This window comes from Semicossyphus pulcher, unplaced genomic scaffold (assembly GCF_022749685.1).
Source record: "Semicossyphus pulcher isolate SPU_LCO1_2020_fin unplaced genomic scaffold, fSemPul1.0.p SCAF_16, whole genome shotgun sequence".
Taxonomy (NCBI): Eukaryota; Metazoa; Chordata; class Actinopteri; order Labriformes; family Labridae; genus Semicossyphus; species Semicossyphus pulcher.
In genome coordinates, this window is record NW_027211670.1 from 517,935 (window position 1) to 662,113 (window position 144,179).

The window sequence follows — 144,179 nt, forward strand, 5'->3', positions numbered from 1 at the left end:
CGACCTCTTCTGTGCAAAGCTAACCCTCAAATTCCACATGATCCGTCTCCGCCGCGACCTCCGGAGTCGATCGCGCCCATTCAAGTCAATGCTCGTGATCCCACAGCACGCGCTGCGGTCTGTCTCAGTCTCCAAACAGGATGCCGCACATTAATACAGCTTACAGCATCCGGTCATTTCAAAATAAAACACCATGTACAGACCGGTACAGACGTTTCGTTTTTACAACAACAACACACTGAAATCTTGAAAAACATTTCCTCGACTAAACGATGCTACGCGCCTGTTAATCTCTGCGTTTGTTACCTGTTGTTGAAAAGCAAGCTTTGGCTGCTTGGTTGGGGTCGGCGTACACTCAGCTCAAGCATCACTCTGGTTCTGGGGGTCATTCGATACCAGCTTTGTGTTTGCATGTTGCTTTTGCAGATGCTTGGTTATATTCCATGTTGTGTTCACAGCAGTATTAATTTTGCAGGTATTTTTGATTTAGTCTTCAGACGAAAACGTTTATTAGTTTTAGTCACCGCATCCAAAGATTACTCTTCATCATCGCTTCTCATTGAAACAGTCTGACTGAAGCCGATGATCGCTCCTCTTTGTGCAGCAAATGACCCTTTATCTGTGAGCGAGCACGTAGCATGAAGCAGAAAGTCTGAGTTAACACAGAAAGTTCACAACGATACCTGTTACCCAGTTACAGGAACGAGTTGTTTGTATTTTGACAGGCAGAGTAGACACACAGTGGGGGAAATGTGCATTTTATATGTCTGACAGCCACCACTAACACTTTAGTCCCATCTCGTCTCGTTAACGAAAACTAAACACACGTGTCGTCAGAGTTTTAATTATCAACGATCTATTTTTAGCTCGTTGCACTTTATTTTTAATTTATACTAATTATTGTCCTTTCAACAAATTCAAAGTAATGTCCATATCTCCATCCCTCAAAAGTTGTAGGTCGCTCTGCCATTTTGCCTTATCTTTGTTTGGACTCTAGCCAACTCATGCTTAGAGGTTAAGCAATTGTTGCGCGCACAGCATGCATGAAAGGCAGAGGACCTTCTGTAGCGCAAGTAACGAGTAACGAACAAACAGTTTGTTTAGTAACGGTGATAGGAGTACTGAATTTATGCTTAACATGACTTGTTACAGACAAAAGTAATGTGATTACAGTAACCCAACACTGATTATAAGTAGGCTACCTGTCATTGATAACAAGCTGACATTCAGTGACAACACAGTAGCGGTATGTGAAGAAGCACATCAACGACTGCGCCTCCTCTGTAAGCTTAACTGGTTCATATATTAAACAAGTACAGGTATATATAATCGATGTTTTCATAATGTGTGATGCATCGAGCTGCATGGTGAATCGCTGAGCCGATAAGACGCACAGTAAGTGTCATCAGAGCGGAAGAACTTGAACACCTCATATAATGATTTTCTATTGATCAGAAGTGATCCATCAGTGACTCAAAACTATGCTGACAAAAAATGCAAAACAAAATATGTAAGCATCTTTAGCCGGCTTCTACAAGTGTTCATCATGGACAGGAAGTGGACGCCTAATTTTAAGGACTAAAAGTACACTTACCTGATGTAACAATTTTACATGAACAATGCATCAAGGCATTATGTGTAATATGACACACGTGTAGAGTAAAATCTACAGATAACTGCAATCCAAATGGAGTTTTTCTCAGTTGATCATTTATTTGTTACTTTCTTCAGCCTGCAAATGTACTCTTTTGTTCAGTGGTTAGTGCGTTACTATAGAAGAGTGATTCTCAAATATCAGGTAGTATTTGCATCGGCATCCTGCCACCTCCCCCTGTTCTCCATATAGGAAATACATTTGCCTAAAGGTGAATCCTTGAGAATGTTATGTTGGTTGTCTCCTGAAGGGAATGTCCTCATGCGCCTCAGTGCTGCTTTTAAAAACAGACAAAAAGACACCGTAGTCAGCTCAACACAGTGTTCAAACAGTTGTCATATTAATAGATTCAGACATACGTGCACGTCCCACAAGTGCTTCTTCCGGCCTTAATGTCATGGCACTGGAAATTGGTGGTAGAAGCTAATGATTGTAGGACAACATCAGCAATAACAACCAAAAGTATTAATGTCAATATGGACGCATACAGTATCCTCCATTGTAAGCTACAGTTTGTTTTAATTATGACAATAAATGATGAGGATGAAATGCCATCAGTTTAACTGTTTTTCAAAGGTGCTTTAAGTAACTTTCAGAAAATCCTCATTCCGAGCGACGCGGTCGGCCGTTTAGGGAACTGCAGTCAACCTACTCGTTTGGACACTCGCACGCATGAACGAGCATCCGGGGTTTTTGCCGAAGACACACGAAGGCTGTTTTGTTTCTATGACAACAATAAGTTGTGGGTCTGTTTTGATCCCCAAAAGCAATCGAAGGTCTCCATGATCCGCATGCCCTGACTCTAGTTTTCCCCCTGACGTCGATCACTTCCTGTTTGGTCAGACGGGTCCAACTAGATAAAACGTATTCTTGTTTTTTATTCTTGTGTGTAGTTTGTGTTGGTGTTGTTGTGGGTGCTGGTCCGTCTCCATTTCACAGCTTGCGTTCTCTCGTGTTGCACACTGTTGACTGAAGTGGCGTAGAATGAGCTCTCAGCAGAGGAACTCGCGAGCACCCCGATACGTCACATCCTCTTGTTTCCCGGAAAAACCATCCCGAGTGCTTTACATAAAATCAGTCCCCAGGTTGTTAGGGCCGAACATCCAGGAGCATCTGATTTGTCGACCTTAGTGCTCTAACTGGAGCATGCAGATGCAGGAGTTCTGCTAGATAAGGTGGTGCCAGCCCATTCAGAACCCTAAAAACAAGCAATTAAATCTTAAAATCAATTCTAGAACGGACAGGAAGCCAATGGAGGGAGGCCGGTACTGGTGTTATGTGATCACGCTTTCTTTTTCCAGTTAAAAGATGAGCGGCTACATTTTGCTCTAACTGCAGACTTTGGAGGGACGACTGGTATGAGAACTACCAACCCTGTTTCCTGTGTATAAAAACCTGCAGTCATAGGCTGTTTCATAAAGTCAAAGTGAAGGCTGCCTGGAAGAACATTTGACTAAAGCTTTGAAGGCTGCTGGGCACGAAATTCATGTCAACACCATGACATGAAAAATATAGCTCCAGAAAAAACACAAGAAACCACTGCAGAAATCTGTTGGTGCTCAGGTTCTTCTATTTACAGGTTTGTGTTTGTGTCAAATAAACTTCCAAATCAAATATTCTCATTTCGGTCTTTTATTTGCAGAAAATCCCGACTACTTAGGAGAACCAAAAGATGTTTTTCAGAGCTGAAATAATGCAAGGAAAACAAGTTCATGTTCAACAACAGAATACTCATGTTTTAACTCAGGAAGAGTTCACAGATCAGTGTTTGGTGGAATAACCTGGTTTTTAATCTCATCTCTCATGCATCTCTGCATGCTCTCCACCAGTCTGTCACAGTGCTGCTGGGTGATGTTAGGCCGCTCTTGGAGCAGCTCAGCTTTGTTCGATGGCTTGTGACGTCCATCTTCCTCTTGATCACATTCAGGAGGTTTTAATGGGGTTCAGATCTGTATTGGGCGGGCCATGAAATGAAGAGAGAGACGCTGATTTAAAGAACAGTTGGAGTGCTCTCTTAATTTTTTCCAGAACTGTATATATAGAGAGGTGTTTTAGATGGTGCTGAAACAGATAATAATTCACCAATGTCTATGAGACTGAAAAACCTTCAAAGTTATAATCATCATCCACATGATCCACATGTTCCATGCTGTAGTGGATGATGCAGGGCTAACAACCACCAGATGCATGCATGTGTGGCAGTGACAGTGCGTGGAAGCGCATTGGAACAATATCTGTCTAATGATATTACCGTTATCAGATCAATTGAATATTTAGTTGCCAGACAACGCCACTCTGGGAGTTTCACCCAGAGAATTATTCAGTTTACCCACACTTAGGACACACAGATTCAGATACTCAGGAGGCCAGAGACATGGTTCCAATACTTACAATACCAATACTTTATTTTTAAATCAGTTTTTTTTTTTAAGTACTTAAAACACACCATTCACACAAAGAGGGGGAAAAGGAAAATGAAGAAAGACCTAATCATGTGCTGAGGCTTACCAGATGGACGAGGGACTAGTGAAGGGGGGAGGGATCCACCAAAACAAACCAAACAAATCACCCAGGCACACATGACACACACACACGATGGTGAAGTAACTAAATCCCAGGGGAGCACAGCACACAAAGGGGGGTGGATACCGCCACCCGGATCACCAGTACCACCACCGGCCCTCAGCAACTGAAAAGGAATAACACATTTAGTGAAATTGAAACAATAAAACAAACAATATAACAAAACTATACTAACTAATCGGTAGGTTGCAAATTAAACAAACTATACAAATTAACTACCCAAATGAAACAAAACAAACAACTTAAGTTCACACAAAAAGGAAACTACCTACACACCCAAAGGCAAACCCACAAACTACCCAAATTCAAATAAAGGAACTAAGGAACAAGTAATCTAACTAAATCAAAATAATCAAACAACAGGAGTACACTTATACAAATTAATGTAAACGAAAAGGGAAATAAATCCCCACCACACGATCACACCATTAAAATGTCCATTAAATGATATAAAGCGGTGTGGCTGGCGTCCGTCTCCCTCTGAAGGAGGAGGTGAAGCAGCCAACTCTAGCAGGTGGCCAGACGAGCAGCATGCAGGGCAAGAGACGGACAACCAAACAACTTCCGGACAGTCATTAGGATCCTCAAACACAAAGCAGCAGTGTTTCCTCGTCAGCTGATGGTGACGTATAGCGGTGAAATATTTACAGCCGCTCAGTTCAGCTTCACCTGTCAGAAATTAACATTTACCATCTAGCTGACAATGATGCGGTTGCGACCTACAGTGATGGATCTACATACCTCTCAGCAGACCCACACACACACACGAGAGGAGAGAGAGACCCAGGCAGCGACCGGCATCTCACCTGCGACCACACTAGCATTAGCCAGCTATTAGCATGCACAATAACGCAGAGAGAGATGAGAACACTCACCACAGCAACCCGGAGAGAGACACACACGCGCCAGGGGCACACCAGTCGCTCTGTCGCAGCCGGAAGTGACAGACAGGAGCGCAAAAGAAAGAGGCAGGGGGGAAGTCGCTGCTTAAATGCTTCCCCCTAGTTCAATGATTGGCCAACAGTGGCGCTCCATTAATTGCAGCCGCACACTGCATAAAGAAATAAATATATTTCTATGCTGCTACACATGCAATGCACAACTAATCCTTTATTAGTAGTAGTATTTGTAGTGTTTTGGGGGATTTTTGGCCTTTCATGAGGCCGAGATTGCAGATAACCAGACGTCCACGGTTGGCTCCGGTTGTAACTCTTGATTTTCCTGGCTGACGGTCGCTTTCCTTTTCAGACTGTTTGCTTCATCTGAGCGTCGAGTTTGTTTCTTTTTCTTTGGATTTTCACTTCTTTTTAAAGTTGTATCTGTAGTCATCCATCTTTTCTTTGTTTGTTCAGCCATAGTAGATTAAAGTGAAAAAGAAAGCGAGAACACATTTGTATTTTTAGCTAGAACATGTGTTAACGGCATATAAAGAAAGAAAGGACTGTAAGTGGTTTTCAGTTACCCACCATCGAGCTGTCTCCACTTCACTCAGAGCACAGTCTGTCTGTCCCTCCGTCTTTCTTTCATTCATTCATGCTTCTCCTCCTTTGTGCTGTCATATCTGATCCCATGCTATCACGGCCTGACAGGATATTAGTTGAGGATTTGACCAATTAAGAGGGTAAAGATGGGGTCAAGTCTCTTTGCTGAGATGTTCTGTCCTGATGCGGGCTGAAACGTCAGGTCTCAGTGCTCTAAGCTTTGTTTTAGGATGATCAAAGTGAAATTGGTTTCATTGACGTGTATTTGGCTTAAATCAACAGTAATCTTCAGGTGGTTTGATTAGACTTGATCCCAGAGGAGATCCCTCCCTCCATGCTGATCAGCCTCCACTTGCGTCCATTGTCCCTCTGTTGTGACGAAGCGTGTGTGTCCTGTCCTGTGTAAATGGTAAATAGACTGTACTTATATAGCGCTTTTCTAGTCTTTGCGACCACTCAAAGCTGCTTTTACACTACATATCACATTCACCCATTCACACACACATTCACACACTGATGGCAGAGGCTGCTACGTAAAGTGCCAAACTGTCAATCAGATAACACATTCATACCCGTTGGCTATGCCACCGGAAGCAATTTGGGGTTCAGTGTCTTGCCCAAGGACACTTCGACATGTAGCCTGAGGGAGCTGGGGATCGAACCTCCGACCTTCCGATTGAAAGAAGACCGACTCTACCACTGAGCCACAGCCCTAATCTAAAACATACAATGTGGTGAACACTTATTAAGATAAAGAAGACGTCTAGAGAACCTGACCTTGCTGTGCTTGTGCGTACACTTGTGTACCACTATGACTGGCATCATAATGTATTATGTGTTGTTGTTGTAACAAGAACATATGTTGTTGTTGCTCTCTTTGCCTGTCTCTATCCTGCATCTCCTTCTATCCCATTTTCGGCCCATCCAGTCGAGGCAGATGTTCAACATGAGTCTGGTTCTGCTCGAGGTTTCGAAGTTTTTCTGCCGCTGTGCCGAATGTTGCTAAGTGCTACTCATGGTGATTCACGTTGGGTCTCTCTCTAAACAACAAAGAGTCGGTCTAGACCTGCTCTTTTTGTAAAGTGTCTCGAGATAGCTTTGGTTATGATTTGGTGCTATGCAAATTAAATTTGATTTGATTTTTCTGCTGGAGATTCTGGTTAAATGCATTTAGCATTTAAACTATAGGTTTCAAATTACAGATCAAATTTAAATAGTGCTGCCACCTTTATCTGTTTAAACATGGGGAAATGTTAATACAGGAACTGTAGCAACCAGTTTCAATAGAAAATGTACTGTCTAGAAGCACAACCGTTTGCAGTACTTCTCCTCTAGACCCAGCAGAGGGCGCTCTAAAAATTCCCTGTCAGTAAAGTAATATTATGTTGTTTGATATGAAACTGGAGGACACCAGCGAGCGAGCCGTCCTGAGCAGACAAGTTACAGGTTGTTACAGCAAAGTAACAAACAAATATTAGGCTATTTGTCGTCTAAGTACAGAGCAGCTGTCTAGCTCTAAAATGACAACAAACCTGCAGACTCACCTGTTGGCTTGCCACCTAAGTGAGGCAGCAGAAAGTGTACAACCTTGGCTGACTCAGCTGAATCAACTAATTCTAGAGCAGACCAGCGGCTTCTGATGCTCTGCTGCATGTGCTGCGGACAGTGCAGATAGCCTTGTAAACTCTAGGGTCAGAGTGCCCTCTGCTGGACAAACTATGTGACTACACATTTTATAAATTGTTTTCTGCAATATATTTTCTGTAAAAATACAGAGCAGAAGTCTAGACAAAGGTAAGTGTTATGGAATAGATAGTTAAACCATTTTTATCTGACCCCTTCCGTAGTATTTTCTGCATTGATCAATAGTCCTACAGAGTGTAGAGGAGTGAGTCACTCCTTTCTCTTTAGATAAAAGTGTCCTCATTCTTAGAACAAGAGTTATCTGCAGGCCGGCTTGGAGAGTACACACCGTCTCTCTCTCTCTCTCTTTAAACACTGTCTTGTCGGCGCTCCTTCACACTAATCTGCGACAGTTGTGTTTGAGCAGAGAGGCGGTTATTCCTCCTGAACACACACACACAGACTGACGGAGGCATTTGTTAGACTGACAACAGCATTAGGCCGCTGGTGTCCTTGTAGGCTTCATACCGACACTGGTTACATGTGTGTGTTAGCTTAGAGGCGTGACTCAAACAGACAGGAAGAGCTGATGCACACACATATACACACACAGAACCAGGCTGCTGTGAGCTTCATAGAGCCTCCCTGCAGGGCCTGTCACTAGAGGAGTGACAGGCGACCCGCCCGGATGCTCATGCGACTTGGGCTGTGGAAAGGTAATGATGTAAATCCCAGCAGGTCACAGCGTGGACACACACACACGTTGTCCATTAACACCCCTGGACCTGCCTGGACTTCACTGCTGTAATAATACTGCCATTTTTAAGGGCTTTGTTGGGGTAGCACTTTTTATTGTGCGCTTGTCTTTTAATGTATGTGTAATTATTTTTCTCCAAAAGCACTGCAACACTCCTAACACCACTGCTGTCTTCATACATAATGAATACTACAGACCAAGGTGTGCAGCAACTGCATAAATAGTTGATATGCATATTCAGGTTGTACAGACCACAGTTTGCTTACAGCCATGTTAATAAATGGGTTGTGTGGGCTGCAGTGAGAGAGATGGTTTATTTATATAATTTCAAATGAGTGCAGTGAAGCTGTGGGCTGATCAGGAGCGTGGAAATGTAGCATCAATTGTCCCAACCTTTTAGAGCAACAGCAGTGTGTGGCATAAGTTTACTTAATGTTTTACTAAAACTAACAAGGTCCGGAAGAGGAAGCTTTTCCAGGTGAACCAAAGTGAAAGTGTTGATGAATGAATAGCAGATGCAGTCTTCTTGTTGGACCTGCTCCAACTACAGGAGTGTTGGAGCGATTTAAAGATTTAGTGAGATGTCCAGTGTTCAGAGTCGGACTCTGGTTGTTGGTGAATGAATCTGTTAGTGTGTGTGCTGTTTGGGTCATATTGTTGCTCTCTACACACTACAGGAACTAAACTGTTCAGTTTATCAGCATCTGTTGTCATGTGTGGACTCTTTCACATTTTCAACAAGATTTTAAACATCTTTTCCAGATTTTAAACCTTCTGAGTGGCTCACAGACACACTGACACTGGGGCGTCCCCATTATATATATATATTTAAAATCTTTTCTGCCGGACACCAACGCCCAATGAGCGAGAGAAAGAAAGAACAATAAACATTGTAGCCCTGAGGCTAACCTTAGCTAGCACACTACTGTTGACAGTAAACATACGATTGTCGCTGAAGAACAGACGACCCGTTCCGACCAGGTCACACACACTATTTTATAGATTAAAGCTCCTGTGGTCTCAGCACGACCTGGCTTGGTGCTACAACTTAAAACATCTTAACTACTTTTAAAACCCTCTCACTCAACAACAGATCTCTATTGAGATTTGTTTTGTTAAAGTGTTCAAAGATGATCTGCAAGTTAAAAATACAGGTCTGCATCAAGTCCATTGCGCCATTTTCTCAATGCTCGTGCATAACAGTCGTGCTCTCATGACAAGCAAGGTCAGCTTTACAGATCCTGCAGACGATCCTTTTCTTTGCAGCGCTTAGGGTGAAATGCTCCCAGACTTTACAAGGTTTAAGATGTGATGTTGTTGCAAATGTTTTGTTTTCCTGTCACTTCCCGGTCGCTGTTTTGCAGCCGCAACTCTCAGCAGAGATAATAAGATCTACGGTGGCCCTGAGAGCTCAATGCACAGCAACTTAAGAAAACACATGCAAATACACAAAACACAAGCAAATTAAGAAAACATCTTCATCAATTTGACAACACATGCGCAGCATTTAGAAAACGAGCATAAAATAGAAAAATGCAATAAATATTATTTACTAATTGTTGCACCCCTTGTTGGAGCTGTTTCTTGCATCTTCTTGATTAATTTTCTGTGTATTACCAGGTGCATATAGTACATTAGTCTCTTCAGTAGTTAATTAGTCCGTTTTTCAGTTTGTCATTGAGTATTTAGGTCTTACTGTGAAGAGAAGCGTGATGTTTTTGGTCACTGTTCAGTTTAGTTGTCATCGTTTTTGTTGATGAAATGAAATGTGCATCAGAGCTGTGTGACTGACAGTCCATCATTATCTCACTCTGCAAAATCCCTCCTATCACTCAGGACTGGTTAGGAATATATAAAACTTTGAGTGTTTTACAGATAAAACGATGGCCTGAAGGTAGTATAAACCTTCTTCAAAACGCATAAAGGAGAAAAAGAGGACTAAAAATCAACATATCTCAGTAGGAATTCAAAGCTAAGGTCTTTTCTGGATGCATTATTGAAAAGGCGGTCGCTCCTGGCAGGGCTGAGAAAGATCTTGTAGTTCACGAGCTGATTCTTCCAGCAGCAGCAGCAGCAGCAACAGCCTCACGTCACACGTCACACGTCACACTATCTGATGGAAAACTGTAGGTTCAGGTATTTAGAATACATCACCCCCAGAATGCAGCGCAATCACTCATTAGATCGGACACGGTTATGAAAACAGAGAAGATTTTCACACTGCCAACAGAAAATCATGGGAATCAGCTCCCCACCATCTTTTTAATAGCACCATTTGTCCATGAATATTAATTATTCACAGCTATCTATGCATAGCTGAGTGTGAATATTTCTCTTTCAGCAGCATCTCGTGTGCTTTCAAGGAGCTCATTTAAATGATTTCTTTTTTTAAGCGTTCTTCCCCTTGTACTGGTTTGTTATACATTTACATGTTGGTGTTTCTCAGTAGGATCTCTGGAGCTGGCCTCTCCAACTCTCTGCGTGAGCGTTTGAGCATTAAGTGCCTCGTTTTGCAACAAATCTGCATATTTAGGGGGATATACATTTTCTTACCTTCCTGAGCTGCTTCCTGCTGGTTTCAGCTGATGACCCTGAGACCGCATTCACCAACACAACCTTCACAAAACAACTTTTTAAAGAACCACTTAATAATTTGACATTTTAGGATGCAGATGGACTCCATGTGCGCTCAGAAAATACATAAAGGTTTATCCCTCCTATGCAATATCTGACTAACCGAGGCTGTTGTTTACGGCCCACAGCACGCTGTGAGGAATATAATTCAGCTTACTTTTTCCCGTTCAGTCACAAGCTCCATCAAAATTCCATCAAATATCCCGCTGACAGACGTTCTTGTCAATCTGAAGACACAATCCATCACTGCACAGTCTGGGGTGTTATTTTTCTCAAGAGAGATTGCTTCCTTGTTCCTTTCAGAGACTTCTCTGTGATAGCAGCGTCGGCACTCACACAAAACTCAGGAAAAATATCATTTGCATATGAATTGACAGCTGTAAACCTTTATATTATCTCTCAGCTTAAAAAAAATATAAGGGCCACACTGCAGATTGCTTCATCTCTTGTCTTTCTCTCTCTCTCACTCACTCACTCACACACACACACACACACACACACCTGAACTACTTGAAAATAAAGTATTGAATCCAACTACAGAACAAATATTTAGATTCTCTTATTACCTTTGACAAGGAGGTTGTATTTTTGGTGCTGTTTGTGTATTTGCATGTTTGTCTGCAGGATTACAGAAAATATACTGGCCCTGTTTTGGTTGGAAGGGTTTAGCACAACAATAGTCAACAAGTCCTTCAGTCCACACGGCTGTTTGTTCCTACCGAGCAGAAACCCCTGGGGCTGAAAGATGAAGCAAATGTGTAAGTGCCAAAAGCTGCAGTTCCTCGAGTGGCCACTAGAGATGGAAATACATTTTTTTTTTACAGCAGAAATAAACATGTTTACAGCCTGGTACAAAAAACAGTTTTGTTATAAATAGCTAATTTTATTGTTCAAGATAACTGTACGGGAGACAAAATCATTTATTTTTTCCACATCAGCCTCACTGGAAAAATTGTGTTTTGTTTGACCAGTTTAAACGTTTGATCACATTTTGCTCCTGGAATCCGGCCTGAATCCTCTCCTCTGCTGGGATATGGAAAACCCTGATATTTTAGATTAAAGTTATCCTAATCCTACTCAGAAGTCTTGAACACAAACTGGAGGTTTTTTCCGGATAAAAGCCAATATTGAGTTACCCGATCTTATCCGACTACCTTATCCTTTTTTTTTTTTTGAACAACCCATTTGATCCAGTCCGATAGCTTTAACTGATCAGATTACCTTTGAACAACCGGCCCTGGTTCACTGAAAATAGCTGGGATTTCTATCTCAAGTACAGAATGCTTTCTTACACTTGAGAAAAACTCCGCAAGTAAGGTCATAGTCTAAACAGTTTACTGCAGGGCAGTGTGGCAACTGATGCAATTGAATAGACACCTCACACATTTAAGGCCATGTGACAGGAGTTTTTGCCTCCTTCGTTTCACCAAAAAATCCTGTCCACATAAGCACGGTTATAAAAAAAATCCCTGTCCAAACAAATACGCAAAAACACGACAGAAACGCTGCCATGGCGTCACCATGGAGATAACAGCGCACAGCCTGATGTCACAAGTCGATTATCCCATCTACACCTCTCCGTGGAAACGGAGTTTCTAAAAGTCTTCACAGTGGCCAGAGTTTTACAAAAGATCCGTTTTCAGTGACCTAAAACAGCGCAGAGAAAAAGCTACGTTTTGATAAAAACCTGTGCACGTGTGGACATGGCCTAAAACAGTTATGTTTAATAATCCGAGTGTTGCTGGTGTCCTGGCTGCTAGTTTTTCTACAGTGACACAAGGACACTGTTGTAAATGTAACACACACAGTAAATTGTTGAAGTGTTCCTTGAATTAAAACTAATCTCTGTGTCTCTTTGTCTGTGCTGAAACAGATCTGTCCTGTCTGTGTTTAGGTGTGTGTGTGTGTGTGTGTGTGTGTGTGTGTGTGTGTGTGTGTGTGTGTGAGACAGAGAGAGAGAGGCAGAGAAAGGCCCATAAATTGTATTTTCTAATTAAAGCTTTATATTGTTGACTTTCAGGGAGTCGCTACTTTCACGCATGATTACAAACCTAAACGCTTCTGCCTGATTTATGAATCCATTTGTAGAACAGAGATGTAGATTTGGTATTTCCCATTTCCTGTACAGTTTGTAGATAAACACCAGCAGTGATGTTAAAGTTTAATAAGCGTACAGATTCATATTACTGAAGAGTTTCCCCTCTGACAGCGTAGTGAGGACACACATGGTTTCTTCACGCACTCTGAAAATAGTCCTTTTGAGTTAAATCAAGAAGCAGGCTGAATAAAAACACTGCAAAGGGCATGATGACAAGAAAAAGGCAATTTGAACCTTTCGATAGATTCAATTGACCACTGTGGAGATATTCAAGAGGGAAAATAGAGGCAGCAAGCAGAGAATATAAATGTGCTGACCTGACGCTGGCTTTAAGGTATTTATTTGTATTCCAAGCTACAGAGAGAACAGTTCCTTTCTGAATCCCTCACCCACACTGACCTCCATTATTCAAGAGTCCAAATGGCAGAACGGTCACAATCAAATGCCAACTTTCAAAGAAAGAACACATAAGAGAAATATATTGAATACTTTTGAGAAATCCAACAACAGTCTTGCAATCATAATGGCCCACTGAGCAGACTCTTTCTGTCAAGTTACACTGTTTATTTATTTGATAAGTCACGGTTGATTTTTTGTTTGTTTGAAAGCCATTATAATCAAGCAAGCTGACTGACTGGGAACGAGGGAACAACATAAGACTGCCAAACATGCAGCAGGAAAGTGAATAAAGCCGCTCACAGATACAGTATATGTATATATACTCAACTCAATTCAACTCAACTTTATTTATAGAGCACTTTAAAACAACAGAGTTGGCCAAAGTGCTGTACACACACATAAAAACACAACACAGTTAAAACAATAGAAGACAACAATAAAAGCCAGCATCTCAAACTGAGTTAAAAGCCAAAGAGAAAAAATTTGTTTTAAGAGACGATTTAAAAACAGGAAGTGAGTCGACCTGCTAACGTGCAAGGGCAACTCATTCCAGAGTTTTGGGGCAGCAAGTGAAAAGGCCCAGTCCCCTCTCGACTTCCTCTTCGTCTTAGGGACGACTAACAATGACTGATCTGCTGACCTGAGGGAGCGTACGGCTGGAACAGGTCAGACAGATACTGAGGGGCAAGATCATGAAAACATTTTTTAAAAAATTTTAATTTTAAAATCAATCCGAAAACGAACCGGGAGCCAATGAATAGATGCTAAAACCGGGGGTTTTTTGGTACCAGTTAAAAGTCGAGCAGCAGCATTTTGAACCAGCTGTAGTCGAGTGAGTGACTTCTGGCTAAGACCAACATAAAGAGCATTGCAGTAATCTAAACGAGTTGTGATAAAAGCATGGATTAAAATCTCGAAGTGATGCCGGGACAAAAAAGGCTTAACTTTGGACAGTTGTCTCAGTTGAAAAAAGCTGGACTTGACCACTGAATTGATCTGTGTGTCAAGTTTAAGATCACTGTCCAGTCTTACACCCAGGTTTGTTGCTGTTGGTGTCGAATATTGACTTAAAGGGCCTAGATCAGCATGGAATATGGTAGCATCACAATGCCCAAACAACATGACCTCAGTCTTTTTGTCATTTAAGTGGAGAAAATGAATTGACATCCATGTCTTTATTTCTGCAAAACACTCCAATAGATGATTGGCATTCCCATGCTTTTGTGGCACATAAATTTGGCTGTCATCAGCGTAAAAATGGAATGCGATGCCGTGTTTACGGAGAATTGATCCTAGAGGGAGTAAGTACAGTGGGAAGAGAAGAACTTCTCTCTTTTAAATAGGACCTGAACCAATCCAAAGCACCACCCTGAATACCCACCCAGTTCTCCAGGCGCGACAGGAGGATCTGATGGTCCACTGTGTCAAAGGCAGCTGTTAGGTCCAACAGAACCAAGACAACACTGTGACCGGAGACTGTGGCTAAAAAAATGTCATTAAAAACCCTCAACAGTGCAGACTCAGTACTGTGTCAGGTTTTAAACCCAGACTGGAACACCTCAACAATGTTGTGCTCATCTAAGAATGACTTCAGCTGGCAATAAACAATTTCTTAGACAGAAAAAAAAGAGTTTAGAGATTGGCCTAAAATTTGACATTACAGAAGAGTCTAAGCCAGGCTTTTTTATCAACGGTGTCACCACTGCATGCTTAAAACTCACAGGTTAAGTCCCATTAGCTAGGCTGCTGTTTATTATATTAAGCACATATGGTGCCAAGGTGGGGAAAACCTCTTTAAAAAGACGAGGTCAAACTGGTCAAAAACAGCAGAGCATGTGACAAAGATGGAGGGGTCATAAGAAGGACTAATGAGGGCCCTAACACTCAAAACCTTGTCAGTAAAAAAGTTCTCACACACTTCAGTCGAGTTCTCCACGCAGGCTGATTGTGGGGTGTTAATAACAGAGGTCACGATTTTAAACAGAACACAAGGATTGTGACAGTTGAAGGCTGCAGAGAACTGAGCAGCAGTGGAGGAATTAACAACCCGACAGCGCTGCACAGGAGCGCAAGGTTTGACCATGTGACAAGGAAAAGGCATGTCAAATACAACAGGCATATGGTCTGAAAACGCAGCATCACAAACTTCTAAGTTACAAACAGTAAAACCATGTGTTAAAACAAGGTCAAGAGTGTGTCCACGTTCTTGTGTAGGACCAGACACAAGCTGTACAAGATTAAAAGAGTCAATGAGATGTAAAAAGTCTTTGGCCAACAGCTTCGCAGGACAACACACGTGGATATTAAAATTCCCAACGATTAAAACTCGGTCATAATTAGGCATTTTTCCTGCCAATAGATCGGCAAAGTCACCAATAAAGTCTTTGTTATACTTGGGTGGTCTGTAAATAACAGCGCACAACACCCGGGGGGCAGAGCCAAGCTCAAATAGGTTCATCTCAAAGCTGGAGTAAGAAGTTGTCAGTGTGACCTGTTTACAAATATAGCTTTCCCTGTGAACAGTCGCTATGCCTCCTCCGCGACCTGACGTCCTCGGGGAGTTAAAGTATGTGCAATCAGGTGGCAAAAGTTCACAAAACGCACTGGACTCACCAATAGTCATCCATGTTTCCTTTACGCACAGAAAATCCAATCCGTGGGATATATCAGCAGAGCGTTGACATTAAAGGAGAAAAGCGGCAAAAACAACAGAAACACAAGCAAAGTTTGCAGAGACAGACAGCAGGCCAAATACACTGGCGCCATCTTTGAATCCCTCGAGTATAATATAATATAAACATAGAAACAACAAAAACTGATAGGTATAGAGAAGGTGAAAGGTTGTGAATGCTTTGTTTTTGACACTGGCTGGTTATTTGAGTTTTTAACACACATGATTGTCCATAAGAGGTGGCTACTGGATAGCTAGGAAAATAAATAAACCAGTGTTTACTTCATACTACAACTTTTCGAACATGTACTGTTTACTTTGTGTTCCATCCATCCATCCATTGTCTACACCGCGTATCCTGTTCAGGGTCGCAGGGAGCTGAAGTACAATTGCCGACAAGAGCAACAGCGCAGTTTTCATCAGAAGCAACAAGGCGGCAAATTCAGAAACAACGGCCATTCTAGAGAACAAAAACACAACAAATGCAATAACGAAAACGCGCTGCAAATGACATAAACATGCTGCAAAAACCCGAAACAAATGAATTCTCCTGGAAATCGCCGCTGTCAGTCAAAGCTGATGTTCTCTGTAATCGATAGAAGCAATATTTGAAATTGGCGCCACAGCTGTGGAGAAAGTTGTACAAACAGCTCAGGGCTTTGTCCATTCTACATTCCTACAACACCCAGCGCGCATTGCACCTCTCCATCTGAAAGGAACATCCCAGCGAGAGACGCTGGAGTGAAATATGACCGTTTTCCAGTCAAGGACACTGATCACTGCAGGCTCAGAATGGCACAGAATCAGAAACACACAGGTCTGCTGTCTACATTTCAAATCTGACGATTTTTAAAGAAACATGACATCGGAGGCGGGTGTCCTGGATTGAGGAAGTGTAGTTTAGCGAGCTCCCTGGCCAGATGACGCATTTTACGTATTCTGGCGGAGGTTTTCCAGGACCCAATGGAGAAGCGTATAGCGTCTTCCAAAGGCACAGAGTGAAATAGCACCTTAATGGCATTAGCTCCCCATAATAGCATGATAGGACTGAGGTTGGAAATCAGCAAACTGGCCCTTTAACATCAAATTTCACCATGTCTGCAATCCTACCGCTGCGGTAGATGAGCTCAGCCTACGGGAACGTTGATTGTTGTGAGGGTGGTGGCTGCACTGGCAAGCATGACGAAGCTTTAGCTATTATAGCGCCATCGTCTGGGTTAAATACAGTAACACAATAAAATACCTCTCTGCATTTTATACTGGTATATTGGTCGCACAGGGTTTTTGTGGCACAATTTTTAGATGAAAAAGAAAAGCATTCGAAGTGCGTCTTATACACCGAGTTTTATGGTACAAAATAAAGATATCAATCAATTTTTAAAATATGAACCAATATGGACACTTCTTGTACAGAACAGTTAATGCAGAAAACAATGCTTGGAGTGATTTTGAAATGGCGTCATCATGTAGTTTGTCCAGCAGAGGGTGCTCAGACTCCATAGTTCACAATCAGCAGCAGGGCAGCTGAGGAGATGGTGGTCTGCACCAGAACTGTTTGACTGTTTGATGTATAATAATGTTGTATAATTTTCTATGATCAAGTTTTTGGTCTAAAAAAAAGCAGCGTCTGCACGGACACATCAGTGCAAAGTCCATGTGGAAAAGGTCTGTTTTCATCGTAGCTCATAAAAAGAACTGCACCAGCAGCTGAGCAGTGATCTGTGAGTTTCTCGCCTCCAGAATCTGCATCAGTAGTAATAGTAATAATTTCTTATCAGCTGGTTTTAAAGACCTAGCAAAGTAATTATCACTTCTGCGAGTTGTCAAGACTCAGTTCGCTCACATCAGCATATCTAACCAAATTTAACCACTTACATTATTTCTGCCTCCAGAGCAGCTCTTTGTTTTAAAACTCTTCTACTTTTGAATTGCTCCCTTTAAGTCTTAACAGCCGCTGTCTCTCCGTTTACCAGGATTACAGCATGTAGCTAAGTGTCTGCTGAGTGAATGTAACATTGACCCTTGTTATTCAAAGCTGCTCCTCCATTTTCGTTGTGTATATTTGTTTTAGTTTAACCAGGATGCGCTTCACAGGCTCTCACTGCTCCCAGAGTCAACATCGGTGATTGTTGAGGGGTTTAAGCAACCCTCCAAGCAATTTGTTGCCTGAGATGAATTAATCTAATGAATTGGCTTGAGTCAATTAGATCGAAGGCTGCAATTCTTTGTCTTTCTTATTTGGGGTGGCGTGCTAAGTGCAAACCCTGTCAGACGATACCATTAAACTGCTGTCATCAGGGGAGACGCAGGAAATAAATAAAGAGCCCCCTCTTCCTGCCCTGCACAGCTGCTGTGTGATGCTGTGCTGGTGTGTTCGTGTGCGGCTGTTGTTTTGGTGATTGATGGTAATATGTGGTGTGTGTGTGTGTGTGTGTGTGTGTGTGTGTTTGTGGGTGGGTGTGTGTGTGTGTGGTGAGGACTGAGGGATGATGCTGGTTAGTGGTGTTATTGGCCCAGTTACACAGACAGAGAGACGGTCATTAGCAGATAATAATGCACATTTATCGACACACATGCACACATGCACCGGAGCTGAGCCTTTTAGGCATATAAACACCATTTATACTCATAATAAAACTTTATTTATACAGCACTTTTTATACAGGGGGAGTAGCTCAAAGTGCTTTACAATAAAACGAAGAAATATGACAATAAATCAAAACAGGCAAATGAAAACAAGTGCAAATACTGTGCGATAAAAGCAAGCAGTCAAAGGAAGAACAAATCAAACACGAGGAGGAATACGAACAATAAAATACATAAAAGATGGATGTTTAGTTTTTTATTTTGTATTGAAAATGTTTACAGAGTTTGCATCTCTTACAGTCTTGGGAAGAGAGTTAAAAAAGGCAGATCTGCAGGATGTTTTATTTGTGTGATAGATTGTGTAGAAAACCAGCCGCAGAAGATCTCAGAGGCCGTGAAGGATTACAACATGACAAATATCAAACCATTAGGAGCCTTGTAAGCACGTTAAAGTCAATGAGTTTTTTGGTATCTGGTTGGGATAGGAACAGCCAAACCTTAATATTATTTCTTCATTATATAAAAGCTGAATATGACGTATGTGGGGCAGATAGTTATAGCCGTCCTAACGGGTTTACTGTATCTGTCTGCCTCTCATTTACATTCACTTTCATGACCTTTAAGTGTTCTCTCAGACACGGATCACACGTGTAAAGGAGACGGGACCTTCGCAGCACATTTACCAGCCTCGACATGCAGCTCAGCAGGTGAAAGGGCTGATAGAAGCAGATTAGCTGCACCACCTCGCTCATTTATCCACACTTATCCCGGAACAAGAAAGGTTAGTACCCAGGAGGAAGTGAGTCATCCTGGATCCCACGAGACTTAAGGGCTTAATGCAAATATACGTTCACGGTCATTAGACGGATTTGAAGCCCCATGTGACCGTGTGAGGTTTTTTTCCCCTCTTTTATAGTGTGTATGGGAACATATGACATGATATATGGAGGAGGTTAGACAGCAGATCAGAGCGGAGGAAGACCTGTGATTTCTTGTTATTGCAGTGGAATGGAAAAAGCTGCTGCAGCACGATTCTGTATTATTTAAACACAACCAACTTTGTGCTAATTTATGTGACTAACATTATTCTTGTTCAGTGTTGGGGGTAACACACTATAAAGTAATCTGGTAGAGTACTTGGATTACATTTTTGTTGTTTAATTACTACTTTAGTTAGATTTTACCTGGAAATTATTCGCCATATTTCTCTTTTTACTTTATTTGCCACAAAAACAGAAACTCCCTGAAGCTCTGTTTCTGTTTGTCTCCTCCTTCTTGGCAGGTAGCTGCGTACCAGCAGATGGTAAACACAGTCAGTGTCAGTGCGCATGTGTAGCTAGCTAACTCAGCAAGTGAGCTGTCACACTGGTGGGACTAAGAGCCTGTGTTGTATTGTTGTCATGTCATACTTTTAAAAGTAACGGTACCCAACCTTGTTCTTGTTCTTATAATTACATTGATTCTTGTTGGCATATAATGTTACGATTGTATATTTTTCCCACAATACCATAGACTGAATTAGAGAAGGGGACGTAGCCACCATGACTTCCCCCCTTTTGAAGCCTTGAGATTGGCTTTTTGGCTGTCGCCATCTGTGTTTTTGGAGCCAGAAGTGATCATTTTTGGACAGAGGATATGCATTTTTGCTGAGCCCCCCTAGCCCGCACACACGTGAACTGTCAGGATTTGAGGTTATAAACAAAAAGGGACCCAGGTACAGACTTAATGATTTATTGAATAAAACAAAAGGCAAAATTCAAAATGGCAGAGCAAGTTAAAATACAAACAGAAAGACAAAAAGACAAACCCCGAAAAAGCTTACTCAGGGGAGGCACGAAGACAATCTAGCCTAGAAACACGAGGAAAAAATTCACAGGAGGGACAACAAAGAACCACTATATACTATATACACTGTGGTTAAACAGGAGCAGGTGAAACTGATTAACATAGGTGAAAACTATGAGGGCAGGGCACACAATCTAAAAGGCGGAAAATGAAACAAAGGAAGGAAGTTAAACAAGACATAAGGCAAGAACTACAAAATAAAACAGGAGACTGAACACCAAACTCAGGACTGACAGGGCTACAAAATAAAACAGGAAATGATCTAAATGAAATGCATCACTAAACCTACTATATTTGAATGAGGACCAAAAAATATATTTTTTAATAGGTAAAACTGACTTTTGATTATCAAGTTAGTGCTTTTTTAATGATTTTATTTAACTTGTGCAAATCTAATCTTGATTATCTCAGTGCAGACAAAGCCTCGCGCACCCCCAGCAATCTTTGGCACACCCCAGAGGCGGGCCCGGACCCCAGGTTGGGAACCAGTGCCCTAAAGCATTCTCTAAATAAGACCATTACCAAAATGCTACTTTGAAGAACACATGAACATGAGTGAGAGTGAGAATGAGACCATAAACTCATTTGGAAATGTTGGTTTAGATAATAAATCATGTGAGAAGCGGGCTCATTTTCATACGGTCTGGCTTCTTTTTGCAACCAGTGGAGTCGCCCCCTGTTGGTCATTAGAAAGAATGCAGGTTTCAGCAATTCTACATTGTTTTCACTTTTGAAACCAGAGGCTGCGTACACTTCTTTAAATGTCTGTTAAGACTGCACATAGTGAGTGCAAAAAATCCTTAACTCTATACTCTCTCTGACTCTCTCTCTCTGACTCTCTCTCTGACTCTCTCTTTCTCTCTCTCTTTCTCTCTCTCTCTCTCTCTCTCTCTCTCTCTCTCTCTCTCTCTGTCATATTAATGCAGCTCATTAACTCTGTATCTTCTGGTCCCATTAACATTACTAACCACATATCTTCCCGGGAGTTCTTGTGCTCCCTTGTCTTGAAGGTTCCTGGGGATCGTTGCTGCAGACCACCTGCTGCTGTGGACCTGCTCGACTGCAACAACTACTAACATCAGCCTTCCCCATAGTATCATTATTGTTGCTGCTAATGCTAATAGTAGACCTGTTGACTTCAACTGTTACAATTACGATTACCTCAGCCTTTATCATTACTCTGCTTCTCTAACTCATTTATTTATTTATTTATTTTGCTAATCTTCACCCTAGTCTACCACTATTATTGGCATTGTAACCATAAGTATGTGTCTGTTGTTGTTCATGTAACAAGGACATATGTTGTTGTTGTAACAAGAACATATGTTGTTGTTTCTCTCTTTGCCTGTCTCTATCCTGCATCTCCTTCTATCCCATTTTCGGCCCATCCAGTCGAGGCAGATGGCTGTTCAACATGAGTCTGGTTCTGCTCGAGGTTTCTGCCTGTTAAAAGGAAGTTTTTCTGCCAATGTGCCGAATTGCTAAGTGCTACTCATGGTGGATTCATGTTGGGCCTCTCTTTAAATAACTTAACAAAGAGTCGGTCTAGACCTGCTCTTTCTGTAAAGTGTCTCGAGATAACCCTGGTTATGATTTGGCGCTATACAAATAAAATTTGATTGATTGATTGATTGATTGATTTAACAAGCGTGCATCTCTTTGGAGTCTAATGGTCAGTTAAAGAGAATTCGGCAGCCCTTTTCCTACAGTGATTCATTCCTATAAAGACACTGTCACAAGAACCTCTGATTGGATCATTATGAACTCTGCAAATTAAGGGAGAGTTCCAGTATTTTTACATATTTTGCACAGTATTTCTAGATTTTTTCAGCAGGCAGTACATCCTCTAAAAGTTTTTTCAGCCTCAGAATGTTATTCTAAGTGTCTGACAACATAACAGAAACATTAGGACTAACTCTGTCTCTCTCCTGGTGGCAGCTCTGTGTGTCTGGCTGACATCTCTCAGTGAATGTCTGCACACTGCCTGAAGCTCAACATGATGAAGCAGCTATTCCTTGCAGGGAAGACATCTCCCATCCATGACGTCTCAAACACAACGAAAAGCTCTCTGTTGACCCGGGCTTGGAACTAGGGCGTGACACTGTATGACCGCCCGTTCCTCACCCAGGAGGAGAAGCAGGTTCTGGTTAAGGTTTTTTGTCATCTCCCACGCTATGCACACCTTCCTCTGGCTACCAGCGGCTGGTCCAGTACAATGACTGTGCTGCATATGTCTCAGAGTGTTTTCCATATGGTGAATTACCATCAAATCAACTAGTGATGGAGAGTAATGGACCTCCATTGCATGTAGTTTTAAGAAAAGGGGTTAGTGGATGAATGTATTGAGCTAGAGGTCCGAAGAAGTACAAGGATACAAACATACATACTATATATTCATGTACAGTAAGAGCAGAGATCAGTATCAGTCTCAGTGTGAAACGGCCAGCAGCCACGCCCCCCCCGTCACTGCATCTTAGCCTGGGTGTGTTTTTGGGAAGCGGCCGTAGCAGAGAGGGCTGTTGGTGCAGTCGTGCATCTCAACAGTCTGCTGCGGTTGCTGCGAGGCTGCTTTCACTGTGATGAACAGCTGATGACACGGCAGCAGAGAGGCTGCGGAGCGGGGGGACGGAGGAGCTGGGGTGGGAAACAGAAGAGGCTTATAGGGGGACGTATGATGAATAGGCCGGGCAACAGAGATCAGAGGAAGAAGAAGGGTATGAATACATATTCGTGTGTGTGTGTGTGTGTGTGTGTGTTCTGATAAGCCCCAATCCTGAGTCATTCTTGTTCTTACACACACACACACACACACACACACACACACACACACACACGCACACACACACACACACACACACACAAACACTTGTTGCTCACAATGAATTTTTACACACTTATGAATAAAGTTGGATAAGCTAATCTGCAGCTCACTGATGAAAGCAGAATTATGGACTGGGTGTCTGGTGCGACTTTAGCAGAACAAATCCCAAGTGGCGCCCAGTTAGTGACATGTTTTCCATCAACCAGCAGTGGTTGGTCTGCCAGAGAGGGTAGGCGGAGCTAAGCGGCTGCTTTTCTGCTCTCTGCAAGTGTTGCGAGTAAACAGTAATCTACTATGGCTGAACAAACAAAGAAAAGATGGATGACTACAGATACAACTTCAACAAGAAGTGAAAATCCAAAGTAAAAGAAACAAACTCGACGCTCAGATGAAGCAAACAGTCTGAAAAGGAAAGCGACCATCAGCCAGGAAAATCGAGAGTTACAACCGGAGCCAACCGTGGACGTCACACATGCAGCACTGTCTGGATATCTGGGAAGTGTGCCACGAAATAGAACGAAACAGAGATCTTCAGGATTACCACTTTAAGTCATATTCTACATCATGTAAGCGTAAAATTGATCTGAATCCTGGTCTGGACGTAGCGGGCCTTTCTGTGTGGAGTCTTGCATGTTTTCCTTGTGCATGCGTGGGTTCCCTCCGGGTTCTCCGGCTTCCTCCTGCAGTCCAAAGACATGCTCGTTAGGGTCATTGGTGACTCTAAACTTACTCGTAGGTGCGAATGTGAGCATGAAAGGTTGTCTGTCTCTATGTGTCAGCTCTGATCACACCGCCTCTCACCCAGTGACAGCTGGGATAGGCTCCAGCCCTGCCCTGTGACCGTGAACAGGATAAAAGATGGATGTTTAGGCAACAAAACTACTTGGTTAGGTTTGACAATGATAATTTCTTTGGATTAAATTAGGTTCTTACTGAACAGATATTATGAAAAGATATGTACAGCTAGGTAAGTCAGCTTTACATGATAAAAAATGTTGAGTCAGTGTTGACCAAGTAGAATATAGGGCTCTGTACTTCACCAGACTTTGTAGAGGCTTTGTGTTTCTACAATGAAAGAGCATTGACGCTGTGAGAGCACTAAGCTAACAGCTGACTTACAGTATGCACTTATGCAGTTGGTACATTGGCGCTTTGGGAAACTTACACAGACTCCACTTAAAGGTATAATAAGTAGGATTTTGTAAACAACACGTTCAAACTGGGCCCCCCTCCTCCTGGGCTCTAAGTCACCAGAAGCTCAATGCTCACTCTCAACACCCTACCGAGCTGACACCGACAGCATCACGGTTACCTTTGCGCTAGCATGCATACCACCGGTTAGCTTGTCCTACCCGGTTTGAGGCACCTACCTGTCCAACAGAAAGAAGGCCAACTCTGCATTCCTCTTTTGCCATGTTCCCCAGTCTGAATGGGGCCCAGTTGCTAATTTGAACCACTCCCACGCTCACCTGTACGCTGTGATTGGCTCAGGGAACCACAACAGCGCCCCTCAGGTACAAATAAAGTAGCAAAATGCAGTGTGTGTTTTTCCACAGTCCCTAATAACTACAATACATCATCACACAGGCCTCCCCCTGCTGTCTTTCGGTATAAACTGTGGCTCTCTGGAAAAAGTATCTCATCCTGCTAAAATGTGACACAAGAAGCAGAGAGAGCGGCAATAACGTCAGCTTTAAATCTGATAAAAAATCAGAGTGCTGGAAACAAATAAGTAGAATACGGCTGCATTGTGAAGAGATATTGGAAAATGTCAATGCACATGTGGATAGAGAAGAATATTTACTCCTCTGCCCCTCTGCCTCAGGGTGTGTGTGTGTGTGTGTGTGTGTGTGTGTGTTCTCCCTGAAGTGAGTAATAATGACGGTGATTACCATAAAAGAGGCTCAACCTGACTCTGACTGATTTGGCAATACCAACACAGGACGACAGCCGTCGACTTACTCCTTCACCAAAATGATGTTTTTCTATATTATTTTGTTTATATCACATTCAGGCTCTGCCACAGTTTTGCCCGCAGCAAGTTTGGATTTTGATAAGGATGCTGGGAAATTCAATTTTGTGTGTGTATTTGTGTGTGTGTGTGTGTGTGTGTGTGTGTGTGCAGTGTAGAGGAGTTATTGTCAGGCGTGTGAGACTTGTGATCAATATTCAGTGGAGGGAGTTCAGAGGTCGAGCTCCAGAGAAAAACACAACTCTGATATGGACCTTTGGAGCTGAACCGAGAAACTGAGCTGCATTGATTACTGACACCATTTCTCTCTGAGGCTTTTTCTTAATGTCACATTCACCGTACAGAATCGACAATTTTCTACAAATTAAGTAAAATGATGTAAAGCTGAAACACATGTTGGGATTTGGTTATTAGTAATAATATTTATAGAAGGTATGAATCCAAACACCGACCTTCGCAACGAGCCATCATCACAATGCACACAAGTACTCACACACAACTCTCTAAATGATAATGTATTTAACAAAGCAGCACCAATCATGATTGATGATACTAAATCAAAGAACTATCATAAATCTAAACTACAATGCAACAAAAGCAGAGGCGTGTGTGTGTGTGCGCGTGTGTGAGGACAAGACAGCGGCATGTTCACATCATTCGAGGTTTCCAAATTAATCGAACAAAGGAAGTGTGTGTGGGCGGGTAAACTCCACAAGATGCCGTGGATAAAGCTACGCTATGTCTCCACAGGATCTGTACCTTTAAGGTGTGTGGATTACTGTGTGTGCACCAGATGCTGTGTTCGAAATGCCATACTATACAAGCAGTACGTACTGATTTGGCCAAAATGTAGTATGCAGTATGCAAACAAAAACAAAATGTGCAGTACGACAAAAATACCCGGATGTCGTACTGATTCGGAGAAAATCTCCAGTATGCATCGGACCAGTCTACCTCACCTACTGTATCCCACTATGCAAAGCGCTGGAACGTCACAACGGCAGTTGAAATGACGGACAGCAGCAGCATTACAGCAGAAGGGGGCGCTATAGATAAAGAAGCGGTGGTTATTGTTTATTTCCGCCTGGTGTAGCATACTGCAAAATGAATTTGAAAAGCTCCTCCATACTACAGACTACCGCCGAACGCAGTATGCAGTATATAGTATGTAGTACGTAGTATATAGTAGGGCATTTGGAACACAGCCACAGACTGTATAAAAAGATGGCCAACATGACAGCTCCCTAAAAATGAAGCCAAACCCTCTCTGTCGCCCCCTGCTGACTGGCTGCAGTATAGCTCATAAAGCCCGCCTCCTCCATGTTAACAGATGGGACATGAGTCCAACTATAAAATCAAAATACATATCAAATACAGTTTTCTCAAACATGGTTTCTGTCATTAGAGTTAGTTCTTATCATGCTGATTTATGTCAGAGTTCATTTTTCAAGTTTACTTTTAATTTGATGCTATAAAAAGGGGGTGTGGCCTCATGATTGACAGCTCTGTTGACAAATGGGGCTCCTGCAGCGTTCTGTTCCCGAGTAGCAGAGTAGAGGAGGAACAGCGAGAGGAGACGTAACTAACACTAACACTACAGTCATTGAACTTTCCATAAGCGTGAATATCTGCTTCAGACCGACACAAGAAGCTGTTCTGCTGCAGACTGAGCCCACCTGAGGGCTCAGGTTTTTTTTGTTTCTAAACAATCTCTACTGCACGTATGCTTATTGAACTTTCCATAAGTGTGACTACCTGCTTCAGACCGACACAAGAAGCTGTGAGCGACCTTTGTTTTGAAAATAACAGAAGGATGCACACTTTCTCCAGCACTAACTGCTTGTAAGAAAAATAATATGACCATTATGAGGGATGAATATAAGTACACATCTTTACCAGGCAGAAGGCGTATCACAGAAACATGTTACCCTGTAAAACAAATGATCTTTTGGCTCATTTTTGAGTATTGAGAAGCAGAACGCTACATGCAGCATTTTTAACCGGTGATCCCTTCAGGTCAGACTGATGTGAGCGTTCACACCATCAGTGTGTAAATAGAAGTCGATCCTGAGTAATATCCGTATTGATCTGGGTTCATGGCCTGCCTGATGAGTAAATCCAGTGTGTAACTGGTGTTTTGGGGCTGCACTTTCTCTCGTGGATTGAAGAAATTCACTGAACAGGGTCTTGAGGATTTTGTCTTCCTCCATCTTGAACACAGAAGCTAAACAGGCTGCTTCTGATTCCACTGATGCTCTGAGCCGTTTGGTGTGATCACAATCACCTTGAAGTGTTCAGTCCGGGCCAATCCAATCTTTTAACCCCGGTTCAGATGGAGCCCACAGGCTTTATCGGCAATAATAACATGCCTGGCACTTCTTTGGTTCTTTGTTAAGATTTTATCCTCTCTCCTCCTCGCTCTCTCTTCCACTTTATGATCTATAATTGATGGCAAATCCCCAGCGATCTCTCTGGTAGATGCCGAGAGACTTTGAAGTGGGAGAAGTTTGACAAACGGCCCGAGGCCAGTGTTTTATGAGGCTACAGGGAGGCAGCTTCTCACCGAGTTACACCAACATAGAGTGAGGGGAGGGCAGCTTTCATACAGGAAGGGCAGCGGCAGAAATTTCTTGAGGACATAAAAGCTGCAGCTAGATCACACTTTAAGCTTTAATATTTGTTTTATTTCATTTCTAATAAAGATAAATACGGACATTGCAGTATAGCTCATAAAGCCCGCCTCCTCCGTTAACAGATGGGACATGAGTCAAACTATAAAATCATAATACACGCCAAATAAATTTTTCTCAAACATGGTTTCTGTCATTATAGTTAGTTCTTATCATGCTGATTTATGTTAAGTGTTAATTTTTCTCACAAGTTTACTTTTAATTGTTTTTTTGATGCAATAAAAAGGGGGTGTGGCCTCATGATTGACAGCTCTGTTGACAAATGGGGCTCCTGCAGCGTTCTGTTCCCGAGTAGCAGAGTCGAGGAGTAACACTAACACTACAGTCATTGAACTTTCCATAAGCGTGAATATCTGCTTCAGACCGACACAAGAAGCTGTTCTGCTGCAGACTGAGCCCACCTGAGGGCTCCAACACGCCAAGGACACAAGGTAAAGGTGTGTTTTGGGGAGAGGAAGGGGCGGGACGTCAATACTGTGCCTCCACCAGCCGATCTCTACTGCACATACTCTGGAACCAAATGATCAAGATGGCAGCGCCCGCTCCGGGGGGGTCGGTCTTATATTTTTCCTTTTAAATCACTTCTTAAAACTTTTACAGACTTGCTTATTGGTTACTTATGTGATGCGTCACCTTTTTAAATGCATTTTAAAAATGCTTTTAATCCATTCATTTGTTCCTATCCTTGCCGTCATATACTGCCTTTATTTTACTTTTTCCTATTTATTAATCTGTTATTCATTTTATTGATCCCTATCTTTTTATCTCTTTTCCTCTGATGTGATGTCGTCTTTTTATCGTCTTTTTGTAACCTTTTGTGGTCTTTGCTTTTATTTCTTTATTTAACTCTCCATTTGTGTTGCTTATTGCTCTAACAGTCTTTGTTTCTGTTTTGTCACTTTTATTCCTTTTATCTGAATTTATTCTTTTTGACCTTTCGTGTTGGCATTGAGAAGGCAAGAAACCTTTTGTTGAATTTTCTAGACTACTCTCTGTGTGGACTCACTGTTGAATATTCTGTAATCTCCCTGAGTTCCTGCATTTTTTTTTGTCTGTCAAAGAACTTTGTAAACATCTGTTTTTAAAGGTGCTATATAAATAAAATTACTATTATTATTATTATTATAATTTTGTACAACGAGAGGAGGTGCAGACACAGTCATTGGGTATGAACAGTTTATACTGATAAAACTGAGATAACCACACATGCATGCAGATAACACTATTTTTATTGAGCACACTCGTTTCAATAATTTGAAGTTAGTGGATTTGAATGATAAGCTGGAATAAAAATGTTCTTAAAGAAGCCTGATCTGTTCAGACATTCAGCTGACGTCTGATTGAACACAGAGAATCTGCTAATGAAGGTTCACGCAAAGAAACAGCAACATTCTGCATATTTATGGGCTGTTAAATATGTTGTTAAGGATGTTAAGGCTGTTACAAATGAGCCACTGGTTCACGTGAGATCTACGCTTACTGATGAAGAGCGGATACAAACACAACGTTAGTGCAGAACACCTCTGGATCTGAATGTTTACCTAGTTTGTGCCTGACTGGTTGCTCAGACATCATTCCTTGCAGTTTGGAGGAATCCTGTTGATACTTGGAATATTTAGCACTGTGTGATCAAAGGTGAATGTGATGAAGTCATGAGGACATTGACGTAACTACAATTAAAACGTGTTACATTTACAGACTCTCCCCCATGTGATACAGGAGTTTTCCATTTCCATTCATGTCACTCTCTGGGCCTTTCCCAAACCGGACCCTCCCCTCTCACACTGTGAACTCGGTTTGACGTCACACTCGCAGCCGAACAGGGCACCCTTCGTTTAGGTGAAGGGATTAAATGCAGCGCGGAGCTTTGAGACGAACTCACCTCACTCCGGCAGAGACAGGAAATGTGTGTAACCATGGTCACATGTCATACAAGTCATTAAAATCACTCGCTTCCTTGGTGGCTTTTCTTATTTGTAGTTGATGTTAATGACCTGCTGAGTTTCACAGCCGTCCATGTTGATATAAAACACTTCAGGTCAGTTTATTATTTCATCTTAATTAAAGGAGTTCTGTTCGGTTGATAACACAGAATTTTAATTTACGTCTCTCATCTCATGACGATCGTAACACAGCGTTGAACCTGGTCAGTAAGTCAGCATCGGTGCACACTCGCTGGTGGAGGGTTTAACAACTCACTCCCTCTCCACACTCAGAGCTTTTGGACGGCGCTCAATGTGGCGGAGCCTCCACGTGGGCGTGCAAATGGAGTGGAAGTGTGTAGGGAGGGGTTTGGGAAAGGCCCTCTATCTCTCTCAAGCCCTCTCCATCTCTTCCTGCTTCTCTGATCAGCTGATCATGAGCGTTTACTCTTTTAAGTATTAAACCAACCAGATTTTGCCATGACCTTGATCAGTCAAACTTTAAATCTGTTCAGTTTGTCACTGCAGCGTGGAGGTAACCCTCCTCCACCCCAGTCATCTCCAGGTTCAGCTCTTCAGACGTCCACTTTCATCACATCCTGCAGCCATCCTTCCTTCACCACCTCCACTAGTGTATCCTATCCTGCTCTCTGCCTCACTAACCCTCTTGAAACCGAAAACTTAATTGTCTTCCCACAAAATCCTCTTTTATCAGATCACTATTTAGTAACATTCGATGTCCTATTAACCGACTACTCTCCAGTTAACAAAAATGTACTCACAAGATGTTTGTCTGATAGGGCTGTAGCTAAATTTAAGGAAACAATTCCAGCTGCTTTTAATTCTTTACCACATCTGTTTACTACAGAAAGCTCTTATGCTAATGTTAGTCCCTCTCAGCTTGATCAGTTTGTTGATAGTACTGCAGGTTTGCTGAGAAGTACTCTAGACTTGATTGCCCCCTTAAAAAAGAAGATTATCAAATGACAGAGGCTAGCTCCATGGTATGACTCAGAAACTCGTAACTTGAAGCAAATGTCGCGTAAATTTGAAAGAATGTGGCGATCCACCAAAACAGAAGAGTCTCGTTTACTCTGGCAAAATAGTCTTAATAAATACAGGAAGGCCCTACGGCATGCTCGAGGTGTCTACTACTCCTCCCTCATAGAAGAACATAAAAACAATCCCAGGTACCTTTTCAGCACTGTAGCCAGGCTGACAGAGAGTCACAGCTCCACTGAGCCAAGTATTCCTATAGGCCTCAGCAGTGATGATTTTATGAGCTTCTTTAATGACAAAATCCTAAAGATAAGAGACAAAATTTGTAACCTCCTGCTGTTAACTGGTGCAGATGTATCTTTGGAAACTGCTGAAAAACCTGATGTTTACCTTGACTGTTTTTCTCCAATTGACCTTCCTGAGCTAAATTCTCTGATATCTTCGTCTAAACCCTCAACCTGTCTTTTAGACCCGAATTCCAACCAAGCTGCTTAAGGAAGTCTTTCCCTCAATTAGCACTTCTTTACTAGATATGATCAATATGTCTTTATCGACGGGCTATGTACCCCAGTCTTTTAAACTAGCTGTAATTAAGCCACTTCTTAAAAAGCCTACCCTAGATTCAGGCACCTTAGCTAACTATAGACCTATATCTAACCTTCCTTTTATCTCAAAGATCCTTGAGAAAGCAGTCGCTAATCAATTATGTGACTTTCTTCATAACAACAGTTTATTTGAGGACTTTCAGTCAGGATTTAGAGTCCACCATAGCACTGAGACAGCCCTTGTGCGAGTTTCAAATGATCTACTTACTGCTTCAGACAGAGGACTTCTCTCTGTACTCGTCCTGTTAGATCTTAGTGCCGCTTTCGACACGATAGACCATCACATCCTGTTACAGAGATTAGAACATTTAATTGGCATTACAGGATCTGCACTAAGTTGGTTTAAATCTTATTTATCAGATCGATCTCAGTTTGTTAATGTTCATGATGTGTCCTCTATGCAAACCAAAGTTAGTCATGGAGTTCCACAAGGTTCTGTGCTCGGACCGATTCTTTTTACCTTATATATGCTTCCTCTGGGTAATATCATGAGGAAACACTCCATTCATTTTCATTGTTATGCAGATGATACTCAAGAAAAACTAGTCCATGCATTCGTTACTTCCAGGTTGGATTATTGTAACTCGTTACTATCAGGCTGCCCTAATAAGTCACTAAAAACTCTGCAGCTGGTACAAAATGCTGCAGCACGTGTGCTGACAAGAACTAGGAAGAGAGATCACATCTCTCCTGTATTAGCCTCTCTGCACTGGCTTCCTGTAAAATCTAGAATAGAATTTAAAATCCTTCTTCTTACTTACAAAGCTCTTAATGGTCAGGCACCATCATATCTTAAAGAGCTCATAGTGCCATATTACCCCTCTAGAACATTGCGCTCCCAGGATGCAGGCCTGCTTGTGGTACCTAAAGTCTCTAAGAGTAGTGTTGGAGGTAGAGCCTTCAATTACCAGGCCCCCCTCCTCTGGAACAATCTACCAGTCAAAGTCCGGGAGGCAGACACCCTCTCTTCTTTTAAGAGTAGACTTAAAACTTTCCTCTTTGATAAAGCTTATAGTTAGGGCTGGCTCAGGCTTGGACTAGCCCATAGTTATGCTGCTATAGGTTTAGACTGCCGGGGGGATCTGACACACCAAGCTTCTCTCTCTCTCTCTCTCTCTCTGTGTTTCTCTGTGTCTCTCTCTCTCTCTCTCTCTGTCATATTAATGCAGCTCATTAACTCTGTATCTTCTGGTCCCATTAACATTACCAACCATATATCTTCCCGGGAGTTCTTGTGCTCCCTTGTCTTGAAGGTTCCTGAGGATCGTTGCTGCAGACCACCTGCTGCTGTGGACCTGCTCGACTGCAACAACTACTAACATCAGCCTTCCCCATAGTATCATTATTGTTGCTGCTAATGCTAATAGTAGACCTGTTGACTTCAACTGTTACAATTACGATTACCTCAGCCTTTATCATTACTCTGCTTCTCTTGCTAATTTATTTATTTATTTTGCTTATCTTCACCCTAGTCTACCACTATTATTGGCATTGTAACCATAAGTATGTGTCTGTTGTTGTTCATGTAACAAGGACATATGTTGTTGTTGTAACAAGAACATATGTTGTTGTTGCTCTCTTTGCCTGTCTCTATCCTGCATCTCCTTCTATCCCATTTTCGGCCCATCCAGTCGAGGCAGATGGCTGTTCAACATGAGTCTGGTTCTGCTCGAGGTTTCTGCCTGTTAAAAGGAAGTTTTTCCTTGCCAATGTGCCGAATTGCTAAGTGCTACTCATGGTGATTCATGTTGGGCCTCTCTTTAAATAACTTAACAAAGAGTCGGTCTAGACCTGCTCTTTCTGTAAAGTGTCTCGAGATAACCCTGGTTATGATTTGGCGCTATACAAATAAAATTTGATTTGATTTGATTTGATTTGATTTAAATACATGAAGACGTCCCGATAAAGTCAAATAGCCAAAGACTTTGCATGTTCTCATTCTTTACTAAACTGATTGTTTGTGTGTAGAATATTAGCAAACAGTTTTTAAAGACTAGAATTGATCACCCTCACAGGCTTTTCACTGTTGACCCCTCATTGCAGCCTCTCCTCAGCTCTCTCTCTGGTGTGAAAATACAGCGAGCTGCATGAGCTCCATTTTCCTCTGAAAAAACAAAGTTTGCAATGTTCAAATGAATAATTGCCAGCCGCAAATTGCTAAGGATATTGTTTCTTCTACATTCCATCTGCAGAGGCCAGTCATTTTGAAATAATTGCTTGTTTGTGCATTTAGTCTGTTTAGAAGCACGGCCCCCTCGAGGCAATGACCTGCTGCGATCGTGTCTCCAGCAAATTGTGTTCTCCTCCCCAGGTTCAGCAGCAAACAACGACAACTCTCTCTGCAGGCGTGAGTGCAGAAACCCTGCTGAATAGAAGCAGGATATTGTTCTATTAATTACGTATTATAGACCTTGACACGAGGAATGAAAACTCTGCCTGTGGCTCTACTCTAAAATATCCTCCCATTCTTCTTTGCAGGTTCCTCACAGCTCATTTATATTATTACTCATGTTTTTCTTTCACTGTTTCATTTATATGAATCCTGGGCTGCAAAGATAATCAGCCTGTTGACGCTGTGGCTGGATAATAGTGATGATTGTAAATGAATGCTTTGAAACATGAAAGTGTTTTTGATTTGCCGTCACAGGCTCAGTCTCACAGTCAACCTGGTGATTTTTATATTGGCTCAGGACAAAAGGAAGCTGTTCAGCCTGTGGGCTCTTGGACGAGCAAGTCGTCTCTGTTATGGCGAAGCTTAAAAAGGGAATTTGTAATTTATTCAGCAGGAAAGGGCCATTAATAAGAAACATCTCCATAGATAGAGTATTCATTGTTGTACCTCTCTGCAGGGTCCACAGGACCACTTTAATGCCACCCTGTGGAGTTCCACGTGACAGGAAGACATCCTATTTACCTGCAGTGAGTCTCCGAGAACACTTCCTTCCACTCATGTATCAAAGCTTTTGACAATGCAACATGCAACTGCACTTAAGAGGAATCCCCAAATCCTCCGACGCCTTAAAGGCTCCTTGTTGGTCATCTGTGATAAGTTATGATGAGAAACGATACCTGAAACTGGGCCTGATGCAGCAACATTCTCCTAAAGACAAAACAAGTCAACGCCGGATGCACTAAACATTCTTAATCACCCCAATCTGCTCTTACCCAGGGAGCTGAATGATGAATCCCACTTGATCTCAAACTGTGGCATGGTTGATCTTTTCTAATTAGCATTGGTAACGCCCATTTAAAGGCAGGTGCATGTTGTGCCGTGTGCAAATCAGGCACAAGAAGAAGAAGAAATGCCACCGAAAAAAGGTAGTAAGAAGAAGAACTACAGCAGATGCGAAATCGAAGTACTTTTAAATCAACTTAAAGATATAATCTGGAAGATGTTAATGTAAATGCAAATGCATTTGCATGCAAATCAAAGTTAGCACATGTACACATGTTAGGGACACGTGCGTCTGCAATTCCCTTGTATCACCATTAGGTGCCGCCAAATAGAACGAAACTGTGTTACAGGTGCATCAAACATGCAGCAAAGGCAAAAGATCTGTGATGCTGTGAAAGCCGTGTCAGCCGAGTGACGCGCGGTTACTGAAACTAAAAAGAGTTTGATATGGAGATTGAATCTGAAACGGCTCATATTAGATCGGTTCCATCTCTCAAAGTGCGCTCTCTGTGTAAAGCATGGATGGCCAAAGCATCTAACAGCAGCATGTGAGCCATTCAGAAGCAGAAAATACAAGCATCCAAGAATTTTATAGTCTTAGTTGGGATCAATGACCAATAGTATCTCTTTAGGCCAAAATCATTATAATTCATTCATTATGATATAAAATTATAATATTATAATTTAAATCTATTTTTCTCAATATTTTTTAAGTTTAAGTTTCTCAATTTGAAAACGTATTTCTGCACATTGGACAAACAATTTGTGACTGTGAAAAACAATTTTCTTTTTATCTTGGTAAGAGCTCTCTCCACCAATCGTAAAATGTTCTCTTACCCAAGAGAAGAGCAAAAATAAGAAAACATTGGTGAATCCCAAAAACCTTGGGTAAGAACAAAGTCAGAAGAAATCGTGGATAAGATCAAAAATAAGAGAACATTTGTTTGTGTATCTCTTCTTGTCTTTGAGATAAGACCGGAGCTCTGAGCATGAGCACAATGCAGCTTGAAGCTTTACTACAACATCCTGCCTCTAACTAATTCATCACAATGAGAGATTCATTTATTGATCACCAATTTAACACGACATACAAATTGCAAAAATAGAGCCCTTCTCATGGGATTTATCTAATGTATGTTAATGACAGATGTTGGGATGGTGTATGAAAAGCCCGCTGCACGATGTGTCATTAATGTTACAGCAAATTAAAAAAACAATAATGTACCAAAAATAAATTATAGAGGAAACATTTTGTTTTGTAACAGGTTATGTTTGGACCCAAATACAGCACATGAGGAAATCGTGAACTTCTGCAGGTACAGGAGCAAACAGGAAACACAGATCAATCTTCAGGCTTAGCGCCGTAAGAGAGTTTTTTGTCCGGGCTAGGGGCTCGGCTGGGTAAGCCAAACCCGAAGACAGGTGAGTACGATAAGGTGATGGTGCATACACACACTCACACGACAGTTAATAGAAGGGCAGGCAGGCAGGAGACGTGGTCGAGGAAGCAGCGGGTCCAGAACCCAGCAAGCGCTCAGCAAAAGCGGACGAACCAGTAATGAGCAGGCAGAAGGTAAGTCGAGGCCAGGAGAAGCCAGCAGGTAAGTACACACACTGTGACGACATGGTGAGAGTCTCTGAGCCACAATTATCCAAAGTTTATCAAACAGGAAAACTCACATTGTAGAGTTGTGCAGGAAAATGCCCGACAGCCAAAGGGGTAGGAAGACCGAAAAGACACGCTGAGTCAGAACACGTGGTCAAAGACAGAAAGCTGAGGTGATTACGACATGGCAGGCAGGGTCGACAACAGGAAATCAGTCTGAGAATGAGTGATGGAGAGTCTTGCATGAGAGGGCAAAGAACAATCTGGCAATGAGTGAGTGAGCAGGAGAGGCTTACAGAGCAATAAGCTGAGCACGCAGGTGAGCAGGGTTAGCTGATGAGGTGGGCGTGGCCTGCAGAGTGGAGCAGAGGAGGGGTGGGTGGAAAACTACTGGGAGAGGGCAGGTGAGCAGTGGAGCAGAACTGTGACAGCATTAACACAATGAAGAAATGTTGTTAATAAATGTACTTGGTGTGTTGCAATAATGTCCACTTTGCACCCCCACGATCCACCTCCATGATCCACCTCCGTGCACAAGAGATGTTGCTGAATGTGTTGGTGCTGAAGTCATTTAGGAGGACATATGTGTGATGTTTTAATCCCTTCTGCGCGGGTGTATTATACAGACCTCATATGATCACATCCCATGTAAACAATGTAATGTGTAAGCCACAATCAGGGTGATTTAATACAAAATTTAAAAAAGTGTGATAAACAAATAATGTCAATCAGCATCCTTTGTCTGCATGTGGGCCTTGTTGCTGTTGTCCTGATCACAACAGATGATATTCTATCTATGTCTCTTCCTTTATTATGTAACTCCCTGTCTGAATCCTGGTGGACCAAAGCTTCCTTTTTTATAAAGTCTTATCCTCCTGGAGATCCGCTGGGTTAATATGTGTCTATTTTATACCATTTGTTACTCGATGGATGAGGTCAGCTTTAGGTTGCGATGCAAAAGAGACAGTTGACACGCAGTAAGTTGGAGGTTACTGAGCAGAGAGGAGAGGAAGAGGAGGAGATGTCAGTTCTGCATGGCCGGTTCCCCTGGCAGCTCCGTCTCCTCTGGGTGCAGGCACCTCCTCACCCCCGCTCTGCCTCCCGTATCCTCCGCATCCCCACAGTCATGGCGCGGTGCAGCCGTCTCCGCTCTGCACAGCAGTGCCGGACGTCTACTCTGCTGCCGCTGCTGCCACATGGAGGCTCTGTTCATCCTGAACAAACGGAGGTGTACCTCTCTCTGACCGTCTTCACACACTTTGGTGAAGTGGATTACGGTCTCTGAGTCTTTTCAGTCATATTTTCATTGTCCTGAAGACCACTTAATTGTACTCATCATTCAGTCTGTAAAATTTTAGGGTACTTAAATAGCTTTTAAACTGATCACATTCTCATACGCCTGTGCTTTGTGTTTAGTGCTGATTAGCTAATGTTAGCCTTTAAACAACCTTAACTGACATTTGCAACAATCTAAATATTTTCCTATATAAAATCACAACGTCAACATTGTTATGTCAGCGTGTTAGCATGCTGATGTTAGCATTCAGCAGCCTCACAGAGCCCCCAGCCTGGCTGTGACCCTGCAGGTGTATTCACCCAACAGCACGAAGAAAGGTCTGCTCTGCTTTATTTACACCAAAGAGGCATTACAATAAGTGTATACAATTGACAGGCCAGGGGAGTCCAGAGTCCTGTTGATTTTAGTCCTTTTAGAATTTATATAAAATGTTATGTCCTTAAAATATCGAAAGTCTTTGTAGCTTTTTGGTTCTTCACATTTTCAGTTAAGGTGCCATACTGTTAGAGTTCAACCAAAAAACGATGAAAACAGGGTTTGGAGCCAGACCATTTAGATTTGTGGATATGAAATTTACCAAGAATAAGCAGAAGTTGAATTATATAGGAAATGTTGCTTTTCATCCCATAGAACACACAATATGACATCAAAAACATTAATTTGTACATTAGTACCCATTTTTCCATTTACAAAGTTTTGCATTTCATTCCAAAATAAATGTGAATGGTGACAGTGAAACAATAAGTGAAATAGCTTTTCTCTATCTGTATTACAAAAAACATGGGTATAATCCATATTTAGCTTGAATCTTTCAAAGACTTCTTTTGCAGGATAAATTCGATGCAATATCTTGAAAGATAATTCTTTCACTTTGTTATTCATACAGTATTTATTTAGAATAAAACAAGCCTTTTTTCACTGTAGATCACTCATGATAGAGGACCAAAAGAACCTTGCTGCAGGAGGCGTAACACGACCAGCGTGTTTCTGATGCGTCTGTTACTGCACGGCTTATTTTGAACATCAATATCCCCAATAAAAATCTGTTTAGCTCGAATAACGTTTATTTGTGAGAGGTTACAATTCTTTACATATAGAAGAGAACCCGCCCCCCCCTTCCCCTGCCTGTCTGCAGGTCCGGCAGAGAGAGGGGTGTTAGAGGGGGGGGGAAACAAATGGATGCTCCAAAACTCTTTCTTCTCCCCAGGGCTCTGGGGTGTGAATCGTGTCTGATGATCCACCGTCCCTGGATCAAAGCCTGTGGTTCCTTATTTCCCCACAGCTAATCAACTAAGACAAACATTAACCGACTGTAATCCCATGGTTTATCAGGTGACGTCCTTCATCTGGTGTCCGTGGAATGTTGGTCCTGCAGACGAAGAGTTATAAAGTTTCCCCTGTGGACACAATCTTTAACTTATTGGTCCCCAGAACAGAGCTAATGGCTTAGCTCTCTTCCTGCTGGGGTCACAGGACCAGGTCAGGCCTGGATCAGGCCTATCCTGATACCACGCTACAATCTAAATTAATTCTATGAGAATAAAAGAACATATACATGTACGTAAAACAACCTGAAAGCAGCTGATAAGAGGAGGGGATGGAGGGGACTGAAGTAGAAGATTTTATGCCGTTTCTCACATGGCTAAAGGCACAGAAACATTTACCTCTCCTCCTCCTCCTCCGGCGTAACACGACCAGCGTGTTTCTGATGCGTCTGTTACTGCACGGCTTATTTTGAACATCAATATCCCCAATAAAAATCTGTTTAGCTCGAATAACGTTTATTTGTGAGAGGTTACAATTCTTTACATATAGAAGAGAACCCGCCCCCCCCTTCCCCTGCCTGTCTGCAGGTCCGGCAGAGAGAGGGGTGTTAGAGGGGGGGGGAAACAAATGGATGCTCCAAAACTCTTTCTTCTCCCCAGGGCTCTGGGGTGTGAATCGTGTCTGATGATCCACCGTCCCTGGATCAAAGCCTGTGGTTCCTTATTTCCCCACAGCTAATCAACTAAGACAAACATTAACCGACTGTAATCCCATGGTTTATCAGGTGACGTCCTTTATCTGGTGTCTGTGGAATGTTGGTCCTGCAGACGAAGAGTTATAAAGTTTCCCCTGTGGACACAATCTTTAACTTATTGGTCCCCAGAACAGAGCTAATGGCTTAGCTCTCTTCCTGCTGGGGTCACAGGACCAGGTCAGGCCTGGATCAGGCCTATCCTGATACCACGCTACAATCTAAATTAATTCTATGAGAATAAAAGAACATATACATGTACGTAAAACAACCTGAAAGCAGCTGATAAGAGGAGGGGATGGAGGGGACTGAAGTAGAAGATTTTATGCCGTTTCTCACATGGCTAAAGGCACAGAAACATTTACCTCTCCTCCTCCTCCTCCCTCCCCCCTTGTTTCATACGCGGTGAGTGTATGCTTACCTCTACATATTTTATGTCTGCACGTACATGTGTTCTTTCATTGTACATTCTCTCTGTGTCAGAGAGCGTATATGGATGCCCTTTTCTTTGCAGCACCTCTTCCTCTCGTCTCTTGCGAGTCTTCTGTATCTGTTATTCTGTTTTAAAGCCAGGGGTCATTTCATGCATGTTGAAGAGCAGCGTTAGCAAACCTGTTCACTTCAGAACTCCGCTCGTAGGTGTATTTCTGCTTTTTTTTTCTCTACAGTGACTAAGTGGCATGAGTTCATTTTCCACAGAGCTACTTTGTGTCCTCCGGCTGTCAGCGCTGTTGAAAGCAAGGCTGCTGCACGCAGACATCCAAGAAGAGCTGGAGCTGCATTCTAAACAGTCTAAATGCCTCTTTTACCTGCAAACAAAGTCTTATTGTAAATATCCCTGCAGCTGCACTCAGTTCAGTGTACAGTCAACAAGTGCACAAATCAGTGAAACAATAACATTAACCATTGTGTCCTTTTCACTCTCCTTACTTACAATGGTCTAGAACAATACTCAATTCTAATTAGCTGCAGGATGTCAATTTATTCCCAACAAAGGACACCTTCTAAGTTGTTAAGTTGAGAGTGTTCTAAATTAATTTGTGGCTTTGTATCAGCCTGTATCTAAAATGAGATGTCAAAGCCTCAGTTTACAGTTCATGCAACTCGTCAACAAGCTAACATTTAGTTTCAGCAATGAGGGACTTAGACATTTCTTTTAGCCTTTTTGGAGGATAAGAAATCTTTATGACCGGGTAGCATCTGAAGAGAGAGAAACTTAAAAGAGAAGAAAAGCATAGTCATGTTTTTTTTGTTTACAAAACTGAGAGTATTCCTTGAATTCCTCTAACCAAAGGATGTCGCCTTCAACACACAAGGAAGGACGCTGCTGATATTGTGGATCACAAAAATGATTACCTCACATCCCATGCGCTGTTTACAGCTCTCTGCTTCAGACTGCGGTCGAAGTAAACATAGCCGAGAAAACATGGCCGACAGTAAATATGGCTGACAGCTATACTGCAGCCAGTCAGCAGGGGGCGCTTGAAAAGTTTTGGCTTCACTTTTAAGGAGCTGTCATGTCGTTCATCTTTTTATATAGTCCATTTGGCCGACATTAAACATGGCCGACAGGAAACATGGCTAACAGTGACCATGGTGGATCATTTTTTACGTAAAAATCTTGATGTAGATTTAAGGACAATGACTTGGCTGTTTAGCTAGCTGGTCTTGTTGTTAAACATGAGGTCAAATTATATTTACTTTATGTAATTGGTTCACATTGTTACTGACTTGAATTTTGCTAGCTTACTGTTAGCTTTCCGGCTAATAGCCCAGCCGAAGCACTCTACGAGCTGTGCAGTGCTCCTGTCTCAAAGTTGTGAATAAGACCTGCTATGTTTACTGGAGTAGTGAACAAGGACAAGGATTTATGGGATGAGGATGATTTATTTATTAGTCAGGTAATATTCAAACATAGTTACAGCTTGTTAAAAACTTTAGATCTTGACTGCAAAGATTCTGTCCTCTGCTGTGCGTTGGATGGTTCTGGTCTCCACAGTGTATATAAGATCCTGAACACTCTGTCTGGCATTATCCCTTACTTATATGAGGACTTAGCTGCATGCTTTGTTCAATCCTATTCTTTCATTTCTCTCGCCAGTTTCCTGCAAACACACAGTATGTCTCAATAAGCCACCTGTGGCTATATGATATATTATCGATGTACAAAAGAAGAGGAAGAGAAGATCTCACCTGATATATGAAAGTGAATATACAGAGCTGAGGCTGAGGATTCAATGTTGAGGCTTGATAAGCAATAAGTCCTCCAATGTAGTGTTGATATTTTAAATCAAAGCTATTCTAACAAAAAACATTGAAAATGATTGAAGAAATGGAGAAGAATCAAGTCGTCATAAAGATCTATCGTGTCTGTTATTTGGAGCTGTGTAGGTCGGGCACAGCCTCTCACAGACTTGACCATTAACCAAACAATGAGCAGAAAAGTGCTAAAGTCTCTGTAGAGAAATCCTCTGTTTGTTATTTTGAGCAAGATATAAAGCCATATAAAAATCAACATAAAAGCCAGACAACAGTAGCAACTGTGAGCAATAGATTTTGCCTAATCCCGCCTAAGCAATTTCTGTTTGTGCAGGGAATAAGATGAAACTTTAATTTACGTCTTGCATCTCATGACAAACACAACACAGCAATGCACCTCTCGCTGGTGGAGGGTATATAACAACCCACTGTCACTCCACACTCAGAGGTTTTTGACAGCACTCAATGTGCAGACCCTCCACACGAACGCGCAAACAGGGTGAAAGTGCGTAGGGAGTGGTTTGAGAAAGGCCCTTGCTGTCGTGTCCCATGGTATGGAGCAATGGAGGGGACATGGGGAAAATTAAAAAAAAAAAAAAGATTTATTTCTGCGAAAAAATTGTCAAAAAGGTCAATGTACTACTTCCGGTGTCACAGTTTAACTGGTGTTGAATTAACTGGTGGCAGTCACAGTGTGTGTGGGCGTTACTTATGAGTCTGTTGTGCACAAACGAGGAAATAACTCGATTCTTACTTCACTGCTTTATATCAATCAAAGGGTGTCTTTTCAGACATTGTAAGACCAACAGTTTGCTGGGCCATTCATTTTTCAATGCGTATCTCGAAAATTTATCTTTTTTTTTTTTTTCAACCTTAAATATTTTTTTCCCCCATGTCCCTTCCAGGGCTCCGTACCATGGAGAATCCATGTTGATTTGTTTTTTTTACCAAAACAAACATCTTCTCCTGAACATAACTAGTTTGTTTTTTTCACATGTACCACAGACTTGGTTAAGTTTAGTCCCCTCAACTCTTGGTTATATTTAGCTACCAAAAACACTTGGTTATGTTCAGAGGAGATCATGGATTCAATAAAGATATTAAGTCGACATTGGCATCTGGTTTTAAACTGATCAATTAGCTTTTCCAGCCAATCACAGCACAGCAGTAGTATTAACCAGTAGGGGATAATGAACTTTCTCAGTGAGCATGTTTCTGTTGAAAAGAAGTTTAAAGACTACAATGGCCCACACGTAAAGACGTTCAAAAGTGGTTCAGAAGTGATCGTTTTTTCACCGACTATTTGAAGACGTTCTGTTTAGACCAGATTTCACCTGCTTCTGTCACAAGATTCATCACACATTCACACACATATAATCATTTTAGCTGCTATGTGACTCAAAAATTGTCGTTAATATAAGTGAGCAGTGCATCTGAGTCACCAATGAAATGTTTTTGCATACATGGGCGGAGTTGGAATCGATGTCATGAGAGCTGCATTCAAGTCCAGCAACCATCAACATCGTCCTCCGGGGCCTCCTGAGACACATTTTTCCCACAGGTATGAATCACCTCCGTCAGCATCCAGGGGTTGTTCTGCCTTAAAGCCCCTGGAAACCCAAATTCACAAAATCCTTCTCACTATGCAATTTAAAGTCTTATGTACATACTTGTAAGCATGTTAAACGTTTTAGAAATGACTTTCAATCCAAACTGGGGTTATTGCCATTCTTACTTTGTTAACTTCCCTGACGCTGGGGTTAAATTAGGCGTGGTCAGTGAAGATATTTATGTCGTCATAAATTTTCTCGAACCAATCCTGAAATAATCAACAGCAGTTGCCCCGCCCTCACAGGTGCAATAACAATTCTGGGCTGGCGATCAATCCCTCTCTCTGAGTCTGCGCTAACTCCTGTCCACATACCTTGAACATCTCTGCACATACCTGTTGCAGTTACCTACCTAACGATCGCCTTTTTTCCCCATCATGCCTGTGTGTGCTGTCCCCGGGTGCACATCCACCATCTGAGATGACAACGTGTCATTCTTTTATTTTGTAAATGCGGCGGAATTGGAGAAGCAGCAGTGTTTCCGCCACATACATTTAATGAATTGTTGCAGCCGCTGCTTCAGAAGTTGTAATTGAACGACTCTTTGGAGATTTCCGCTGCAAATCAACGATCGTCCATCCTCTCCTCATTGAGGAAGACCACTGAAACAGTGAACTTGTGAAGTCTTGGCAACCACATAAACAACAGCGGAGCCAGTTTACTTCTAACGGCAAAAGAGGGTCCGCTCCGCGTCGCTGACATCGGCATACATACGCAGTTCTATTACGCAGTGAAAACAATACACGTGCCCATATCAGCTGTGCGCTCAGTATCAAACTCTCAGCTCCCTGGCGATCTCCCTCCAGCAAGCTGCACAATATTATACTGAAATGAGGAGATATTGTCTGTCTAACTCCGTACGTCCCTACTGTAAATACATTGATTGTCCGGTTTATAAAGCTTATAAAAGGAGATGTAATTTGGTAACGATCGATCGTTAGATCGCTACGTCATTAATAACGTCCCTTGTGCACACGCGACTCACGTGAGGACTGAATTGCGAAAGAGAAAATATGTAACTTTTGTGACTTAATGAAACAGACTGCTGATGAAGACAGTCAACACAGCAGACAGAGAGACAGACAGAAGCGGGGGCAGGGGGGTTGAGCGGGGCCAGTAGTGGTGCAGGGAGCAGAGGTGCAGGTGTGTTGGGGGACTGAAGCAAAGTGATCAAATTAAAGTAGTTTGTGAATTAAAACTTAATGAGGTGAAGAAGAAAGTACAATTAAAGTGTGGAAGTAAGAAATAACCATCTAGAAAGAGGATAAGTCTTCATGTTATGTGCTTCTCACAGAAATCATTGATATATGAGATTAATTGAAATCAATTGATTACAAAGCCATTTTTTTAATCACCTGACAGCAATAGTTTTGATATGATGTGCACATGCGCACATACCTGGGTGGTACAACACCCTCTACCCTGCTGCTGAAAAAAATCCTAGAGGAAACACTGCTTTCCCATGCGCCATTGTTGTGTCGACAGTTGCCATGAGAACTCGGACAGGCGGACCCCAGCAGGTGTCAATCAACACGGGAGCTGCCACGCCTACACAGTCCTGAGAAATTGTCTGCACAGCCAAACGAGCTGTTTTTCAAGAAGATTTTCTAGGGGTTCTGAACGTTTATTTTCACTCAGATTTTTGTGGATGCTTTATGACACACTCACAACTGATATCATATATGCATTTTTGCTATTTCAAGCTAAGTTTCCAGGGGCTTTAATAGTCAGAGCTGCACAGCCGGTGTCCCTGCACATGCTCAGTCCTCTTTTTTCTTCTTCTGTGGTGAATGTTTCAAATTGCTCTCTTTACATGCCTCTGAACCTTCTTGTTAAAATCACACAGCTCATAAAGCGCTGTGTTTATGATTTCTGTATGAAAAATAAAATGTGTTGAAATGACGTGTTTGTGTAGATGGGATTTCACACACAACTGCTGGAGGATTTTGGAGAATTGTTGCTGCAATCATCACTTTCGTCACCCTTTCAACACAAAAGTGAAAAAAACATTATAAACAAAATGTGTTTCTGACACACTGAAGTTGTAAGTGTATTTTAGCCGTTTGAAAAAAGGTTGAAATTAGGTGTTAGATGTCCAGACTTAATTTCACCCTGTTTTCAACCAAATTTAATTGGTGCTCTCTGAGTTCTATTTGTAAGAAGAACCCTTCGATTCCACAGGATCCGTCTCTGGCGCTTTCCGTGTGTGCCACGACCTCCGGAGTCCATCTCGCCCATTCAAGTCAATGATAGTGATTCCACAGCCCAGAAGTGCGTCTCCGCTCTGGTCCGCTAAAGATAAGTGTCAGGTCTATTTTTGACGGAGGTCGCTTCAAACACGCGTCAAGCTGAACAGAGCAGATCGTTCCATACAGGAAGTCACACACGAAAGCAGCATACAGCATCCAGCCATTTAAAAAAAAACCCACCATGTTCAGACCGGTACAGACCAAGCGGCAACCTCCGGTGTTAAAAAATGAAGCCAATGCGGAAGTGCAAAAAACTGCAGTTCCTCGAGTGGCCATTTGAGGCTGGCTCCAGAAAACAAGACATAACATTACAGCAGGTGGGAAAATGCCCATTTTTTTACAGAAGAAATAAACATGTTTACAGCCTGGTACAAAAAACGGTTTTGTTATAAATAGCTAATTTTATTGTTCAGGATAACTGTACGGGGGGGTGAATTTTTTTATAACACACTCGTTTTAATTATATTAAGCCTTAAATCATAGCGGCCGGATCACTTGATTGACAGGTGGATCCTGCTGGCTGTCTGCTAGACGTCAACACTTTTGGGGATTTTTTCATTCAAAGTTTGGACAAATAATCTCTCTCTGAGGGATTTATGGAACTTTATGGCTGTGCAAGAAGTCTGAGCTCCAGCTTTAAGTGAGTTAAATGTTAGTGTTATTGCATTTAAATATTTTACCACTAAGTAGCAGGTATACTGTGCTCGCTTTAGCTGCTTGTTAGCCTGTGCAGTGTTTATTTATTTAATCGTCGGTCAGTAAATAGGAGTCAGGAGTTGTTGGCGTTTCCCCGGAGAGATTACAGCGGACCTAGTGATGAAGAGACCGGTTCTTTTACGTTTCCCGTTACGTGTCGACTTGCCGCTCTCTCACCTGGCGAGCGAGCAGCGAGTCCGCTTCTTCTTTAGTCTGATAACTAAACACCTGCAGTCAGTCACAGACAGAATCTCCTCCTGGGAAAGTCAAACCAGCTCATTCATGATTTATACAGTCTATGGATAATAACCGTTAGCTACGCTGAGGAGCATATAGCCTAGCTTCATAGCCGTAGCTGGCTGATTCATGCAGCCCGCCCATAGTCCTCAGCCATAGGCTGTAGCTCGGTCGCGCTCCGCCTCTTTGCCCGTCTCTAGATTAGCCGTCTCTGGCATTTCCAATATTCCAATACCATCAGCCATGGTAGAAGCACAAAAATCACAGAATGATCTCCAAATGAGCAGATAATCAACCTCAGAGGTGCTAACTGTTGTTTGTGGGTTTTCGCAATTCTTGCACGATAACGTAGTTCTCCCGTGATCTTGTGATCTCATGAATCCAGCTGCTCGGGCCAGCGCTCCGCTGCGCTGTGGATCAGACACGCTTCCTGTGGGCGAGGACCAGAACCGCGGCGCAGACAGAACATGCCGGACACGGATCCTGTGGGTCCAGGCGTTTGGTGGTTAAACATCAAAACTACTTTATTATCACTACCATATGTTTAAGCACGTAGAATACTGTATATATGGAAACTTAGCATATGTTTTACAATGCAAACTCAAGTGTAATTATTCCTACTGCAAAATAAAAACTGTATACAAGTTCCACAAGAAATAGGAAAAAGCAACCGTCAAGCTGAAGTAAAAGTTGTTTATGTGAAGCCATGTGAGAAATGAGCCGGAGCCAGTGAGCTACAGAGGAATGTATGAAATGTTATGCATTTCAGGATTTCTTACAACAGCCATCCTTGGCATCGTCTTCTCAACCAAATGAAAAGACTGCTTTTGAGTTAATGACAATGTGTCCAGTACAGAGAAAGCACTTAGCACAAGGACTGGAAGCACAGGAAAGTTGGGAGCATAGCTCAGAGGTGAAAAAACCAACAGTTTACATGCTGTATCTTTATTATTTAACAAAAACAACTATTTCAGGTTGGCAGGCTTAACACAGTATGTAGCTGCAGCACATCACCAAACAGGAAGCAGCAAACCAGGTAGATAGTAAACATGGAGGGGTTCATTTGCTAGCTTGTAATGCTAAGATAGCTTATGTTGCGACCTAATCACCGCAGATAGAAAAGGCAGCTGTATATCTAGTTGTAGTCTTTTTTATTCTCCTGTTATTAAAATGTCGTTAGATGTGAGAGGGTGTCAAACTGAAGTCTTTTAAAGTTTTTTTTGTGTAAGGTACGCCTGAGTTGTCAGCTGACCCCACATTAAGAATCCATTGTTCAATCAGAATATCAGACCAACTTAAGAGCCAGCAGCTGCCCACTCATTCCTATTTTAGTCAACCTCTGCCTGAGTGACAGCGTCTGACTGATTGGTGTTCTATTACCATTCTCTGCTCTTCCACACATCAATCATATCATTATGAGCTGAAACAGTGCAGAGTGGGCGGTGAGTGGAGAATGTCAATCATCTCAAGTTACAGAAGGAAAGTGAGACAAGAAGCCGTTCATTTGAGTGAATAATATGTAAGTAACACTTCTAACAAGTTCCTCGTTGCCAAGGACAAAGTGCTAAGAAGTGAGGTTTGTTATTAAAAGTTAGAAAAAGTCTTTTCTTCATTCAGTCAGTTGATGAAGATGCAGATCTACACTCTGTTGTCTGGTTGCTATCAGATGATTAAATAGAAGTAAAGACATGCATCCATTGACCAATACATGGAAATCAAAGACTTCTTGAGGGTGTATTAATATCAATTAACTTAATGAGCATGGACAGAAGGCAGTGAATAAAACATCTTTCCTTCCAGGTGTAGCCCCAGGCTCCACATGTCTCCAGGTCATAATGTAAAGAGGAGCAACAAAGACATTTAATACTTGGAAACAGCATTTAAAGCACATTCAAGTTTAATCATAGGGACTCTAGGACTGTGATCTCATTCAGACTGTGTGGCAACCAGCAAGTGTAGACAGATGCAATAATAGAAGTCAAAAGTGTCGAGGCACACTGCCGGTGTGATTTGTGAAACTAATTCAGATGCAACACTGAGGGACTAAACGCAGGTCTTTTAGAGGTGTTCACATCTGAGAAAATGACCTTACAGCCTTAGACAACACTAAATTGCCTTTAAATGTGCTCACTTAATTAACATACATATTAAGATGCATTTGAACTATGATGCTTCACTTGCTGAAGCATACTGAAATGCTATGTTGTGTTCACTTACTGAAGAGCGTTTATAGGGCAATGCATTCACCTGCAAACATACCAAAGGTGCATTTGTAAATGGTAAATGGTAAATGGACCGTACTTATATAGCGCTTTTCTAGTCTTTGCGACCACTCAAAGCTGCCTTTACACTACATATCACATTCACACACTGATGGCAGAGGCTGCTACGTAAAGTGCCCAACTGTCAATCAGATATCACATTCATACCCGTTGGCTATGCCACCGGCAGCAATTTGGGGTTCAGTGTCTTGCCCAAGGACACTACGGCATGTGGCCTAAGTCACATTCTGCTAGTTTGCTTTATATTTTCATTAAAGACACTAAATGACAAAAGTTAATACATGTCAAAACTAAATAAGAATTTAAGAAAAAGCTACAAAGATTAGGTCCCAAACTTAAGGGAGATAAACTAAGCAATCAAAGTAAAGCATCAACATGACAAAACTTACTATACCTTCCTTCCTTTTTGAAGGACTCCAGAGGTTACACACATGGACACAAATGCTGTGTTTGAAATGCCATACTATACAAGCAGTCGTACTGATTTGGCCAAAATAGAGTATGTACTGTAGTATGCAAACAAAAGCAAAATGTGCAGTACGCCAAAAATGCCCGGATGTAGTACTGATTCTGAAAAAATCTCCAGTATGCATCGGACCAGTCCACCTCGCCTACTGTATCCCACAATGCAAAGCGCTGGAACGTCACAACGGCAGTTGAAATAACAGACAGCAGCAGCATTCCAGCAGAAGGGGGCGCTATAGATAAAGAAGCAGATGTTATTGTTTACTTCCACATGGCGAAGCATACTGCTAAATGAATTTAAAAAGCTCCTCCATACTACAGACTACCGCCGAACGCAGTATGCAATATAAAGTATGTAGTACTGTATATAGTATTTAGTATATAGTATGTAGTATGTAGTATATAGCATGTAGTATAGTATGTAGTATATAGTATATAGTATGTAGTATATAGTATATAGTATGTAGTATGTAGTATATAATATGTAGTATATAGTACAGCATTTCGAACACAGCCATACACACATGGACTAACCCTAAACACAAACAATGGAAACATCAACATCAAACAGATTATATAGACTTTTGTGTGCAGTCAGTGATACCAACCAAGGAAATAAAAATCTATCCAAATAACAAGATGTATATAAGTAAGGAGGTAAAGCGTGCTGTAAATAGGAGAAAGATAGCCTTCAAGAACAGGGACACAACAGAATTAAAGCATGCAGAAAAAGATTTAAGAGGGAAATTAAGAGAGGCAAAGAGGGCACACAAGCTAAAATTAGAAGATGCTTTTAAAAGCAACAACAACAAACAGTTATGGGACACTATGAAGTGGATGGCTGGACTGTCAAAGTGAAATCTAATCTAATCTAATCTAATCTAATCTTGCAAACCTTAAAGATATACAAACAGAAATAACTTGTCAAAATAAATTATCTATAAAGAACTGATAATAACAAAAAGAAATCTTGCAAGTCCCCTGCTTCTTGCATCTCCCCGTTGGACTCTTCCACTTCCTGTGGGCGGGGCTTAAAAGGCCATCTTTCCCAGGCTTTCGGCCTTTTGCCAGAGGAGCTTGGTTGGATGAAAAACAAAAAGTGTTGCTTACAAAATAAACCCTGTCTTGAGTATTTGCCTACAATTTAGTTCAAAAAGTGTGTTTATTCGAACACAAAAGACGTTATGTAGTTACATTTTTTGGGTAAATGTGTAAAATGTGACCAAATATAAATAGGTACTAAAGCAGGTGTGCAGCTGCTGATGCACCTGCCACAAACAAGATATAAGTGAGCTCTTAAAGTGTGGACTTTGTCACCTTTAGACAGAACGTGTAGCTGTTTCCTGTTTAACAGTCTTTGTGCTTTACTAGGCTAACCTGCTGCTGCCGGGAGCTTCAAAGTTATTGTAAAGATGAGATTAATTGATTATCTCATCTGACTAACAGCAGCCAATTCCAGTTAAAAGTATCAGAAACTACTGTGTACTCTTACTTTGTAGCAGACCGGTGTTTCTCTTTGTTCAATCGTACACCTCCCTTTAAAATATCTAACAATATACTGTATGTACAGTATATTTTTTAATTAGCATAAAAAATCTTAATTACCCCCTGCAGTTCTCCAAAGTACCCTTTGGAGTATTCACACAGCATGGGAGAAACACTGTGCAAGTTTGGGTCTACTCTCATGAAGGCTCAATCTGTGCTTAACTTTGGCCTCTTGGGGCTCAAAATCTTGTGATTATAGTCGTGATGGGATCAATTTGTTGATTATATAATGACTGAAATTGGAACATAAAGTTGAAGTGATTATGATGAATTTAGTCTGTGTTGTTACGATTACAATCCAGACTCACAGGACTTTTGTGGTGTGGGTGTGTGTGCATGTGCGTGTGTGTGAGTCATTAGTATATTTCCCTTTGCTCGTTCATTCCAGCCTGCATCAATATGAATGTGGAGCCCGGTGTCCACTCACACAAGCGTTAATCTCTTCCTATACCCTTCTAACCTCTCGCCTCCAGTGTGCGAGTGACGGCTCCCTATTCCCTCAGCAGAGATGGAAATTGCATTAACCCAACCTTTAGCACTCTGTACCACTGCAGGACATTGATTTGACTCAGTACATGCCACACCACCACCTCATGTAGAGTTGTACACAAAACACTCCAAGGTACATGAACTGAAAAAAATGACACCATGGAGGTGCCTTTAACCTGCGATCTCTCTAAAGGCCAGCAGGGGGAGACACAATGGTTGCAAAATAACAATTGTATAGAAGTTTATAAAAAATAAGTTAATGGTCTCAATCAATCGTTTCAAATCTTCTTTTAGATTTCAAACTATTGACCAATGTTTAATTTAAGTGTTTCAGTCCCAGTGACTTGGGAAAGATCTTTTTCATGGCAGACAGTTTGAAATGTTATAACAGGAAAATAAAATCAGTTTGATTCCATTTAAGCGGATCCTGTGCCCTGGTAATATCCGAGCTGGCTCACCGTCAAACAAGGCAAGTTGGCAAAAACAGTAAAAATGCAGATTCATTCTGTCGCCCAGATGACAAATCTTTTTTGGCTTATCTGCGAGGAAAACTATTTAATTGAAATAAATAGTTGCAATATTTAAGTCCTGTATCAATTTCTTATAAAAACCTTAGAAAACCTAGTGTCTAAAGTTTTATAAAATGTATTTTACACTTGGTCTGTTCTGGGTGCTGAAGGCCTGATACTTGTTGGTGTCGAGGGAATTGTTCCAAAGTATCCAACCATGCCGTCCAAATCTCCTGAAAGGTGTTATCAGAATGAATCAGGGATTTTCTGGCTCATATTTCCACTGAGGCTTTAAAAACACAGGTCACACACCTCAACTGATGATTTCAAAGCAATCATCAAGAGATCATTCCCAGTATTTTCTGCATTTAAAGAGACACAGCCTTTGCACCTCTGTTGCACCTTAAATGAAATGCATGCCTCCCTGCATCTGTGTAACTTCCCCAAAGCAACATTTTGCAGCCATTTAATTGGCTCTGCATTATCAGCCGGAACTAGATGAAGGAGAAATGCCAACACAAAGTGTGGCTCATTTCAAACAGAAAATGTGGGTGGACTACAAGTGAGCTGATAATCCCCGTCTATTTATTCAACGCACACAGAGCGAGAAGAGTGGCAGCAGATAGGAAGGAACCTGTGTCAGGACTGATAATAGTAATTCATTACAATTCAGAGGTCTAGAGATTGTAGAAAATGGCAGGAATTACATTATTTCTACAGAACAGTTTATTGGAACGCAATTATAATGCAATGAAAGAGCAGCTGCCACGATGAATATTTGATTTGTGTCGGAGCTTCGACATTCAGAGCACTTTCTCTGTTGGTAATTATTGCTGTGAAAGAGGTTCCTCAGTCAGTCTATGGAGCACAGAGATCTCTGCACAGCAGCTTACACTTCCACTACTGCACTGCAATAGAGTGATGTGGAAACACACTGTAGCACGCAGACAGTGTAATGTAATTTCATCAAGTAGATTACATTATACTGCTGACTTCATCAGTAGCAGGTTTTTAGGTTAAAGTCTGTTAAGAGGTCATCTGGTTCTGAATATTATATTTTTGATGCCATTACCACTTCGATTGTAGTGCTGAATTTTAGTGGTTGTTAGTTGGAACATGCACCACAATGACAAGAACACATTAAGGGAAATAACATTCATATACCTGCAATTTGAAGTTAGGTGTGAGACATAACCTGCCTGGAAATGCTGCTCTGAGCCTTTGTGCTGAAGTTCAGTAAGTACAAAAAGGCTCTGTCTGTCCTGACACCCATTACATCGACAGAGACTCTCTCCGTGGTCCTGAAGTCAAGCACAAAACAGACTCTGCCGATTAAGCTGAAGTCAGTAATTAGACAACGACTCTTTTCAAGGTGCTGAAGTACAACTGGTAGAAGAGACTTGGTCCGAGGCTGAAATCCTTCAGGTCATGGCTCTGTCTGTGGTGCTGAAGACCATAAAGAGGACAGAGACTCCTTCCAAGCTGCTGAATTCCAGCAGTTAGAAAGACTCTGTCCTTGGTCCTGAAGTCCAGTAAAATAAACACTTTGACCGTTGTGCTTAAGTCCAACAAGAGGAAAATTTTTCAGTGGATGGTGTTTCAGTCCAGCAAGTGATGAAGAGGAATATTGTAGATGTCATGTGTATGATTAAGCGATCAATAATGTGTCAAAAGAGTCGACTAAAATAGATTTTAAAACCTATTTACAAGAATGAATCACATCCTCCGTTCACACTGCCGCCTGCAGCGAGGAGACCAAACATGGCAGCGCTCCAGTGAGCCTCAGAGTCTGGAATACAGATTTCTACAAATTTAAGATCAGGTGGGTGGTGGTGCTGGGCGCTTCACCTGCAGCAAATGCTTTCACACCATGGTTTACTGCAGAGTGTGTAAATGTGAGTGTGATTTTTATTGTGTTTCGACAGAGTCAGCTGGTATTAACTGGTGCTGACGACCTGCTGATCCACCGCTCCCAGCTCACAGGGCGTCATTTGGAGGAGCTGTTTGCCACCGCTCGCCCATATTGACTTTGGGCTCGGCGGGTTTTATTTTCCTGCTGAATTCAGCACAGTCTCTTAAGAACCTCCCCTCTCGCCTCACCCGAGCCCCTTTGTTTTCAGTGCAAATGAAATATTGATGAGAAGCCACGGCCCCCTTTTTTTCATTTATTCCATCACTCATTCGCTTGCTGTTTTGCCTTTATTCTCTAGGCCCCTGTATCTTATTCATCATCACTTTCTCTATTCTGGTGTTTCTGGTTCAATCATCAAGCAGATGGTGGAGAAAAAAAAAAGGACAGTGCGTTGTTTGTTCTGTGTGTGTGTCGATTTGTGTGTTCAAAAGTAGGCCAGCCAAAGATTCTGAACACATGGTTTACAGCAACCTTCATATTTTATATCTGCGGATTTTTTGTGGTAACATTCATGTTATCATAATCAATACTGCTCACCAGCCTGACAACAGCTGAAAATCAAACAACAGTTCCCCCCCCCAGAGGAGTGACCTAAGCCTTCTCAGACAGTACCCATAAAACGTGACGAACTCATTGATTTGTTTATGATTTGCTCATAAACTTTTCAGCTGACTTGTTACCTCTCACAAAGAGAAGTGCTTCTTATTTTAATGAAACAGAAGCACTATGATGAATAATTTTTGATGGATTAATACTGGGATTAGGAGACCTCCAGTTAATCCAGGTAGTGCATAACACTAAAAATGGTAATTGAGTAAATGCAAATCCGGATGAACTTTAAGTTTATAATCATATTTATGAGCTGAGGAGGTTTAATAGTTTGCTCTGGGAGATCTACATATCGGTTAAAGTTGCACTGAGCCAAATTTTAATGTAAAAATAGATTTGCTGTGGGGCTGAAACAGAAGAGAATCCAGGCTGCATTGATTAAGTCCTCAAAGATTCTCTTTATGTGCCTCTAGTACATTTATTACCATACATGATATGCGCAGTAAAAACTGCAACATTTTAAAGCTCTGTCAACAGTTCCCGGTAAATTCTAGAAATATTACCCCCTTTCCAGAACTCTTTAGTAATTTCTTTGCCCACAATGGCCCTAATATGACGTCACAATACAGCCAGCAGTCCTTCCGTAAATAATCAGTTTGAAGCTTCAAACATTGCCAAAATTCAGCCCCAACCTGTCTAGCTACAACTAATAATCTCTGAATTTGTTACTGTCCACAAGGGGGTGCCGCAGGGTACTGTATTAGGTCCCCTTATATTCATTATTTATATCAATGATCTAAATGTCTAAATGTGTCAGATGCTAATTTGCATTTTTTATGCTGATGACACAGTTATTTACTGTTGTGGATCAACTCTTGTTCAGGCAATTGAATCCCTGCAGAAAGCCTTTGTTGCTGTCCAGCACACATTACTTCACCTGAAGCTTGTTCTTAATGCAGACAAGACTAAGCTAATGTTGTTTTCCAATTCTAGGAAGTGGCCACAAATGATTCCCTCAGTGTCCAAACTGGAGGGAAACTAAATAGAGGTGGTTCACACAACATGCACTTGTTTTTCATAACTTGCTTGTAAATTTAGTCTTTTTAATTTTCTTTTTGTTTGTGTTTTAACTTTGTAATTTTGTAACTGTGTTTTGTATTTGCTGCTGCCTATCTTAGCCAGGACTCCCTAGAAAAAGAGGTTCTTAATCTCAATGGGATTTCTCCTGGTTAAATAAAAAAATAAAATCTGCTAGCTACATTTAAGCAGGTAGAATTGATGTTAGCCATTTAAAAATTGGAAACTGCTGTTGGCTACCCTTTTCACCTCTCTAGCTTCCCAAACTTTGTCTATCTTTTTATAGTGTCTTCCTTCTGTTTTATTATTTTACCTGATCAGGGATGACGGGCTGAACAGGTGCAACTAGGTCAGGCCAGGTTTTTAAAGATTATTTTTTTGGCTTTTTTGTGCCTCTGTATATGGTCACCGATTTAACCGCTAAACCAGTAAGTAATTCTCATAAATGTGCGTTCCCGGTTTTCTTCAAAAGAGTAGGGGTGATCACAGATTTACTGAAGCTAAAATGGAGAAGACGTGTGCAGCATACTTCACACCCATTGAGATCAAGCAAGAGCAAGTAATGGAAGTTTATGAAGACGTGAAACACAGAATATGTGTAACAAAAAAAAAAAAAAAAAAAGGAAACAGCGCTGCTATAATAAAACGAGAAAACGCATGACTATTGCGGCCCGACTAAATGCAAGGAGCCTAAAAATGGCCGAAATGAACCAACCACTCTTAATTAAAACCGTCACAGTTATAAAATGCAGGAATTACTTGTCATTTGTCTTTAAAAATGAGCAGTGAAAGTTAATGTTACTCAGGAAATTTACCATCAAGATAAAATACAACCACTCCTCCACAATGCTGGAATATATATTACGAGCATGTAGCTGTATATAATGCGCAATATACCATTTTAGCAATGACGAAGGTGATGATTGTAGTGCGTTTCTCCAAAATCACTTGAAGCAGTGGGAGTAAAATAATCATAAACACAGCTCTTTATGGACTGTGTGATGTTAACAAGAAGGTTCAGATACATCATAAAGGGAACAGTTTTGAGCATTCTTCACAGAAGAAGAAAAACGCTCGCTGGAATTACTAGAAGTTTCCTGCTCACATACATATTGGTATACATATTGGTCTCTGATCGCAGTGACTGCTGACTGAACTGATAACTGGTACCAGGGTTAATCATAGCCTGGCTGTTAACCTGGTCTGGAGCAGGCTAGCTGCACAGAATAAATCTCCATGGTAACTTATGTGCCGCCGCTTTCTGGTCACGACTAAATTCAGCCAGTATAGGTAGAAAATCCCAGCTTAATCCAGCAACTAGGTTTTGTGAAATAGCCCTCAGCTGCTGAATGGAACAAACTAATGACTTCTCATTTATTAAAGCACTTCAAGTCATCAAATCATTCATTCTGATTATATTTTATATTACTGTGATTAGCTGCACTGTTTGCCAAATATTTATTTTGACAAATAATTGAAGTTTGTGCTCAGCTGAAAATGCTGGCAGAGAGCAGCAGTGCAAAGCACAAAGCTATGATAGGATAAAGGGACCCCACTCAGACCAGGGCCCGGTTTCACAAAGATACACTCTGACTGTGGCTTAGACATAACAAACACTCAGACTTCTGATGGACGTCTAAATTCATCAATTTCAATAAGCAGTTTAGTTGACTATCTTAAGCAGGACAATGATGCACTGAATTCATGGTAAAATCACAGATCACGAGCATTGACTTGAATGGGCGCGATCGACTCCGGAGGTCGCGGCGCACACGGAATGAGCCGGAGACGGATCCTGTGGAATTTGAGGGAAAGACGCTCAAAATGTGGTGCTACTGGTCAGCAGGTGTCATTGTTACCATGGTAACATGAGTTGAGTAAGATTGGAGGTAAGGTTTTTTTGGCTTAAAATGAGTCCATCTTTAATTTTGTGAAACGTCTAACTTGCATTAGACTAATCTTTGAGCAGAATTAAGACCGGCCTAACACTATAGTACAGTCTAAGACAGTCTAAAACATCTTTGTGAAACCGGCCCCCGGACCAACAGAGGGCATTTAAAGTGCAAGAATACAGTGTTAAGGGGATTTACAGCGGCCCAGGCCAGGACTCCTTTTGAACCTGGTAGAAATCCACCTCCTTTGACATAAAAGGGTTCAATAGTAACTCCTAATTATCTGTATTTTTTTAATCGGAGCTCTTCAGGAAATGTAAACGTTAATAAATAATCATTAGTTTCTTCCTGAATTGTGGCTCATAAACTACTTACATTCTTCACTGTGTTGTTACAAATGTTCTAACGTAACTCCAACAAGTGAGTACAAGGATGCCCCTTTAAAGTGCTGTTTTCCTCACTTCAGCAGATTGCCTTACAGAGTGTCTTACACTGGCCTGAATTTAACAGTTACACAGCTAATTTAATCATCACCTCCACCACTGACTGATGTAAAGTTACTGTGCACATAAACTTTCCTATTTGCGATAAGTCTTCCTCCCTTTTGCTCCAACAGTCCATTTGTAAACTTCTCCATTAGGGGACAGGCATTATCAGTGTTTGCTGCTTGTTTGTAATCTAGCAGGTGTCTCAGGTGGTAATGAATTCTTCTCCAGCAGCGCCCCATGTACACCATTACTCTTATCCCCCAGACCATGGCATGCTAATTAACATTTATAAAAAACAATTTGTTTTCACAGAGCGTGATTGAAGAGAGAGTGAGAGGAAGGAGGATGAGAGACGGAGGGAGGGATGCTTTTGATTTGATGGAGCAAGCTGGCAGGAACAGAGGGGCAGGAATTGCAGAGGAGTGTGGGGCCGAATTAAAAAAGGCAACGGCTTGCAGAATATAAACAGAGACAATTAAGAAGAACACACAAACAAGATGAAGGGAGAGGCAAACGATGCAGCGGCCATGAAAACGAGCCGACAGCTGCTGACAATGAAGAGGGGCGGAGTCAGGGTGCTTTAAACACCACACGGAAACAATATAACTATTTTAGCTCATGCTTGCAGCTGTTCTAATCAAGTTTTATTTCTGCTCTTCAATGCAAATTACTTTTAATCTGATAGATATTATACAATATATTAATTGTATATACATTAATTGTAGTGAATTGTTAAGGCTCTGTTGGTATTGTTCCGTGTTTTGATGAACATTTATTTCAGGATGCTTTCACTGGATTCTGCAGTGAACACAATATTTGTGTTGATAACAGTCATGTGGCATTTAATGGTCAGAAAGAATAAACAGCTCTGAAAAAAATAAGAGGCCGCTATAAAAATATGTTTTTCTCTGGTTCTACAATTTATAAATTTGTGTTTGTGTTTCTTCCAACTTTCAAATCAAATATTGTCAAAGCGGTCTTTTATTTGCAGAAAATGACGTTATTGTGCCACCTGGAACCGGACCTGTCTATTATTTGAAAGCTGGGGCCCGAACTGAGTTATGTCGGAACCCGACCCCGGCTGGGCGAAACAGCCCCGATCAGCACCGACTTCACAGCTGATTAATATTAACAAGTTACCGTTAGTCAGCTGTCAAAACAAACCTTTTTGTCCTGCCTGTGTGACACAGCCTTCTCCCCTGAGCCCTTGCAGTTATCTTCTGTTATCCATGTAGTGTTGATAAAAACAGAGATGCTAATCCACTCGTTATTTCACATTAAAAGTCCACTTACTGTCACGCAGACGGATGACAAACGCGAGGCTCATTTAGAAGCCACACACACGTGTTACACGTAACTGCGCTCACTTTCTTCTCGTTTTTGTCCACAGTTTGCATAAACAAAGTTTTACCTCTTCATATTCATTTTCTTTTATCTTTTTTGTTCACATCAGGAAGGTATCCATCATTACCGACTTTGGCTTCAACTTTTCTCCGAACCTGCAGTCACGTGACACGGCACTCGTTGTTGCTCTTTCAATTGAGTATCTCAATTGAGTATCATCTGCATGAGTGTTTCCTCATGATATTACCAAGAGGAAGCATATATAAGGTAAAAAGAATCGGTCCGAGCACAGAACCTTGTGGAACTCCATGACTAACTTTGGTGTGCATAGAGGAGACATCATGAACATTAACAAACTGAGATCGATCTGATAAATAAGATTTAAACCAACTTAATGCAGATCCTGAAATGCCAATTAAATGTTCTAGTCTCTGTAACAGGATGTGATGGTCTATCGTGTCGAAAGCAGCACTAAGATCTAACAGGACGAGTACAGAGAGAAGTCCTCTGTCTGAAGCAGTAAGTAGATCATTTGAAACTCGCACAAGTGCTGTCTCAGTGCTATGGTGGACTCTAAATCCTGACTGAAAGTCCTCAAATAAACTGTTGTTATGAAGAAAGTCACATAATTGATTAGCGACTGCTTTCTCAAGGATCTTTGAGATAAAAGGAAGGTTAGATATAGGTCTATAGTTAGCTAAGGTGCCTGAATCTAGGGTAGGCTTTTTAAGAAGTGGCTTAATTACAGCTAGTTTAAAAGGCTGGGGTACATAGCCAGACGATAAAGACATATTGATCATATCTAGTAAAGAAGTGCTAATTGAGGGAAAGACTTCCTTAAGCAGCTTGGTTGGAATCGGGTCCAAAAGACAGGTTGATGGTTTAGACGAAGATATCAGAGAATTTAGCTCAGGAAGGTCAATTGGAGAAAAACAGTCAAGGTAAAGCATCAGTGACGGCTATTTCATCACCTCATGCTAGCTAGCTATGGTACACGACTAAAATGGAACGATTTCTTATCAAACAAAGTCGCAAACCAGAAACAAAGTGTTATTGGAAATGAGGAAAATGAAGACACACAACAACCGAAGATCGATACGAAGACAGCAGAGAAAGGTACAACCAACAAACTACAAATACGTGAAGAAAGTCACGGAAATGCATACCTGCTTCATCCCAGGATTAAGGTCAGCCTGATTTTAATTAGGATTGTGTTGGCTGCATGACACATACTGTATGTTAAGTGAGATGACAAATAAGTAGGAAGATATGCGTAATAGTTGGAGATGACTTTTGTTATTTTGCAGTCGAGGTGGCTCTCATGGCATGGATGTTTTAGATGTATAGATGCCTCCTGTTAGCCACAGCCCATCACTCAATATCATCTTAAATTAATGAGTATAGTGTTGTTTCGTTGATTACACAAACCTTCCCATATCTAATTTCTAAGGATGCCCAACAAGTTAGTCAGTGAAAAGAGTTGTTTGCTTGGTCCGAATCAAAGACCAAAATGGTATCATTTTAAAACTTTGCCTCGAGTTTGGTTTGGGTTCTGATGCTTGAGGAAACTGCTCTCTGATTGGTCAGAATTTCCACATGGGAAAACTCCCTGAAGTAAACAAAGACAGAGCACACTCCTCAATCACACTTAACACGATAGCAGACTTGAATGTTTTTTTGTTTTATGTTTAACCGACACCGTTCCACAGTTCGATCAGTTCTCCTTAAGTTTTTCTCTGAGCAGTTTGAACACCTCCGGGTTTTTGTGTGTTTCACAAGCATATGTGAAACTGTGTGGTCAGCCCATATTTCTATTTCCTTGTCGCTTCCCCACGTCTGTCCTCTTCTCATCTTGCTGCCTGGCTGCATAGCGTCTCTGCAAGTGTCAGCACCCGTTAACAACCCACAATGCACTGTTTCTTGGTTTGCTTCCTGTATTTGGTCCTACTTTAAGTCAGTTTATGTTCTCACTAGAATTAAACCGGGCCGTGGTTTGTTTGGAAACGGACCGAGACCCGTCTTTTTTAGTGGACCATGGTCCGGTTGTTTGGCCTGCACCAGAGTTGGATTCCCAACCCAAACGAAACGCACCAAGGGAACAAACGCTCCAGGGTTTGGTTCAATCGGACTGAACAAGGCTGGTATGAACCCCCCTTAGTCAACTAAATTTGTATTGGTCTGTCAAATAAAAGCTGCATCTTGTCTGTTGTACGAGCATCTGTTAGACCCGTCTGAAGCCTTTCCAACCAAGACTTCCCCTTTATCAAAGGTTACCTGATAGGCAACATATTCTTATAACATAGTGTAACAGGAATGGGCAGAGGACAGGGTAAAAGTGCAGCAGTTTTATTTACCCTAACAGAAGGTCTTCGCCAAAAACAGATTACCTTAGCCGGGCCACTTACCGACTTCCCAGCTCAGAATGTCACCAAAAAGTTTGTCTTGGATATCACAGTGGAAGAGACAGAGAGCCTCCTACTCCCAGCATGTGCCACCCGAACTGAACTCCTTGATTCCCTTTGTTCTCCCCTGACGTGGGGATCAGCCCCAGGTGTGTGGCTTCCCACACCTGCTCCCAATACTGTCAATCGAAGTGGATGGAGCTACCTTGCCCCTCAACCCTTTACAATAGTCTGATTTTGTTATGTGTTTTGTTACAAGTGCGTTCAACAAAAGAACCACAACTCTTCTTCACTAGTTAGTTAGCTGCTTAGCAGCTACAAGCCGGGCTTAAACCAACTACATCAGCCTGAAGACCAGAGCTCTCTCAGGTACATTTAGGGGGACCAAACAGGGGAGGGTGGTGAAATAAATGAAGCAAATTTTCTGCTGGCTTTCAGACTCATTAATGCTTTTGCTGTTAGCATTGGCAGTAACAGATGGTGCTTTGTGTGTGCTTCTACATTTTATACTTTAGAGGCTTATTATTACATGAATGTATTTCTCTGTAAAGTAGTGTGTTAATGTTAGAACTCACAACATATTTGTCAGCCCTGGAACCCAAACCATTTATGATTAACCCCCCCCCAAAAAATATTTAGATAATTAGATTAAGATCATAAACATGTGACTAAAAGTCTGATAACCTGCTGCTGTAATGCCACAATTTCCCAGTTTGGAATAAATAAAGTACATCTGTCTGTCCGTCCGTCCGTCCAGTCCACCAGGAAACCTTTTGGGGCAGCCTCTAACAGGTTAGACCTGTAACATACGAGTCTGCAACTGAGCAACACTTAGTATTTCGTATCTGTTGTTTAGAGAATAAAAAGGTTTAAAATGCAGATCTGCCTCTGTGTTGATTTGAAGAAACTCAACACTTAAAAACAAGAGATACATTCTATAACAAATACAACCTAATGCTGAGTACATTAAAATGAACAAAAATGTAATTAATGTAAATGAAATGTAAATTAATTCTATTCTGCAGATATGTTTCCTCATCCAGTTGCTAATTGTTGACCTCATGTTTGAGTTTCATATAGTTAAGCCCAACTTTTATTTTCCGCAGCGTAACTGTCCGCTGCAGCTCCAGCTTCCACATAAATCATAGCGATAGCTTGGTGACCTCGCTGAAGTTTGGCTTATCTTCCAGGCTCGAAGCTCTCGCTTTAAATTTTTACAAGCTGAGGAGGTCTCACGGTGCAAACAGAGCCGATGTTTCAGCACAAAGCAGCACTGCTGGCTGCTGTTGTTCTCCACCAGGTTTAAGAAAACAGACACTCAAACTCAGAACAAATAATCAGAGGAGGAAGAGACGTGGCTGAGATCAAACAAACACAGCAGGAGTTTCGTCCTTGAATTAAAGAGAGGAACAGGCGTGATTGTGATGCTCACAGCCGAGTGGAAAATCAGTCATCAGTTGACAAAACGCTTTTGAGAACAGTCGCGCACTCAGGAGTAATTAGTACTTCATAAAGAACACTTGATCCGACTGCTTATTGATTCTCTGAAAGTTGGTAACTCTCGGTAACTGGTGTGTGTGTGTGTGTGTGTGTGTGTGTGTGGGGGAGGCTAATGTGTGTATTCATTCAATCTATGGTTACTCTAGCTGCACACTTTTTTTCCCATTCGAATCACCTCTTTACATCTTTACATCCTCAGTCTAGTGTTTACGTGCAGTTGCATTGACAGTGCTTTCAATAAGAACATCAGTGTGACATGCACATTAGTGACGAACTCATCAGGCATTCGTCTTCCTAAAAGAAACTGCGTTTCAGCTCCAACTGATTCAGTGATGTGTCTCTGGCGGCTCCCTGAAGATGGAAATCGTCTGCTCAATAGTTGCAGTTATTGTGTTGCTGTTAAAGTAACAATCATGTAAATACATGTCTGTTAAAGGAATTCTTACCTTTCAGGCATGTCCCTCAGCACTTAGCTAAAATTTGAACAAGAACAACTCCGCCTCCCTTCAAAGTCCCACCCTCTTCCCCCTGCCTGACCTCTGACGCTCCCCTCCCTCCTCCTCCTCCTCCATGCATCCCTGACGCGTGCGGTGAGAGAAGTAGCGCGAGTGAAACGGGTCAATGGAGTCGGAGTCAGAGTCAGAGGCACAGGTAAGTGAAAACTAACCAACAGTAATTAAATAATATTCAATTCTGCATGTGGTATAAAATAAAATTCCCTCCCTCGTAACGTTTAGTTACCTTTTGTAGTCTGACGAACTACCAACGTTACTATCGTAATTATAGCATTTCATCGCCTGTTTGTTTACAGTCAAATGCGTCGTTTTTCGGCAGAATTAATATTGCTGTCATAACGTCTTACCTTGCTTGAATTGTCCCGGTAACGTTTGTCATTAAATTAGGAGCAGTACAAGCAGTTTTGTTTACAGGTTAACTTTGTTGAGAACCTGTTTTGTCAGCTAACGGTAGCTAACGGTAGCTAACTTTAGCCCTCGTTCAGACGTTTAGCTTCAACATTTTTTTCTTTTAACTTTATGTTATATAGTCACAAAGTAAAAGGCTCTTTCTTTTTTTTAAATTGTGGTGCTTCTTGGAGGAGAGTGTGGTTGGAGATCCCTACTACGTTCCGGATCTTCAGAGGCAGGGGCCGACAGCAGCAGCCTACAGCAGGAACCAGCACAGGAGGTGTAAGAGCCCCGAGAAGGGCAGGTCCTTCCAGGGTCTGCCAGGGTAGAAGCAGCAGGGGCCGTGGGGTGATGCGGAGTGGGGAATCTGCTGAGGAGAGGCCCGGAACCAGCAGACAAGCTGCCCCAAGATCCACAACAAGAGCCAGTCGGAGGGCACGTGGACCTGCTGTACTCAGTCCTGACGATCTCATCCGAGTCCAGCAGTTCATATAGTTTTGTATTTTTTCTTATTCACGTTGTTCAATAAAACCTTGCATTGTATAATTGCATTTGTCTTTTTACTCACATAAAGTAATGTTTATTATGCTTTACTTCCATTATGCCCCTATTTTCATATTCCCACTTCATCTGAATGAACTGCAGTGAATTACTAAAATCAATTTTTTAGAAAAACATTTATTATTGTAGACAGTTTATCACTTTTTTTTACAGCTGTCTTCTATAAGAAATTAGTTATTTGGTCCCAATAAAAAAGCAAATAAATAACATAAGGCACTTGCAAGATTACTGTTTAGTAATGCAAACAAATCTTTTAGATGTAACATTCAGCTCTTCATGAGTTCCAGGGGTACCAAGTCTTGGCTGGTGCTGGAAGTCCTCCATTACGGTGAGAGTGGTGTACCTTGACAAAGAGTAAAAAAAAAATAGAAACGTGACACAGGATATAAATTGCATAAACTCAAACAGGCTAGATTTTATATAGATCTTAGGCTGCTTTGGCACAGAGTGATGTTATCACAATGTACAGTAAGTGGAGCAAGTGTATGTATCAACTTATTACAATTTAAAATTCCCTACTGGTAAATAGTACTTCTTCCCAAGGATGGAAAAAGTCACAAACATAGACAGATCGGTCTTATTTACACAGATGTCAGCTAGCCAGCATTATCTATTAGCCGGAGAAGTCTTCTAGCAATGTGCTGAACTAGCTCTGGTTACTGTACAGCCAACCAAGTCAAACGCAACCCCGGAGTTATAATACTAAAACTGGGTTAATGACAACTTCACAATAAACACTGAGGCTAACGCTGAAGCTAACGTCACCGGTAGTGTAACGTTAAACAAACCAAGCTGTGGAGTCAGTTTGTTTACACTACCGGTGCTAACGCTAACGCTAACGCTAGGCTAAATTTCCCTGCACAAATAACATAATATTAAAGAACAACAGTAACTGGTAACTGATGTTATCACATGTAATGTTGTGTTTTAGGATTAGGCGAACTTAACGTACCTGTCCAGCAGAAACTCCGCGACCATCTCATCTCTTTTTAGCTCCGGATGTAGCTGCATTAGCCTCCTCCATTGCTGGAAAGCAGAGCCGATGTTGACTCCAGTCTTGCCTCTTGCCGCATCAAGCTCTTTCTTTAAGGCAGCTTTTTGTGAAATAGTCTTCTTTGTCCTGATCATTTTCTCTGTGGGGGCAGCTGATGATGGAAGTGGCGGCTCGCCTTGGTCAGTCACTGTCAGGTCTCCATTCCTTGCTCTCTCTCACCGCTCTACTGCGCTACCAGAGAGGCGCGTGACTTGAGAGGCGCGCGACTTGCGAGCCGTGACAGCGGAGCAACTGGGAGGGAAGCGGCGACGGATGACAGACAGGAAGCTCGGCAAATCAATTTATTCGGACCGAATAAAATGATTGGTCAGACTTTTATCAGAAATATATGAGAATTAAATATTGATGAGTTTCAACGCCTAGTTGATTTCTTTTACATTTTATTGTGCTATACGCTTATTAGGAGCATTTTATGATTACAAAAAAAAAGCGTAAAAATGCCAGAAAGGTAAGAATTGCTTTAAGTCACCATCTATCACCGAATGAGGTTACACAAAGGTGATTGAGCCTATGACCCACTGATGAAAGCCTTTGCATTTGCAGTACGTAGTATTATTACAGACTGGCTGTCTGTGGCGGCATTGGCGGAAAAAATCACAAGCAGTGCCCAGTTAGTGACGCGTTTCCATCAGCAAGCAGTGGTTGGTCTGCCAGAGAGGCTGCTTTTTCCGCTCTCTGCAAGTGTTACGAGTAAACAGTAATCTACTGTTGGAAAACAATTTGAAACTTTATAATCAAATGTTTTAGAGTTGAAGTTATATATCCATAAGTTTTATAAATGAAATGTTTTAAAAGTTAAAGGTCTTATAGTCTAATGCCTTAAAGTTAACATTTCTATATTCTAATGCCTTAAAGTTAAAGTTTTACAGTCAAATGTTTTATAGTTAAGGTTTTATAGTCAAATGTTTTAATGTTTTGGTGGCGCCAACAGGTGGTGATACTTGCAACACATTTTGACTAATCAGGCAGAGACCTGAAAATAAAAATAAAAACATGCTGAAGCCCAGCAAGGGAGGGGTTTAGAATATATAAGACCCCAGCGGCTAACCTGTGGGCAGTCTCATCCGGATGGACTCGGGTTTATTTGTTTGTATTTATACGGAAATAAACTCTTTTTGCATCAGATTCTGCCAGTCTCTAGTGTTTGCTCGTCTGAGTTTTTGAAGACTTTGATTATATTTTTATTTGATTATTTTTAAGAGTTTTTCAACAAAGTTTTATAACCTAGTTTTAAGAGTTTTTCAACCATGTTTTATTATCTATTGGAGATTGAAATTAAGTGGCTGACAAGAGGGTTCGGGAACTTTTTTGCCACAACACTACTATGATTGAACAAACAAAGAAAAGATGGATGACTACAGATACAACTTCAAAAAGAAGTGAAAATCCAAAGAAAAAGAAACAAACTCAACGCTCAGATGAAGGCAAACTTCTTAAAAGGAAAGCGACCGTCAGCGAGGACAATCAAGAGTGACAAAGGGAGCCAAATGTTAAATTGGGAAGTGTACTCCCGCAATTACTGTTTATGGCCATTAGATGGTGCAAGACAACAAAACTGAAATTTTCCACAGTGTCAGTTTAATGAAGCAGTGGTTTACGTAACATTATTTCCATAATTTTCTGCTCCTAAGACATTTGTAGAAAAACACAGCCAGGAAACGAGGATAAATCTTTTTATGCTGCAATCTTTCTTTTTATCTGAAAAAATTTTTTATTTGTTACCAAAATCTCAAAGGCCTCAAACACAAACGAAAATGTGCGATCTTTTATCGTTTATCTTTTATCCAACAGTCTGAACCATCATTTATTAGCCCTAAAAACAGTAAGCAGCCACAGCCAGTTGCTCTGTGCTCCCACCAGTTCAGATCTTTGCTGTCACCATGGATAGATTAGCAGCCACTGGTTGCTAAGGGTTTGGAACAGTGCAAATATAGGATTTCCAGTAATGTATAATGGGACAGCAGCAACAGTGCTGAGGAGGAGAGAAGGAAACATAAATCAGAGGTTTCACTGAATTCAATCTGTTTCTCAAATGCTCCGGCGAACACAGCAACTCTGGAGGGGGAGCTAATGCTAACTGAGCTTGTTTCAAGGTGATTCATTTTAAGGTCCTTGTTTTCATTAATAAAGTGCTGCATGATCAGACACCTTTGTACATCTCTGACCTGCTCCATCCCTACGTCACCTGTAGATCCCTCAGGTCTCTTCTGAGGGTCTACTTGTCGTCACTCGTGTCTGACTGAAAACAAAAGGTGATGGTGCCTTTGAGTTTGGAGCTCCAGACTTTGGAACACTCTTCCTTTGCAAATACGCTCTGCAGTTTCTACTGATGCTTTTAAAAAGCAGCTTAAGACACCTTATTAAATCAGTTTTAGATCATCTCATCATTTTGCACATTTGTAGTTTTTCTTTATTCATTTTTTATTCTTTGATTGTTGATTGTGACGTTGCTCTATGAAAGGTGCTGTACCAAATAAACTTTACTACTAATTTTAAGGTTTGGATTCCTTCAGTTTCATTGTTTATTTATTAAAACAGGAGCTAAACTACCCACAGAAGTCTTCTCCTCTCAAAACCTTTTAACTTGCAGACAAAAATAAAGGCATGAAAATAAGACACTGTGGGTTTAGGGTTCTATCTTAACCAAACACTCGACTGTATTTGACAACAAGAGCAGAGAGAGAGTGTGAGTCTGAACAAAGCAATTCTGTAGCTCCTCTTACAACAAATCATTTTCATTTATACCTTTTTTCTGTTCATGTAGATCAGGGGTCTCCGACCTTTTTTCATCTGAGAGCTACTTTGAAAAAATGAAGGCAGCCAAGAGCTACTTGCATCACATCGCTGTAGTTGCTTGTGGCGCCCCATGTTGATTCTTTTGTCCACTGAACGTTGGTACCACAGATGAGGTACACACTTGTCCTTCACATTTGTGAATAAAAACTTGCTTTCCCACTCCCCGCGGAAACAGTATGTTTTCTGCTTTTTCTTGCCGTGGCCACCTTCACTGTCCATCATAAATCTGGCGAAACAGGCTAACAGCGCCGAACAACACCGAAATACAGCATAACTGACCCGACCTGTCGATGGAGGTCACTGCAACATTGCTGTGATTGGTTTCGGTTCAGACGTTGCCAGGAACATCACCATCAACATCATTTATTGACAGCTGATCGGCCTATCCTAATATTTTGTATTGGAGAGGGCGGGACATTTGTGTGATTGATTGGATTGAAGTGGGAAGAGGTGTGTTTATTAGGGTTGGATTTTTTGTACGGATCATGACATCTCAAAATGTAACTATAACTCATTAAACACAATATAGGTACCTTTATGGCTCTTTTTTCTTTTTCTATTTCTCAGTGTTGTGACCAAGTCATCTTTGCTCAAGTCTCTAGCAAGTCTCAAGTCATTTTTTCTTGGGCATGTCAAGTCAAGTCGAGTCCTTGGTAAAGGCAAGTCGAGTCACTTTTTTTCCACCCAAGATCCAGCACTCTTACCTGCAGTATCCGGTCTTTACAAAGAGAAAAGACAAGGTGTTAGCAGCCCGTCTAATAATGATATTATTGGCCAATTTATATAAGCTGTTCAAAAGCTCTGCTCTGAGACCGTATTGAGTAGTAATGAGTACGACTGATGAGGCTTCTCTTTGGGGGCTTTGATGTTGCGTGTTGCCATAGCGAGGAGTTTGACTGACAGCCAGTCATCCAATCAGTCATTTTACCATCCCGAACAGTGAAGGGATTCGTCTGTCTCAATTAGTTTGTTTCTGTTATTGTATAACTTTGTTTTTTTAAATGGTTATTTTGGATCCAACACAATATTTATGTAACACAATAACACAAAAAAACACTCACCAATCAAGGCAACTTTAAACAAGCAACACCCTGCAGGGTATAATCACTTTTTGTCAGTGGAGTCTGTTATTTAGACCACAAAATATGTGAAGGAGCATGGTATAATAATTACAGAATTTCCCTTTAACAGACATCACACGCTTTTTTCCCTACATTTTTGAAACCATGTAATATTTGTCAGCTCTCAGACGCTCCACATTACAACAGCGACGAGTTACGGCTCATGTGATCACCATGAATTGGAGATCTTTGATTGGTAGCCGTGTTGAAATGTTGTAAGAGCGAGCATGTGCCGACACACGCCTGTCAAAGCAACATAATTCCACTGTCTTTTTACATCCTCTGGTTTTATAGCAGGACACACTTATGCCCCCTCTCTCCGCTGCCGGTCCACTGAGTTATGAGTCAGGCATCAGAGAATGCTCCTCTGCTTGGAGATTTACGCAGGCCTACAGGCCATCAGGCTGCATTATTACTGCGTAATCAATGGACTCTGTGGTAATGGTGCTGCTCTAACAGCTCTGAGCGTGGCCTGTAGCTTACGTTTATGAGGTGATGCTTGCGGATGATGGATGGGTATCAGACAGCACTTCCATGATTTCAAACCAGCAGTAAGAGTCTTAAGGTGCTCACTGTAAAGAATCTTAAAGGGACAGTTCACCAGAAAATCAGTGGATTTCTGTGTGTATCATTAAATCACATCAAGGATTGTGCGACCATTAAAAACAAGGTTTATGTCGTTTAAACATAGCATTAAATGAAGTTTCATCTCTTCTCTTTTTTGCTCCCCATTATCTCCTCTCCTCACGCAGCTTCTCTCTCTACCAAGTTGTCAAACGCTGTAGGTACCTTTTCTTGCATGTTATCTAGGTGTTGTCCTATAGCTGATTGTTTTAATGTGCTTTTAAAGTCAGCTGAGGTAGAAATAGGATTCTGAAAGTTGGGGTTCAATTCCCTTGTCTAACAAATGGCCAATGTTGACCTCTTTTAAGAATTTAATCTCACTTTAAGTTCTGTAAAATATGTTATTTAAAAAGGCTTGTGGATGCTCACAACATACATACATCTGTAACTAACGTACGTAATTATTTAAACCCAAACCCTGATCTTTTTCCTGAACCATAACCAAGTAGTTTTGGGTGCCCAGCGTTGTCAAAGCTACTTTGGAAGCCGAATCAGATTTCTTTGAATCGAGCGTGTGAAATATATGAACTACACAGCAGACTGGAGTCTCTGTTAACAGTGACGAACAGACAGAAAGATCCGCGTGATTAACACACATCTGTGTTTTATCTGCTTGGCTCCTAACGCCTGTCGCTAAAAAGGAAAAAAATAATTTGAATCCTAATTTTTGCTGTCGATTACCATGACAACGACTGAAGCTTTGAAGAATTCGGCTCAGCCCAAGCCTAATCATATCCCAGTTGTGTGTGAAACATTAGTTTTAGGTCAGATGAAAGAAAAGATCACATTTGTGCAATATTACATGTTGCATAAACATAAAAATAAATGGTATATATTACATGCAGAGCACTGCGTCCTCCTTGAGGAAACAGAAACAATTTCACAACAGTCTTTGAGCTTAATGTGCTAAATGTGACTGCAATGACGTCCAAAACCCCGCCTATCACAGTGCCCTGTTTTGAGGGAGTCCATGTTATAAATAATCAGTACAACAAAGAATATAATGACTACTTATTTAACATTTACATTTATATTTAAGATAATTCTTTATTGATCCCCAGAGGGGAAGTTCGGGCATTGGAACAGCACAAGACAAAGTAGCAGGAAGGTGAATACAAATAGAAATAAGAATAGATAAAATAAATAAAGTAAGAAGTATATACAACTGGTATACAAAAGTGACAAAAGTGATCTACAGTGACAGTTATTGGGTAAAGTCACATGTATGGTTAATAGCAGCAGCATTTAGCAGTATGAAATGAGTTATAAGGTACATGATATTGTACAATATAAGGTGCAATATAAAGGTGGCAATAAAATACAGTATGGTATATTACAGTATGTAAATGTATATTATGTAGTATGATATGGAATATGAAGTGAGTACTAAGTAAGTAATATAAAGTAAAATTGCAATAATATGGAATAATAATACAAATAATGTACACATATAACCAAAGAAAAAAACAGCCGTTAGGTCTTTGTGAAACATTGTTAACATAGGGAGTAATCTCTCTTTACAGAAATGTAGAATCTGTAGGCAGGGGCGTGGATTGTGTTCAAGTCCAAGCAATATTGACCAATCATCACGTATCAGCAGGCTGCGGCGTATGCAGGAAAAACAGTCCATGAGGAGAGCAAAAGCAGGCGGAACGTAATCTGCTGTAATGCCATCCTGGCTCCCAACAGCGTGATCTGACGATGCTTTAGCTTCTTATTAATCCCTATAAACAGACATCTGCATGTTAACAGCTAACAATCTGTTGTATGTAACTTGAGATGAATTCCTCTGACGCTGTGTCACGAAAGCCGTTCAGATTTCCCGACTTCCTCGAATGCATCAGATCGATCCGACCTCCGTTCACCAAAAGAGCATTTTTAAAGTTTTCTTCTCCTCTTGAGGACAGACCTGACAAAGCTTGAATTTTCACTTCTTACAAATCTGTAACAATGCAGCACGCGGAAAAGGAAGTGTTGTTGGGAAGTCATTTTTACCCAGCAGCCTGTTCACCAGTGTACACAGAGGCTTTATGGTCTCAGACTAAAGCCGATGGGATCCGTATTATTAGACAAAGCTGCATGTTTAGTAAGAAGTGAATATTGACATATTTTTATCTGTTGTCGTTCTGCGTTTACAGTAGGTCATGAATGGTATCCACTGTAACTGCTGTCAATCACTGTTGGCTAAACTTTTCAGAGCCCCCCCCCCATCGGACTATAGGCTTTAGTAGTCAGCAAGTGTTCCTTTAAACTCCCCTTCATCTGTTTCTTCTCAGCACTCTAATTCTGTCAGCAGAGCCTACATCCATGTCCCACTTCCATCTCGTTTCACCTCAAACACAACTCTCGCTGCTCTTCCACGGACAGCCCTCACCCATATCTCTCCTGTGAGGGGATGTGCCCTGATTTCTTATTTTCTTTCTTCCTCCTCCCTCACTTACTTTATCTGGGTGTCACTGTGTCAGAATGTATTTGGAGCTAAATTATTCATTAGAGAACTGGAGGGCAATCAAAGAGACTGGTACCATGGTGCGGCTCGTGAGTGTATGTGCGTACTTGCATGACAGAATGTGTGGATGCATGCATGCTTGGTTGTGCGTGTGTGTGTGTGTGTGTGTGTGTGTGTGTAAGCTGGTACAGGAGGGAGTACAGAAGGCTGGAAGAAGGAGATTACATAGAAACCCGAGGGAGCCGAACACAGAGCCCAGAAGCTCTCCTTACATCCCTGAGAATGCAAATTTAATGTGTGTGTGTGTGTCTGTGTGTGTGTGTGAGGGGGGGTGTTAGATACTGATTTCCCCTGATATAATCAATAACGCTGGTGTTGAAACATGAATTGTCTGCTGTTACCTTCACTCACCTTTCATTTCCATAAATTGTGAGAAAATATGTCCTTCATATTTTCTGTGCGTGCGTTCGTGTGTGTGCTTCATCCCTGCCAAATGACCAGACGTCAAGCTCTAAATACTGTTATCAAAACAAGATAATATTCTACTGACTTGTTACTGGTTTGCAAATTGTATAAACCTGAGGAAATGTTTATCATTTACTCAAAGAAAATGGATAGTTTAAAACTGGTGGGATATATTTTTAAGTGAAAAACACATTTGATACGCCATTAGCTACCAACGATTAGCATTAGCGTTCAACCACTTTATAGCTAACGTTACTGTTTAATAGCTGAGTATGATATCAAAAGGCTTTTATTCATGTGTAGCAGGTATGGTAGCTAGCTAATGTTTATAAACTTTCTATGAGGTAGGACCATAGACTGTATAAAAAGATGACGACATGACAGCTCCCTAAAAGTGAAGCCAAACCCTCTCTATCGCCCCCTGCTGACTGGCTGCAGTATAGGTCATAAAGCCCGCCTCCTCCATGTTAACAGATGGGACATGAGTCAAACTATAAAATCAAAATACACGGCAAATACATTTTTTTCAAACATGGTTTCTGTCATTATAGTTAGTTCTTATCATGCTGATTTATGTCCAAGTGTTCATTTTTCTGACAAGTTTATTTTTAATTAGTTATTTGATGTTGTCAAAATGATGATTGACAGCTCTGTTGACAAATACCTCTCCTGCAGCCGATCTATTCCAGATTAGCAGAGTGGAGGATGATCCGCGAGAGGAATCATAAAACAATCACTACAGTCATTGAAGTTTCCATACCTGTAAACAGACCAGTGAACAGACCAACACAAGAAGCTGTTCTGCTGTTAAACACGCCATCGAGCAGGATCTTTGCTGTTTTTTCAGTGAGTTAAGTGTGTGTTTTGGTTAGCAGTAGTGGTAACGGCGGCGCCACACGTCGTTCTCTACTGCGCAGACTCTGGCTCAGAATGACGTCACCATCGAAAGATGGCAGCGCCTATCACGGGGGCTATTTTGGCATCACTTTTCAGTAGATGGAGACGCATCGTCCATCTATATATACAGTCATTGGGTAGGACCAATGATTGCATAAATAAATGGGTGATGCGTCTCCATCTACTCTCATTGTATACTGCCATCTTAGTCGAGATCGGCAGGTGGAACCTACGTAGCCACTTCTAAAATCAAGACTAGGTCAAAACCTAGCATGTGGCTGACCGCATCAGGTCAATGTGCACTTTTGTGGGCAATGTGTTACACGGACTGTCCTCATGAGGCTGATGACAACGTGTTTGAAAGCAGGTGCGCCCTGCGGACGTAGGTGAGGACAGCAGACAAGCAGTGGACGAGCAGCCCCGCCTACTCCCCCGAACAAAGTATCTAGAGCCGTATAGACGTTGGTGTCTTGTCAGTGGAGGTCCAATATGCTCCATGATCCGCCATTGCAATGTTGCAAAAGTAGTGTCACTCACTCTCTCACTCAGTCAGTCAGTTACTCAGTCAGTCACACCCAGTGGTCGGCCAAAAAAACCAGCAAAGATCCGACAGGTCACCGTATTTAACAGCAGAACAGCTTCTTGTGTCGGTCTGAAGCAGATATTCACGCTTATGGAAAGTTCACTGACTGTAGTGTTAGTGTTACGTCTCCTCTCACCGTTCCTCCTCTACTCTGCTACTCTGGAACAGAACCCTGCATGAGCCCCATTAGTCAACAGAGCTGTCAATCATGAGGCCACACCCCCTTTTTATAGCATCAAATTAAAAATAAACTTGTGAGAAAACACTTAATAAATCAGCATGATAAGAACTAACTATAATGACAGAAAGTATGTGTGAGAAAAATTATTGACGTATTTGACGTGTATTTTGATTTTATAGTTGGACTCATGTCCCATCTGTTAACATGGAGGAGGCGGGCTTTATGACCTATACTGCAGCCAGTCAGCAGGGGGTGGTAGAGAGGGTTTGGCTTCACTTTTAGGGAGCTGTCATGTCGGCCATCTTTTTATACAGTCTATGGGTAGAAAGTGGTTAAATACTATCATTAGCTGTTGTTTAATGAATGCTAGTGCGTCATCAAATATGTTGTTCCAACTTAAGATATATATTTTTTTTTACGTTAACATCATAACACCACTTTTGTGCAGTGTGAGCAAAGGAATTAACATTTGTGTCATATAAAAAATGTGACCAATCCATCTAAATTATAAACTAATAACTCATTGCTTTTGACAATTGATCCGACAAAATGTAATATTGCAATACTCCAGTGTACTGATATTTTGTTAAACCTCTTAAAGACAAATTAAAATCCCCAGTTATAAATTAGAATATCTATTCCCTCATTCTTTATAGATCTGTTCATAAAAAATAAGAGAGAATGTCCTGGGAACAAAGAATTTAACTACCATCATCTGTTTATTGTTGCAGTTATGTCAAATAAAGAACCTGAACTTATGTCTACAGTCTTTGTCTCTGTAGTTCTGTTCAACAAGGACACAGACAAATTATTAATGAAAGTCTGTCTTTGCCTCCTGAGGTGAATCCTCCTCACATGGGGTTTTCACTTCAGTAGCAGAAGATCATGCTTCTCTGTGGGCAGACAGGAAGGGTGTTAACACTCTCTAAGGGAGCCTTTAATTACAGTCTGCACAGAGAGGGAACAGCAGCCGCGCAGCATGTGGCTGAATACTGATAAACCGGTGATGCTGTCAATTCATTTCATTCTAAATGCAGAGACGCATATGTTAATCACTGGAAAGAAACATGACAAACGCAAAAGCCACAGGACACATGTTCTCACCGAAGGGTTTGAAAAGTAAATGTGACTCACATGCTACAACTGTAACATTTAAGTAGGCCAATAATAAGTAAGAAAAAAAATGGATGTTTTTTGAATAGTTAAGAAAGATCAAAGTTTGTATTAAAAGAATTACAAATGTAGAAAACTAGCCTGCGTTATAACTTCGGTCTCCTTGTTGTCATGTTTTTGTGGGAACAATTACATCCGTCCTCTACCGAAGCTGACTTTATTGCTCTTCATACTGTATCACCGGACTTTAACAGCACATCAAAACAACAAGTTAGAGGACAGGGTCCAGAAGTGACACTAGAGGGGAACCTTCAGAGTCATATTTTGAAGCTTTGGGCCGATGAACGAGCTGCTGTATTTGACGAGTTGGGGTTGAGAACAGGATGGGATCTTCAGTGAGATGGAGTCCATTCTGAATAATGTTTAGTCTAGTTTTGTATGTATAATCTTGTGTGTGTTTGGGTAGTGGGGAATGTAGTTTGTACTCTTTTAATGTCTCGTCTTCTAACTATTTTCTTATTGTACTTACCTACTCGCGGCTGTGGCTCAGTGGTAGAGTCGGTCGTCTTTCGATCGGAGGTTCGATCCCCAGCTCCCTCAGGCTACTTGTCGAAGTGTCCTTGGACAAGACACTAAACCCCAAATTGCTCCCGGTGGCGGGTATGACGGGTATGAATGTGATAACTGATTGACAGTTGGGCACTTTACGTAGCAGCCTCTGCCATCAGTGTGTGAATGTGTGAATGTGATATGTAGTGTAAAAGCAGCTTTGAGTGGTCGCAAAGACTAGAAAAGCGCTATATAAGTACAGTCCATTTACCATTTACTCAGGGACTCCGGGCGGATAAGAGCAATTTGCTAAAACCCAGTGCAACACATCTCTCCTTGTTTTATGAAAGCATTTTCCTTGTTCAAATAAAGAAACATATCAGTATCAGTAACTTCATTAGATATGTTGCTCAGGTTACTTAATAAATCCATCAGCAATACATGTTTTGCACATATTTTATTGATCAATGATGGTCCAGCCAGTTGATAATCCAGCCTGGTTAAACTCTTTTGCTGGATGACCTTGTTATGCTGGAGCTTGCTGCGTTTTCAACTCCTTTCGGACTAGTCCATTGTATTTTGGATGATATTACGTATTTATCTTTAGGGCTGTTTTGGCCTTTGCCTTTATTTTACAGGACAGTGAATAGAGTCGTAAATGTGGGAAGAGAGAGTGGCAGGGGCTGCAGCCTTCGAAGGAGGCGGTCCACGGAGGATGCTCCATTCACAGCCTGCACAGACCGTTAAAGCCGAACTGAAATGAGACAGTCTCGTCTACCCTTGCATCACCAAACGCCGCTCCTGCCGCCTAGCAACAGGTAGCTAGCGGGCTAACTAGCCAGCATAACTAACTTCGAGTAAGTTAACCTATTATTTTAGGTTAAATGTGGGAAGAGAGAGTGGGGATGACCCGCTGTTTTGAGGACTGAGCTATTACACGAGGGGCATGCAACTTAACCACTGAGCTAAACCGGCACCTCTATTACATATATGTCAGAGTAGGTTTAATGTTGATGAGCCCCTCAAATATTTTTGGATATTTTTTTTCAAATTGTGCTCCAAATTAAAAACTATAAAATACACTATACTATAAACTTGAATAATGATATATGACTGTGGTAGAAGCTGCACATCATACGTCATCCACCGAGCTTGTAAGAAGCATATGACCGGACATTGCACTTGTGTCGAGGTCAATGTTTAAAAGGCCAGTTCGCCGGTTTTCAACCTCAGTCCCATCATGCTATTATGGCGAGCTAATGCCATTATGGTGCAAAAAAAATGCAATTTGGCTCTGTGCCTTTGGAGGACGCTATCCGCTTCTCCAATGGGCCCTGGGAAACCTCCGCCAGACTTTTCCTTTATAACTGTAGATAAAAGTTTTAGATATATTCAGATAATAAAGATAAAATATTTTCCCCCCGATTTCCTCCTGTTGCTCTGGTGTAACCCAGCTTTCTTCAAGTTTCCTGATGGAGAGTTGGATCACTTTTTGCAGTTAGCTTGCAAGCTCGATTAGTGCCTGGACTGAAGAGTGTTAGCTCTTAGACTGCTGACGCAGGAGCCCCCAGAAGAGCGGGTGCTTTCAAGCCTGTGGTCAGGGTTGACCCTGCAGGGAGATGCTGGCGGGTGAGTTACTGCAGAATGAACATAGGAACAGAAGCTCACTGAGCAGCCTCCCAGTGAACATGGCCTGTGGACTGATGGAGGACAGTTTGACAACAAGGACTACAGTACCGAGTTGAGTTACAGCGTCTTGGCTTGAACACTGACTCCGGTGGAGGGATTACTGTGGGATCGGCCAGGATCCAAAGCCAGCAGGAAATCCAACTTGGTCGTGTAAAATTCCTCCCCCTCAGTTTTTGTTAGAGTGACTGAAGGCTCGAACAGCAACCTGGCTTCTGTGGTTATTGTTCAGACTATAGACTATAAACCACATCCTCATATACGAGCTGTGTCCCACGGAGGATGCTCCATTCATAGCCTGCACAGACCGTTAAAGCCGAACTGAAATGAGACGGTCTGGTCTACCCTTGCGTCACAAAATGCCGCTCCTGGCGCCTAGCAACAGGTAGCTAGCGGGCTAACTAGCTAGCATAGCTAACGTCGAGTAACCTATTATTTTAAAGATAATTTGTTTCAAGGGCCCTTTTGTTTTCTTAAACATGTGTATCTCTAGCTATTCGATTGAGTTGAAACCAAAGACCTTTACATTTAAAAGCGTTCCTCGGCCGTGTAAAAGTCCGCCATCTCGTTTGAATTGGCATGGAATGCATCTTGGGATACGATGGGCTGTGACCAATGCACCCCATGGATCCTTCGTGGCCCGGGAAACAGAGGACGCATTTGTCGACCGCGTCTGAAGGAGCCTTCGAATTGGGACAGCCTTCGACGCGTCTCTTGTGACACATTCAGCCTTTAAATATGGCCTTCAGAGGATGCAGCCCCTCGATTGGGACACAGCTTCTGTTTCAACAGGACAGTCAGCAGAAAGTAATGTTGGAAACACTGCCTGGAAAGCAATATATTGGTGACCTTTGACCTTTCGTCAGGCACTACATCATTACTACATGTAAGACTCTGAGAATCCCTGATTCTACACCCTCTATCATCGTCTCACCAACACTCATAGGTGCTGTCGACCTTATACCACCTTTCTAAACTGCAGCGTCGGCTAACAAAGACACAGTATAGACCTAGATATGGATCTGACACTGAAAGGTAACACGCCTTTAAAAAGCTTTTTTTCAGGGAAGCCTTCTCTCTTCCTGGGGGTGTCAGGTGATTGACAGGAAGTCGGCTGTAACATAATGCACACACACTCGCCCTGACACACAGTGAGTGATCAAACTGGAGCTGTGAGTGTGAGACAAATTGTTTCCATGTATTGGCTGAAGTCACACTCAGTGTTTGTGCTCCTCATCTCTGAAATGACTGCATGTGGCATTTATCTGTAGGTTGTTGAAAGTTTTATGTATTTCACTGGATCGTCTGTCAGTATCAGTGAAGAAAACTGCTTCCTGTCTTGTTTCGGCGCTGAGCTGTTGTTTACAGAGAGGAAAACACGGGCTGGCATCTTAAATCTTAAACAGGAGAAAGGAAAAGAAAGGCACAAAATGCTGCGAAGTATGAACGCAGCCATTCATAGAAATTATAGAGGGATAATTATTACCAGCTCTGAAGTTCTCCTTTGCTAAGCAGAGTTTTAACATCCTTCAGCTCATTGTTTTGGTTTTACAGGCTTTATCTTTACTGAATGATTCAGTGTCACCGCTCTCATCAACCAGGTTTCCAGTAACAAAACAGCTCTGCCGTTGCTTCCTGCCAAACAGCACAGAGCACACAGAAAACAAAACACAACCAGCTGTTGATCATAGAGAAATATTTAACTTATTACCAAGGTATTTATTTCTCAGGAGCTGGTCAATACAAGATTAGAGCAAGAAAAACTAAAAAGGTGATAGGCGCTTAACGCCTGATGTCTTTGTGGTAGTGATTTGGGGGTCCAAGAAACTCGCAGACCAATGCATTTGTTGTAAATCATCACACGTGACGCTACTCAAATCTGTCACTCAGATTAACATCGCGACTGATCCAGTGGGTGTGTGAGAATACAGATACAGACTGAAGAGCCAGCCGACGAGAGAGTTACAGAGACACAGTGGGAGAAAATAAGTGAGTTAGGGAAAAGTAGACATGGCGTGCTCTAAAATGAGAGCAGTAGAGAAAACCGAGCTTTTAAGACTGGACAGACTCGTACATGTTCCGTGACTGTGGCGATTATTAAACGCGGACATTGTCTGACACTGTCACGCCTTTTGTCTCTGTTAACAGAGACTCCAGGCTGCAGTTTAGTTCAAACACTTGATTGATAAACCTGAGAGTTACACAGAGCTACATCAGGCTTCATCATCATGACTAGTTTTCCTCTTATTTCCGCAGTTCTGCTCTTATATGTACCGGCATGTGCCCTCTCTCTCTCCCCCTCGTTCTCGCTCTCTCCAGCAGTCCATCAGTGTACAGTGCATTTAAATGTTATTTATTTCATAGTCATTGCCCATTTTCAAACTCGCTATGACTCACCATGAGAAAAAGATTAAAGCAACTGCATTTCGGCAAAACATAAAATAAAATTTGGCAAACATGAAATAAAATATATAGTGAATCCCCCTTTTATGGTCAAATGTTTGATAATGTATTTCAGGAGGCAGAGAGACAGCAGCTTAAGTGAAGAGGTAAAGCTGTCTCTCTCTTTCATTTGATTTCTGCATGGACAACATTATACTACTACAGTCCATTTACCATTTACCATTTACTACCAGTAGTACCAGATATTATATTATTTGTTTTCATTTACAAATAAAGACACTTCCATCAAAAACTGGGGCATAAAATAAACCAAAATACAGGAAATAAAGGTTTTGACACTCAAAATTTCCTGGGGGAGACCCCCCAACATACATGGTAAATGGACTGTACTTATATAGCGCTTTTCTAGTCTTTGCGACCACTCAAAGCTGCTATTACACTACATGTCACATTCACCCATTCACACACTGATGGCAGAGGCTGCTACGTAAAGTGCCCAACTGTCAATCAGATATCACATTCATACCCGTTGGCTATGCCACCGGGAGCAATTTGGGGTTCAAATTGGGGGTCTTGCCCAAGGACACTTCGACATGTAGCCTGACGGAGCTGGGGATCGAACCTCCAACCTTCCGATTGTAAGACGACCAACTCTACCACTGAGCCACAGCCGCCCACACTGAGCCACAGCCTACAGTACAACTATACACACTATATTTCCTTACCAGTATTGAATATTCATTATTATTATTGTTAAATTATGAGAGCTCTGTGTAAAAGTTATTAGCGTTAAAACTATTTAGCCTAATTGTATTTTCTTTATTTGATTTGACAGACGTTCAAAATGTATAAATGTATGGTACTGAATCATAACACAGGTCAGATATTATGATGTTCCGGACCTTTGCTTGAGAAAAAAAATCTCTAACTGGACCTCTTTCAAGTTTAATTGAGTACACCTGATTTAGAGTTTAAAGTGTTGTCATGCACGATGTATTGTAACAAAGGTATCCCCTCCTCTCATTGTGAATTGGACCGGAGTTCGTTATTGCAGTGAGGTAAAATGTTGTCACGTTGACTCAAAAAAGGAGCGCCATTCTCTGTTGAAGACGGAAGACAGTCGGACTGGTAAAAGTTGTTCCGGTTACTGTGGGGTAGTTTTAGCCCTCGGACCTCCACGCTTCAGCACGGCTCATCGACCTACTCAATGGCTCAATGACTTCATACTTCAGCACTTTTGGTTTTATACACCAGTTCTTTGAGATTATCCTGAGATGTAATTTAGTGGATTCATCCTGGGAACATCATCTGTTTATAATCTGTGCTGCGCTGTTCTGTGGCTTTTGACTGGCCGATGTGCGTCACATTGGATTATAAAATGCTGCCTGTACAAACCATTAATGTTGCTGTATATTCCTGAGGTGAGAGGGGTCCTGAAGTGTGCATTTTCATTTCATGAATGGAGAGTTTCATGGCTTAATTTTTTTTTTTTAATGACGCTGCATGGAGAAGTAGAGTAACCATTGGTTTCTTTTCCTCCCTGTCTGTCTGTCCTTTGAGCTCACAAAGAGTTAATAGTGCTGCGTTATACTTGAGAGATATTGTTTTGAATGTACATGCAAGAGTGACAGGAGGAGTCTGAGCAGCCTCCTGCCAAAGTTCATCTAAAAATGAAAGTTTGTGAAGCTTGCTATCTTTTCTTATACGTCTAACTCCAGAATCAAAGTGAATGTTTGACAGTTAACTTTGGGTGTGCTTGAGATTTCAGTAGGTAACCGTTTGCTTCTGTATTGGCCAGAAAAATGTAATAATAATAAGACAAATGTCTTTTGGCAGTTTGTTATGGAGTTTCACTGTTCCTCAAACTGGCCGAACTGTCTGCGTGTGAAGTAAGGCACCAGAGTCAGGACTGGATGCAGAAGGAAACAGCTAGCCTAGCTCTACACCTAGTTTCTACACCTGTGCAGCTCGCTGACTGACATGGGATCTTTGTTTGTTTTTTGACTTTGTACAAGGAAATGTAAAACAGTGTTTCATTTGTTGTTTAATTGGGAGAAGTGCCGAAGTTTTCTAATTTGGCCATCATTTCAGAGCAGCGTCTCTACCTGTTGCCATGTGAAGATTTACTGCACTGAAGTAACAGCGCTACATAATTACGATACAAAAAAAGGCAATTGTATTCTGTTACAGTTACAGAAAAAAAAGAGGTAATTAGATTACAGATTATTAAAAATGGGGATTGCTAGCAGGATTACAATTTAAATATATTTTAAATTGAAGACGATATAATACCAAAGATGCTCTATAACATCTGGCGTCTCATTTCCAAACCGTCTGTCTGACCGTCTCTGATAATACCATGCACCTGTGCGCACATGTTACGACACTTCACGACAAACAAGTCTCACAACACCGCTCCACAAAGTTGCCATCAACAGTCTCTGGTTGCCATCAACAGTCTCTGATTGCTTGTGGTGAATAAAAAAGCTTCCACTGGGGGGAAATATTGCCATCATTCGCAGTACAGTGCAAGTTCTGCCTTCCGCCTGTGAAAATGCTGTCATTATCCAAGGACTCGTCAAGTGATTTACAACAACATTTACAGGCAAGACCAACCGCTAACGTTAGCTGCACAGTCATAAATGTTAGCTAACCTGTCATCTTCTTCTACTACTGAAAAATAGTTTCTGGTGAGGCCGCGGCCGGAATGGTGTGGGTAAAAACACAAGCTCCACACTGGAATAAGTTGATGTCAGTTTACCTGAAGTTTGAGTGTGAAGTGATCAGCGACTTAACAAAGCATATTTAAATGTGAAACGGGCATTCATGCCTTACAAAAGTGTAGACATTTCTTTGCTCTTGTCTTTATTTGCAGATTTAGTTTTGAAGGAATCCAAAAGTAACTGAAAGTAATCAGAAAAGAATTGTGATGCTTTGATTAGGTTACTGATTGCATTTTTTAACAGGTAATTAGTAACTGTATCAGAGTACATTTTTAAACCCTCCCAACCCTGGTTGCAGGATGAAAATCAATAAATACTTATACTACATATTAATTCATAACCTTTATTTATAGAGCATCATCATTGACATACATTAACTTCCTCCCTCCAGTCTTACTTGGAAGGAAAGAGAATTATTGCATCTGCAGAAAGTGTTTTTTCACTCTTATGTTTACACTCCCAAAATATAAGCAAAGCAATTAACTAATCATGTGAGACTGACGTCTGTTACAAAAACACTTTGAACCTGTTTGCATGATTACAGAAGATCGCCTGTCAGAGAAAATGTAAACATCAATTAACACAGGAGTAAACTATAAACCCCACATGCTGTTGTTTTCCTCATTAGTAAAGTATCGTTACTTCTGCTCCACATTCTTTATTCTGCATACAGATAAGAGACTCAGTAAAACACTGACACTCTATCATACAAATGATCTCATTTGAATATACCAAACAAACAAGCCCCAGTCCCACAATGCCAGCATGCACGTTCATGAACTCATCACTCTGGGGCTGGCAAAGTGAGCGGGACAGAACTAAATAAAGGAGTCACGGAGCACTGTCTTACAAAATGGCTGCCAGCGTGTTTGACAGACACGATGACAGGTCCAGGCGGTCAGCCCGTCTCTCAGCAGACCGGCTGTGAGTGTCCAATACAATAAAATACAACCCTGGTGCAAATACAAAAAGAGAGAGAAAGACAAAAACACACACACACACGCACGCATACACACACACACACAACATATTCCATTTCACAGTCTGCTGGAGTCTGGCAATCTCTCCAATCTGCGAAGGCTCATACCCTGACTCCCAGTGACCCCCCAAACAATTTGAGAGTGATATCTCTGAATGCATTACACCACAGTGAAACAGCTTGGGACAGAGGCGGGAGGCTTTCATTCAGGCTTTGTCAGGGCTGCCTGTAGTCTCCTGCCTGGGATACACTGCAAAACAATATTATAAAAAGATATTCAGTTATTTTGATAAAGAACTCCCAGCTTCATAAGACCCACGTGGACATGCACCCCCCGTCCGAAGCAGTGTTCAAATCCAAGTGCTTTTCCTTGCTGTACTCTTCAAATAGGCACATCTACATCATCTGCCTCTCCTGCATCTCTACAAAAACATTGTCATTATCCACGCTTACATTCAATGATTATGTCACATGTTTGTGTCCATCTGGTAAATGTAAGGCTGGAGATATACTTGCTTTTTAACCTTGCATTCCCGTACACAACCACCTGCGTGTGTTACTGGAGGATACCTCTAGAGGGCACACCCGAAAGAGCTCAGGCTGTATGCAACTACCACTATGTTTGGAATGTAAACAAGAGACATGGTGACACTCGAGGACGCAGAAGCAGCGACAGATTTTCTGTGTGTTTGGTGGACAGAATGTGCACTGTCTGCACCGTCCCCACTTCCTCCGTGCACGGAATTAACCGTCCCGGACTTGTTTCCATTTAGTTTTGCAGGTTTCCACGTTGACTGTTTTGACAGGCATGTTTGTCTCTGTGCAGTGGCAACGACACATCGTACAGATGTGGATAATTGTCGACTTGGTCTACCAGCTTGTCTTCAGAACGTTCTGCCATTGTTGTCCCTGCTGCTGTGTTGACCCTGTCATATCCCGTCTACACTGCCCCTACTGCTCACAAGCATACTGCATCTTGTGACCCGATAGTGTTCATTTTTGAGGACGTGCACAGCCGATGCTCCAAACAGATGCAGGAAACATGGGGCAGCCATCATGTGCAGGCGAACGTGTAGGTAAAAGCTTGTATACCTATACCTATTTCTACTAGCAAGTGTCTTAACTGTGTCCTCTGTTTGAGCCCTTAGCAGGTTGTGTAGACTGGGTTTATCTGATTTCCTCTGCAGCTGACTGCTGCTGGAAACCAGGTAGAAAGAAGAGTTGGTGGGGTGGAAACCCCAAAAATGAGCTAAAAGAAGCCTCTAGAGAGCTGAGGCGATGAGCAGAGTTTGTCTTGCTGGTTTGTCTTTATGAATATCACTTTCACATTTCATTGCTGTCAAAAATATTGCTGACTGCAGCTTGAAGTTGCATTATGATATTATTATATTTGACATATGTAGCTCAAGGCAGGTAACCAAAACAGATACTTACCGGTGACAAGACACAAAATTACAATACTCAAGGTGAAAGTGCCTCGAGCTATCGTCTGAGCATCGTTTGTATACTTCCCTTGACTCATAGGATACACATTGATGAATCAGATGTCATTATCTTGATCAAAAGAGTCAGGATCGTTACTTTGCCCTGTTACTAACTAGAAATATTTTGTGTCTTTCTCAACGAAGAGATCTCACTGCTTCTGAATGAGATCTCTCACCAGTAAAAAGAGAACTAAAACATTAAGATTGCACTGTGAGTTCGCTCAGTTTGTCTCCCTCCTGCTGATGAGCTGTGGGCTGTTTTCAGCTGATCAAAAAGGAGCTGTGCGGGTGATTTCTATAGTGATGCAAAAGATTTGACTTAGATGCCCCCATCAAACACATATACACAAACAGACACACACACTTCAAAAATTAAGCTAATGTAATAATGTGAGGTTTGAGCATTGTTTTGCATAATTGAGACATCATTCTGCTCTTGTCATTTGCCTTAAAGTACCGTCTCCTGTGCATTAATTACCTATAAGTGCAGAGTGCTGCTCTTCCTGATGTCCTTTTGTAAACACATTAACAAGAACACGATTTTTTTTGCACAATCTCTTCCTCCATCTTTAACAATTAACAGTTGTTTTCCTGTTTTACCACATTATGCAAATGGATTTGTTAATAGAACAGCAGGCACACTTCTCTCAGCCCAGCTGCACCCGCACCTATCATAGTGTTATATCACAGAGGCCCTGGCAGCGCTTCCCTCTCCGCAGGTGCTCTGTTTGTTTGGATTATAGCTGCTTGATTGAGCTGAGAATGCCAATAGTTAGATTACACATTAGCAGCGGATAAATTAAGAGTGTTCCCTCACATGTGTTCACACTGCATATATCCAGAGATACATAGTCAGTTTGTGCTGAATAGTAGCTTGGCAGGTTTTTGGCAGGAGTACCAAAAGTCCTGCTCATTCTGCACCGCCTGTGTTCTGGCTGTGGTAAATGACGGGAAATTAGAGAGCTTACAAAGCTTGGATTGACATGAAACTCAGAGAATAGAAACCTCTGCGTTAGAATAAATATCACTTTCTTTGATACAACAGAAGTACATGCTTGTGGTTATCTACAAGACCCGGCTTTTATTGATTACCTACATTTACCTCTGTAGCTTAGCTTAGCATGAAGATGGAAACAGGTTTGGAAGAGCTACGCAGTTCACAAAGCAGTGTGAAATAGACAGTTTGCAGATTGGATCACTTCTTAATGAGCAAAAACAAGGTGTAGGAGTTTTGTTGTAGCACTGCATTATGTTAGATTTATCAAGGCGAGTTCTTTATCTAAAGTGACTTACAAAGAGTCGATTCAACCACGCAGATACAACTCAAAATAGTAGGAATCATGCACGTACACTGTCTGATCCTGATGGGCTTCACAGGCCACAATTAGCCAAGCAGAAACATACTACACTGTTTACGGGTTTGGCTGCTGTCTCCTACTGAGTTGCTGCTCCGTCGCTGCTCTGCTTCTCTTGTGTTCCGCTCGTCTCTCCTTCTCTGCTTCCCGTTTTGTGTCCCTCCTGTCAGCTCTAATTGGTCACCGGCCACCCTGTTCTTCACTCTCATTGGTCTTAACAAATTTCTGTTAAAAGCAGAGAACTCTATGTGATAGGTTGGAATGTACATAAAAGCAATGTGAACAACTGTAATGAATAGTTGTGCTTTTGAGGACATTATGTATGTGACAGACTAAAAGCTAATGATATGTTGGTTAAAATCTGAGAATTCATAATAGTGGTCATGGTATACTAAGTTTAAAAAGAGATTTAAAAACAGACGAGTTAAAAAAAAGGTTATTGAATTTATAAGTATGTTAAAATTACAATACAGTGTTCAAAGTAGTTAAATTGTGTGTCTAAAAAGAGTTAAATATTTAATGGTTGATTTCATGTATGTTATCTAAGTCATTACTGTTCGTATTATGCCATAACTGAAGGATCGGTACTCTTCCATTATGCCTCAATCAGTTAGTCTGAGATCGATTGCTTTTGTCTCCTCCCACTCTGAGCGGGAATCGTGGTGTTTTTCCTCATTCCAGTAAAGTCCTGGTTAAGGAAACACACGTTAAATCACGGCTGTGATTATTTCTCCCCATTTTCAGGTTTGTTGGGTTTTGACAGAAGTAATATGATTGTGATACAGTGCTAACATGTTTAGAGTATGAGAAATGTGTTTGTGTTGTATTTTGAGCGAGGTAAATGCTAGTTTTATCGAATGTAAATGAGCGCGCACGTGCGAGTAGAACTCTCGGTTGCTAGCGATGTGTGGTCTGTAGTCGCCACGTATGTTTTATGAGTCTGGTATGCATTTACGTATTTGTGATTCATGCGTTTGTATCATTTTTACATTGTTAATAAATTCCAGTAAAGTCCTGGTTAAGGAAACACACGTTAAATCACGGCTGTGATTATTTCTCCCCATTTTCAGGGGCGTAACATATTTTGGAGGCACCGCTGGGATTGTTGCTTAGATGTTTGGCGTCCACAACCTGAACCCCGAACCCTGAGCCAGCAAATCCCCCCATAACAACCCAGGCAGGCTGTAGCGAGAAAGGTGCTGCTTCTAGAGGAGAGCTGTAGCTGGAGGTGGAGTGCGTGTCACCTGAGGCCAGTCAGAGATCGTCAGGGACAGCAAAGACCGTCTGGTTCAGCATCGACTGATGTACGGTAACCATTTCTCCTATCCTGCCGACATGATGACAGAGCTGGAAGAGCTACGGGAAGAGGTAGTGCGGGAAATGCACACACTGAGCAGAGACATTTTACTGGGCATCTGTGATTTCCTTGATATATCAGGTGCACAAAGAATAAATGTGGAGGGAAAGTCACGCATATCATTGATGACTCACATTATGAAGTACATGGAAAGAGAGGAACTAGCAGAGTTAGAAGATGAAGGCATGTCTGAAATGTTGCTGCTGAAAGACAAAATAATGGCGATGATCAGTGGCATTGATGAAGCAGAACAACCCGAACAAAGTATCAACAAGTCAGAAGAACAGAGAACTGTTAATCCAAATGAGCAGGTTAACACAGCTAACGACACAACCAGTGATTCTCCTCACCTGCGCCACACAACTGCTAGTCGCTTAGAAAACATCCAACCCCCAAACCCATACTGGCGCAAGGACTTCAAGATTTCAGGACAAATAGGCGAACCTGGCCAGAAAGATAAGCTGTCATTCTCCAGTCTTGCCCATCAAATCGAAAATGGACTGAGCAGAGGTTACCCTGAAATTGAAATAGTGGATTCTGTCATTAGGGCTATTTCACCAGGCTCACAGTTACGCAGCTACCTGGAGGGAAAGCCTAACCTAACCCTTCCCACCCTCAGATGCATTCTGCGTTCCCACTTCCAAGAAAAAAGTGCCACAGAGCTTTACAAACAGTTGGCCTCAGAGGCACAACATAGCAAAGAGACCCCTCAAAGCTTTGTAATGCGAGTATTAGATTTAAGACAAAAAGTGCTGTTTGCATCTCAAGAGTCAGAGTCAGGGCTCAAGTATGACCCAGCTTTAGTCCAGCGCATGTGTTTCCACACAGTACTAACAGGTCTCCAAAATGATAGTGTCAGAGTAGACATGCAGCCACTTCTGTTAGATACTGGAACATCAGATGAGCTTTTATTAGAGAGGTTGAACATTGCCTGTGCTAATGAGACAGAACGCAGGAACAAGAAGAAGCTTAGTGCTCCACAGTCAGCTACAAGTGCAAGTGTAGTGCAGTCAGATGATCTTTTAGCTGCTAGGTGCCAAGTGAAGGAAGCCAAAGCAAAAGCACCTTCTGAACTGTTAACAGAGCTAGCAGAGCTTAAAACAGGTGTAGCTTCTTTAAAAGGGCTCAGTGCAGAGATAGCTCAGATTAAAGAGACATTACAGCAGCCTATGTTTCGGTCTCAGCAGTATGCTCAGCCCTCAGTTATGCAGCCAGTTAGGGACCCCCAGCCACAACAGCATTATTATAGCTGCCCCAATCCCCCCACAGTACTTGCTTCGACCCAGCCTCAGTATACACCTCACCACTACATGAGTCGCCCTGCTCGTCTTCCAAGGAGGTGTTATGTTTGCCAACAGACTGGAGCAGAAGAACGCTGCATGCACTGCTATCGCTGTGGAAGTGGGGAACATTTTCAAGCCGGCTGTAAGATCAGAGGATTCAGACCAGCCAGAGAGACTCCTTTAAACAGGAATGGGTTGCCACTGCGGGACGAGTGTTAACCGTAGCCAGTAAAAAGTCCCAAAAATGTGCAAATTGTGACTATGCACAAACCAATGAACCGCACAAGCTGAAACAGTGCTCATCCTGTAAAGAGACATTGTATTGTTCCAGGGCATGTCAAAAACAACATTGGACTAAGCATAAATCAGAATGTATGCACCTGACAAATGACAAAGCTAATCCTTCAGGTAAAGAGAAAAATAGTCACGATCCACCACCCCTAGCTCAAATTGGCTGTCCGCATAGAGTCACTTCATTAGTTGGCAGGCAGTGTTTGGTGGAGTGTTACCTGGCTGGCCACAGACTTCAAGTGTTGTGGGACTCGGGCTCTCAGGTCTCAATCATTGATGAGAAGTGGAAAGAGGAATACCTACCAAACACAAGACTAAGAGATGTTTCGGAAATTCTGGACTCACCTGATGGTTTGACACTGATGGCGGCAAACGGAACTGAAATTCCTTACCTGGGGTGGATTGAAACCACTTTTCAGCTAGCCTCAGGAGATGACCAAGCAGAAGAACTGACCATTCCAGTGCTTGTGATGAAGGGTTGGCACCTTTCCCACCCTATCATAGGTTTCAATGTCATCGAGCACATCCTGATGAACACAGAGAAAACCAAGCAGTACAGTACAGTGAGGACATCTTTCCCAAGTTTAAAAAGAAACAAGGTGAGAGCTTTCATACAGGCTGTTAGTGCAGACAGAGAAGAAGAGTATATGGTGAAAACTAAGAAGGATGGGGTTACGGTACCAAAACACAGTCATATTCATATTGACTGTCGTGTAGCCACACAGCCCTTTAAAGAGGACATGACTATGTTGTTTGAGCCAGATTTGAACCCTCAGTGGCCAGATGGTCTTGAGTTTTTTGACACACTAGTCAGAGTTAAAAAAGGTGTTTTTCCAGGCATCACGATTGCCATATCTAACCCAACTGACCATGACATTACCTTATTAGGGCGCACTGTAATTGGCACAGTACAGGCCATTACAGCTGTATTGCCTGCCCAGGCCGTTGGAAAAGATGCAACACCAGTCACAGTAAATCACACCAACATGCAAGCTTCACGTAGTGCTAGTGAAAAGTGGGACCCACCAGTAGACCTTAGCCACCTGAATGAAGAGCAGAGACAGGAAGTTAGGCAGATGCTTAAGGAAGAATGTGATTCTTTTTCAAAGTCAGACAATGATATAGGTTGCATTGAAAGACTGAAAATGACCATCTCTCTCAAAGATCCTGAACCAGTCAAGCGCACATACATGTCAGTACCTAAACCATTGTACCAGGAGATGAAGGGTTACTTACATGACCTCATAGCACAGGGCTGGGTTAGAAAGTCAAACTCCTCATATTCCTCCCCAGTTGTGTGCGTTAGGAAAAAAGATGGTACATTGCGACTGTGCATAGATTATAGAGATCTGAACAGAAAGACCCATCCTGACCGTCAACCTATTCCTCGTGTTCAAGACATCATGGACAGCTTAGGTGGCAACTCTTGGTTCTCTCTCTTAGATCAGGGGAAAGCTTACCACCAGGGCTTTATCTCTGAAGAAAGCAGACCATTGACAGCCTTTGTCACCCCCTGGGGGCTGTATGAGTGGATACGCATCCCCTTTGGACTTATGAACGCCCCAGCAGCGTTTCAGCGTTGCATGGAGGAATGCTTGGATGGCCTCCGTGATAACATCTGTGTTCCCTATTTAGACGACACACTTGTTTTCAGCAAAACCTTCAGTGACCATGTGAATGACGTACGGCAAGTGTTACAACGTCTGAGAGAGTATGGCATAAAACTGAAACCCAGTAAGTGTGACTTGTTTAAGCCAGAAGTACGGTATTTGGGCAGAATAGTCTCTGCAGATGGCAGTAGAGTTGATCCAGCTGATTTTGAAGCTGTCAGAGCACTAAAAGACACTAAACCACAAAATGTTGGCCATCTTAGAAAAATGCTTGGTCTGCTCTCGTACTACAGGCAATACATCAAAGACTTCTCCCGAAAAGCCAGCTGCCTGTATGACCTCTTGAAGGCAGAATCAGATGAAGTCCCTGACAGTGTAAGACAAGCAAAAATGAAAACAAAAATGAAATCAAAAAAAGCGAGCCATGTTGTGCCCTCGAACAAGCCAATCACATGGACTGACCAGCACCAGCAGGCACTTGAGGAGCTGATTGACTGTTTGCTTCATCCACCAGTGTTAGGTTTTCCAGATTTCACTCAGCCATTCATTGTACACACTGATGCATCACATAAAGGTTTGGGTGCAGTACTCTATCAAAGACAAGATGCTAAGCTTAGAGTTATTGCTTATGGTTCCCGCACTCTGACATCAGCTGAAAAGAACTATCACTACCATGCAGGCAAGCTAGAGTTTCTAGCTTTAAAATGGGCAGTCACTGACAAGTTTCGAGATTATCTATACTATGCCCCGACTTTCACTGTGTATAGTGATAACAACCCGCTAACCTACATACTGTCGACTGCCAAGTTAAACGCCACCACTTCCAGGTGGGTTGCAGAGTTAGCTGACTTTCATTTTACAATTAAGTACAGGCCGGGGAAGGAAAACAATGATGCAGATGCCCTCTCGAGAATGCCACTGGATGTAGAGGCGCTAATGACAGACTGTTCTGAGGAACTGCCACCTGACGCCATTGCAGCCGTCACCCAGGCTGTGGAAATTCAAACGGAGTCATCCGCCCCTTGGCCAGTCACAGCTGTATCAATGTCAGTCTCAGCCGAATGTGAACAAGCTGCTGCATCAATCAGCCCAATACCCAAAGAACAGCTAATTGAAGCACAAAAATCAGATCCAGTAATATGCCCAGTGTTGCGTTGTAAACAGTCAGGTTCTAAGCCACCAATCAGAGAACTGAAAACATGTGAACCAAAAACAAAAAGTCTGTTCAGAGAATGGGAAAAGTTGCATATAGACAGTGATGGTATTCTGTATCGAACCACTACAGCCCGCAAGCAGTTAGTCCTGCCAGAGCAGTACAAGAGGAAAGTACTGGAGGAACTACACAACAACATGGGACATCAGGGTGTTGATCGCACAGTGTCACTAGTCCGCGACCGCTTCTTCTGGCCATATATGCAATCCGACATTGAACACTATGTGACTAAACTATGTTCCTGTCTCAAGCAGAAAAAGCCATGCCATGATACGAGAGCTCCCCTGACAAACATTGTGACCACACAGCCCTTTGAACTGGTCTGTATTGATTTCCTCCATCTTGACAGATGCAAAGGCGGATATGAGTACATTCTGGTCATTGTTGATCATTTTACGCGTTTTGTGCAAGCGTACGCCACCACATCAAAGTCAGGTAAAACTGCTGCAAACCTCATCTTCAATGACTTTGCCCTAAAGTTTGGCTTCCCCTCCCGCATCCATCATGACCAAGGGGGAGAATTCGAAAATCAGTTGTTCAGTCAACTAAAGAAACTCAGTGGAATGGCCGGGTCCAGAACAACACCCTATCACCCGATGGGGAATGGTCAGGTGGAACGGATGAACAGGACATTGTTACAAATGCTTAAGACTCTCACTGAGACACAGAAATCAAACTGGAAGGAATCCCTGAACAAACTCTTGTATGCCTATAACTGCACACGTTGTGAAGTAACAGGTTATTCCCCTTTCTATCTTCTGTATGGAAGATCACCAAGGCTTCCCGTGGACATCCTGTTTGGATCACATGCAGAGACAGGGTCCTGTGACTACAGAGACTATGTGGAGAAATGGAAACAAGGCATGGAGGAAGCATATGCCATTGCCAACAGAAATGCGAAAAGAACTGCTGAAAGAGGTAAAAAGCACTATGACATGAAAGTTAGGAGTTCTGTGTTACAGCCTGGCGAGCGGGTTCTGGTCAAAAACTTGACACCGAGAGGAGGACCAGGTAAACTCCGTAACTATTGGGAAGACACTATACACACAGTAGTCAGACAAATGGGTTCTGACCTCCCCATTTATGAAGTGAGACCAGAAAAGGGTAAGGGACACTCCAGAGTCTTGCACAGAAATTTGCTTATGTCCTGTGACTACTTACCTTTTGAGACAGAAACAGCCAAAGATGATAAACAAAATGGACTGAGAAGGAAACACCACGCTGTGCCACAGCCTCAGGAGTCTGAAGAGGACAGTGGAGATGAATATGACCTTCATTATGAACCACTTGAGACCCCTGTTTCACATACGGTTGATAATGATGAGCCTGCTGGACCGAGGATGGAGAGTTGCTGCAAGCCTCCACAAATGACACAGGAACCCCCAGCCCCTGCTACACCACCTGCAGAGCCCCCTAGTGGTGATCAGCTGGAGGAGTTCAATGCACCTGCTGAGCAGTTGCCTGCGGGAAATATGTTTGAGCACTCACCGCCTGCCTCGCCCTCATCAAGTGCTTCTGCAGAACCAGTGGAGCCCTTCTACCGACTACCACAAAGAGAGAGACGACCACCACGACGCATGACCTACGACCAGCTGGGCATCCCTTCCTGCTACAATGTCCAGCCTACGCCCCAGCTTTTTCCTGCCTGTCATGCAGGGCAAGTCCCATGGCTGGTACCCTTACAGCCATTCTATCCGCGGACCCCTTTTATATATGGACTTTAGTGAACATGAGTTCACAGGCAATTGCCATGGAAAGTTTGGGACTGTGATTGCAGATCTTCACCATGACAAACTAATGGACGAGCATGTTTTACAGAAAGACTGTTTATGGATCGTTTGCACAGTAGCCAGTCAGCAGACGTGGACTGTGGTTTTGTGATTATGGACTGTGATTCTATATGGACTGCTGTCCTTGATTTTTGTTTTGAGTACTGGCTCACAGAACATTTTCAGCATCAAGTTCATGAAGGACTGTTGACAGAAGAGAAAGAGACTGTAATAACAGAAACACTATTGTGTTTAATGTCGGGACGACATTTATCTCGTGGGGGAGAGTGTGATAGGTTGGAATGTACATAAAAGCAATGTGAACAACTATAATGAATAGTTGTGCTTTTGAGGACATTATGTATGTGACAGACTAAAAGCTAATGATATGTTGGTTAAAATCTGAGAATTCATAATAGTGGTCATGGTATACTAAGTTTAAAAAGAGATTTAAAAACAGACGAGTTAAAAAAAAGGTTATTGAATTTATAAGTATGTTAAAATTACAATACAGTGTTCAAAGTAGTTAAATTGTGTGTCTAAAAAGAGTTAAATATTTAATGGTTGATTTCATGTATGTTATCTAAGTCATTACTGTTCGTATTATGCCATAACTGAAGGATCGGTACTCTTCCATTATGCCTCAATCAGTTAGTCTGAGATCAATTGCTTTTGTCTCCTCCCACTCTGAGCGGGAATCGTGGTGTTTTTCCTCATTCCAGTAAAGTCCTGGTTAAGGAAACACACGTTAAATCACGGCTGTGATTATTTCTCCCCATTTTCAGGTTTGTTGGGTTTTGACAGAAGTAATATGATTGTGATACAGTGCTAACATGTTTAGAGTATGAGAAATGTGTTTGTGTTGTATTTTGAGCGAGGTAAATGCTAGTTTTATCGAATGTAAATGAGCGCGCACGTGCGAGTAGAACTCTCGGTTGCTAGCGATGTGTGGTCTGTAGTCGCCACGTATGTTTTATGAGTCTGGTATGCATTTACGTATTTGTGATTCATGCGTTTGTATCATTTTTACATTGTTAATAAATTCCAGTAAAGTCCTGGTTAAGGAAACACACGTTAAATCACGGCTGTGATTATTTCTCCCCATTTTCAGGGGCGTAACATCTACAGGTGCAGACAATCATGCTGTTCATTAATAAACGTCCCGGCCGGAAGTAAATAACTTTAATAAAAACACAACCTATTCCCAAAATAAAACACACCATTCCAACTTTAAATCATGCAGTAAAATAAAAGTAAAAATCACACTAAAAACAAGGCAAATGAAACACCCGTCTACAATCATGCACCATAAAAACAAATAAATACCCTTAAAAGAAAACCAATTTAATTCCACCGTGCAACACATGACCTTTGACTGACACCCCAAACTGACTTTATCCATGACATACTGTCACATGACCTCCCTCTTTCACCTGTCATTATAACACTGCCACCTGAAGCCGCCACTTCTAATGGGTCTTAAAAAGCTGCTGCAGAGGCAGCCTGGATTGTTGTGTTGTTGATGCTGTCAGTCTGGCTGGGCGAGTGTGGGTGATGTTTCCAATAAATGAGCAGAAATATTTAAGCTGTTTGGGTTTTATATATTTGCATTAATGTATAAAGATTTCTATTTAATTTGCTGAATTAACAAAAGCTCTCCAGTCTGTTATTTTTAGCCACATAAAACATCTATCAGGACTTTTACTGTCACTACATACATATTCACCATGATAGACAATTTATATTCTAAATAAAAGCCTCTGTGCTACATTTTCACTCAGGCACATTGTTTAAAAAAGAAGAGCTCAGAACGATCGTGGTCGAGGTGAGGGATTGTGATGGCACAGTTTCATAAGGCCTCTCTTTCAAATGAAAATAAAGCTTGTATAACAGAGAGAGAGAGAGAGAGAGTGAGAGAGAGAGCGCACAGTCTTTTCTCTCATTCAGGCCTTGAACCTCGACATGCTGCCAGAGAGAGCGAAGAAAAGGAGAAAAAAATCTATGACAATCAAGTCCTCTTTAAAGTCCAATTCTTTACTCTTGCTGCAGAAAATTATCCCATAATTTCTCTTCTCTTTTTCGGTTCAATTTTCTTGCCATGGCATCCTCAGACTGATATTGGGTGACATCGCCTTCTCATGGCTCTTAATACACTTTAACGATTTTTACCTCTGGAAAGGAAATTACATTTTAAGCATTTATGTTTCATTATGTTTGCTCTCTGTTTGGTTCCTCGTGCTGCTGAATCATAGTTTTTTATGTGTCTGTGTTTTGACTGTTGGTTGGTGAGAGCAGCCATGGGCCATGTTAACAGCCTCCAGTTGTGTAAGCTTCATGAACACACTCTTTCTGACGTTCAGTAATTCCTCGGTTACATGGTTACGAATACTTTAAGAGTTTGTGTTTTAGACAGTGGACAGTCTGGTCTGGTCCGAGTCCTTTTACCTTAAAGATAAATACATAATACTTTAAAAATGGATCATATGGCAATATGTAATGTGTTAGGAGATTGTTGTGAGGCTGTACGAGAAAAGGAATGATCAATTAATCAATTTTAGATAAATAGCAATAGCACATGTTGTGAGCGCCTACCTCTCAGCGGCAGTTTAGAGTGGAAGAGTAAACAACAGAGACCGGTGTTTCGGTTTAGCAAGAGACCATGTTAACTGGGGACTTTCAGCCAGATGTGTCTGTGGTTGTCGTGGTTACAGCAGCTGGTGAAAACAGGAAGGGAATACGTAGCTGTCCTCGAGAATGCCTCTTTGTTGTTTTTAATTACGAGCTCAAAATATAATACTTCTCTGTTCCGTCTTTGAAGTGTTGTTCAGGAAGAGAGGGAGTTACTCGTTAAACCAAAACACTGGTCCCCCGAACCGGCTCGTCATCGGTTCTTTTGAGGTATTTTAAGTTTAGAGCGAGTGATGTTAAGCAAGAAATAATAATCAGCAAAGAGGTCATGAAACCTGCGTTTACGCTGCAAAGCAACACAACTAACTTGTTGAAGCAGCTGAAAAAACAGCACAAAGTGCAGCATGATGAGTGTATGAAGGCCAAGAGGAAGAACGAGCCACAGAGACATTGTACAGAGACACCCTATCCACCCAACTCCCAAAGACACACTGAAATTACCAATGATGCATCACTTTCAGGTGAGAACCTGATTTTAAGTTGATGCAAGATTTGTACATGAGCCTGAAAAGCGTTGTTTTGTTTATTTAAATGTGAAAGTACATTAAAAAATGTTTTCCCTAAAATTAATAATCACGAATAACAATCTCTATATCGCACCAAATCCAAAAGTGACACTTTAAATATGGAGCAGGTAGATCCAACAATTTAATCACCCATGACCAACCCCCCTGTCATCCCCGTGGGTAAATTTGTCTTACAGAAAGGTAAAAAAAAAGGACACACGAACAGAAAACATGTTCAAATACATAAATACATGAGTATGTTAAGTGATAATAGGACACCTACAGTTTGTAAAACCTTCGCAAGAAAAATCTTCAGTATTGAATGGAACACTGCGCTGTGAAAAAGAAAAACCCAGTTGTTTGAAGAAAAAAAGTTAGTCCAGGCTGCCTTCAATTTTTGAGTTGACTGAATTTTAATAGATAAGGCAAGGCACGTTTATTTATAAAGCACATTTCAGCAACAAGACAATTCAAAGTGCTTCACACAAGACAACAAAAGCATCATAACAAAGGGCAAAGAAACGCATTAAAAAACAAGACATTATAAAGCAAAGTGAAGGTAAAATAAAAACAGCTTAAACAGAAGCTAAAATAAAGTTTTAAATTATAAGACTAAAAGTTACAGTGCAGTTATGAATCATTAAAATAGGTAGTAAAACAAAAGGCAGCTGTGAACAAGTGAGTCTTCAGCCTTGATTAAAAGAACTTGTGTTCAGATATACAGAGCATAAAAGCTGAACACTGCTTCTCCATGTTTGGTTCTGACTCTGGGGACAGAGAGCAGACCTGTCCTGGACGACCTGAGTGGTCTGAATGGTTCGTACCACAGACTGTATAAAAAGATGGCCGACATGACGGCTCCCTAAAAGTGAAGCCAAACCCTCTCTCTCACCCCCTGCTGACTGGCTGCAGTATAGGTCATAAAGCCCGCCTCCTCCATGTTAACAGATGGGACATGAGTCAAACTATAAAATTAAAAAAAATACATTTTTCTCAAACATGGTTTCTGTCATTATAGTTAGTTCTTATCATGCTGATTTATGTCCAAGTGTTCATTTTTCAAACAAGTTTACTTTTATTAGTTATTTGATGCTATAAAAAGGGGGTGTGGCCTCATGATTGACAGCTCTGTTAACAAATGGTGCAAATCTGCGGTGAGATTCCAAACAAAGTAAATGGAATGACGCGAACAACGCTAATGATTCGCGTGAGTAGAAAAAATTGAACTTCCTCAGCGAATTCGCGTCACGTGGTGTAGCAAAAGCCTATCAACATCGAGATCCTCTTGACACTGTTGGTAACCATGGAGATAAGCACCGCTTCCTCTCCTCCATTCCGGAAGCAAAGGGCGAATATTCGCATGTTATTTAAATGCAAATATTGATCCGGCGGTCAAACTCGAGTAATGCGAGGCGAATATTCGCTTCATGTTCAGTGTGAACGCACAGTAACACTACAGTCATTTAACTTTCCATAACCATGTATATCTGCTTACACAAGAAGCTGTTCTGCTGTTAAATACGGCGGCATGCGGGATCTTTGATGTTTTTTTCAGGAAGTTAAGTGTGTGTTATGGCTAGAGGAATTGGCTCTGGCGGCACCACTTGCTGATCTCTACTGTGCAGCTCCAAATGACGTCACCATCACAAGATGGCAGCACTCATCATGAGGGGTATTTTGGATTCTACTTTGTACAATGAGAGCAGATGGAGACGCGTCGTCTATCTTGATATACAGTAGTAAGATCAGATACATTTGTATTGGCTCAGCTCAAATAAACTTTCCTTATCAAATTACCTTGACATTAAGTTGTACTTAAATCCTTTAGTTAACTTAACTTTTAAGTGGTAATTAACTTAAGATTTTGGTAGACGGGAGAGAAACTGTTATCTTTATTTCATTGTGACTCATATTCTTAATTTCAATAGAATCATTTTGTAAGTTGGAAAACTTTCATTATCTGAGATGTCATAAACTGATAATATTGAGTTATCACAACATTTACACTGACTTCTCGTTAAACAGACAATGAATTATGAGTTATCATGACTATGGTTTTTAGTGGTAATCAGTTGAATCATCATGGAGTTTAACCGTTTGATTGCCTGAGAGATAGAAATATTTAACCTGTTCTGTCCTTCAGTAGGCCAAATGTCCGACCTGAGCGTCCGACCTTGAACTCTCCAGGTTGAAGAGGAAACTGTAAACTGTCTAGAGTCTCTGAAGTTGCTCTCTTATAGAAGTCGTGAGGATCGGGCAGTTTAACACCAATGATCTTACTGGCCACATTAATTTGATGTTGCGACCTGTTCTTGCCACCAAGCATCACGATTCTTACTGATAACAGGTTTGCTGCTACTTTTCCTTTGCTTCACTCTCACAGCTCTCATAGATCTTCTCCAGCAGCAGCAGCAGCAGGCAGCTGTTCTCAGTCAGAGAGCAGCAGGCAGATAATGTGAGCGAGTAGACAGTGAGCATACTGGAGAATTTAGCACTTAAGAACCAGATGTCTGAGTAGAAGAAAACTAAAGGGAGAAGAAAAGACACAAAACTGCTCCAGGTTGCATACACGCCCGTTCTCTGTGAGCAGTACGTGGCCTGTGAAGACTGGTTTGATTTAAACAGAAGTATAGACATGTGTAAGACGGATTACTGCAAGGAAACTGAAACACCTTTTGTGTAGGTGTGCTAACATCCACACCTACACCCACTAATGGTGCACATCTGAAACGCTACCAGGGGGAAATTACTCCTGCATCCACAGCACCTGCAATGACGTCTGAACATATGGTGTCGGTGTCCTCCATCATGCAAGTATTCTGAGACTTTAAAGAAGTGTTTATGGAAAGAAATGAAATGTGATGCAATCAAGTTTGCAGAATTTCCCTTGTTTGGCTGCAGACGTCCCTATGTGGTCGTAGGCAGATCACACTCACAGTTACACCACTGTTTCCCCCCTAATTCGTCCTATTGTTATGTAAAGGAGCTTTAAGTATGTGAGGCTATATGTTGACCGATCTTCCCAGGGAATTTACAGTGTGTCATGGTCATTGTTCTTAATATCCCTTTACAGCAGTCAAGAAAGACTCACTGGCTCAAATATCGAAGACATGATGAAAATCAAACCAAACCATTGTCGTCCATCTGTGTTGGATTACTGGTTAGTTTTTGGTGCGAGTTGTTAACACTGAAAAGCACATTAATGGCTCATTATGGTTGCCTTATATGTGCAAAGCAGAACCAGGCAAGATGACAAGATTTAAATGAAAACCTTTTTACTATTTGCCGACTTTAAAAGCAGAAAGAGGCAGAGAATTGAATGTTTTGACTTTAAGAAATAAAAGACCACTGCTTCAACTGTGCTGATTTCAACATTATGCAAAGTGTGCTGGTGTGAGCCTCATGAAGGATTGGACCATAAGCTCAGGCTTAAAACGAATGAGTTGCCATTTCAGGTAGCAGTGAAAAGGAAATAATAATCCACATGATGAAGGAGGTGCTTTTAGAATGTCTACTGGCACAGAGAGGAGCCAGATTGCTGAAGAATGAATGGCTGCCACTGGTGCTGCGATCACCACCATGCCTGGTTTTTTGTCCCTTGTCACGGATGAGAAATGCGTACAATAAGCCAGTGGCAAACCTCCCTCATTAGTTAATATGCGCACACACACACACACACGTACACACACACACACACACACACACACACACACACACACACACACACGCACACGCACACACACACACACACACACACTAACAAGAAAGGGGCACGAAACAGTTAAACCACAAACAATCAGAAAGACTCCCAACATATGCACACCGACTAACAGACACCCCTAAAGGACTTTAAACAGACACACAATGACTTCCAACACAGAACAATTACAAACAGACCCAAAACACCTACCATCAGATGCAAAACCACTGTAAATGTACAGGGGGACCACTACAGACACAGACTACAAACCTACACAAACTGACTAAAAACAAACACAGTAGGACAAACAATACAAAGAACATCTCTAAACATACCAGAGCGCCTATAAATATATACAGAACAACTATAAATACACAGAATCACAAGAAATATATACTGAATGTTTATAAATACACACACAACAACTATATACAGAATGACTATTAATATACATAGAATAACTATAAATATACACAGAATAACTATAAATATATACAGAATAACTATAAATAGAAAGCCTGGTCTGATCGGAAGAGACGGCATTCATCCCACTTTGGATGGTGCAGCTCTTTTGTCTCGTAATATGGCTAAGTTTGTTAGTCGTAAAACCTGACAAACCAGAGTTGAGACCAGGAGGCAGAGCTGTAGTCCTACACACTCCTCTGAGCTTCCCTGTGAGCAGTTTCCCAGCCACAATGTTAATGTTATAGAGACTGTGTCTGCCCCCCAACCCAGGCCTTTTATTACAGTTAATTCAAACTTAAATAAAAAAGGAGTAAATAAGAAAAAAACAACCGAAGTTCTGCCAAAAAATATGAGAATTAAATGTGGTCTGTTAAATATCAGATCCCTGTCATCTTAAGCTCTATTAGTGAACGATCTGATATCAGATTATCATATTGATTTACTCTCTTTAACTGAGACTTGGCTGTGTCAGGAAGAATATGTCAGCTTAAATGAATCCACTCCTCCCAGTCATCTTAATACTCATATTCCTCGAGACACTGGTCGAGGTGGTGGAGTGGCAGCTATCTTCAGTTCTAGTCTTCTAATCAACCCTAGACCAAAACTTAGTTTCAGCTCTTTTGAAAGCCTTGTTCTGAGTTTTTCACACCCAGCTTGGAAAACTTTACAGCCTGTTTTATTTGTGATAGTATACCGCCCTCCTGGCGCATACTCTGATTTTCTAACTGAATTCTCAGAGTTTTTATCAGATTTAGTCCTGAGTTCAGATAAAATAATTATCGTAGGACTTCAATATTCATGTAGATGTTGATAATGATAGTCTTAGCATGGCATTCATGTCCCTTTTGGACTCTATTGGTTTCACTCAAAGTGTAAACCAGCCTACTCACCGCTTTAACCACACCCTCGACCTTGTTCTAGCTTATGGCCTTGAAACCGAAAACTTAATTGTCTTCCCACAAAATCCTCTTTTATCAGATCACTATTTAGTAACATTCGCCGCCTATTAACCGACTACTCTCCAGTTAACAAAAATGTACTCACAAGATGTTTGTCTGATAGGGCTGTAGCTAAATTTAAGGAAACAATTCCAGCTGCTTTTAATTCTTTACCACATCTGTTTACTACAGAAAGCTCTGATGCTAATGTTAGTCCCTCTCAGCTTGATCAGTTTGTTGATAGTACTGCAGGTTTGCTGAGAAGTACTCTAGACTGGATTGCCCCCTTAAAAAAGAAGATTATCAAACGACAGAGGCTAGCTCCATGGTATGACTCAGAAACTCGTAAGTTGTGCAAATGTCGCGTAAATTTGAAAGAATGTGGCGATCCACCAAAACAGAAGAGTCTTGTTTACTCTGGCAAAATAGTCTTAATAAATACAGGAAGGCCCTACGGCATGCTCGAGGTGTCTACTACTCCTCTCTCATAGAAGAACATAAAAACAATCCCAGGTACCTTTTCAGCACTGTAGCCAGGCTGACAGAGAGTCACACCTCCACTGAGCCAAGTATTCCTATAGGCCTCAGCAGTGATGATTTCATGAGCTTCTTTAATGACAAAATCCTAAAGATTAGAGACAAAATTTGTAACCTCCTGCCGCTGGTGCAGATGTATCTTTGGAAACTGCTCAAAAACCTGATGTTTACCTTGACTGTTTTTCTCCAATTGACCTTCCCGAGCTAAATTCTCTGATATCTGTCTAAACCATCAACCTGTCTTTTAGACCCGATTCCAACCAAGCTGCTTAAGGAAGTCTTTCCCTCAATTAGCACTTCTTTACTAGATATGATCAATACTTCTTTATCGACTGGCTATGTACCCCAGTCTTTTAAACTAGCTGTAATTAAGCCACTTCTTAAAAAGCCTACCCATGATTCAGGCACCTTAGCTAACTATAGACCTATATCTAACCTTCCTTTTATCTCAAAGATCCTTGAGAAAGCAGTCGCTAATCAATTATGTGACTTTCTTCATAACAACAGTTTATTTGAGGACTTTCAGTCAGGATTTAGAGTCCACCACAGCACTGAGACAGCACTTGTGCGCGTTTCAAATGATCTACTTACTGCTTCAGACAGAGGACTTCTCTCTGTACTCGTCCTGTTAGATCTTAGTGCCGCTTTCGACACGATAGACCATCACATCCTGTTACAGAGACTAGAACATTTAATTGGCATTACAGGATCTGCATTAAGTTGGTTTAAATCTTATTTATCAGATCGATCTCAGTTTGTTAATGTTCATGATGTGTCCTCTATGCAAACCAAAGTTAGTCATGGAGTTCCACAAGGTTCTGTGCTCGAACCGATTCTTTTTAACTTATATATGCTTCCTCTTGGTAATATCATGAGGAAACACTCCATTAATTAGGGCCCGAGCACCGAAGGCGGTGCGAGGACCTCTGGAACCCTAACGATTATTATTAGGGCCCGAGCACTGCACGCAGTGGCGAGGACCTATTGGAAGGCAAGGAATTATTATTATAACGCCCAAAAGATTCGCATATTTGGCGGCTTTAACATGCCCCAAAACTCATCACATTTGGAATGTGCATCACAAGTTGGAGAAATTTACGTGTGATTGTGCTTTGGTGAAATGGCTCGCTAGCGCCCCCTAAAGTTCAGCCCCTCACACAGGTTTGACCTACGTGCACCAAATTTGGTACACTTATGTATCATGACAGGACCTTCAAAAAACCAACAGGAAGTCAGCCATTTTGTATTTTGTGGTCATTTTTGCCATATTTTGCGATATTCACAGGGTGCAAACTTTGACGAACTCCTCCTAGATACTTCCTCTCATCCTTCTCAAACTCGCTCTGTGTATTGACAAGACATTGGAGATTAAAAGTTATCAAAAGCTTGAGTTTTTGAGAATGGGCGTGGCCTTGGCGGGGGGTCAAAGTCTGATGTTTTTTTGGCAAAATGCCAAAAACTAAGAATCAGTTTAACTCTCATATACAGTCTATCCTCTTCATATTTCGCATGTATGACAAGAGTCCCAGCCTGAATACAATTACATGAAAATATTTCCCATCAGGCCTAGCACCCGCTACTGGAGACAGGAAGTGACATGTTTTACTCTACAAGCCCCTCCTCCAAGGTGGTAAAACATATTACCTCAAATTCATGTCAGGAAACTCTTAAGACCATGATTAAGGTCTGTGAGAAAAGTTGGTGAGGTTACAACAGAGGGCGTGACCCTGGCGGCGCCACGAATATAACCTTCGCCATGATGCCTCGCCATCACATTTAGGCATTGATAACTCGCCTGTACTTCATCCTGTCTGCACCAAATATCACATGCTGGATAACAGTCCCACCCTGAACAGGTCTACACACTCCTTTTTTTGCCAATTCTATAGCGCCACCCACTGGTGAGAGCTGGAATCAACTCTCACATACATTGTCCAATCTCCACCAAATTTCACAGGTTTGATGGGGGTACTGCCCTGAACATATCTACATATACATTTTTTACTCATAGTCATAGTGCCACCTACTGGGCAGAGCCAGTACTACCTTTCACATACAATGATATATCAGCTTCAAATTTCATGTGCATGATTATAGTCTCGGCCTGATCAGGTCTACATATTAATCTTTGGCACATACCCATAGCGCCACCTACTGGTAAGTGTCAGTAGTAGCTCTCATATACAATGCTCAATCAGCAGCAAATTTCACATGCATGATTATAGTCTCGGCCTGAACAGATCTCCACAGGATTTTGGGTGATGCTGACAGCACCACCTACTTGTGCACAGCCCCTGGCTGCAGCACATGCTGTGGCTCATTTACACTCTGCTGCTGCGGCACGCCCCGCGGCTGCCCCAACGTGGCCACGGGTGCGAGGGCCCGTTCAATGCTGCTTGCAGCACTAGTTTTCATTGTTATGCAGACGATACTCAATTATACTTATCTATGAAGCCAGACGAAACCAATCAGCTATCTAAACTAGAAGCATGCCTTAAGGACATAAAGATCTGGATGACTAGAAACTTATAACTAGAAAGTTATTGTGCTCGGCCCCAAACACCTTAGAGATTCTTTCTCTAATGATATAACTGCCCTAGATGGCATCAGCCTGGCATCCAGCACCACCGTTAGGAATCTTTGTGCTTTTATACTGTGATTGGCCACCTCACAGGTGGTTTGTCTTAACCCTCGTATTATCCTCAAATAAACTAACACATTTTATTGCCTCCAGAAAATGATTTACATAAAATTGTTGACCAAATCTTTGTGTCAGGCACTTTGTTTATTTGTTGAATACATAAATAACCCCTTGATAATGAAACTTATCGGTGAGTTGACCTGTTCTCTAGCGCCACCATCAGCCCAAACTTTTAAATTAGAATTAATGTATCTTGAAAAGTTTTCATACAAATCTTCTCAAATTTACTGACAACATTAATGACCACAAGAGTATGAACCCTGTTGGTTTTGGTGATGATATGACATTTCCTGTAGCGCCACCATCAGGTCAAACTTTCAGTTTTACAGTTAGTGCTGTAAATATATACAGAATGACTCTTGAGAGAACCTGCATGCATCACCCAATCAGCCTGTTTTCATAGTATAAAGCAGAGATGTTGAAGGACAGACAGCTAAACCCCCTCTACCACTCACTGTAATCTCCTGTGACATGCAGCTTTCAAAGGAGACAATACCAGTGTGAGAGAGATGCATCAAGTAAATGGAGACGGGGGGTTTAAGGGGAAGGTGAGGAAGCAGAGCGATGTGAGGGGAAAGTAATAGTGGAGGTGAATTGAGTGCCAGTAGGTGTCCTCATTCAACAGTGAGAGGATTGAGCCTGCAGCAGCCATTACAGGAGCCGATGAGTGTTACAACACCCCGGAGCCTTAAATCCTAATCTTCTTCTTAACCCATCCACTATTCAAGGAGCCGTTAGAGTGATATCTTTATGGTTTGCACAAAAATCAAATCAGTCTCCTGCTCAGAAAGCAGAAGAAAAGTCAGTACCCAGAAGGGATACATTCAAACTTTATACATTGTGGTTTCATAATTGTGCCGCCTTCGTATGCATATTCCAGTCAGAACAACACCTTAAATTACTATCTGAGAATCCGAAAATAGCAGCTACACATGTTTTATACACATTACACATGTAATTTCTCCTCTATCACTTCCTCCAGCTTCACCTTGTGGGTGGAGGCTGCTGTGTTGGGTGGTTATGGCCAAAGAGAGAGAGGGTAATTGTGCGCCTGGGAGACAAAAAGAAGGATGAAAGAAGTAGAAGTTGTATATATACATAATTATATCCTCATATTACATGTATTTACACATACTGTAAATACATACACACAGTATGCATGCAGAGAGACAGGATGACAGAGAGAGAGTGTAATGAAATTCTGACACCACACCGTGATGTGCGAGAGCAGCAGCAGTCGGATCGATACCGACAGTGTGTAATGACTCCTGTGATCCTGCTGGACCTTTGGGGGCTGCCCCGGCGCCTCCTCTCAAACCCACTGAGGCCCTTTGCAGCTCCACCATTCATTAGCTCTGAAAAAATGGAGGGTGGTGTGTGGGGGGGTGGGGGCAAGGTGATGGTTGGTAGAGGAAGTGTGGAAGCAGTGAAGAAAGGTTGCAGAATCACTTGGATCAATTGGTAAGCCATGGTAGCATTATGCCAGTTAGGCTGAGAGTCTTCTGGGCATGCAGCCCTAACTCCACACAGAAAGGCCAACTACATCTGAACCGGGATTTAAACCACTGCACTAGAGGTCTTCGCGGCTCTACCGGAACCTGAGGACCCGGGACCTGGATAGGTTCAGGTCCACGTGTCATGTGGTCAAACGGGTCCGGGTCGGGACTCGTTCGATAATCCTCAGTTCCGGGTTTGTTCAACGTTATGTGTAATACCCGAATGGATCCGGGAAGACCCGTGATTAGAAAGTGTTTAAGTGATTAAAGTGTTGTGTGTGTCTGTGTGTGTATTTTGACTTGCAACGTTCTCATTCGCATGAGAACGTGCGGGAAATAAAGACTGCAGGTTCAGAGAAAAGAGGATTTTTTGATGAAAGTAGTTTTTGGGAAACAAACTGTTTTAGTTTGGACAAAGAGCTAAAACACACAGAGACATTGTACTTGAACACTATGATGAACTAGGTACCTTTCTAGTGTCAGTTCTGCACGTGCAGGGGCTCTGCAGTCATGTTAGTAACAATAAATATGCAACTTGTTGTTTGACTTTTAAAAAAAAAGCTACTAGCTACTAGGTACTAGCTTATTACAGGGATTAATATGTGGTTTAATTTGCAAATTGGTTGCAGTTTAGTTATTCACCTAAAGTAATTATTTGTTTTATGTTTAGGAAAGAGATCATGGTTTGGGCTTGAATAACAACATTATGACATGTTCTACCTGTGACCTTACCTTGCGTGCAGCTTACCTTTTGGTCTAATGCATCTATTTTTTACTGTATATTGAGTGTCGTGTCTAAAAAGACCCGAGGCCACGGGCCATTTGAGACCCGAGTCCTCTCGGACCACTGACAGTTAAAGCTCAAAAAGTGTCTATATTTCAGCCTACAAAAACTTTGTTAAAATAACTTCAAAGTCACTCAAGAATTAGAAAAAAGCAGTAAGATCTGATGCGATGAGGTTTATTGAATCCAAAACAGAACTACAATACAACCAGAATCTACGCCCGGGCAATAGAGACATGAATTCACCTTCACAGAGCATATACTTATATTTCCTTGGGATGCCCTGCCTGAGGCAGATTCACAGGGGCTTAGATACACCTTCTTTTTATTTTTTATTAACTCAGGTTGGATTTATTGGTGTAAAACAAAACTGCCTTCCCCGGTCCTGTGGTCAACTAATTTCCACTCACCTACTGACCTGTGACACAGTTATTTATGTCTCGACATTAGTCGGTCTTTTTAAAAACACTTTTATGCATGCACTTTAAACACAATTTATGGTGCGAACTAAGCTTTTCTCTCTTTCCCACATGTATGGTCACGCAAGGTACATTAATCATGCATCGTGTGGGTGTAAAATATCCCTCTCTTACAGTCCTAGCTGGTTACACATTACCTATAAGGGCTTTTAGAGATCAAGATGGTTTCACAGTCCCCAAAAATTTCCAACGGGAGCAATCTTTGCCTTTGTTAACTCACTTCTGTTGGGGGAAAGTTTCATTTAGTTTTTTCCATCAAAATCCATTAAAAAGCCGAATATGTCCTCTTGTCATGAAACAGTCCTCCATTAAATGCATATTTTTAGAGCACAGAAGAATAGAGAGTTGTGGTAAAAATCTCCCTGCTGTGGTAATAAAAATACCTGGCACAGTTTATTCTCCTTGTCCCTCTCTTTAAAGAAAACAATGGCGGGCTCTGAGCCCACTGAAGCACGTTCCTCCTCTGACAGGATGTGAGTTCGCTGAGTAAAGACGTGATGTGAGATTTACCCTAGCTGTAGCCCCGGTAGACAAGGCCCTCACAACGATGATCCCAATCATCCCAAGGTCAGGGCGCTTTTTCACATCATTATCGCTCCTCTGTCATCCCTCTCTCCCTGCTTCTCCCAGAGGAAGTCCTGGCTGCTGCCAGTAGGTGATGGAGGGAGAGGAGGAAGGCTTGTGTCTTTATACCGCCGCAGTAAACTTTGGCAACGGTCTGACAGGCTCAAACACACAGAGGTTACCTCAGTGATCTGTCATGTCTGAGTCGAGAAAAACTGTGACCTCCTCTGGGAGAGAGGGGGCAGCTGCAGTGAAGGTTCTCTGGTTTGTTGTGGAACGAGAGTCAGGAGCAAAAAGACAGTTGAAATGTAGCAGGGCTGCAAACTGCTAGCTTAAATGAGGTGAAGTGAAAGTGAAAGCAAACCTGACGTCTGTGGTTAAACTTGCAGCTTTCAGGGTGTGGAAAGTATCGATTTACATTAACGTACCACTTACATGGTTTCCGATTTGACAGCTTAAGTCACTTGTTACTTTAAGAATGAAAATTTTTTTCAGATGAGACATAAGAGGATCTTATCAGATGTATTTTGTAAATTTAACTACCTAAAAGTTTATATGAATAAAAATGATGAAATAAAAATGTTTAGATAATTGAGGCATTTCCTCAAATAACAGCAGGTAGCCCATATGGGCAGGGGAGTGGCTGACACCAACAAATAAAGTAGTCTTTTTTATCAAAAAAGCTTTAACGACCGAAATATACAAGATTCCAATTCCCAGTTTGTCTCTCTGCTGGTAAAAGCTTGCTAACGCTAATGTTAGCTTAGCCATGTTGCCCCATGAGTCCTGTCTCATGGGGCAATTCTTTAACAATGCTTGAACAATTTTACTCCGTCAGTGAGAATTAAAGAAGTTGCTGATATATTTTAGTCTGATCAAAGTGATTGATTGACTAATGGTCTGACAGATTGACATTGCCATCGCTGCTAGCAAAGCTAATTGGCATTTCCTATCCTATTCCTAGGTACAATCACTGTAATGTCCATATTTAGGCTGAATACAGACAGAAAACTGGATGAAAGGGCAGGGAGACTCAAATTATGAAGTTATTATAACGTAGGTTCAGGATCAGGACCACGCCTCCCTCACTAACTCCATCACGTGTGTCTCGTTAGCTCTCACACATGTGCCTCCCTGATGCGATTACCTGCGCAATCACATATAAGCCTGGCTCTTCTCGCCTGTTTGTCTCAGTTTTTAAAACCCTCCCCCCCTAACCGCATCCCTCTCCTCTCTCATATCTCAACACAGGAACCACTGGGGGATGCTGAACACGAAAGGACATCGATACGTGCCCCCACCCTGAGTCTTGACCCCCACTCATTCTTAAGAACTACTTTCATACAGTAACAATGGTGTGCCCTTGTTAGTGAACAATGAGTTTTTATTTTGCACCACATCCCTTACTGTCGCTGTCATGGACCAAAATGTATATATATTAGATTTATGGATGCTGTGTTTTAGTAGGATTGTCTCTCCAAGCTTGTCCCATCTCAGAGAAACAGTGTGCAGTGACATGACTTCTAGTTTCACAGTGCCTTTAAAATATTAATGAGAATGTCCAGTGGCCATATTCACAGCTCACAGCGAAGGCGTAGACAACCTTCATTAAGTGCATGTATCAGACAGGGTTTTTTCTGTCTCCATCCGTCAGCAGGGAGCCGGCAGTGGGACGCTCTGTGCCAGGCCACTTAATAACCCCTACAGGGATGCTAAGCCTGCCCATTCCTCACCCTGACACCTTAACAGCAGCCTAAATTGGGACCGCATGATGTGTTAACTGATAATACTTTGTCCAGAGGAAGTCTGCCGCTGTGCCTCCACGCTCATGTCACTGAAAGTGGAGTTGTTGTATGATCAGGACAGCATGGCAGCACAGTGAAGCACAATGTCAAAACAGGGGCTTATATGAACTCCAATGATGACTCATAATGAGGGGGCTCATGTTAGCTTCCTATAGCTCTGCAGGTCACCAGGAGTGTTGTGTTTGTTGGTCTAGATCAGGGCTACAGATACATATGCATGCTTGCTTTACGTGGACAGAGAATCTATCCACCTCCTCCACCGTGAGAATAAACTTGTTTTGTCCTGCATAGAGAAGAAAGAGAGCAGATATGATCTATTATTATCTCAACCTTGAGCTAGAGCACGCAGCAATCAGTCAAAACCACGCATGACAGAGTCAAAGTAGACTTTTTTTATAAGAAAAATCAAAGCTTTTGTTCTAAGGTACAAACTTTTTCTCCAGTGCCCCATACAAGGCAGGTGCATGCTAATGAAGTAAAGTCTTAGAATCTGTCAAACCACCCTTTATCTACACCGCTTATCCTGTTCAGGGTCCTGGGGGGCTGGAGCCTATTCCAGCTGTCATTGGGCGAGAGGCGGGCTACGCCCTGGACTGATCACCTGTCAGTCACAGGGCCGACACATAGAGACAGACAACCATTCACGCTCACATTCACACCTACGGGAGTAGAGGCACCATTTAAACTAACCAACATGTCTTTGGACTGTGGGAGGAAGCAGGAGTACCTGGAGGGAACCCACACATGCACAAGGAGAACATGCAAACTCCACACAGAAAGGTCCACTACGTCTGAACCAGGATTTGAAACAGGAACCTTCTAGCTAAGAGCGCTAACCAATCTTAGAATCCTTATGTTAAAATTAAGTTGTACAATTTAGCATTTGTAATAAAAAAGACGAGCCACAGGCACAGCTAGCTAGATATTTAGCCAATATTGGAGTTAACTGGAATAAATGACAACATTATTAGCTAATGTTATGTAGCCAAACATTTTCTCTAGCTAGCTAAAGTTTGTCAGCTTTACCAGAGAGAGTTCAGACAGGACACTTAGCACTGACAGTAATTTCCTGAGTGTGCATCATGTGGGTTTCACCGAATGACTGTATACAGATGGACGACACGTCTCCATCTTCTCTCATTGTACAAAATTGAAGCCAAAACAGCCCCCGTGACGAGCACTGCCATCTTGCCGGGTGATGTCATTTGGAGCCAGAGCTGCACAGGAGAGATCGGCGGGTGGAGCCGCCGTAGCCACTTCCGCTAACCAAACACACATTTTTCACAGGCTACATACCCCTTGCATATTCTGACACTAAAATGTCAGACAAATCTTCAAGAAAATTAATTTTGTTTGAGACCTTTCTGTGTCTCTGAAACAACGACACAGATACAGAGGACCCTGCAACTCTCCAAAGGGATGAACAACTTTTAAATTGATGGTTGGAAGTTTTTGCTCCTCATGTAACTTTTTTCTGAAGTTGTCAGGTTTCATTGATTTCAGGTGGACTACATGGCAAGAAGTAAAACGAGGACCTTGAGCCCATATTGCCTTTACAGAGGTAACCCTGTACGAACATTCATCATCATCATTTCTGTCATCAGGCGGACTTATGTTTCACTGTCCACACCTGATGATACGTGACCTGCAGTGCACTCACCGCTATTTCCACTCCTCCACAGCCTCCCTGAGATTTTATGACAGAACGCTATTATCTCACCGAGTACAAACCAGCATCACTCACCCCACTTAAAAGCACTCTTCAGCTCCATGTATATGATCTTCAGACAGAGAGCTGCGTGTATTGCGTTACCCGCTGTGTCATGTAATCCTCTCATCCTCTCTTAACCAAGACTGATCAGCAGCTCTAAGTTGTGGTCTGTGTCACTGTTGCGTCAGATTTGGCTACATTAAATCCACTCTTTGGCTGTGTCTTATTACTGATTCAGAGGAGAAGGTTAGAGGGCGTCTGCTGGCTGAACGGAGATATCACACTCTGCCAGAGTTTAAACAGAATATCATATTAGCTGCTGTAGCCTCCGTCTTCCACACACTGTTTATCTGCTCCTTCTTTTTTAATGTTAAAAGTTTTGTAATTTATTTTTTATCAGTCTGGATGGACTCATATTTACTTGTTAAACACTTTGTAAACTTTAGGTACATTAAGATTTGATAAAGACATTGCAAGGATTGATGCATAAATGAGATGGAAATCTTAGAATCTCATTTACTACTGTGGGCAAGATACTGATGTTACACAGGATGTAGTTGATGTAACAGAGGACGTCATAGATGGAAGGATGGATGGATCATAGACTGTATAGGAAGTGGACATTGCTACTCTTACATCACCCATCAGTGACAAACTCTTCAATCTATTGGCTGAGCGAGCTGTTTGTCTTTTAATGGTCGATTTCAAACTCAAAATGTCTCCAAATCAAATGTGTAAAAACTGAATGAAACTAAAGTCAATAGCCATGAAATGCTTAATGCTCAACGGTGGACTACTGTTTTGAAGTTTGAGTTTGGCATTGAGCCGTCGCTATCTTAGTTTTGGAGCCAGAAGTGACCATATTTGGACAAGGGGGCAGAGTCCTGCACGGGTCCAGTTTTGCAAACCCGCACCCGCAAAGTTTATTCACGGAACCGACCCGTTACCCGCATTTATCTCCTTTTCAAATCCAGACCCGACCCGACTCATTAATATCAGACCAGCAACCTGACCCGTGATTCATTAAAACACACAAGGATACAGTCACTCACTTTCAAGTGCTTTATTTTTACCTGCACAATTGGTACACACAGAAACATTTAACAGATCATAGGCTAATTAATTAATGGAAGCCTGTTTGGCAAAAACACCAACTATATGTTGCTACTCATTGTGCTGATATTAAATTGCCCTGGAGTTTGCTGTGCAAAAAATAGAGTATCGTCCACAGTCCCTGGTTTAAGCTGGGATTTGTGATTCCTGAATAAATGTCAATTGGCGCTGCACCTATGCTCCTGGAGCTGTTGATGTGTTTCCTTAGGGACGATGTACCTCGCTTGCGGCTATCAAAAGCTAACACTTTTCTGCACTTTTTACAAGCACAAGGGTACCCGACCCCCGGCAGGACTCTGCAAGGAGGTGAAGCTGTAGAGGAGCAAGGGGTTAGCAAATTCTTAGTTTTCAGCTTACTGGAATGCTGGCTTGGTACGAAAATTGCGGCTAATTTTGGCTAGCTAAAAAACAGCTTTAAACAAAATCTAATGACTCAAACATGAACTGTAGGATGAATATGGTTAGGATTTTTTGGATACCGGTATTGATACTGATAGTGCTCATCGATACCGATACTTATCAATACTACTCTCCATTATTCAGTGCAAAAAATGAAACGTTTTCTAAGGTACAAACTCTTTCTCCCGACAGTAACAACAGTTAACACTGACAGTAAGAATCACTAACAATACAAAAATATTTTTCTCGCTGTTGCTCAAAATTCACACCAGGTATTACAGTGTTTGCTATCTTACACATGCCATTATTGGACTCTAGCAATCTTATGCATTTTTAATACACCAGAGTTATATATGTGACAGTATTTTTTCTCTTTTTTTCTGCTGAGTGTCATCATCCCTGCAGGAGAGTGTCATCCCCTGCTGTGAGAGCAGCGACCTCCTGCCAAATTGGCTCCTGTTTTGATTAGCATGCTAATGCTGGAGTCAAATTCCCAGCGTGCTCAATGAAGGGATCTCTCAGGATTTGTCTCCCGGAATGTGTGAGCCTTTGGCAGTCGTGTTAGGTGGTGACACGTGCCACTTCTGATCGAGGAAAATCTTTCAATCCCTGAAGTTTTACACATTTGACACAGACATACAGTACATGCACTCCCCTGTACCAAAATGCAAATGTAAGTTAACCAAAATCCAACATCAAATACTGAAACTATCTGCTTTGCTGGATGGACCAACTTTCTAACCTCTAACATAACTAACTTTGAGTAAACATGAAGTTGGTGCTGTGATTGTTAGTGCCAACTTCTAATGCTACCTGTAAACCAATGCTGAAGGATGCTAATGCTACAGCAAAAGCTAAAGTGCGTGCCAGTAAAATTATAATGGACTATGTGCAATTAAAACGGAATATGTGCAGCCCCTCCAGGTTTTCGCTTGCATTTTCTGATTGTTGCAGCTTGAAATGCCTGATTTCATCCCTTTTTTTAATTGCAATACAAGTTGTGATGTTTTGAGGCTTTGTTTTTATTATGTTACACATCACAAATCCACTGTGAGTGACTGGGACAAACTCTTCAGTCTATTGGCTGAGCGAGCTGTTTGTCTTCTTCCGGTCAATTTCCGTGTCAGGACTCCAAATCAAATGTGTAAAAGCTGAATGAAACTAAAGTCAATAGTACTTGGTCTGCAACAATGTTTGGGTAGGTGGTACGTATCAAAGTAACATCCACATGAATGGCAGGACCCAAGGTTTCCCAGCAGAACACTGCCCAAAGCATCACACTGCCTCCTGCCTTCGCTCCCCACGAGCATCAATGAGTCTTGGTTATCCTTCCTTGGAACACTTTTGGTAGGTGCTGACCTCTGCAGACCGGGAAGACTCCACAAGAGCTGCAGTTTTGGAGATGCTCTGACCCAGTTGTCTAGCCATCACACTTTGGTCCTTGTCAAAGTCGCTCACGTCCTTCAACTGGTCAATTTTTCCTGCTTCCAACACATCTTAAAGGACAAAATGTTCACTTGCTGCCTAACATATCCCACCCACTGCCAGGGGCCACTGTAATGAGATAATGTATTCATAACGTTATGGCTGATGGGTGTATCATAACAACTGACTGATAATGCAGATTTTGTGAGGACCACATCGATGGTTATGTGAAAACATCAACTGAAATGTCATGCCTCAACAAACCTCAGGATAAATTCTGGTGAACTTCTGATTTTTCACCTAGTGCCATCATAGGGTCAACATTAATATCAATCAATCAATCAATCAATCAAATTTTATTTGTATAGCGCCAAATCATAACCAGGGTTATCTCGAGACACTTTACAGAAAGAGCAGGTCTAGACCGACTCTTTGTTAAGTTATTCAAAGAGAGGCCCAACATCAATCCACCATGAGTAGCACTTAGCAATTCGGCACATTGGCAAGGAAAAACTTCCTTTTAACAGGCAGAAACCTCGAGCAGAACCAGACTCATGTTGAACAGCCATCTGCCTCGACTGGATGGGCCGAAAATGGGATAGAAGGAGATGCAGGATAGAGACAGGCAAAGAGAGCAACAACAACATATGTTCTTGTTACCACAACAACATATATCCTTGTTACATGAACAACAACAGACACATACTTATGGTTACAATGCCAATAATAGTGGTAGACTAGGGTGAAGATTGGCTAAATAAATAAATAAATAAATAAATTAGCGAGAGAAGCAGAGTAATGATAAAGGCTGAGGTAATCGTAATTGTAACAGTTGAAGTCAACAGGTCTACTATTAGCATTAGCAGCAACAATAATGATACTATGGGGAAGGCTGATGTTAGTAGTTGTTGCAGTCGAGCAGGTCCACAGCAGCAGGTGGTCTGCAGCAACAATCCTCAGGAACCTTCAAGACAAGGGAGCACGAGAACTCCCGGGAAGATATGTGGTTAGTAATGTTAATGGGACCAGAAAATACAGAGTTAATGAGCTGCATTAATATGACAGATAGAGAGAGAGAGAGAGTCAGAGAGAGAGGAAGAGAGAGAGAGAGAGAGAGAGAAGCTTGGTGTGTCAGATCCCCCCGGCAGTCTAAACCTATAGCAGCATAACTATGGGCTAGTCCAAGCCTGAGCCAGCCCTAACTATAAGCTTTATCAAAGAGGAAAGTTTTAAGTCTACTCTTAAAAGAAGAGAGGGTGTCTGCCTCCCGGACCTTGACTGGTAGATTGTTCCAGAGGAGGGGGGCCTGGTAATTGAAGGCTCTACCTCCAACACTACTCTTAGAGACTTTAGGTACCACAAGCAGGCCTGCATCCTGGGAGCGCAATGTTCTAGAGGGGTAATATGGCACTATGAGCTCTTTAAGATATGATGGTGCCTGACCATTAAGAGCTTTGTAAGTAAGAAGAAGGATTTTAAATTCTATTCTATATTTTACAGGAAGCCAGTGCAGAGAGGCTAATACAGGAGAGATGTGCTCTCTCTTCCTAGTTCTTGTCAGCACACGTGCTGCAGCATTTTGTACCAGCTGCAGAGTTTTTAGTGACTTATTAGGGCAGCCTGATAGTAACGAGTTACAATAATCCAACCTGGAAGTAACGAATGCATGGACTAGTTTTTCTGCATCGTTTTGAGACAAGATGTGTCTGATTTTTGCTATGTTGCGAAGATGAAAGAAGGCTGTCCTTGATATTTGTTTTATGTGGGAGATGAAGGACATATCCTGATCAAATAGAACTCCCAGATTCCTAACAGTAGTGCTGGATGCCAGGCTGATGCCATCTAGGGCAGCTATATCATTAGAGAAAGAGTCTCTAAGGTGTTTTGGGCCGAGCACAATAACTTCAGTTTTGTCTGAATTAAGTAGCAGAAAGTTTCAAGTCATCCAGATCTTTATGTCCTTAAGGCATGCTTCTAGTTTAGATAGCTGATTGGTTTCATCTGGCTTCATAGATAAGTATAATTGAGTATCATCTGCATAACAATGAAAATGAATGGAGTGTTTCCTCATGATATTACCCAGAGGAAGCATATATAAGGTAAAAAGAATCGGTCAATTAAATGTTCTAATCTCTGTAACAGGATGTGATGGTCTATCGTGTCGAAAGCGGCACTAAGATCTAACAGGACGAGTACAGAGAGAAGTCCTCTGTCTGAAGCAGAAAGTAGATCATTTGAAACTCGCACAAGGGCTGTCTCAGTGCTATGGTGGACTCTAAATCCTGACTGAAAGTCCTCAAATAAACTGTTGTTATGAAGAAAGTCACATAATTGATTAGCGACTGCTTTCTCAAGGATCTTTGAGATAAAAGGAAGGTTAGATATAGGTCTATAGTTAGCTAAGGTGCCTGAATCTAGGGTAGGCTTTTTAAGAAGTGGCTTAATTACAGCTAGTTTAAAAGACTGGGGTACATAGCCCGTCGATAAAGACATATTGATCATATCTAGTAAAGAAGTGCTAATTGAGGGAAAGACTTCCTTAAGCAGCTTGGTTGGAATCGGGTCTAAAAGACAGGTTGATGGTTTAGATGAAGATATCAGAGAATTTAGCTCAGGAAGGTCAATTGGAGAAAAACAGTCAAGGTAAACATCAGGTTTTTGAGCAGTTTCCAAAGATACATCTGCACCAGTTAACGGCCGGAGGTTACAAATTTTGTCTCTTATCTTTAGGATTTTGTCATTAAAGAAGCTCATGAAATCATCACTGCTGAGGCCTATAGGAATACTTGGCTCAGTGGAGCTGTGACCAGACCAATATCTTATTTTATCACCAGATACCTGCAAAACCAATGACATGCCCTGTTTAAGCCTCTCCTGCATGAAGCCTTTTGTGCTAATCCAAAAATGTTAGCACACCAAGACCTTAAACTTAGATGTCGAACATAGTCAGCATCATACAGGCTTACAATCATAGTGTCATCATTGTCATTGTGAGAATGTTAGCATGAAGACATAATCTTGAGAATGGCTTTAGACTCTTCGTCATGTTAATTCAGCGCGAGTGTTTGAGCTTCCAGGAGACTCACTGTCCATACGGGTTAACAACCAGATTATAATCACTGAAACGTACAAACAGGGCCCACAGACACACAAACGTGTATCACCCCACTCTTACAACAGGTCTGCTCTCTGCTCGACTTATTGACACTGATCCCCCTGCTATTTCCTCAAGTGCTCACATTAAGCTTAACAGCCTTGATAGGTAAATGGGAAGGAACAGAGACAGACTGTGTGGTGAGCACTGACTTACATTCTTATGTTAAAGGTGGAAAAAAAAGCTCTTTGAAAGGATTATCTGAGCAGACATTTACACGCTGGCTTTAAGGTGCTCTGTGTCACTCTGTCATTCTAACAAAACTATCTGCTCTTACCCTGTCGAGCTATTTAGGAGGTATCAGGCAAGATAAGGGATCTGAGCCACCTGCAACGAAAGGAGAGAAGAAAAACATTCAAAGGCTTTAAGGTTAGAGTTTGAATTCTGACATTTGAGTAACGCTGATGAAATCCAAATGCCCTTTTTTCTTTCCATAATGAAATTCTATGGCAAAGGCGAATATAAAGTGTGATGACAAGTATTCCTATTAATTTTGTTCCGATATCTGGAATATCACTATAATGTTTATTTGTAATCTGTTACTTAGTGGAAATGTCAATTTCTCTTCTTGTTTGCATGGTTGAGACCTCCTCTACAGTTCCTCTTCTTTTCTTTTCTTGTAGTTATTTGGCTGTTGGTGGTTAGCAACCATTTATCAAAAGAGCTAAATGTCTTGATCATCAGGATATTCTTTCACTGTTTTTTTTCTATATCTTTAAAGTCATTGATTTATGATTCAAACTGGACTCCCTGGACTGTATTTCTTCTCAAATGTACCAGAAGCAACAGATCCTAAACCAAACACAGGTCGGTAGTCTTTAAAGGCACTGCTATATTCAATCCAAAGACACATGTCTCTGATGTCACTACTAGATAACAGCTAGCCTACTATTATTTAGCTAGTTTTAGCTATTAGGGGAGACCGGGGTTGGTTTTCACACTTTTTCAAATTGGTCATTCCTAATTTAGACGGAAGCTTAAAGTCTGAAAGCTTAAAGGCATTGAAATGGGTATCCCTTTTATTCCTGCAATTTATTTTGACAGCAAGTTATTAACCATTAAAGACACTCTGAGGCACTGTGACCCCACTGACATCAATGGGGTTTTATTAAAAAATGTGTAACTTCTTCACTTTTTAAGCTAGAGACACCAAAATCATCTTTATAATTGTCATCTTTGGCCTTCGTATTTGTCTGTTCATTTGAATTATCATTTTAATCAAGTCAAATGAAGGCATTTAGTGTTGCAAATAATAAGGGTTGTAAAATCAAGGACAAAAGAATACCTCGACTTCTGATCGTAAACGTTCTAAAACTGGGCTGTTCACATCAAAGCAAGGCAATGCAGTGCGCACAGACGCAGCTGACTGTCTCCATAGCAACGACACACTGACATACCCCACTACTTCTACTTTCCCAGTTTACATGAATTAACTAGCTGGATTTCTCTTATTGTTATAAAAAGAAGTGGATGACAGTGACAGTGACATGCTCACGATGTTAGCTGTAACACTGATTAATAAACGTTGAAGACAGAGAGTTTGGAAAGAGAGGATCTGGAGCCGTCTTTGGCTACTGCAGCGCCAGAGACAGGGTGTCTACGCCAATTTATGCTGTTTCCTGATTGGCTGAAGTGAAATAGCTACATCATTCAGTTCTAAAACTGCATTTGGAGATTTGACAAATCTAATCTTTTGCACCAGGCAACGGCTTCAGAAGCTCTGAAACTAACCAGCTCACACCGCTGTAATTTTCTCTGCAACACTCTAAAACCATTTTGTCATTTTGCGAATCATTGATCTGAACTAGCCTTTAAACTGAAACTCAGACAAAAAGTTTTATCATTCAAAAGTCAACATTCTGAAGATATTTTCTGGGACGTCAGAACGCCTTTTATAAAACATTTGCTCAATGTTAGATAAAAGCAAAGGTAGAAAATGCTTACTGCAACATTCTGAGGATCTTTTCAGGATGTTAGTACGGCCTCAACTATCAGAACGTGATTTATAAAACGTTCCTGAAACGTGATTTGAACGTTCTCACTGCAACTTTCTGAAAATGTTTTCAGTGAACGTTCTCCTGCTATTAAAAGGAACATTCTGGGAACCAAAGAAAAACTTTACCAGAACATCGCACGTAACATTCTTAGAACATTCTTGGAACAAAACATTTCTAGCTCGGTGTGTATTTTGTGTGGTTGGTGTTGTGTGTAAGAGAGAGAGCACCTCTGTGTGTGTTATTAAAAACATTTTTGTATTTCTTCTCAAATGTACCAGAAGCAACAGATCCTAAACCAAACACAGCTAAATAGTTTTTTTTAAGGCAGTGCTTTTCATATAATTCTGTATTTTCTACCGGGTATGTTTTGCTCAGAAAACTAGTTAATATAAGACAAAGTACAGGGAGAACCAATTTAGATCCTCAAATCTCCTCTTTATATTGGATCGTTAGTCAGAGTAGGGCTGCAACCTCCTCAGCTTCATGTTCCGGCTGTAAACTGTACTGTGTCTGTCACAAGTGTCATACTGTATAATATTATTACCTGTGTGTTTGAACAAGGTCGTATGACTCAGGCTCCTAGCAGGGTTGTGTCCATCAGGATTTTCTTTAGACTATTGTATCCAGCACTTCCTCTGTGTGCTTCTTCACTAAGGTCGTCATGGTAACACCTGTACTGCTGTCCATCCTCGTCCCACAGGTGGACCACAGACGCCACATATATGATGCAAGACAAAGGTCTGTCTCAACTCGTGTTATTAAAAAACTTTTATACCACAGGGTTCGTACCATATTATTGTATTTGTCTCTTGAGTCTCGTGACATTGAAAGTTGAAAGTCACATAACAGACATCATTGTTTCATCACTGCCGTGTGAATGGCAAGACCATCAGTTATTTCCTGTTATACTAGAGCATACGTACCTGTCCTCTCCGCTTAGACACCTTCATTTCCTGCTCTTGTGTGTTTCCCACCTTTTGCATGCTCCTGCCCTGATCAGCTTCACCTGTCTTGTTCATTTCATCCCCCTTCTGCTCCTGTGTATTTAGCCCTTGTGCTCTTATTGTCTGTTCATCTTTGTTCTCTGTTGCAATCGTTCCAGCCTACTTATTAATTCTCAGTGTATTTTCCTGGAGGTTTAGGACCCTCCTGGACCTTTCCTGGACCCGCTTTGGGTATTTTTCACTTAGCCGTACCCCAGGGATTTGAATAACTTTTGTTTATTGGACTGATCTGCAAACTGAAACCTGCATTTCAGTAACTTATCTGTTTGCACAAGTCTGATTCTGCAGAGATGCCCTGGCCTACAAATCTTTGTCTTTAGATGTAAGCAAACATGATTGTTTGAAGGTTGTTCTACCAATTGAGAATCACATCGAAACTGTAACATCTGCCAAAAGATTAGCAATGGGAATTTTTTTCCAGACTGTGCCGCCCTATTTAAGTGGCATAAAAGGAGAAATGTAGATTTCACCCAGCATTCACTCTATTAGATTAATTTACCTACTTTGTACCTTTGTAATATCAGAAAACATTTTCTTTCGTTTTTTGGTAATAATAGTAGTATTATTATATTATTAATATGTATGTAACCACTGACAAGAAAACAAACTTGATCAACACTAACCTTTTGCTACATGCCAAGGATCAAATTGAAGTCTGAGGTCAGGGAAGGACTCATTCATGATCTTCCTCATTTAGGGAGCTCGGTTTGTACAACGGACAAACAAACTGGTGGGTCTCAATGCAGAGATGTGAACTTGAGACTTGGTGACTTGGACTCAAGTCAACTCAAGTCACTGTTTTGATTACTTGTGACTGGACTTGACAAAAAATTGTCATAACTTTTGAACAGGTTATATAAATTAGCCAATAATATCATTATTAGACGGGCTACTAACACCTTGTATTTTCTCTTTATAAAGACCAGATACTACAGGTAAGAGTGCTGTATCTTGGTGGAAAAAAAGACTTGACTCAGGACTTGACTTGCCTTAACTAAGGACTCGAGTTGACTTAACTTGACATGACCTGTGACTTGACTTGGCTTGACTTGACTTGCCCAAGAAAAAAATGACTCGAGACTTGCTTAAGACTTGGACCAAATGATATGAGACTTAAACAAAGATGACTTGGTCATAACACTGTCTCCTCTGACTGGCTGAACATTTGTAATGGTGTACCCCAGGGTTCTGTTTTAGGCCCACTATTATTTTCTATCTGTATCCTCTCACACTCCTCTGGGCTTCCCTGTGAGCAGTTTCCCAGCCACAATGTTAATGTTATAGAGACTGTGTCTGACCCCCAACCCAGGCCTTTTATTACAGTTAATTCAAATTTAAATAAAAAAGGAGTAAATCAAAAAAATTTAATAAAATTAAAACAACAACTGAAGTTATGCCAAAAAATATGAGAATTAAATGTGGTCTGTTAAATATCAGATCCCTGTCATCTAAAGCTCTATTAGTGAACGATCTGTCTGACTGTTTTTCTCCAATTGACCTTCCTGAGCTAAATTCTCTGATATCTTCGTCTAAACCATCAACCTGTCTTTTAGGCCCGATTCCAACCAAGCTGCTTAAGGAAGTCTTTCCCTCAATTAGCACTTCTTTACTAGATATGATCAATATGTCTTTATCGACGGGCTATGTACCCCAGTCTTTTAAACTAGCTGTAATTATGCCACTTCTTAAAAAACCTTAGCTAACTATAGACCTATATCTAACCTTCCTTTTATCTCAAAGATCCTTGAGAAAGCAGTCGCTAATCAATTATGTGACTTTCTTCATAACAACAGTTTATTTGAGGACTTTCAGTCAGGATTTAGAGTCCACCATAGCACTGAGACAGCACTTGTGCGAGTTTCAAATGATCTACTTACTGCTTCAGACAGAGGACTTCTCTCTGTACTCGTCCTGTTAGATCTTAGTGCTGCTTTCGACACGATAAACCATCACATCCTGTTACAGAGACTAGAACATTTAATTGGCATTACAGGATCTGCACTAAGTTGGTTTAAATCTTATCTATCAGATCGATCTCAGTTTGTTAATGTTCATGATGTGTCCTCTATGCAAACCAAAGTTAGTCATGGAGTTCCACAAGGTTCTGTGCTCGGACCGATTCTTTTTACCTTATATATGCTTCCTCTGGGTAATATCATGAGGAAACACTCCATTCATTTTCATTGTTATGCAGATGATACTCAATTATACTTCTCTATGAAGCCAGACGAAACCAATCAGCTATCTAAACTAGAAGCATGCCTTAAGGACATAAAGATCTGGATGACTTGAAACTTTCTGCTACTTAATTCAGACAAAACTGAAGTTATTGTGCTCGGCCCAAAACACCTTAGAGATTCTTTCTCTAATGATACAGCTGCCCTAGATGGCATCAGCCTAGCATCCAGCACTACTGTTAGGAATCTGGGAGTTCTATTTGATCAGGATATGTCCTTCATCTCCCACATAAAACAAATATCAAGGACAGCCTTCTTTCATCTTCGCAACATAGCAAAAATCAGACACATCTTGTCTCAAAACGATGCAGAAAAACTAGTCCATGCATTCGTTACTTCCAGGTTGGATTATTGTAACTCGTTACTATCAGGCTGCCCTAATAAGTCACTAAAAACTCTGCAGCTGGTACAAAATGCTGCAGCACGTGTGCTGACAAGAACTAGGAAGAGAGATCACATCTCTCCTGTATTAGCCTCTCTGCACTGGCTTCCTGTAAAATCTAGAATAGAATTTAAAATCCTTCTTCTTACTTACAAAGCTCTTAATGGTCAGGCACCATCATATCTTAAAGAGCTCATAGTGCCATATTACCCCTCTAGAACATTGCGCTCCCAGGATGCAGGCCTGCTTGTGGTACCTAAAGTCTCTAAGAGTAGTGTTGGAGGTAGAGCCTTCAATTACCAGGCCCCCCTCCTCTGGAACAATCTACCAGTCAAGGTCCGGGAGGCAGACACCCTCTCTTCTTTTAAGAGTAGACTTAAAACTTTCCTCTTTGATAAAGCTTATAGCTAGGGCTGGCTCAGGCTCGGACTAGCCCATAGTTATGCTGCTAAAGGTTTAGACTGCCGGGGGGATCTGACACACCAAGCTTCTCTCTCTCTCTCTCTCTCTGTCTCTCTCCCACTCTCTCTCTCTCTCTCACTCTCTGTGTTTCTCTGTCTCTCTGTCTCTCTCTCTCTCTGTCTCTCTCCCTCTCTCTCTCTCTCTCTCTCTGTCATATTAATGCAGCTCATTAACTCTGTATCTTGTGGTCCCATTAACATTACTAACCACATATCTTCCCGGGAGTTCTTGTGCTCCCTTGTCTTGAAGGTTCCTGGGGATCGTTGCTGCAGACTACCTGCTGCTGTGGACCTGCTCGACTGCAACAACTACTAACATCAGCCTTCCCCATAGTATCATTATTGTTGCTGCTAATGCTAATAGTAGACCTGTTGACTTCAACTGTTACAATTACGATTACCTCAGCCTTTATCATTACTCTGCTTCTCTCGCTAATTTATTTATTTTGCTAATCTTCACCCTAGTCTACCACTATTATTGGCATTGTAACCATAAGTATGTGTCTGTTGTTGTTCATGTAACAAGGACATATGTTGTTGTTGTAACAAGAACATATGTTGTTGTTGCTCTCTTTGCCTGTCTCTATCCTGCATCTCCTTCTATCCCATTTTCGGCCCATCCAGTCGAGGCAGATGGCTGTTCAACATGAGTCTGGTTCTGCTCGAGGTTTCTGCCTGTTAAAAGGAAGTTTTTCTGCCAATGTGCCGAATATTGCTAAGTGCTACTCATGGTGATTCATGTTGGGCCTCTCTTTAAATAACATAACAAAGAGTCGGTCTAGACCTGCTCTTTCTGTTAAGTGTCTCGAGATAACTCAAATTTGATTTGATTTGATTGATTGATCAATAGTTTAGGTCAAAATGTGGATGATGCCAATTTCCATTTTTATGCAGATGATGCAGTCATATATTGTGCTTGTTCCTCCGTTACAGGTGCTGCGGCCAAATTGCAAGCTGTTTTTAAATATTATTCAGATTCAGCTGTCACAACTAAAGCTGGTTTTAAATGCCGATAAAAAAACGATAAAAACCAAGGTCATGCATTTCTCAAATGCTAGACAGAAGCCTGTGAACACTTTTGATATTTTTACTGCACAGGGAAAGAAGTTAGAAGTTGTTTCTTGTTATAAATATCTTGGTATTTGGCTTTATGACAGGCTTTCTTTTAAACCCCAGGTTGAAAATCTTCTTAAAAAACTGAGGGTGAAGTTTGAAGGTTTTATTTCAGAGTTCTGTTTCTCCTTTGAGGCCTGTAGAAGACTGATCTCTGCTATGTTTTTACCGGTTCTTGATTATGGAGATGTGTTGTACATGAATGCACCTGCACATTGCTTGGTTATGTTAGATACAGTATATCACAGTGTATTGAGATTTGTCACAAACTGTATAGCCCTCACTCATCACTGTACGCTTTACTCCAAGTCTGGTTGGCCATCTCTAACACTAAGTACGCTCAGTCTTTGGTACTTGTTCATTTATAAAGCCATTCTGGGTAAATTCCCATCATACATTTGCACGTTGATTGTGCAGAGAAGAAGTCTGTTCCAAGTGCAAGGTCCCAAATTGGGAAAGAAAGCTTTTATGTTCTCTGCTCCCCTCACTTGGAATAACCTACAAAATTACTTTAAAATCAGGAAGACCAATTCTCTTAGTTTCCAACGTGTGTAAGTACAATGGTGAACAACTCGATTGGTTCTTGTAATTGTGCGTAGGCATTTTAATGTTTCAATGTGTTGACACATGAATGTATAGCCTATCTTCTGTGTTTCATTGTTGTGGATGTGTTTTGTCTGTAACTTGTATGCTGCTGTCTTGGTCAGGTCTCCCTTGAAAATGAGATTGTTTATCTTAATGAGATTTACCTTGTAAGACTTTGGTTAAATAAATTAACTAAACCTACCCCCGAGGAAGCATTCTGGCTCCATCACAGCTAAGCCTGTGGTCTCAGAAACCTGAAAAAAACAAAATCACAATGCCAAAGCACGTTAGTAATGGACTTATGCAGTCAATTAAAGCCTTCAGAAGCCAGCATCAGCTGAATTTCACACAAACCAGATTAGACAATATTATCTGTTTTTTGGACTCCATAAAGCTTAAGCATGAATCATTTGCACGTGTAATCTGAACTGCTAGCAGAGAAAACACTGTACTGTTAAGGCCTGATGTTTGCAAGTACTATCCACCATATTAGAACCGTTGCCATCTTCCTCCCACGTCATGAAGCTCAAATGTAGTTAAAATGTGAAGATGCTTTTTCCAGGTTTTCATATCATATTAACATACTGTAGGATAATCTGACAAATCTCTATTCATCACTTCTTGATTGATCAGTAACTTAATACACTATGGGCAGTCAAATCTAGAGAGATATTGGGCAATATTTACGGTTGAAACATTATGATTGACAAGTTACAACTACTTACAAATAGCTAAGTCACAACAGCTAACGTTTGCATTAAAACTAATCTCTATTTACACATTCTACATAGACATGTAGAATCTGTAGGCAGGGCTGTGGATTTTAGGGATGGCAAGTGTTCTGGTGTCCGTTTGAACTATGCTTGTAGTCCGCGTAATATTGACCAATCACGTATCAGCAGGTTGCGGCATATGCAGGAAAAACAGTCCGTGAGGAGAGCAAAAGCAGGCAGAACGTAATCCGCTGTAATAATATCCCAGCTCCCATCAGCGTCATCTGACAACGATTTAGCTTCTTATTAATCTCTAAGAACAAACATCTGCAGCTGTCATGTCTCATCAGTTTTGTGAAGCTACATTCCATGTTTCTGTAATGTCTTCGGTGTCTGTTAGCTTTTATTTTTAAGTTCTGTTTTCACTGTGTTTTCTCTAGTTTACTTCCTGTCCTGGGGTCCGTTTCACAAAGCAGGTTCAACAAACTCTGAGTCTAACCCTGAACTCTGAGTTGATCTACTCTGAGATAGGAAACTCTGAGTTTTCGGTTCCAGAACAGCTGATCAGAGTTAGTTCAATCAGCTCTGAGTAGGTTCAGCCAGAGTTAAGTGCGTGCATGCTGACTGTAAAAAGCCAGCATTAATGGAGCCCCGACACCACGATTCACCATGGCAACGGTACACAAAAAGAGGTCCTCCTACGTCACACCAGTGGAGCTCGAAATCCTCACGCGGACGTTCAGTGAATACGAGCATGTTTTTAGAAAAATAAAGTAACACGGCTGCAGCTGCAAAAGAGAGAGAAGCGGCGTGGGAAGAAACTGCTGCTCGAGTGAACACTTATCTGAGTGCTCTCGGTAGTGGTGGTGGAAAATCTAAAAATGATGACTTCGACACAGATTTGTCTATTGATTTATTTTATCATAAATATAAAAGACTTTTGCAAAGCGGTCAGAGCAGCACAGAGACGCAACGTTTCTTCTTTTAATTCGGTAACCGCTCAAACACACGCGTGAGACGGGCTGAATGAATGAGGAAGTCCAATGAGGGTTTTATATTCTAGAGGGAGGAGACAGAGCGAAACTCAGAGTTTCCTGAAGAAAACCTGCTCGTGACCAGGTTAGGTTCATAGAGTCTGTTACTACGGTAACTGACTGAGAGCTTAAGTTACCTCTCTCTGTGAAACAGGCTAGAGTTACCCCTCTTTTTCTGTTTTGAGTTACCTCCCTTTGTGAAACGGAAAACTCAGAGTTTCCCTCATTTCAGGGTTAACAGACTCAGGGTTTTCACTAAACCTGCTTTGTGAAACTGACCCCTGGTGTCGCCCTGTCTCGTTGATTGTTTGTCACGCCCTGATTATTTCCAGCTGTTCCCTTACCTCGTGTGTGCATTTAGTGTCTGTGTCTTCCTTTGTCCTGTGCCAGTTCGTCATGTCATGTCTCGTTCCTGTGCCTGCTTTTCCACATCCATTGATCACTGATAAGTGCGCTCGATCTCTTGTTTTGTTGAATTCCCTGTAAGTTTTGTTCTCCAGCCTTGCTTAGCTTCCAGCCGTTTGCTGTGATTCTTGTTTTGTACTTTGATCATTTGTTTTCTCATTAAATACATTGTTTCATTTTTGACCACGAGTCTCACGTTTGGGTCCTTAATCTGAGTTCTGTCAGCAGCAAGGTCAGCTAACAATCTGTTCTAGATCAAAACTTCAACTTGAGATAAATTCCCTTGACGCTGTGTCACGATAGCCATTCAGCGTTCAGATTTCCCGACTTCCAGGGCGCTGTTTGGCTCGGTCGGTGGAGCGGGCGCCCCATGTACAGAGGCTGCAGTCCTCGTCGCACTGATCGCAGGTTCAACTCCCGGTCTGCCGATCATTTGTGCATGTCATCCCCCACTCTCTACTCCCAACATTTCCTGTCTATCTTCAGCTGTCCTATAAAATAAAGCCAAAAAGGCCAAAAACATAATCTTAAAAAAAAAAAAAAGATTTCCCGACTTCCTTGAATGCATCAGATTGAGCCGACCTCCGTTCGGGAAAAAAAGCATTTTAAAAGTTTTCTCCTCCTCATGAGGACTTCTTACAAATCTGCATCATGATGTTGAAATTTCAGCAAAGGCAAGACCCGTTAATTAAAGTCAATTACGAAATTAATTTAACTTAATTTATAACTTATTAAGAAGTAGTTTTTTTTTCTGTAAACAATGCAGCACACGGAAAAGGAAGTCTTGACCGGGAGCTAATTATGCTAACCATTTGTAACACACCTGCCATGTTCAGCAGTGTCCCTAGAGTCTATATCGTCATCAGACTATAGCCGATGGGATCCGAGATTGCATTCAAACTAATTCTAGCTAAAATTACCTTCAGGTAGGGGCGGCTGTGGCTCAGTGGTAGAGTCGGTCGTCTTTCAATTGGAAGGTCGGAGGTCCGATCCCCAGCTCCCTCAGGCTACATGTCTAAGTGTTCTTGGGCAAGACACTGAACCCCAAATGTGTTATCTGATTGACAGTTGGGCACTTTACGTAGCAGCCTCTGCCATCAGTGCATGAATGTGTGTGTGTGAATGGGTGAATGTGATATGTAGTGTAAAAGCAGCTTTGAGTGGTCGCAAAGACTAGAAAAGCGCTTTGTTAGTACAGTCCATTTACCATTTACCATTCAGCTAGCTTACATACCTTAGCTAGGAATTAATGCCTGCCCTTTTGTATCATGTAGCATTATCCACTGAAAGCATTGTTCAGTGCTAATGGTAGCAGTTATCAAATATGTTGTTTTTACTTGAATTAAGACCCAATATCCTATCCTATTAGATGTTAGTCATCCATTGTTTAAGTTGTGGATCACTTTGGAAGCAGCAGTACCTGGAACACAGCAGTTTGACATTATCACAGATTCTTAGGTTTCAGCTCTGAGCGTGACGTCAGAAGAAAATAGCCACCGTGTGAAAAAAGTGAACTGTGAATCAGCCACCTTCTATCCTCACAGACTCAAACTTGGCACCAGTGCTTGAAATGTCCCTCATATCTGTCATCAGCTGTTCCTGCATTTCTGTACAGGCTTCATGAACAACTCGTTTGAGGTTTGCAGACTGCACCGAATAATAAGCTGTCTTCTTTGGCGCAACTGTAACTTTACAGCTTCAGCTCAGTCTGAAACTTCTGTCTCAGTTGTGTCAGAGAAAACAGTGGCTGCTGCAGAGAAAAGGTTGATTTCTGGCATTCGTCTGACATCAAGAGAGGACTTCCACAGCCAGACAGTTCGACTCCAGAACTGAAGATTTTCCTATCATCAGTGGCAGCCCCACATTGATGACAGTCTACAAACAGAAAAATAAAATGGGGCTCATTCAAATCCTACTCCTGATAGACAGCTGACTGTGGCCTCCAGCTGCTGCCGCCTCACAATCACAGTAGGATGTCTGTGTGGAGGAATCTGCTACTGGGTGGAAGAAAGATGCTGTCAGCTTCTTCATCAGATGGTGCTTCTTCTGAACTGCTACTCATCTAAAGTTACATGTAGACATGCTTGTTTCAAGCTGTTCTGCTTCAGTTGAGAGCTGGAGACAAAGATAGTGAGAAAATTCTCTGTGAATAACGAAAATAAAACAGTTATGTAACTGTAATAATTCTGAGCAAAAGAATAGACTAATTTACACTTAGAGCAGTACCTATTGGCTGACCTCAGTTCGTTTGTATTCCCAAAGTCGACAGAAAGGACGTCCAGAATATAATTTGTCAGCAGAGTGTTGAGAATGAAGAGGACATAAAAATCGAGGCAAAAGCTCACCGGTCCCGATGCAAGCGTCAGGCATCCCACGACAATTCATGTTAAGGTCAATCATATACAGGAACAACAATGCTCTTGCACAGCGGGGTGAGTCAATATATTGTTTTATTTAAAGCTAATGTTTAGTTATGACTCCCTATAACTTCCATTATCTAGCAAAACGAAATTATCCCATTTCTTCATTTACTTTAAAGCGCGTCAGGATATTGCTCGCATATCACGGGCTTGATGTAAACACTGGATCTGGATTAATTTATAATTAATATTCAAAGTCTCAACTTGGAGTATAAACAAAGGAGTTTTTGTTGATATTCGATGGATTAAGCAGCGAGTGTGGTCTTCCACAATTTTAAATCCATGTCTGACGTCTCTCCTCTCAAGTTTTTGGCTAAGGAAGATCTAAAAATATGACACCCCCCTCTAAACTTTCAAACCGAGCTGCATCTTATACACACCTGACATGTTTCATTTTCCACAATCAAACGCAGCCTACCAATTGGCCACCTATTTAATCTGTCTCATTCAGACCCACCAGCACCCCAGCATCCACCTGAAGATATTATCTCTTAGTTTCTGCTTGTAAAAGGGGCTGCAAGGTGTTAACTCTAATTCTTGGATTGTGCTTTTGGAAGTACATGCCTGTGAAAACAATATTGTGCATACAAATCATGAATTATTCTAACTCCTTGTGCATAATAAGCCTGTAGACCTACATCTCCATTATAAACACAAACCAGAAAAATAAACCTGAAAATAGCCTGAACAAGAGATGCACACTTTATATTTAGATGTGTTTAAAGTTTATAAATATTTAAAATGAGACTTTTTTTTATAGGTTTTTGTCATATACATTTATTTAGCTGATTTTATCTGTGAGATGTCTCAGTGTTGCAGTTGGAGGGTTGATGTTTATATTCACTGCATCTTGCCACAGCTGTCACAAGTCTGGTCCTCACAAAAAGATGTTTAAAGTCTTCACAGATAGTAAAATGTGAGAGAGTCCACACATGACGACAAATAATGACAGATTAAGCGGTTTTGCTCCTGTAGCGTGTGGAGAGCAACGATACGACAGCACAGCACACACTAACAGATTCTTTCAGCAACAACCAGAGTCCGACTAGCAGGAAATCTCACCAAATCTCTTGCGGTCAAACAAGAAAGTAAAGTAAACAAACAACTACAGTTGTAAGGATAAACTGAGGTAACAGGTAGACCATATAGTGTAGCATATGCCAACAGGCATCTTTAATAACTTAACATCGTTATAAAAATAAGGAACTCTAACATACAGTGCACTGTATTACAAAGTAAAATATAAACAGTAAACTGCTCTCATATACGCCATGCTTTTATATAAATAAATATAATAAATAAATATGATTTTGATGCAACGTACCGAACTCCGGGTTTACTTTGAAACATCTGAGTTAGTCAGAAACCGCTGCTCCCCGACAATGAACAGTGGCTATACTTTTGTTTAAAAGTTACTCAAAAGACTCCGCAAACTGTGGATTCTCCGCGGGACAAGCGCAGGATTTCCATGGATGTCAGGATGCCGTGAGTAACACGCCATGCTGGCAAATGATGAATGAAATAATGCTTGTCGCACCTGTTTGACGAAAAAATGTCGGAAATCCTTTGATATGATGGCGCTTATGGAAAACGATGTGAATCGGGGGAAAATATTGAGCTGTTTGGATGCTTTGTGAAAGGTTTATGGAACGAAATGCATGAATGAATCGAGCAAGCGCTACAAACAGTAAAGGAACGAAACAAATGTTAAACGGATGTTTTGCTCAAATAAAGGATTCAAGTGGAAAAGGTCTTAAACAAATGATGACTTTAATGGAACTGAATTAGTAAATTGAGGACAAAAGAATAATGGATCCGGTTAATCCTCCAGTTGATGCTGCTATAGCAGAGGACAGATTTAAATCACTAAGTGCATCCCGCAGAGGGAGACTCGGGGCATGCACGCACAAAATGAATGAAATCAAGACCTTACTGGAGCAAGGTGGAAATGTTGAAAAGGTGAATGAAGGTGATGCAATATTCAAAACTTTACTAAATGTATTTAATTAGATTAATGGATCGGTTCAAATGCTCTTGTCTGAGGAATTAAAGGAAAATGAGAGAATTGATTGGTATGAGCCAAAAATGTCCACATTCAGAAATTTCTTATAGGATGTAGAAATGTGGAAAAAATCTCAAATGGATGCTTAACTGCTTATTGAGCCCCAGGACAGCATTTCCAACGCCCCGAAAAGCACAAATTCTTCAAAACACTCAACACTCAAACACTCAATTAATTCTTCTGTTGCCTCAGCCCAACTTAAAGTTGCCACAGAGAGAGCTGCTCTGCTTGCCCGTGCAGCAGGTTTAAAAGCAAAGCATGCACTGGAAATGCAGAAGGCTCAATTACAAACGAGAATGGAACAAATGGAACTGGAAACAAGTCTTGCTGAATCCAATGCAAAGTTAAAAATCCTGGAAAATTTTGAGTCTGGTTCACAAAACCCATCACCGTCTTATCCACAAGCACAAGAGGATGGCATGAATGATCATTTCAAAGATTATGAAGGAGGACAATACGAGTCAATGGATCAAGAACCTTCTCCTATTAAATTTACTGAGCTTGGAGCTGTTCCCAAAACACCACTCCAAAGGTATTTAATCCAAGGTCCAAGGCCGCCAGAACACATTGATAATACAACACAAGGCCCTGAAAAAAATACAACTGGAATCACAGTGACAAATAATAATGATAACTTTTTAACTGTATTGCAGAAACAAAATGATATTGCAGATTTACTGGTGCTTCAGCACAAACAGACATCACTTCCTACTAGGAGATGCCAGTTTTTGACGATAACCCTCTAAATTATCAAACATTTATGAGGGCATTTCAGCATGGTATTGAGGAGAAAACCAGTAGCTTCCATGATAGGTTATATTACCTGGAACAATATACCTCCGGACCCTGCAGAGAACTGGTTAGAAGCTGTCTTCATATGGATGCTAACTTAGGCTTTGATGAGGCCAAGAAACTGCTAAAGGTGCATTTTGGAGATGGAGTGAAGATTGCTAATGCCTACATGGGAAAAGCTATTAACTGGAACAGCATAAAGGCTGAGGATGGAAAGGCACTGCACTGTTATGCACTGTTTTTGAGAGGCTGCTGTAATGCAGTTAAGGATTTTCAGGACATGGAGGAACTTGACTTGCCCTCTAACTTAAGGCTAATTGTGTCAAAGCTACCTTATAAACTGAGGGAGAGGTGGAGAACAGTAGCTTGTGACATCCTCGAACAAAGTCAGAGGAGGGTAAGATTGAGTGACCTTGTAGCATTTATTGAAAGACTAGCTAAAATACTTCAAGGTCCACTCTTCGGTGACATTCATGATCCTCTTGCCAATGTAAAGACCTTAAAGACCAAGACTATCGCTAAATCAAAACCAAACAGATTTAAAAGCAAGGGAAGCAGTTTTGCTACAACAGTGTCAACAGTGTCTGACACCAAGGCTGAAAAGTTCACACAAGAGAAATCACCTGTTAAAGGGAACATGTTCTCCACCTCATGTCCCTTTTGTGCTGGCAAGCATCCTTTATCTGAATGCCCAAAGATAAATGCACAATCACATGAAGCTAAAGTTGAGTTTCTCAAAAGCCGTGGCAACAATGGCTCATAGATCTCGAACAGCTGGACAGATTCCAAATTGCCAGATGTGTAAAGAAGAAATAAAGAAGAATTTTGGTCAAGTACTGCACAGTTGCATAACTTTTGTGATGCAAGTGTACAAGGTTATGGTACAGCAAGTTACCTGAGGTTCACAAATCACATCGGGGAGGTTCATGTTGCATTTGTGATGGGGAAATCAAGAGTCACTCCACTTAAAGCAATGACAATTCCAAGATTGGAACTCACTGCTGCTACACTGGCTGTACGAATGGACAGTATGCTACAGTCAGAACTCCAAGTTGAGCTCCAAGAATCCACTTTCTGGACCGACAGCCAGTCCGTGGTAAAATATCTACGAAATACGACACGGAGGTTCCATACTTTTGTAGCCAACAGGATTGCAGTCATTCAGAGCCTATCAAAAGTCAACCAGTGGAGGTTTGTAAGCTCAAAAGATAACCCAGCTGATGATGCATCTCGAGGATTGAGCATTGAACCCCTCTTAAGCTCCAGAACATGGCTTCAAGGACCAGAGTTTCTGGAAAAATATGAGGCACAATGGCCAACAATTCCAGGAGAACTTGGCTCCATCCCACCAGATAACTCTGAAGTGCGGAGGGAAGTCTTTGTTACTAGCATTGTTACAGCTGTAACAGAAATAACTCCAACAAGCAATCTTATGGAGTATTACTCCTCCTGGAATGGTCTAAAAAGAGCCATAGCATGGATGATGAAAGTAAGATATCTACTTCTACAGATGATTAAGGAAAGGAAAGAGGATTACATACTAAAAGGTCTTGGATCAAATCAGGACAAGGCCAAATCACTAAAAGACCAGATGTATCTGCTTAAAATGCCTTCATTAGGCCTTTCTTTAGCAGACATTGAAAATGCTGAGATTGTCATTATTTGTCATGAACAGAGACAGCATTTCAAAGAAGAAATCGCCTCACTGGAGGAAGGAAAACAGTTTAATAGAGGAAGTTCCCTATATAAACTGGATCCTTTCATTGACTGTGGCATTCTGAGAGTGGAAGGAAGGACTAGGAAGATGGCTATGCCAACTGAGGTCAAACATCCAATGATCCTACCGAAACACTCTAATGTTTCAAAGTTAATACTGAGACACATTCACCAACAGGTTGGTCACTCCGGAAGAGGTCACATGCTCTCCAAACTTCATCAGCGGTATTGGCTGTCCGGTGCCAACTCTCTAGCAAGGAGGATTATTAAGAACTGCGTTCTTTGCAGACGTCTACAGGCCAAAACCGGAGGGCAGAAAATGGCAGATCTCCCAATGGATCGAGTAACACCAGATCTTCCATCTTTCACCCATGTGGGAATAGATTATTTTGGACCTATTGAGGTGAAACTTGGCCTTGCTTAGGTCAAGAGGTGGGGAGTAATTTTTACTTGCCTTGTAAGCCGGGCTGTGCACCTGGAAGTTGCCAGTCATCTGGATACAGATGCGTGTATTAAAGCTTTTTGACGATTCATCTGTCGCCGAGGCTCTGTAAAAAGCATCAGGACAGATCAAGGCACAAACTTCATTGGTGCACAAAAGGAGTTGGAGGAGTCTGTGAAACTGCTCGACAGCCACAAAATCCAAAAAAGCCTACTCAAAAGAGGAATTGATTGGACATTCAACCCTCCCTCAGTAGCTCACCATGGTGGAGTGTGGGAGAGGTTGATCAGATTGGTGAAGAAGATTCTCTACTCAGTCTTAAAGGAACAGACCTTGGATGATGAGGCTCTACACACCGCCTTGTGTGAGGTTGAGGCAATAATGAACGATAGGCCAATCACTACTGTGAACAAATGACCCAAACGACCTTGAGCCTCTAGCTCCTAATCATCTACTTCAGTTAAAAACAAATCCAATCATGCCCCCTGGACTGTTCCAGAGAGAGGATCTGTATTCACGGAGGAAGTGGAGGCAGGTGCAATACCTTGCTGACCTGTTTTGGAAAAGATGGATGAGGGAATACATTCCACTAATGCAAGAAAGGGATAAATGGAATAAAATTAAAAGGAATTTTACCCCTGGAGATCTTGTTGTCATTATTGATGAAAATGCACCGAGGAACTCTTGGCTTTTAGGACGTGTAGTCAAGGCTCTTGTTCGTAGTGTCCTGGTTAAAACCAAGACCAACGTTATTCAAAGACCAATCACCAAGCTCTGTCTGCTTCTGGAGGCAGCTGATTGAGACTATCAAGCCCTATCCTTCCAGTCATGTGCACCTCTGACTGACGGATAGAATCACTCTATGGACTCTTTAGTCTCGTCTCTGACCTGACAGCAAACGAATGGGCACACACACACTTCAGCCCTGATCTAACATGGACTTTGAAAGATTACATACCATTATGGACTTGAGTATTGAATACACTATGGACCTGTGTAGGAAAAATGCCAGAGACAAATGTTTCCTGTTTAATTGTAATGGCTCTATGGATGTATTATTATTCGATAATTGCTGTGTAATAAGCAATTAGGGGCTGGTATGTTGGAGCCATTTTGCTTTATTATAATTAATATTGTTTGATCATTTGCATCAACATTAATTGCTGCCCCTTTAATATGCTCCGTGGCCGCAGTAAAGAAGCCGCCTACCTCTATGTCCATATATAGAAGAGAGAAAGGAGGAGACAGGTGATGGCAGGTGAATGTTAGACGGGGAGATGGAAAAGTCTTTTGACCGTGAGCTTATCTTTTTGTCTAAAGAAAATTTTGTTAATCCTTATGTTTGTGCGCTGCAAGTTGATAAATAAATATGATTTTGATGCAACGTACCGAACTCCGGGTTTACTTTGAAACATCAGAGTGGGTCAGAAACCACAGCTCCCTGACAATGAACAGTGGCTATACTTTTGTTTAAAAGTCACGACACTGGCGACTGAGGTGGCAGGTACAGCCAGGTAACAATGTGCCAATATGGCTAGATTAGGATAAACAGACGCATGAGTTTTCCACCATGCAAGCGGGTTGGAATTGATTGGAATGCACTCCTTTGCCATGTAGGCATAAACTTCATCCTTCAACTGCTGTTTCAAATCAGGCTGATTACTCGGGCCAGGTTTGAAGAGTGGGCCAAAAATTCTGCCATGGCTGACCTCTTTGGAGGGGGGGGAGATGCTGCCTTTGACTCTGCTGTCACTGGCAATGAAGTGGCCTGCAGTGAAGTCAGTGGACTGGCCTCTGTAGTTCCTCCTGTCTCTCCCTGCAGTTTGAAGTGACAAAAACAAAAAATAGGTATGACTTAATAAGTTCACAGACCTTTGTAAAAACAATATGTTTAATTAAGACATGAGATAAGGTCTTTAAAAAATGTGAAAATATCACCCAAGTATAAAATTCATACATACCAGTTCTGCTCTGCTTATCACTTGGGATGATGAGATCTTCATAGATTCTCAGATGACAGGCAGGGTCCAAGTGAGGAAGTGTCTTGAATCTCGGATCCAGAGCAGTGCACTTGTGAAGAAAGTCCTGCAGCCCAGGGTCCGAGTATCTGTTTTGGAGATTTTCACAGATGGCATGCTTGATTTCCCTGACAGTGGGAGTGTCCTCATCATTTTGTTCCATAGATTTCAAGATCATTGTTTTTAGGGGCATCATAGAAACTGAAGGTACTGTTTCAGTGCTGAGTATTGTGGTGATTGTCTTCAGAGGCTTCATGATCTCGATCACACTCTCTGCATCACTCATCTCCTGGTCAGTCAGATTGCAATCTCCTTGTTCTTCAGCGCCCTTTCTTTTAACGCAGAGCAAACAGCCGATTGTTGTTCAAGGTACCGCTCAATCATCTCATAGCTGGATTTCCAGCGTGTGGGCACATCCTTTATGAGACAGTGTTTTGGCAAGCATCTCCTGCTTCTGCTCCAAAATATATGCAGCAGTTGTGCTGCAGTGGAAAAAAGAAATGGCTCTTCTTATTTTTCCCAGAAGTCGAGATACCTGGTTGACTGCGATTGCTTTCTGTGATGCTAAGTTTAAGGTATGGGCAAAGCATCCTATTTGTGGACCCAGTCCTGCTTCACTGACAGCACTAACAATGTTACTTGCATTGTCTGTAGTCACTGCGATGGTTCTGGGCTTTTCAAGTTTCCATTCTGCTACTGCCTCTTGTAGCTTCTCGGCTAGGTGAGTGCTGGTGTGCTGTTCATACACAGGGCGCGTTAAAAGAACTGGATTTTTCATTTCCCACTCCGAGTTGATAAAGTGTGCAGTCACTGTGAGATAGCTTTCGGTGGCACGGGAAGTCCATCTGTCAGTTGTTAGTGCAACAGCGGATGCAGCGGACACCTCGTGCTCTATCGCCGCTCGTGTACGCCTGTCAAGGGCAGGGACCACGGACTAGCTTACGTGTGCACGGGAAGGAACAATGTAACGAGGCTCGAGCACTTTTAATAAATACTTGAATCTGGGGTCCTCTACTACTGCACAAGGGCGCATAGCTGTTGAAATGTAAATGCCAATAGCTTTGGTAATGTCTTTGGCTCTGTCTGCTTTCACATCTAGGGGCTTTTTAAAAACAGCGGGGATACGTTGTTGGACCCCTGTTTTTTTTTTTGCCTTGCTCCGGTGATTTGCACATCTGGGTGATGCCGTCTGATATGCATAAGCATGTTCGATGGGTTTCCACTGACATACCGCACAACTGCCGAACAACGCCAACACACCGTCCTCGTCCGATCCACCACTCGCACTCCATCACCGTTGTAGTCAACTGGGAACCCGAAATTTCCCCACACAGCTGATTTAAATGAAGCAGGCGGGTCTTCCAGCTCTTGTGTGTTGTTTGAGCTTGCCATAGTTAGTTAGCGTCTGCTCTGCTTCTTCTTCTGCATTTGCTGTTAAATGGCATTTGGCAAAACAGTTTTACGCACATTACCGCCCCCTGGATTAGAGTATGGATACTGCCATGTATGACTGCATTTCCCCACTCAGACAGATGTATTCTTCGTATGACTGCATGCAACGGACCGTGGCATCCGTACCGTGATGTTTCGGGACGAATACACATACCGTTACACCCCTAGTTGGCGATGATAGTTTTTGGACTTTTTACTAAAAATTCAGGAAGAAAAAAGGAGAAACTATTGATGAAGTGTTGGAGATGGCGTTAACACGGACTGTACAGACTACAATGTTTATTTAAACAAAAAGTCAAATTAAAAAAGGCAAAACCGAGAGTCTTAATTCCAACAAAAGACAAAAAGGAAAATCAAAAGGCAGAGCAAACAGCTCACCGTGGGATCCAGTTAAAATAAATTATCCAATGGAAAAGGACTCTCCTTGTGTCGGATTATTGGTGGGACAATAATCCGACACAAGGAGAGTCCACAAAATGAATCAAACCAGACTCACAGGGGAAAACACGGGAGACGTGATGGATCACAAAAGGTTTCAGGACGAAAGAAGAAGACGAACTAGCAAAGAAACGGGAAGACGAAGACTAGTATACACCGAGGGGAACCAGGGAAGGGGAGACTTATCAAACACAGGGGAAAACAATAAAGGCAGGGCACACGATCACAAAGGCGGGAAAAGAAACAAAGGAAGGAAGTAAAGCAACAACAGTGACAAAGTAAAACAGGAATGATTATCTGAACCTGTGATAAATTAAATACAAATGAAATACAAACTATACAACCAAATATACAACAACACTCTGAAACCACACTTTTCTGACAGCTGCTCTTTAGCGTTATATAAGATAAGGTAGAACGTTGTTAATCCCATGGCTCCCTGTGCATTTCAAATTTCTTTAGGACTTTTAGTTAAACCTGATGTTGGATTTATTTTACCAGGACTCTTAAACAGTAGGCTTTTGTTTGTTGCCTTTTTTGTTTAAAATAAATATCTCAAAGTCTGCAGCTGGGTCCTCTCCCCTTTTTGTTTAAATCCCTAAATGTGACCGTACGAACTGACCCTGAGACAGAGGAGCACAGAGACTAAATAAACTTAGGAGGTGAGGCAGATCAGACACAGGTGAGACGAGGGGCAGATGAAAACAATAAGGGCAGGGCACATAATCAAACAAGCGGGAAACACACAAAGGCAGGATCAACATGAGAGACAAGTGCTGTGTTCAAAATGCTGTACTATACTAGCAATACATACTGATTTGGGGCGCTTTAGCTAAAGAAGTCATGGTGACAATTAAATCTTTTTTAAAGCCAAAAAAACAAATTACTTACATAAAGAAGAAAACTGAGAAAGGTGAAATTTATCAAATACAATAAATAAAAGAAAAAGGCGATGAGGAGCGACTCGAGCAGGCTGTCGCCAGAAGTCTAATCAGACATCATATATGCATAGGAGTTTCACGGTTGAGAAAATGTAATGTCAAAAGGAAAGTGCTGTCTGACGGTAAGGTAGTGGTGAAATGTTGTCAATATAATAAGAACTCTTCTAATACAGCAGCTTTGTCAGTGACATTGAAGAAAATCATCTTAGGTCATTACTGGATGCTGTCCTCTATCTTATTTTATCTGCGGTGCTGTTGAAGTAGAGTTACAGAGTACAAAGAGCACATACGTCCGCATGGGGCAGCAGTAGGATGGATGAGTCAAGCAAACACTGGGCTTTCATCCAGGAAACTGGGGTCTGATACCTATCGTATATAAAACAATCAATCAGTCAATGTTGACTTATTTTTAAGTCCAGTAAAGTACATTAGTTATGTGTTGTCTGCACATTTGTTACACAAGAGCATGTTATACCACATTGCTCCTATTAAAACACCAACCATGTTTTTACTAAACCAACTCTTTAAGGTGCCATATTGCACCGTTTCACAGCATTAAAGACGTGTTATTAAAGTTACATGTCCATAATTCATCAAATGTAAAATATTTTATAGGTTAACCTGATGTTGTAGATTTCAGAATCAGGTTTATTGCCAAGTGGGTTTACACATACAAGGAATTTGTTTTGGTGATTTTGGTGCACAACAATTCACACAGAACTAGAATAAAAACAAGTAAAATACTTAGAATAATAGAATACGATAAAAAATAGGGAAAAAGAATAAAAATATAAAAAGCAATATGTATAATACAAAATATGTACAACGGGTGTGATTAAAAACTGTACAGATGTGCAGGATATTGGGGAGTGCAAAAAGCTTACAGTATTAAGTTAAAGTTATTATCACTATCTTAATCATGGAGCCCTGCACTGCAAAAGTGATGCTAGAGGACCGGTGACCAAGCTGCTATGTGTGAGCGGTTGGGAGGTAGAAGCTGTGGTGTTGCAGGTCTTTATGACTCAGAGGGCATGTCCTCAGGTTATCGTCCTGTAGTTTACTCCAGACACGTTGATTGGTGCTGTTGAAAGGTGTCCTGGGAATTTGCTTACTGATGGAGACCACCCAGCCAGAAAGCTCTTTGCTCTTTTTTTATATTTATTATTTTTTAAGATTTTTTATTTGGCATTTGCCTTTATTTGACAGGACACTAACATCCTGAAAACTTCTTCAGTTAAAACGTTTTGTCATAGTTTAAGTTTTAACGTTACAAGAACTTCATTTGAAATGATAAACATCCTTAAAATGTTCTTTGAAAATTAGATTAAAACGTTTTCTTTCAAACATAATTAGAACTTGTAGGTAATGTTAGCCGATGTAATGGGAACGTTCCCTGCTAGCTGTGTATGTGTATTAACCGCTCAAAAAAGAAATCCTACATAATTTCAGACTGATGATTCTTGCAGTGTAAGAGAATCTGATGGTAGATGGAATCCGCAGACATCTTTGCATATCCACACACACTGCTTGAGGACATAACCTTATCTACTATGTAAAAACTCCAGCACTTCATGGAAGCAGGCCGTAGAAACTAACTTGTCAGTAGACGTTACTTCTGCTGATGTGTCGAGCTCTCAGCAAATGACAGGCCAAAGTGACTCTCCTGCCTCGGATCAATGAAGATTCCAATCTCCCGCTCGACACGCTGATGACAACAGCGATAAGTATCACCTTCAAAGCGAACCTGGCGTCTTCATGGACCCTCAACATCAAAATTGATAAGGCCCGCAGGCTGCTCTCCTTGAATAAACCCTGCAGTTGATAAAATAGACCCTGTGGTCTTAAAGGATTTATCTTTGTTCTTCCCTCACAATGACACGTCTGAAGTGAAACGAACATTTCCTTTATTTCCCCTCCGCCCCAGTGCAGTTAGGAGAGTAATCGCTCCCATGAAACAAATACAAAAGCAAGCAGATCAGTTTGATGTGGCTGTCACAGCTGTGATATCTGTCTGCTTCACTGAGAGCCTGACGATTAGATCGCTTCATATCCTTCAGTACACAGGCAGACCTCTTGTTCCAATGCTGAGCCAACAGTTTATTTTGGTCATTTTTTACACGTCTGTGTTAAATACTTTCTGATTGATTAATCACAGCATTCCAAGGTCTGCTATTTCTCTATAGCAGACTGTTGCTATGAGGTACAGACTGCTGCTAGGGTTGCGGGTCTGATGACAGAAACAAAACAGCGGAGAGAAAACAAAAACTGAAGCTACGACAGAGAGATCTACAGAACTGAAGACGGCACATGAAGCAAACACAACAACAGAACACAGTACGGGATACGGAGGTGTTTAAAGATGGCGAATGGAAAAGAAAATGTTAACAGGCTCTGACAGTGACGAAAATCCTCCATCAGGTGATAAACGGATTCCTGCGGCCCAGTTCACCATGTCTTACTTCGCCATCAGTGGAAATATTTTAATTTAATGTGAATACAAACAGCTCGGTTAGCTCAGAAATATTGACGTTCCGGTCGCTCAGAGACAAGAAGCAGAAAGAAGTATAAGAAATATAAATAGAGTAAAAATATGTGAATGTGACATACACCTGTTAGGGTGCAATCTCCGGGTACCATACAAGGTACCTGTAGCCTTCATATATACAGCAAATTATATACAGTATTATATATATATAAATATTTATAATATATTAGGACTGTCGATCAATTAAAAAAACCAAACTAATTTATCACACAATTTGCTTTGATTAATCGCTTTTTTCTTCTTGAGACTGAAGCTTGTAATAATGGATATTTAAATGTAAATCATGAACTGAATGTGGAATCAACACAAAATAAGTGTATTTAAGTTAAAATACTGTTGTTTAATAGCATCTTTTTAACTTTCAACACAGATTCTCTCCTGTGAACAGATTTCCAATAGAACCCTCAAGGCCATCAAAACTGACTGTCAGCTTGAAAGGCAGATTTCTTCTGTACTGAAAGAAACAATAACAAAACCCAGGCCTTTAAGTGCCAGTTGAATTTGAAAACCATCATTGTCCTTATCCATCTTCAGCCAGGATGGTTCGGTGTGGCGGTTGTCACAGC